General features: G+C 38.9%; 3 protein-coding genes and 2 long non-coding RNA genes across 8 annotated transcripts; 2 read left to right on the forward strand and 3 right to left on the reverse strand.

The window, feature by feature from the left end:
* Window positions 1–43,705: 43,705 nt before the first annotated feature.
* On the forward strand, window positions 43,706–44,162 carry LOC140877402 (uncharacterized). The gene is made up of 2 exons (XM_073280937.1): window positions 43,706–43,775; window positions 43,861–44,162. The coding sequence occupies exons 1-2, from the start codon at window positions 43,706–43,708 to the stop codon at window positions 44,160–44,162; spliced, it is 372 nt and encodes a 123-aa protein (XP_073137038.1).
* Window positions 44,163–62,298: 18,136 nt separating this feature from the next.
* LOC140877403 (uncharacterized) lies at window positions 62,299–70,024 on the reverse strand. Its single transcript, XM_073280938.1, has 8 exons — window positions 69,970–70,024; window positions 69,633–69,889; window positions 69,267–69,529; window positions 68,983–69,159; window positions 68,639–68,702; window positions 68,447–68,545; window positions 67,106–67,192; window positions 62,299–62,400 (listed from the first exon to the last, which is right to left on the reverse strand). Exons 1-8 carry the CDS (start codon window positions 70,022–70,024, stop codon window positions 62,299–62,301), a joined length of 1,104 nt encoding a protein of 367 aa, XP_073137039.1.
* Window positions 70,025–71,249: 1,225 nt separating this feature from the next.
* Window positions 71,250–71,911, reverse strand: LOC140879387 (uncharacterized). The gene is made up of 3 exons (XR_012149407.1): window positions 71,801–71,911; window positions 71,417–71,626; window positions 71,250–71,342 (listed from the first exon to the last, which is right to left on the reverse strand). It is a non-coding gene; the product is annotated as an uncharacterized lncRNA (long non-coding RNA).
* A 4,111-nt stretch (window positions 71,912–76,022) lies between these two features.
* On the reverse strand, window positions 76,023–77,479 carry LOC140877404 (uncharacterized). Its single transcript, XM_073280939.1, has 2 exons — window positions 76,601–77,479; window positions 76,023–76,325 (listed from the first exon to the last, which is right to left on the reverse strand). Exons 1-2 carry the CDS (start codon window positions 77,477–77,479, stop codon window positions 76,023–76,025), a joined length of 1,182 nt encoding a protein of 393 aa, XP_073137040.1.
* Window positions 77,480–95,749: 18,270 nt separating this feature from the next.
* Window positions 95,750–99,042, forward strand: LOC140884179 (uncharacterized). 4 transcript variants are annotated; one of them, XR_012150579.1, is made up of 6 exons: window positions 95,750–95,918; window positions 96,372–96,678; window positions 97,460–97,587; window positions 97,959–98,037; window positions 98,547–98,689; window positions 98,760–99,040. It is a non-coding gene; the product is annotated as an uncharacterized lncRNA (long non-coding RNA). The 4 variants fall into 4 exon arrangements; XR_012150580.1 differs by having other exon boundaries at window positions 96,354–96,678; window positions 97,460–98,037; window positions 98,760–99,042; XR_012150578.1 differs by having other exon boundaries at window positions 97,460–98,037; window positions 98,760–99,042.
* Window positions 99,043–144,179: the final 45,137 nt, after the last annotated feature.

Consider the following 144,179-nt stretch of genomic DNA (forward strand, 5'->3'; position numbering starts at 1 on the left):
CCTCTGATTCTAACACACAGTTTCGGACCATTCTTACCAAAATAATTCCTCCACCCAAAGGTGAAGTAATCGAAACAACATCAGATAATGGCTCAACAAATAAATCATGTATCACGACAAATCTTTCAGAAATAAAACAGTGAGAAGCAACCGTATCAATCAAAACAAACACAGGATAACCAAAGATCGAACAGTTACCTTCTATCACATCATTCGGAGCTGCATTGGCCTGATCCTCTGTCAGAGCAAACACCCTCGCCTGATGTCGAGGAGGTTGGTTCTGATTCTGATTACCTCCCTGACGAGATTGCTGCTGGGGCTGAAAAGAATGGACTGCAGAAGCTGATCTCTCAGGTTAAGCTGACGGTCTAGAAGAACAGCCGCTCTGAGCTTTATCGGATCTTCGCTGAGACAGACTCTAGCAAAGTGACCCGGCTACTGGAAAATGTTGCAACTACCAAACACGCCTCGACACTGATCACTTGGGTGGCGTCCTCCACACTTGCTACACGATGCTCCTGAAAACCCAGAATTCTGTCCGGAACTGAACTGTCTAGAGCCACCGGAGCTCAATGAACTGCTCCCAGACTTCTTGAATTGCTTCCCCTTCGGTCGATACTGATCTCGCCTGTTTCTTCCACTGTTGCCTCCCTCAACCCTCTGAGACTGATTCAACTGCTGAGAAGGTTGGTACTGATACTGGGATTGCTAAGGCTGAAACTGAACATGCTGATTCTGGAAAGATCTCTGCTGCGGCTGAGGAGCTACCTGATTTCCTCGCTGCATCAACAGTCCAGCTTCGGATCCCTTTGCCTGATCCATTGCATCTGCAAAATTGTTGGGACTCCCGGTATTGACCAAGGTAAAGATCTCAGGGTTCAAGCCATTGATGAAGTGATCGGCTTTGGCTTCCTCGTGATCTGCAATGTGAGGTGCAAACCTCAAGAGACTTTCAAACTTGCTCACGTACTCCTCGATACTCAGATTCCCTTGCTTCAGATTCGCAAATTCGGCACCCTTTTCCTTACGATACGAGACAGGAAAGAATCGCTTGTAGAACTCAGTCTTGAATAAATCCCAAGTAACAACGGTGCCTCGATTCTCATTAGCCCTCTTGGTTGTGGTCCACCAATTCTTGGCAACACCCTGAAGCTGGTGAATGACTAACCTGATTCTGCGGTCATCGGTATAGTCAAGAGAATCAAAGAGCTGATCGATGTCCTCTAGCCAACTCTCACAGTCAACGGAGTTCTCGGTGCCAGTCAAGGTAGGCGGTCGGAAAGATCGAAATCTCTTCAATAGAGTCTCCATCGGGGTTGCGGTTGCATCAAACTGATCCACTCCAGTACTACCCTGATCATTCGGAGGAGTTATTACTGGCGACGGATTCTCAGTAGAAGGAGGAGTCAAAGGTGGTGGATTCCTTCTCACAGAGGTGCCATCTGATATCAAAGGTTAGGACTCAATCTCAATCTCAAACTCATGCTCAATCTCAATCTCAAACCTCGGTGTCCAAACTCTGCTCTGAGTACTCATGAATCTCAATGATATCCAATGACAGATAATAACACAAGGACATATATATATCACGTAATTCATGCTTTATAAGTTAAATCACAACTCATGTAATTCAATTAATTCAAGAATCAATAAAGCATGCTCGCACGTATTTAAAATAATCAATTAAATAAATCAATCAAATGCGAGAATTCAATTCATGCGGACTCGATCTACCCCGCTCACTCTATTTCAAATCCAAAAATCTTATCGCTCTGATACCACTTAATGTGAGACCCCGTTTCTAATCTACTAATCTCGAATAATTAGACACAATCGAAAACGAGGAGCCGCGGAAAAACGAATCAAATTTTTTTTTTTTAAAAAAAACACGCGTTCCCGCGCCAACCTCAGGCGCGCCCGCGCATGACACTCTGCCGGCCACGCGCCTCGCGCGCCCGCACACGGCCCTTGGGCAGAAATCCCTTTTGCTGCACAATGAGGCGCGCCCGCGCGTGCCTCTCGGGTTGCTGAAACCTGGGCCAAAAATTATTATATCCACAAGCTCAAAGCGATAATCCAAGCAATCAAGGTTCCAACCATAGTTAATACATGAAATAACGAGTTCCAAACACCAACAAAACAAGATATTAACAATACAAGTTAGACAATAGGATTTGTCCGACTAAACAAGACGACACAAGTTCAAAGGACACAACCCTAAGACACGGTGTCTCACTTCTATCATCTCACCCCGAGCTAACCCAAACGACTCGGTCCTGCTCCTGATCCTTGTGTTGCCAAGTACACATACAAACAAATACAACAGCCGGATAAACCAGTTAAAAATATAATTTCTAAGTAAAAGAGACAGACATGCAATATCAGATAAACACCTCAGATTGAAATGCAATAATCAATAACAAATCAAAATGAGAATGAATGTATGCATGACTTCAAAACTCGGGACTATCAAATCAGATAATCGAAATATCAATCGGTATTCGGTTGGGATCCCAGGGCCAAGTCTTCACAACAACTCACCGACACACCCATTCGAGGTGGATGTCGTTCAACTCAACCCCTAGACTTCAGAGCAACTATAAGAAGTATTCTGGCACTTGGAAAAAACTCGAAATCCAAGACCACTTCAATATAGCTCCCTAAATCGTCTAATTTCAAAACGAATCTAGAAATCGGCTCAATATGGATGCAAGTGTAAATAAAATGATCAATTACATTCACACAAGCAATCAATCATGCAGTATGTGATTTTCGGGGTTCGAGAATCAATCGAACTCGAGTATTCAACCCCATTCGAATCAATGTCGTCTTTTACCTTTCAAGTCCGTCGAGGATTCAAATCTAAAAATAACAACGAACTCAAATAAATAATCAATCGAATCACAACAAATCGAAACAAATAAACTCAATCAATATACCGTCTTCGATTCTCAATTCGATCAACTCCCAAGTTCGATCCAAATCCGAAACTCCAATCCAAATCTGAAAATGAAGAATATACGGATCCGATATCAATCTACCAAATCAATCAAACCCGGAAATCAAACCGAAACAAAATAACCGATAGTCCAAACTCGATTTCGACGACATAACGGCTATAATCGGTCAAACCAAAAATCATCAACATCATCAAACCATTCTATACCATCCCTATCAACTTCTCAACCAACAAATCAATCAAAATCCAACCAAAATCCAACACCCCATTTTCAAAATATACCTCAAAAATCATATAAAATCCAAACTTCGTTCTTTTTCCGAACCGACTTCGAATACACGATCTAAGCTAACTCAATAACAACATACTCCAAGATTATCAAATTCTGACAACCCAACAAAAATCAAAGTTCGAAGATCGTAGCAAAACTTACGTCAGAACGAAGCCCTCATTGCAGTGATCGTGAAACTCAACTCGGAATCAAAATCTGATGGTCGGATCGTGCGAATCAGAGGAAGGAAAAGCTTGAAGAAGCGTCTCCCATGGCTTCTCGCTTCAGTACGAACGAATGGAGAGGAAAGGAGGAGAGGAAATGAGTGATGTGATGGAAAGACTTGGCAACTTGCTTGAGTTAATAATTATAAAATCCAATTTTTGCATTTCGGTACCTGAAACTCCCAATTTAATTCGATTCAATCCCGGCTCAATAAATCTCCAAAATAATTAATAATCAATTTTGTTAATCACGAAAAGTAATTTCAGGGCCTTACAGGGACCATGGTATTTAACGAGTTCAGACAGTAGTTTATCATTTCCAGTCATGTGTCTTGAACATCCGCTGTCTAAGTACCATGATTCCTCTTTCTTTTCCTTGATACCTACTACCTACATTCACAAGGTTGAATAACTTTTGGTACCCACATCTATTTGGGTCCACGAGGGATTAATCCTTTAGGAACCCAAACCTGGAATACTTTAACCAGTTTACCAGTTTCTGTGTTCCTATAGGTGCATACTAAGTTAGATGCTCTAGATGGTGAAGTGTGATGTGCTTGTGAAACTATATGTTGTTTGCCTTTTCCACTGTCTTTGAAGTTTCTATATCGCTTTTGAACTGGACGTTGATTATGGTATTGACTTCTATTTCCTCTCATGGGATTAGGCTGATATGCATTAGTCCGTTTAGGACTTTTAGCAATCTCTACCTTAGTTTCATGAGGATTGAAGCCAATACCAAATCTTTTTCTGTTCATCTGCTCTATTTGCTGCCAAGTCATCAGGATAGGTTTTTCATTTTCATTTTCCCTAACTGCTCGTACAAAGTTTATGTATTTTCCTTTGCACATGTTCAGTTTGGGTAGAGTACTTGATTCACCAGTTTCCACCGTCTTGCCATATCCAAGACCCGTTTTGTCATGGAGAGGTCTTTGTGAATCATTAATTTCTGTCAACAAGCTCGAAGATTTATTCCATGATCTTACTAATTCATCCATGTTATGTTTTTCTGTTGTAAGATTCATGATATCGATCTTGAGTTGTTCATTCTTAGTTTGGAGCACAGCAATCTCTGTTTCAAGACAGTTTATCTCAATTGATTGTTCCCAGGAGGGTTCAGTTGAGGTATCTTGCAGATCCTTTTGCTTGGCTCTGACTTCATCGAATGTTAAGGACAGTTGATGATACTCATTTTCCATATCATGAAGAGCTTTGATCAGTTCCTCTCTGGTAAATTCCTCAGAGCTGAAATCAAATACCTGTTTACTAGTGAATGGAAGCTCACGATCATTTGCCATAAGAAACTTGACCTCTTCTTCATCATCACTGGAACTGGATGAGCAATTTGATTCCTCTGAATCACTATCTGTTTCTGCCCACTTGGTTTTGCTGTCCTTTGCAACCAATGCTTCATGTTTCTATCTTGAGGTGTGTCTGTCATTCCTTAAACTTTTCCTTTTGTCAAAGTTTTTTGGTTTGGGACAATATGCAATGAAATGTCCTGTTTTCCCACAGTTGAAGCAACTTCTTGGTTCTTCAACTGTCTCTTTCTTTTGGAAATTTCTTCTGTGGGATCCTTCTTGGTTTCTTCTGATGAATTTGCCGAACTTCTTCACAAACAAAGACATGGCATCACTGCTTAGTTGTTCTGCTGATTTTTCTGATTTAGCTGGTGACTCTTTTTTTACTGCAGTCAAGGCCTTGGTCAATTGTGAGGTAGACTGATCTTCTTCTCGAGTCTGCAACTCGAATTCATAGGCTTTTAATTCTGCAAACAGGTCATGCAATTCTAATTTATTCAAGTCCTTCGATTCTCTCATGGCCATTGTCTTTACATCCCAATCTTTAGGAAGACCTCGAATTACCTTGAGAATAACTTCTCTGTTGGGATATGTTTTTCCCAATCCATTAAACTCAATAACAATGCTGCTTACTCTCTCATCAAATTCTGTCATTGATTCAATTCTTCAAAACATTTCATGAGAAATTAGCTTTCTTGATAAAATCACATGATCATGCAATACATAGCTTGACCAATCCACGTGAGGCATTCCGTCCGTCCCGAACATCAAAAAATTGAAAATTTTTCATAAACATTCTTAAAAGTAATTAAAATGCATTAAAATATCATAAACATAATTTTTAGGACCCAAAAATGAATGATTTAAAATTTCTCATTCGATGCAATCCGGACGTGACAGGGACCCCGTGCCAAGGTCTATGCACAAACACAAAATTTATTTAAAATTTCTACGTCTACGTCGAGGCATGGACTTATGTCCGGGCCCCCTTCCAGACCCTTATCCGGACGTGACACGGACCCCGTGCCATGACCGTGCATAAGCCAAAAAATTTCTTTTTAAAATACGTCGATGCATGAACCTGTGTCCGGAACCATTTCCAGGGTTTGGACATTGCGAAAAATTTTACGAAACTCTGAATCAATCACCCAAAAATCTGGAATTCAATTCCTATAACCACAAATCTCACTAGGCCTTGGAAAAACACCTCAAAAACTCCATATAACCGTGTAAAAACACAATAAAACCTCTGTGAGACCCCGTTTCTAATCTTCTAACTTGATTAATCAAACAAAATCAATTCACGAAGAGCCGCGGAAAAATAGAATAATTTTTTTTAAAGAGGGGCGCGCGGGGGCGCGCCTCCCGAGGCATGGGCGCGCACAGCCTGCTGAAAACACTCCCAACAAGACTCCAAAAGTGCAAACTAACACCCGAAAAGGCTCCAACAAGATCCAACTATCGACTCTACAACAACGAGATATTCAAAATACAAAAGAGAGTAGAACATGCAATAGTCTAAGTTATTCCAAAATACAACAAGTCGAGTTCTATCAAGGAGTTCAAACGACTCAACAAAAATAGAACAGGTTCAACAGACTCGACCCTACAACGCGGTGTCTCACTTCTATCCTTTCATCCCGAGCTAACCCAACCGACTAGGTCCAGCTCCTGATCCTCCTGTTGCCAAGTACACATACAAACAAAGACAACAGCCGGGTAAACCGGTTAGAAATATAATTTCTAAATAAAAATACAGGCATGCAATAACAGATAAACACCTCAGATTGAATTGCAATAATCAATAACAAATCAAAATGAGAATGAATGTGTGCATGACTTCAAAACTCGGGACTATCAAATCAGACAATCGGAATATCAATCGATATTTGGTTGGGATCCCGGGGCCAAGTCTTCACAACAACTCACCGACACACCCATTCGGGGTGGATGTCGTTCAACTCAACCCCTAGACTTCAGAGCAACTATAAGAAGTATTCTGGAACTTGGAAAAACTCGAAATCCAAGACCACCTCAATATAGCTCCCTAAATCGTCTAATTTTCAAAACGAATTGAGAAATCGGTTCAATATGGATGCAAGTGTAAATAAAATAATCAATCAAATTCACACAAGCAAATAAACATGCAGTATGTGATTTTCGGGGCTCGAGAATCAATCGAACTCGAGTATTCAACCCCATTCGAATCAATGTCATATTTTACCTTTCGAGTCCGTCGAGGATTCAAATCTGAAAAAATAACAACGAACTCAAATAAATACTCAATCAAATCACAACAAATCGAAACAAAGAAACTCAATCAATATACCGTCTCAAACTCTCGATTCAATTCAACTCCCAAGTTCGATCCAACCCGAAACTCCAATCCAAGTCTGAAATAAAGAATATACGGATTTGGTGTCAATCCAACAACTCAAACAAACCCGGAAATGAACCGAACAAACCAACGATAAACCAAAACTCGATTTCGACGGCATAACGACTATAATCGTTCAAACCAAAAATCATAAACATCATCAAACCATCCATATCAACTTCTCAATCAACAAAACAATCCGAAATCAACCAAACTTCAACAAAATCCAAAAACCCCATTTTTGAAAATAGGCTCCAAAATTCATATAAAATCCAAACTTCGTTCTTTTTCCAAACCGACTTCGAATACACGATCTATGCTAGCTCAAAAACAACATACTCCAAGATTATCAATTTCTGACGACCCAACAAAAATCAAAGTTCGAGGATCATAGCAAAACTTACGTCACAATGAAGCCCTCGATGCGGTGATCGTGGAACTCAACTCGGAATGAAAATCTAACGGACGGATCAAGCGAATCAGGCGGAAGAAAAGCTCAAAGAATCGTTGGTTATGGCTTCCGGGAGAAGAGAGAGAGATCGAGAGAGTGAGAGAGAGGGAAGTTAGTGATGGGTCATTGATTGGTCAAGTTGCATATAAAATAATATATAAAATCCAACTTTTGCATTTCAGTCCTTTTATTCTCCAAAGTTGCAAAGTGACCCCCTGCGATTTATCAAAACCATCCTCAACCCTGATTATCTTAATTAAACTCAATTATAATAAAATCGGGGCGTTACAATTCTCCCCCTCTAAGATTCGATTTTGTCCTCAAAATTTTTACAGATCACAGACTGAACAAGAAAGAATCATACTGAAGACGACTCACCTCAATCAAACAACTCTGGAAATCGCTGCCTCATATCGGATTCGGTCTCCCAAGTTGCTTATTCGACTCCGTGATGACTCCACTGAGTCTTCACCAACGGAATTGACTTGCTTCTGAGCTGCTTCTCTTTTCTGTCGAGAATCTGAATCGGTCGCTCGAAGTAACTCAGATTCTCATCAAGTTCGGCCTCGTCTGGCTGAAGAACATGCGATGGATCCGGATGATATTTCCGCAACATCGAAACATGAAACACATCGTGGATGCCTGAAAGAGACGGAGGAAGAGCAATCCTATAGGCAAGATCGCCTATCTTGTCCAAAATCTCATACGGACCAATGAATCTCGGCGTCAACTTTCCTCTCTTTCCGAATCTGACAGTGCCTCTGAACGGAGAAATCTTCAGAAACACACGGTCTCCCTGATCAAAAGATAGTGGTCTGCGTCTGACATTCGCATACTTGGCCTGTCGATCTTGGGCTGTCTTCATCCTGATTCGAATCAACTTCACTTGCTCGGCCATATCGCGAATCATATCTGGACCCAACTTAGGTGATTCTGAAATCTCATCCCAAAATAACGGAGATCTGCACTTCTTCCCGTACAAAGCCTCGAAAGGTTCCATGCCAATACTCGCTTGGAAGCTGTTATTGTATGAAAACTCCACTAGAGGCAAAGAATCCTGCCAACCTGACCCAAAGTCAAGCACTACCGCGCTAAGCATATCCTCCAAAGTCTGGATCGTACGCTCGGACTGACCATCGGTCTGAGGGTGATACGCTGTGCTCAAGTGTAAACGAGTACCCAATGCCCCCTATAGACTGTGCCAAAAGTGAGAAGTGAACCTCGGATCTCTATCTGATACTATCGACTTCGGCACGCCGTGCAATCTCACAACCTCTCTGACATACAACTCGGCCATCTGATCGTGATGGTATGTCATACGGTATGGAATAAAACAAGCAGATTTCGTCAATCGGTCAATCACTACCCAAATCGCATCACAACCTCTGACTGAACGGGGTAGCTTTGTGACAAAATTCATAGAGATATGATCCCACTTCCATTCCGGGACTGGCAAATTGTGCAATAAGCCACCTAGTTTCTTCCTCTCGGCCTTCACTTGCTGACAATTCAGACAACGGGACACAAATCTCGTGACATCTCCCTTCAACTGCTTCCACCAGAAATGAGTCTTCAAGTCGTTATACATCTTTCGGCCTCCAGGATGAACACTGAACCGACTGCAATGCGCCTCTTGAAGAATACGTTGTCTCAACTCAGAAACATTAGACACAACAATACGATTATTCACAAACAAAACATCATCCCTGACCTGAAACTCTGACTGTTGACCTGATCGGACCCTCTCTAACGAACTCTGAATGCTCGGATCTGATCTCTGTGCCTCTCTGATCAACTGAAACAACTCTGGTTCGGCCTGAATCACAAAAACTCTAATGGATCTCCTATCGGTCTCGAACTCCAAACCAAAAGTACAGCAGTCTTCAATCAATCGAGAGACACCCATCATAGTAAGAGACAATGAACAAAGCTTCCGACTAAGAGCGTCTGCAGCTACATTCGACTTTCTAGGATAATACTTGATCTCACAGTCGAAGTCCTTAAGCAAATCCATCCATATCCTCTGTCTCATGTTCAGCTCGGACTGGGAAAACAAGTATTTCAGGCTCTTATGGTCCGAAAATATCTCAAACGACTCGCCATAAAGATAATTGCGCCAGGTCTTCAAAGAAAACACAATCGCCGCAAGCTCAAGGTCATGGATCGGATAACGAGTCTCGTGCGGATTCAATTGCCTTGAAGCATAAGCTATGACATGCTTCCTCTGCATAAGAATGCATCCAAGACCACGGTGAGAAGCATCACAGTAAACGGAATAACCTCCCGTACGGGATGGAATAGACAAGATCGGAGCCTTGGTCAATCTCTTCTTCAAATCAACAAAACTGGCCTCGCACTCCTCGGACCAAACAAACGGTGCATTCTTCTGGGTCAACTGGGTAATCGGCTTTGCAATGAAAGAGAAACCCCCGATAAAACGGCGATAATACCCCGCCAAACCCATGAAGCTTTGGATTTCTGGCACTGATGTTGGTCTCGGCCAATTCATGACTGCCTCGATCTTACTGGGGTCAACCGAAATTCTATCTCCTGATACAATGTGGCCTAGAAACACAACTCGGTCCAACCAGAACTCTCACTTCGATAGCTTAGCATACAACTGTTCGGCTCGCAAAGTCTGTAATACAATCCTCAGATGCTCGGCATGGTCAGAACGGTTCTTCGAATAGATCACAATGTCGTCAATAAAGATAATGATGAACTCATCCAGATACCGCTGAAAGATACGATTCATCAGATCCATAAAAACTGCTGGAGCATTTGTCAAACCAAACGGCATGACTGCGAACTCAAAATGCCCATATCTGGTTCTGAAAGCTGTCTTTGGTACATCCTCGTCGTGAACTCTCAGCTGATGATACCCTGATCTCAGATCTATCTTCGAATACACTAAAGAACCCTGCAGTTGATCAAAAAAATCGTTGATCCTAGGTAGAGGATACTTGTTCTTGACCGTCGCTTGATTCAACTGGCGATAGTCGATGCAGAGTCGCATAGAACCGTCTTTCTTCCTCACAAAGAGCAGTGGAGCACCCCAAGGCGATACGCTAGGTCGGATGTATCCCTTGGCAATCAAATCTTCTAACTGATCCTTCAACTCCTTCAATTCTAATGGAGCCATTCGATAAGGTGCTTTCGAAATGGGCTGAGTACCTGGTGCAAGTTCGATGTTGAATTCGATCTCTCGAATCGGCGGCAAACCAGGAATCTCATTTGGAAACACATCCGGAAACTCGCTAACCACCGGTATCTCAGTCAACTCAGGATTAGACCTTTGAACATCTACTGCATAAATCAATAATCCTTCTGCTCCTCTCTGAAGCAAACGAGACATGGAAAACACAAAAATCAAAGGAATCCTGGATCGAGAACCCTTACCGAAAAACTTCCAATAATCTGCCATCTCAGGTCTGAAACGAACCACTTTCTGAAAGCAATCTACTGTCGCCCTATACTTGTTCAGAGCATCAATCCCGAAAATACAGTCAAAGTCAGATAATCCAAGTACAATGCAGTCAATCTCAATCGAATTCCCCTCGGATTCTAACACACAGTTACGGACCATTCTCACCGAAATAATTCATCCACCCAAAGGTGAAGTACTCGACACAACATCAGATAATGGCTCAGCAAATAAATCATGCATCACGACAAATCTTTCAGAAATAAAACAGTGAGAAGCACCCGTATCAATCAAAACAAATGCAGGATAACCAAAGATCGAACAGTTACCTGCTATCACATCATTCGGAGCTGCATTGGCCTGATCCTCTGTCAAGGCAAACACCCTCGCCTGCTGTCGAGGAGGTTGGTTCTGATTCTGGTTACCTCACTGACGAGACTGCTGCTGGGGCTAAAAGAATGGACTGCAGAAGCTGATCTCTCAGGCTGAGCTGGCGGTCGAGAAGAACTGCCGCTCTGAGCTCTATCAGATCCTCGCTGAGGACAGACTCTAGCAAAATTACCCGGCTGCTGGCAGATATTGCAACTGCCAAACACGCCTCGATACTTATTACTTGGGTGGCGTCCTCCACACTTGCTACTGTTGGAGAACGGCGATCAGATCAATCAAGATTGATACCCGGTGCAGCGGAAGTTTAAAAATTTTATATGGAACGATTCCATATTGGGTATCAAAACTTTACGATTAAATTGTGTCTGTAAAAATTAAATAATAATTATATATTTTTACCTCCAATCTCGAATCGAGATTATGGACACCAACAGATTACTCTGCTCTTGTTGTATATCCCTGGAACTGATGGACGAACTGTTATTCAATCAGGTCCACGAACAGAGATTTAATCCCTCTGATAGATTGCACTAGAAAATCTATCAGAAGTTTCTACGAAGAGAATTAACGAATTTGATCCGTTAAACCAGACTGTAATTCAAAATTCACAGGCTGGATTTTCCCGAGTAGAGAGGGAGGGGGGGCGGCCACTTTTGAGAGAAAATAACTAGGTTTTTGAAAATTGTGACCTGTTGTCCGTAATTTCTGTACTGCAATAACTTATTTATAATGTAGGCCGCTAACAGCTTAGGGCCCATTAGTCATAAGTTCAAGCCCGACAAGCAAAGCCCGCATGTTCAGAAATTAATATAAAATTCATCATGACTCCGATTGATAAATCAATTTCACCAATGTGCACAGAAACCATTTCTGCACCTTTTAAAGTCAAGATAAATTTTTCTGAATCCGAATTCAGTGATTTCCAAAAATGCCCATCCCTATGTCATTTTAGGAAATCTTACTCCTCTACTCTTAAATAAGAAGTCCAACTTCTTTGTTTATTAAATTTAACTCTTTAAATTTAACTATCTCAACGGGGATTAAAAATCCATTACTCTGTGTGACCCTCAATGGTTCAGGGATACAGCTAGCCGTGGGCTCACAACTCCTTGTGACTCGGAACAACAATTTCCGACTTGCCCATCGAATCATGGTAAGAGCGCCTAGAAACATCGGCCCATGATTCCCTAGTATCACTGATAGTGCCTGCAAGAACCAATAGATTTTGGTTAGCGTACAGTACGGTCCCTTCATCCATATATCCCGATCGAATCAACAACCATTGGTAAATCGAGAGTCGTTCGAGATTCGATAACTATGCAATACATCTTGAAGATCAAATAGTGACATCGCATGTGCTACTAAGAAACCATTTCTTAAACCACATCATGTACTCTGGCCAGAGATTCGTCACACTAATATCTCCTCAGATCGCATAGGATATCCACACTCGCAAGTATGTGGTGAATCCTTGACAACAAAGCATCGACTCCTATATGTGTTGTAACTGTACCCAATCCCGACACCTGATGACCCCAATAGAGTCGGTAAACGAGTCAAAGCACAGTACTAGCATATAGAGTCTCAATGATGTTTCAAGTAGTAAGGACTAATGGTGTACAACCAAAACCGCGGACTATATCCACTCGATAAGTGATAACCACTTGGAAAGTCCGGATAGGGTAGTTCGATCATTCATCGTATGAATATCCATTTGCATGCTTCGAACATCTCTATGTTCCTTACCAATGAAACGTGGTACTCTGCATCGCAAATGCTAGTCTCAAACTCGAGCGATCCTTATCCTTATTATCGGACGGCTCAATCGACTAGGAACAGTTTAGAATATACAGTGACTATAAGATGTGTTTCATGATAGCCATCCCCATGTGCTACCACATCTTACATACACTATAGTATATTCAAGGTCTTTATCAAAACAACAATAGTATATCACAATATAACAATATGAATAAAGATAAAGTCATTGCCTTTAATAAAAGTGTAAATTATATATTAAACAAAAGATTATTTATACAAAGAGTCATCAAAGCCCTTAGCCACAAGTTGGCTCACCGGGCACCCACTCTTTCAATCTCCCACTTGCCCTAAAGCCAACTAGTCATACTACGTAGACCCATTGCTTCGCGATGTTTGTCAAATAATGGACCTGGCAAGGGCTTAGTAAGTGGATCAACGATATTGTCTGCAGAGGCCACTCTTTCGACAGTGATGTCTCCTCTTTCCACAATCTCCCGGATGATGTGGTATTTCCTCAGTACGTGTTTGGATCTTTGATGAGACCTTGGTTCCTTTGCCTGAGCAACGGCACCCGTGTTGTCACAGTACACCGGGACTGGACCAACAACTTCAGGAATGACGCCCAACTCTTGGACGAAATTCCTCATCCAAACGGCTTCTTTAGCAGCAGCTGATGCTGCAATGTATTCTGCCTCAGTGGTGGAATCCGCTATGGTGTCCTGCTTGGAACTCTTCCAAGAGACAGCACCGCCATTGAGCATGAACACAAATCCAGAGGTTGACTTCGAGTCATCCACGTCACTTTGGAAGCTAGAGTCGGTATAGCCTTCCAATTTTAGTTCTCTTCCTCCATATACCATGAACATATTCTTAGTCCTTCGTAAGTACTTAAGAATGTCCTTCACGGCTTTCCAATGCATTTGACCGGGATTAGCTTGATATCTGCTCGTGACACTCAGAGCAAATGCTACATCCGGTCTGGTAGATATCATCCCATACATGATACTACCTATGGCTGACGCATATGGTACATGTGTCATTTTCTCTATCTCTTCATCAGTCTTGGGACACATAGACTTGGATAGAGAAACTCCATGACACATGGGTAGATGTCCTCTCTTGGACCCATCCATTGAAAACCGTTTCAATATGGTATCGATGTAGGTTGATTGAGTGAGTCCTATCATTCTCTTAGATCTATCTCTATAGATCTGTATCCCTAGAATATAGGATGCCTCACCCAAATCCTTCATCGAGAATCTACCTGATAACCATATCTTTGTTGACTGCAACATCCCTACGTCATTCCCAATGAGTAGGATGTCATCAACATAAAGTACTAAGAATGTCACAGCATCCTTAACTACTTTCTTGTACACGCATGGTTCCTCCGGGTTCTTGATGAAACCAAAATCCTTTATTGTTTCATCAAATTTCTGGTTCCAACTTCTTGATGCTTGTTTTAGACCATATATTGATCTCTGAAGCTTGCATACCTTATGCTCGCTTCCCATGGATGTGTATCCCTCAGGCTGCGTCATATAGATTTCTTCCTTAATGTCTCCATTAAGAAAAGCAGTCTTCACATCCATTTGCCATATCTCATAGTCATACCAAGCAGCTATGGCAATAAGGATTCTTATGGACTTGAACATTGCAACTGGTGAAAAGGTTTCATCATAGTCAACTCCTTGTCTTTGAGTATAACCTTTCGCCACCAATCGCGCCTTGTAGGTCAATACCTTACCATCAGGACCAAGCTTTCTCTTGTAGATCCATTTACACCCTATTGGAACAATTCCATCGGGAGGATCTACTAAAGACCAAACTTGGTTTGTATGCATCGAATCTAATTCCTACTGCATAGCTTCAAGCCATAAATTTGAATCCGCATCAGAAATTGCTTCTTTGAAGTTTCTTGGATCACATCCAACATCGGGTTCATCTTGATCCCCTTCAAGAAGAAGACCATATCGAATAGGAGGTCTAGAAGTCCTCTCGGATCTTCTAAGTATAGGCGTTTCTATCAATGGTTCCTGAGGTGTAGGATCGTTATTTTGTATTTCGGGTTCTTCTCGAATTTCTTCGAGTTCCATCATCTCGCCTTTCTTATCCAATAAGAACTCCTTCTCCAAGAAGGTGACATTCCTTGAAACAAACACCTTTGTTTCAGCAGGATGATAGAAATAATATCCGATTGAATTCTTCGGATACCCTACAAAATAACATAAGGTGAATCGACTATCCAACTTATCTCCCACTGTCTGCTTCACGTAAGCAGGACATCCCCAAATCCTCAAGTACGAATACTTAGGAGGTTTGCCATTCCATAACTCGTATGGTGTTTTGTCCACTGCTTTAGTGTGGACGTTGTTCAACAACAATACCGCCGTTTCAAGCGCGTAGCCCCAAAACGAAGGTGGAAGCTCAGTGAAACTCATCATGGATCGAACCATGTCCAACAAAGTTCGATTACGACGCTCCGATACACCATTCAGCTGTGGTGTCATAGGAGGAGTCCACTGAGAGAGAATCCCATTCTCTTTTAGATAGTCCAAAAACTCGGTACTCAAGTATTCTCCACCTCGATCCGATCGAAGTGCTTTAATACTTTTACCTAGCTTGTTTTCTACTTCAGCCTTGAATTCTTTGAACTTTTCAAATGCTTCAGACTTATATTTCATTAAATATAAATACCCATACCTAGAATAATCATCAGTAAAGGTAATGAAGTAGGTGTGGCCGAATTGAGTACCAATTCTAAATGGACCACAAACGTCTGTATGGATCAAATCCAACAGATTTTGACTACGCTCAGTTTTCCCCTTAAAAGGAGATTTAGTCATTTTTCCTTTCAGGCAGGATTCACAAGTAGGTAGAGAGTTAATATCAGACATATCAAACATGCCCTCTCCCACTAGCTTGTTCATCCTCCTTGAGGAAATATGACCTAGCCTAGCGTGCCAAAGGTTTGCCGGGTTTTGACTATCGATTTTCCTTTTGTTTGTTGTTGCCGGTTTATCAACATAATTTATTGGAACGTCTTTTAGTTTTAAGTTATATAGATCGTTTTCAAGTTGTCCATTTCCAATCAAACATTCATTCTTGTAAATATTGCAAATCCCATTCACAAAATTGCAAGAATAACCATCTCTATCAAGCATAGAAACAAAAATAATGTTTTTAATCAAATCTGGAACAAATAAAACATCTCTCAAAAGTAACTTAAAACCGTTCTGCAAAATTAAATAAATATCTCCCACAGCTTTAGCTTCAACTCTGGAACCATTTCCGAGCCTCAGCTGGGTCTCACCCATTCTAAGCCTGCGACTTCTTGTCATCACCTGCAAATCATTGCAAATGTGAGATCCACATCCGGTATCCAATACCCAAGAAGTAGTATTAAGTGAAACATTTATTTCAATATAGAACATACCCTTCGCAGTTCGCAACTGCTCTAGATATTCCTTGCAGTTACGCTTCCAATGACCGGGCTTCTTGCAGTAATGACAAACATCCTTGGACTTTTCCATGTTTGAAGCCTTTGTCTTGTACTTCTTCTCGGGTTCGATTTTCTTGGGTGGGGCAGAACGTTTCTTACCCTTTGTACTTGGCCCCTTCTTAGAAGAAGAAGAGGAGCCCACCAAGAAAGCCGGTTTATCCTTCTTTAAAGTGGATTCATATGTTACAAGCATATTGACCATCTCTTCAAGGGAGGCCTCTATCTTGTTCATATTGAAATTCACCACAAATCCGTCAAACGAAGAAGGAAGAGATAGAAGTAGTAAGTCCACGTTGAGTTCATGCTCCAACACCAAATCAAGGGTTACCAACTTCTGTATGAGCCAAATCACTCGTACCCCATGATCACGGACCGAAGTCCTTCACGCATGCGACACGTCATTAGCTCCTTTACAGTAGCGAACCTTTCAGCCCTCGATTGAGCCCCAAAAAGTTCCTTGAGTTGTACGTGAATGTCAGCAGCATTCACGGTGTCCTCAAATCGCCTCTGGAGTTCATCAGACATCGAGGCTTGCATATAGCATTTGGCCTTGATATCATGGTCCCACCATGTATCAAGTTTGGCTAACTCTTCCGGACTTATGTCAGCTGGTGCTTCCTTCGGAGGAGATTTTTCTAACACGTAGAGCATCTTCTCCGAAGTCAAGACAATCTTCAACTTACGGAACCATTCCGTATAGTTTGCGCCAGTCAATTTATTTTGTTCGAGGATCGAGAAAAGTGGATTACGCGAATTCATCTTTATGAAATACTGAAAAGAAACAGACAAATATCAGTGATTGTTTAATTAATTTACTAAGACATAAAATAGGCGAAATTTATTTTATGAATCTCACTCCCACTATTTTAACGATTTCACTACCCTCTAGTGAAAACGGGAAACTGTTTTCCTTAGTGAGAACATGGAGTCCAATTGACAAACTATTGTCCCGAATAATATCAGCCAACCATAATTTTCAAAAGGTAGAGCCCAATTGCTTCCAAAGCAACCTCCACGTTTTTAACTCATGTCCAATAAGGGCCTAATAATATGACGCCGTTTATTGTGACATGTCAAGATGACCCATCAATATTAAGTTGTGATGGACGGTCGCCATGTGGATCCCCCAATAATATGAGCCGATCCCATGGGAGTTCCACCCAACTTAAAACATGTGTCGATCCAATGTACAGCTTTCCGAAAAACGGGCCCCCCCCAATAATATGAGCCGGACCGTATCCGCGGGTAGTCTCATACATTGATCGTTGATGGAAGGTAGGAACATTTAAACAATTTTAAATTTCCTTTATTTATCTTGATATCAATTTTAAATCATATTTCAAATAAGGGATTTTAATTTTGAAAATTTGTCTCATCATTTTTAAAATTTTGTATGCTTGTCGGATTCACACAATTTAGTCTAAAACATGCATACAACAATAATATCACATATTATATAGGATGATCGATTCCATTTCTAATCGACCCATGGTTGCCAATCACGAGTCTTAGTCCAATCCTAGGTAATATGCAGTATGCAATGCAATCCTATTACATTGAGCTTCCAATTTACATTTCTTCTGTCTTTATTGTCTGCTGGGCCCACCTCCATCTTCAAATCTTCATCTCCCACTAAGTCCAATGTATTTACAATAAATAACCATGACAAGTAGGGGATACATTTCAAGGGGTGGGAACGGGCCATAAACCAAACCCACTTTTATTACATATGACAATTCATATTGGGCCATAAACCAGGCCCATTAATAAATCCAACAACAATAAAAACAAATGTAAATTCCTAACATACACCTACAAAATTGGTCATGACAATCGATCATCCTTATCCAATAACATTTAATTCAAAATTAATTTATTGAATAACATGCAATGACAATTTAAATTTAAAAGGATAAAATCATATTCCATATATAAAATCTTATTTTACATAAAAAATCATATTTTACCTTTTTATCAAATAAAATCATATTTTATCTATAAAATCAAATTTTATACATAAAATCATATTTTACTCAATATATCCATAAGATCATATCTTATCATCAATTGTACCAAAAATAATTAATTTCAAAATTCAATTTAACGGATAAAATATTTAAATTTGCCAAAAATTCAAATTTATCCAAAAATCAATTTTAAAATTTTCGGACTCGAACAATTCGATCCGACGCCTCGTGGACTAATCAAAAACAATTTTCGATCGGACCAAAAATAGAATTTTAACATATTAAAATTTAATTTTAAAATTAAAAAATTAATTTTTCGCGGGCCGCCCGGGACACTCCTGGGTTGTCCGCGCCCCAAAGGGCTCGGGCCGGGCAGCCTGGCTGCCCCTAGGGCAGCGCCCCTCGCTGCCCCCCCCCCCCCCCCCCCGGGCAGCGATCCAATCGCTGCCCGGGTTTTGCCCGAAAAAAAAAATTTTTATTTTTAAAATATTTATTTTGTTTCAAAAACCGAGGCTTAAAAATTTTTGTACAATCGATTAATTTAATCGCTTGATCTGAGCAACCTGGCTCTGATACCACTGTTGGAGAACGACGATCGGATCAATCAAGATTGATACCCGGTGCAGCGGAAGTTTAAAAATTTTATATGGAACGATTCCATATTGGGTATCAAAACTTTACGATTAAATTGTGTGTGTAAAAATTAAATAACAATTATATATTTTTACCTCCAATCTCGAATCGAGATTATGGACACCAACAGATTACTCTGCTCTTGTTGTATATCCCTGAAACTGATGGACGAACTGTTTTTCAATCAGGTCCATGAACAGAGATTTAATCCCTCTGATAGATTGCACTAGAAAATCTATCAGAAGTTTCTACGAAGAGAATTAACGAATTTGATCCGTTAAACCAGACTGTAATTCAAAATTCACAGGCTGGATTTTTCCGAGTAGAGAGGGAGGGGGGGCGGCCACTTTTGAGAGAAAATAACTAGGTTTTTGAAAATTGTGACCTGTTGTCCGTAATTTCTGTACTGCAATAACTTATTTATAATGTAGGCCGCTAACAGCTTAGGGCCCATTAGTCATAAGTTCAAGCCCGACAAGCAAAGCCCGCATGTTCAGAAATTAATATAAAATTCATCATGACTCCGATTGATAAACCGATTTTACCAATGTGCACAGAAACCATTTATGCACCTTTTAAAGTCAAGATAAATTTTTCTGAATCCGAATTCAGTGATTTCCAAAAATGCCCATCCCTATGTCATTTTAGGAAATCTTACTCCTCTACTCTTAAATAAGAAGTCCAACTTCTTTGTTCATTAAATTTAACTCTTTAAATTTAACTATCTCAACGGGGATTAAAAATCCATTACTCTGTGTGACCCTCAATGGTTCAGGGATACAGCTAGCCGTGGGCTCACAACTCCTTGTGACTCGAAACAACAATTTCCGACTTGCCCATCGAATCATGGTAAGAGCGCCTAGCAACATCGCCCCATGATTCCCTAGGTATCACTGATAGTGCCTGCAAGAACCAATAGATTTTGGTTAGCGTACAGCACGGTCCCTTCATCCATATATCCCGATCAAATCAACAACCATTGGTAAATCGAGAGTCGTTCGAGATTCGATAACTATGCAATACATCTTGAAGATCAAATAGTGACATCGCATGTGCTACTAAGAAACCATTTCTTAAACCACATCATGTACTCTGGCCAGAGATTCGTCACACTAATATCTCCTCAGATCGCATAGGATATCCACACTCGCAAGTATGTGGTGAATCCTTGACAACAAAGCATCGAATCCTATATGTGTTGTAACTGTACCCAATCCCAACACCTGATGACCCCAATAGAGTCGGTAAACGAGTCAAAGCACAGTACTAGCATATAGAGTCTCAATGATGTTTCAAGTAGTAAGGACTAATGGTGTACAACCAAAACCGCGGACTATATCCACTCGATAAGTGATAACCACTTGGAAAGTCCGGATAGGGTAGTTCGATCATTCATCGTATGAATATCCATTTGCATGCTTCGAACATCTCTATGTTCCTTACCAATGAAACGTGGTACTCTGCATCGCAAATGCTAGTCTCAAACTCGAGCGATCCTTATCCTTATTATCGGACGGCTCAATCGACTAGGAACAGTTTAGAATATACAGTGACTATAAGATGTGTTTCATGATAGCCATCCCCATGTGCTACCACATCTTACATACACTATAGTATATTCAAGGTCTTTATCAAAACAACAATAGTATATCACAATATAACAATATGAAGAAAGATAAAGTCATTGCCTTTAATAAAAGTGTAAATTATATATTAAACAAAAGATTGTTTATACAAAGAGTCATCAAAGCCCTTAGCCACAAGTTGGCTCACCGGGCACCCACTCTTTCAGCTACACGATGCTCCTGAAGACCCTGAATTCTGCCCAGAACTGAACTGTCTAGAGCCACCGAAGCTCGATGAACTGCTCCCAGACTTCTTGAACTGTTTCCCCTTCGGTCGATACTGATCTCGCCTGTTTCTGCCACTGTTGCCTCCCTCAACCCTCTGAGGCTGATTCGACTGCTGAGAAGGTTGGTACTGATACTGGGACTGGTGACGCTGAAACTGAACAGGCTGGTTCTGAAAAGATCTCTGCTGCTGCTGAGGAGCTACCTGATTTACTCGTTGCATCAAAAGTCCCGCTTCGGCTCCCTTTGCCTGATCCATTGCATCTGCAAAGTTGTTGGGTCTCCCGGTATTGACCAAGGTAAAGATCTCAGGATTCAAGCCACTGATAAAGTGATCGGCCTTGGCTTCCTCGTGATCTGCAATGTGAGGTGCAAACCTCAAGAGACTGTCAAACTTACTCACGTACTCCTCGATACTCAGATTCCCTTGCTTCAGATTCGCAAATTCGGCACCCTTTTTCTTTCGATACGAGATCGGAAAGAACCGCTTGTAGAACTCGGCCTTGAACAAACTCCAAGTGATAACGGTGCCTCGATTCTCATTGGCCATCTTGGTTGTGGTCCACCAATTCTTGGCAACACCCTGAAGCTGGTGAATGACTAACCTGATCCTGTGGTCATCGGTATAGTCGAGAGAATCAAAGAGCTGATCAATATCCTCTAGCCAACTCTCACAGTCAACGGAGTTCTCGGTGCCAGTCAAGGTAGGCGGTCGGAAAGATCGAAATATCTTCAATAAAGTCTCCATCGGGGTCACAGTTGCATCAAATTGATCCACTCCAGTACTATCCTGATCATTCGAAGGAGTTATAACTGACGGCGGATTCTCAGTAGAAGGAGGAGTCAAAGGTGTTGGATTCCTCCTCAAAGATCGTCGAGGTGCCATCTGATATCAAAGGTTAGGACACAATATTTCAAACTCAATCTCAATCTCAAAACCTCGGTGTCCAACTCTGATCTGAGCACTCATGAACCTCAATGATATCCGATGACAGATAATAGCACATTTACAGATATATATCACGTAATTCATGCTTTATAAATTAAATCACAAATCATGCAATTCAATTAATTCAAGAATCAATAAAGTATGCTCGCATGTATTTAAAATAATCATTTAAATAAATCAATCACATGCGAGAATTCAATTCATGCGGACTCGATCTACCCCGCTCACTCTAGTTCAAATCCAAGAATCTTATCGCTCTGATACCACTTAATGTGAGACTCCGTTTCTAATCTTCTAACTCGATTAATCAAACAAAATCAATTCACGAAGAGCCGCAGAAAAATCGAATAATTTTATTTTTTTATTTTTAAAGAGGAGGCGCGGGCGCGCACAGCCTGCTGAAAACACCCCCAACAAGACTCCAAAAGTGCAAACTAACACCCGAAAAGGCTCCAACAAGATCCAACTATCGATTCTACAACAACGAGATATTCAAAATACAAAAGAGAGTAGAACATGAAATAGTCTAAGTTCTTCCAAAATACAACAAGTCGAGTTTTATCAAGGAGTTCAAACGACTCAACAAAACTAGAACAGGTTCAACAGACTCGACCCTACAACGCGGTGTCTCACTTCTATCCTCTCATCCCGAGCTAACCCAACCGACTAGGTCCAGCTCCTGATCCTTCGGTTGCCAAGTACACATACAAACAAAGACAACAGCCGGGTAAACCGGTTAGAAATATAATTTCTAAGTAAAAGAGACAGATATGCAATAACAGATAAACACCTCAGATTGAATTGCAATAATCAATAACAAATCAAAATGAGAATGAATGTGTGCATGACTTCAAAACTCGGGACTATCAAATCAGACAATCGGAATATCAATCGGTATTTGGTTGGGATCCCGGGGCCAAGTCTTCACAACAACTCACCGACACACCCATTCGGGGTGGATGTCGTTCAACTCAACCCCTAGACTTCAGAGCAACTATAAGAAGTATTCTGGCACTTGGAAAAACTCGAAATCCAAGACCACCTCAATATAGCTCCCTAAATCGTCTAATTTTCAAAACGAATCGAGAAATCGGTTCAATATGGATGCAAGTGTAAATAAAATAATCAATCAAATTCACACAAGCAAATAAACATGCAGTATGTGATTTTCGGGGCTCGAGAATCAATCGAACTCGAGTATTCAACCCCATTCGAATCAATGTCATCTTTTACCTTTCGAGTCCGTCGAGGATTCAAATCTGAAAAAATAACAACGAACTCAAATAAATACTCAATCGAATCACAACAAATCGAAACAAAGAAACTCAATCAATATACCATCTTCAACTCTCGATTCAATTCAACTCCCAAGTTCGATCCAACCCGAAACTCCAATCCAAGTCTGAAATAAAGAATATACGGATTCGGTGTCAATCCAACAACTCAAACAAACCCGGAAATGAACCGAACAAACCAACGATAAACCAAAACTCGATTTCGACGGCATAACGGCTATAATCGTTCAAACCAAAAATCATCAACATCATCAAACCATTTATATCAACTTCTCAATCAACAAAACAATCCGAAATCAACCAAACTTCAACAAAATCCAACAACTCCATTTTCGAAAATAGGCTCCAAAATTCGTATAAAATCCAAACTTCGTTTTTTTTCCAAACCGAGTTCGAATACACGATCTATGCTAGCTCAAGAACAACATACTCCAAGATTATCAATTTCTGACGACCCAACAAAAATCAAAGTTCCAGGATCGTAGCAAAACATATGTCACAATGAAGCCCTCGATGCGGTGATCGTGGAACTCAACTCGGAATGAAAATCTAACGGGCAGATCGAGCGAATCAGGAGGAAGAAAAGCTCAAAGAATCGTTGATTATGGCTTCCGAGAGAAGAGAGAGAGAGAGATCGAGAGAGTGAGAGAGAGGGAAGGAGAGTGATGGGTCATGATTGGTCAAGTTGCATATAAAATAATATATAAAATCCAACTTTTGCATTTCAGTCCTTTTATTCTCCAAAGTTGCAAAGTGACCCCCTGCGAATTATCAAAACCATCCTCAACCCTGATTATCTTAATTAAACTTAATTATAATCAAATCGGAGTGTTACAACCTCAATCATCAACCAGATATTCAAGATTTGGATCAAAATTTCAAACCCAACCCATTCAAACCCAAAAATTTTTATTTTCAAACCTCGATTCCCTTGAATCTCAATTAACTTATACCAAAAATATCAGGACGCATCACGTTTCACAATTAAGCAACCTACTCAATGATTTTTCAAGAAACATGCATAAATCATCAATCATTACATAGGATTTATCTTGAAAATATATATACTCTTGAATGAGTTTCAAAATCAGTAAAAACTTGCCTGAATTTATTGATTGGAATTAACCTGAGCGATAGGATGATCTAGCCTTGAGAACGAAGAATGAGTTTCAAAATCAGTAAAAACTTGCCTGAATTGATTGATTGGAATTAATCTGAGCGATAGGATGATCTAGCCTTGAGAATGAAGAACCCTAGCCTTGGATCGCAGTGTTGGAACGTGAGATTTTTGGAGAGGAGAAAGGGAGCGTACAAATGAGAATTAAAAATAAAATTCTGAATGCTTGAAAAATTTGTGAGTAATGTGCTCCCCAACATAGCCCATTAATTACAATTAAAAGTTTTAAAAACTTTAACTCTCCCCACATTAATAAAAATACAATGCATCCACTTAAACTTAATTTAAATAAAATATTTTCTTAATTCGCTCGAAGGCTAGACTCATCCCTACAACCCTAAATTAATTACCAACCTGAAAACTTTAAAAATCATTCATATCACATAAAATTTCTGGCATTCAAATAAATCACATAATTAAACATAATAATTAAAATTTCTAAATATCATGCATTAAATCATATAATTTAATTAATTTACGATGATTAAGCTAGTGAAATTTTGGACCTTACATTATTATTTTGATTAATTCTTCGTATTATCTTTAAATATTTTATTAAATTCCCACAATGCCTTCTGCCCATTTTTTGTACATTATTTATCATATTTTTTATAAATTCAAATTAAAAATAGTTTTATTTTTTTAATATATGTTTAACATTTATGATAAATTTAAAAATATTTTTGTATATATATTACTATTTACATTAATTTCGTAGTATTATATATTTTTTTTGATAATTTTGACAATAAAAAGATTTTATAATACCAAACACATCAACATATGTTTCAAATAAGTTCATCCAAATACTTAACAAATTTTTAAAATAATACATGTCATCTTGTAATCTCCTAGAGCTTATAATAAGCTGTTTTTAATAAGTTTAGCCAAACATCCTCTAAATAATAAATGATATAATATTTAACCTTAATTCACATTCATCGTTTATGTTAATTTATTAATAAATTATCATGGTTTAAATTTGATTCTAAAGAATGTATTCATTAGAATTAAAAATATTTTTAACGTGTAACAGGTTCGCCGAATTTTGGTGTTCATGATAGATTTAGAAAAAAAGAACGGTGGATTCAGATCCGATTTTTTCCTAGGAAGGCGCGGGTCCTGAGATTGACCATGTAAACCTACCCGTTACCATTCGTATTCACAAGAAATCTATAATAAGTATATTTAAATTAAATGCCAATTTTGTTCTAATAATTTTTATATAATTGTAACATTGGTTTTGAGTTTTATTTTACTAAAGTAATAGTATGCAGAAAAAATATTTTAGGAAAACTGTATTAAATTTTAGAGACTAAAATTAATTGCTATGGGGATTTCTTATATTTAAATTAAAACTAAGTTTAAAAAAATCATTCCCTATATAGAACATATTCAAGGAATTGAAACAATGGTTGCAGATAGCCTTTTTCTTGAACCCAAATATTTTGCACCCCGACAATCGTTATCACATTCAGTGGAGATTTCGAATGAAGACGAATAAGATTTGGGTTTTAGTTAATTTCGGAGGTCTTCTTTTGGTTTGTCTTAATGCGAATCAACAATAACGTCAGAAAATACTAGAGGTGTCAAAATAGGGGTTAGTCTATGCTACATCGGGAGTGTTTCTCCCCCTATTTCAATACCATTAGATCACGTGGGACCCCTATATTTGTATGGAAATTGACATATGTGTTGATGATCCAATGGTTGATATTTGACCATATCATGGGGGGAGAAGTACTCCAGGTGTAGCATAGAATAATCCTCAAAATAGATTAGGTATGTCGGGTCCGCACCGTCCTGCCTAATGGTGGGTTGCGGGTTGACCCGCAAAAACCCACCAATTTACACGTGAACCCGTTGGGTTGACCCGCTCCACCACCTAAAATACCAATCCGCCTAAAAAGTGGGTCGGCCCGCTCCGCCCCACCTAATAGTGGATTGTGACGGATTGTGGGATGACCCGTCCCGCCAGCCCATTTTAACACCTCTAGAAAATACTAGGGTTTTGCTATAATGTTTTTATTTAACAAAAAACCAAAGAATACATGAACTAAAAATCATACATAATAATTATGTTCGTTGGAATCTCAAAATGCTTCTCATTAATCAGATATTCATTTTTTTTGATACGAAGCTTAACTAAAGCAAACTAAAAATACCAAAGCTTAACTTTTTGAAAAAAATACTTTTTTTAGTCCATTAACTTGTCCATATTTTGATTTTGCCATATTAAAAAAACCCAACTATATTTAAAAATTAATATACAACACTTGAGGTTTGCGAAAGTAACAAATAGTTACATGCCCAGCATCCTGTAATTTGTTTTTGTTTGTTTGTTTATTTATTTGTTTTTTTTGAATAACATCCTATAATTTGTTACCCACTCAAGTGTGTTGATTTTCTCCACTTTGAACTAGCCAGCGATGTGCACCTAAGAAATTTCGAACCCACCCATTGGGCATTACCCCATGGGTGGTGTGTAGTGATATGATTGGTTTAAATCTTGTGGACCCCACATGATTTTTGTGGGGTCCACGTGATTGGACCAATTAAATAATTACATACCACCCATGGGGTAATACCCCATGGGTAGGGTCGAAAGATTCATGTGCACCTACATGTGTACTTGGTAAATTGCAACCATTTAAAAGGGGAACCAAGGACAAATTAAAAGAAGGATATCTCCTGTCTCACGACTAGGTGTGGGATTGGGTAACAATTCATCTCAAAACTTTCATATATCCATTTTTCGTCCCGAAAAGAATCAGTTTTTTTTCCTTTCAGTTCCATACCCGACATACGTCGGGATCCAAATATTCAGGATCCCGTAGGGTAGAGAGAGGATATCCTCATAATTTTTTTCATATTCAAAATTTTGTTCAAAAAACCAAAAAAAATTGTTTATTTTTAAACCTATTTAGAAACTTATATGGATACAAAAAAATTCATTTATAAACACATACTTTTAAAATATTATGAATAATGCTTCAAGATTTTCTTCATTAAACTAAAAAAATATGAAAAAAACTATTTAGATACTTGTATTTTTAAAAAAACCCTTAAACTAGAAACATATAAGTGCATTAAAAGATTATTATATATGTTCATGATTATATTTGATGATAATGTACTTTGAGTATTGTACGCAATAACTAAGATCAGACAAATTTGTAACGAAATGCGTTGTTCATTCCAATTTCATATAAAAAATATGATTACACTACAACAAATATGATTTTGCGCAGTGCGACATTAACGGTGCACAATAAAAGCACGCTGATACCCCGGGAAAATAGGGGTGTCAGACTTATGGCTCGGGGAAAGGAGGTAAAAATTTTAGTGTCGAGCTGTTAGCTCGGGACTAGACAGGTAGCTCATCTTGGGCGGATACTTGAGGAGGAGGAGTCCGAAAAGACCAAGTCATAATGATTTAGTCAACACCTATTTTTCAGGAGCATGTTCCCCACGTTGTCATGACTCGGACATTTCGTCCTGGTCACCCATAAAGCAGGAATGTGGCCAGCTTAACCATCCACGATGTAGATCGTGGCCACTACCCGAAAAAAGCGGAATAGTCATCTCACTCTAAGGCCTATAAATACCTTTCAGCAGGTATTGGAAAGGTTATGTTTACTTGAGCCCAAAAATCACTATATTTTCTTTCTATTCTCTATATAAGCCCACTCCTTATCTGAGTCTGACTCAAGAATCAGAGTAGCCCCACCATAAAACCTTCCGGAGCCCCACTAGCGAGCTTTTGGTGCATTTTCCTTGTGCGCAGGTATCATCACGAAAGAAAAGTGGTAAAGCCAGTTCATTGCTCATCTTATAATCCTTTTAGTCCGGTCTATCCGTCAAGACCACCCTTCTACCTTGTTGGCCCGGGCACCCGGCTTATCAAAACCATATCATTGGCGCCGTCTGTGGGAAGCTTGTTCTATAGACGTAGATATGGCTTCTCATGATCAACCACCACACGAGGAACCTCAGCCGGGCCAAAATCTTATCATTCCTGCTGAGTAACTCGAAGTATATGTCCATGGGTAGTAAAGAAACTCTTAGCATCTATGGAACCACCAAAGGTGAGGGAAGCAGTAATGGAGGAAGAGGAAAATCAGGATATTTCAAACCCTAAAGCAAAATCTAAGGGAGGCGAAGAGGAAGAAATCTCTTGGATTGTAGTGACCCAACATAGAATCATCTACTAACTGGCAACTATGACATGCATTCAACTTAATTAAAGAATAAATACTAAACAGAGAACAACGTGCGGAAACATAACTTATAATTTACATATCAGCTTAGTACAAGAGTTTCAAGGCTTAATACTATAGTGATACAACCAAATCGAAACAACTAGAAAGTAAATATTATACAGCTATATCGAACCCTGCAGTATAAATAACTCCTCAAGGCTCCTGCTCCCTAATCTTGCCTCAAACTCCCAGCTCTGTCCATCCTGCGACCTGCCCCGTGGAATGGGGTGTCCAAGATAAAAATTAGGACGTGAGCGCTAACACCCAGTACATAAATATGGATAAACATATGTATATGATGCATGCAATAGTGATGACTGGTAAAGGGTCATCTGATAAGTCATGCACAGTACAGGCGCCACATGAGTGCTGTAACCTCCTGGATCAACCTCTATGTACAGCCACACTTGTATAGTACACCAGAGTAGTAATACATACATGTTCCCTCCGTCGCGGTACTCTCAGTGACAGACTAACAAGTATAGAGCTGAGTGGCTCTATAATCAAGTATAACAAGGTATGAGCTCAACGTGTATGTACACATGATATATGAATATGGAAAGCGGTAAAACATACATAATGTCACATAATAATGCCAAGTAAATGCAACACATAAACATGTATACTCGCTGGCAATCTCAGTCACTGTGTACGTACCTCTAGGCTAGTTCAAGTCTAGTAGGATCCTAGGTTCCAAGCTTATATTCAAAAGTTCACCATATCACTACGCAAGTTCTATAAGTCTTAAATAAGCTAATAAATACTCCCAAAACTTAAATAGATTCCGGGACCAGACCTTCGTTCGTAGCAATCCCTTTGGAGTTGCTAGTCCCGGATGAGTATAACCAAGCCTTGGTTATTCCAGAACTTCTATTATAACCGATAGGGCCCTCAAGTGTATATCTCACACTATATAACTAAAGAAGGAAACTCGGGAATTCGTAATTCAAAATGAATTATGAAGAACCCTATTTATAGGAAAAATTCCCGGTCAAGTTCGGATCCTCCGAACTCGAGTTTGGATCGTCCGATCAAGCGCCTGCATGCAAAACACGTCAAGTTCGGACCGTCCAATTGTTACTTTGGATCATCTGAAGTTTTCAAAGTCCGACACTTGTCAAAATCCATGGCTGAGTAATCCTGCCTACTTGGCCTAGGGGAGTTCGGACCGTTCGATCGTGGGTTCAGATCGTCCAAACGTGCCTTCACTCCAAAGTCAACAAGCCCTCTTCGGAGCCCCCGGACTGCTGAGTTTGGATAGTCCGAAGTCCTCTTAGGACCATCCGAACTGACCCAAACATTGGAAGCCCAATTCTTAATTTTGGAGTCCGATTAAGCCCTGGAATTGGTTAATTACTAACCCTTAATCATGTTTAACATATTATTATCTTAAAATAGAATCTGAGTTACTAGATTCTCCCCAACTTTAGATGTTTCGTCCGCGAAATAAAATCTAAATACAAATCAAGATTACAATATGAAACATCAAACCATGTTTTATTATAACAACTTTAATTACATATTTACATGGTAATCAAAATTATAAAGCAAACAACTCAGGATATTTCGCTCGCATACGGCTCTTTGTTTCCCAAGTTGCTTCTTCTACGCCTCGGTGCTGCCACTGTACCATCACAAGTGGTATAGTCTTATTTCGAAGAACTTTCTCCTTCCTGTCTAGGATACGGAGTGGTCGTTCGACATACGACAGATCTGGCTCTAGCGAAACATTTGTAGGCTGAATAATATGAGATTCATCAGCTATGTAATGTCGAAGTAACGACACATGAAAAACATCATGTATACTTGAAAGATATGGCGGTAGCGCCAAATGATATGCAACATCTCCGATCTTTTCTAGCATCTGGAAAGGCCCAATGTAACAAGGTGATAACTTTCCTTTCATACAGAACCTCATCACCATCCTGAAAGGTGATACTCGCAGAAACACATATTCACCAGGCTCAAATTGAAGAGTCCTACGATGAATATTCGCATAACTAGCTTTTCTATCTTGAGCAGCTTTAATCCTCCGCTTGATCACATCTACCTTGTCTACAATTTGCTGCACCAACTCGGGACCCTCAACTTTTCGTTCTCCTATCTCATCAAAGAATAACGGAGTATGACATCGTCGACCATACAATACCTCAAAAGGTGCCATATCAATACTACGATGATAACTGTTAGTGTAGGCAAATTCTATCAAAGGTAACTGATCCTGCCAAGACAAACCAAAATCCATGACAGAAGAACGTAGCATATCCTCCAACGTACGAATCGTCCTCTTTGACTGCCCATCAGCCTCCGGATGCTATGCAGTGCTCAAACTCAGACTGGTACCCAATGCCTGTTTAAAACTACCCCAGAAACATGAGGTAAACCACGGGTCTCTATCACTGACTATGCTCACCGGAATCCCATGCAATCACACTATCTCCTGGATGTATAAGCGTGTCATGCGATCATAAGAATATTCTTGGTTGTAAGGAATGAAATGTGCTGATTTCGTCAAACGATCAACAACAACCCAAATAGCATCACACTGACGTGAAGTCATAGGCAAGTGGGTAACAAAATCCATAGTCACGTGCTCCCACTTCCATTCGGGAATTTCAAGATTCTGCAGTAAACCACCCGGTCGTCGGTGTTCAGCCTTGAACTGTTGACAGAAAAGACATCTAGAAACAAATTGATACACACTCCGCTTCATCCCTTTCCACTAGAATCTGGTTCACAATTTCTTATACATTTTTATACTTCCAAGATGAACTGACAATCGACTCCTGTGAGCTTGAGATAGAATATCATTCCTGAGCTGCGCTTCATCAGGTACAACCACTCGATTTGATAAGCACAATAAACCATCTGCCTGATAATGTAATCCAGATGTATTAACTCCATTGTCTAGACGTGTCAATCGTAGAGTCTTAACATCAGATATCTGAGCATCTCTAATACGAGAATACAATGCTGACTCAAATAAAATAGTATACAAACGAATCTCAATTCTTCCTTTCTTATGCTAGAGCATAAAACTCAGTGAACAACATTCCTGAATCATATGAGATAATTCACTAGTGTGAAGTGCAGAAAGTCTAACCTGCCGACTTAAGGCATTAACAGTAAGATTAGCAGAACCTGGATGATACTTAATTTCACAGTAATAATCTTTCAATAAGTCCATCCAACGTCTCTGTTGAATATTCAACTCTGCCTAAGTGAATAAATACTTCAGACTCTTATGTTCCGTAAATATATCAAATTTCTCGCCATAAAGATAATGCCTCCAGATCTTGAGCTCAAGTACAATGGCGGCTAACTCAAGATCATGCACTAGATAATTCATCTCACATGTCTTCAACTGCCTAGAAGCATAGGCAATAACATGTCTGCGCTGTGTCAAAACACATCCTAACCCCTGACCAGAGGCATCATTGTAGACTATATAACCTCCTGATCTAGAAGGTAGAGCTAGCACAGGTGCAGTAGTAAGAAATCTACGCAGCTCGTGAAATGACTCCTCAAAATCCAAAGACCATGTGAAGGCAACATCTTTCCGTGTAATATGAGTCAAAGGCCTGGCTAACTGGGAAAAATTCTCGATGAATCGACGGTAATAACCAGCTAGACCCAAGAAACTTCGAATCTTAGCAACCGTCGTTGGCAGAGACCAGTTCAACACTGCCTTTATCTTACTTGGATCCACAGATATTCCTTCACTTGAAATCACATGACCGATAAACACTACCCTATCAAGCCAAAACTCTCACTTGGTCAATTTCTCATACAACTGCTTCTCTCGTAACGTCTGCAGTACAATTCTAAGATGTTGTGCATGCTCATCCTTTTCATGAGGATAGACAAGAATATCATCAATGAAGATGATGAAAAATCTATCCAGATATTCTCGAAATACTTGATTCATCAGATTCATAAAGACTGCCGGTGCATTCATCAAACCGAATGGCATCACCAAAAATTCATAATGCTCGTATCTGGTCCTAAAAGCAGTAGTAGCAATATCTGAGTTTCGTACCCTCATCTGGTGGTATTCAGATCTTAGATCAATCTTCAAATAGACAGAATTACCCTGTAATTGATCAAATAGATCATCAATTCGCGGCAAAGGTTACTTATTCTTGATGGTGACACGATTCAACTGCCTGTAATCAATACATAATCGCATCGATCCATCGTTCCTCTTGAAGAACAAAACAGGTGCTCCCCACAGAGAAATACTCGGACGAATATATTCCTTATCAAGGTGATCCTGCAACTGCTGTTTCAATTTCCTCATCTCTGATGGTTCCAGACGATAAGGTGCTCGGGATATAGGCGTTGTTCCTGGTACTAGATCAATACCAAATTCAACCTCTCGAACCGGAGGAAAACCAGAAATCTCATCAAGGAATACATCAGGAAACTCGCTGAAAACCGTTAACTGATCAATACCCAGACTACTCGTGGACATATCAACTTCATAAATGAGGTAGCCCTGCGCACCTGACTCTAAGACATGACATGCCTTTGGAGCCGATACATTTGATTTAATCCGAGATTATTTAATTTTAATTTGAGAATATTTAATTTGAGAATTTTTAGAGTTTACATTTAAATTCTAATATTCTTAAATTATTTAGGATTGAAATTGAATTAAAAAGAAGTTTCAAGGGCCAATTTTCAATTAAGGAAGAGTTGAAAGGCCAAAGTGAAAATATGTCATTTTTAGTGGGACACTTGTCTTGTTATGCATGTTAGCATGTAAACATGTATTCTTCATCAGATTTTCAGAAAAAAGAGCAGCAAGAAATCGAGAGCTTCTTATTTCCTTTGAGATTTTATCTTCAAATTTAAATATCTCAAGATCCGGCCATCCAATTTTTGATTCGGGCATAGTTTTGTGATCCTCTCTGCAAGAGCTTCGATTTTGTGTAAGTGTTATTATGTTTACACCATATTTCGAAATTGAGATGAGGAAGAACTCAGAATTTGATTGTATATTTGTGTTCTTGATAGTACAAGCATGATTTATTCGGAACCGGATCAAAGAATGGATGTTAGATGAAATTGTTATGATTTTCAGAAAGTATTCGATGATCTTACCTTCTGATATTGCTGGTTTATGCTGATATATTGATGATTTATAGCTTATATGAGTTGTATTTGAATGTTAGAATTGATAGATTTCAGTTTTGGTTATCGATTTTATACCGTTACGCCGTCGGTCAAGATTTTGATCAAGTTTGAGTTTAGATTGTTTGATCTGGATGTTCTTGAGTTGTTTTATGATATTTATAGTTTGAATATCATTCATTTCAGCTTTGGATTCATGTTTGACGAGTTTGGGAATTCAGCCTTCGAACCAAGATAGTTTTGGCTAAGGTTTGAAGTTGTTTTCTACCTTGAGGTTTGATTGAACTTAAGCAGATTTTGATGTATGCTCTTGATGCTATTGAACACTTTGGAGCATAAAGAATCGAGAAGCAATAACGAGAAATAAGAAGGTATAAGACGAAATCGATTGAAAGGGATATGAAACTCGAGAACAGTGATTCTTGAGTTATTCCGATAAAATCACATACTTGCTATGTTATGTTCTAGATTTAGAATTTGAATTGTTGATCCATCACAGGTAGTGGATATTTAAATTATAACTGAAGTTATATTGATGTCGTATCGAATAAGAACTATCGAAAATGGATCCTTACAAGGTTCAGATATGAGTCTTGAGGCCTTGAGTGGCTTTAAACCTCAATCCAAGATTTTATTCAAGTCTTGAGGCCTTGAGTGGCTTTAAATCTCAACACAAAGATTTTATTCAAATCTTGAGGCCTGAAGCGGCTTTAAATTTCAACGAACGAAGTCCGTTTACAAATTATGCAATTTATTCTTTATATCTTGAAGTTGATATATGTTTATATTGCATGTATATGTCTTTTAGACTGAGAATTATATTCTCATCGGAGTTCTTCCGGATATTGTCTTGTTTTGTATGTGTGCATGACAATAGGTGGGGCTGGAACGAGTCAGGGACGCTCGTGATAAGAACAAGACCGAGGTAGATATGGTGACTTTGGGTTAGAGTTGTAGAATTTGTTGTCAAGAATCTTATGCATATTCTCTAGATAAGAGTTTGTATAAATTGTATGAACTTAGCAAGTTTAGTTGTATGTGTTGATCTACAAGAAGCTTGATGATGTGATAACAACTTGTAATGTTTGATCTTTAAACACCTTATGATATTCCATGTTTTAATCTAGATTTTGATGTTGGATACATGCTACATATGTTAGATTATGTTTGAGGATCAAAACAGGGGTAAAATCAGCATTTTTCAGCTGTTTAGAAGGGAGACCCGCAGGCTAGGAGCGCCCGCGCTGCCCCGATGGCGCGCCCGCGCCTAACCAAGGAACAATGGGTGCCAAGGCCGAGAGGGGCGTGCGCCCGTGCCCTTCATAAAATTTTTTTTTGGTTTGCTTCTTACCTTGCGCCTGACTTGAATTAACATAGATTATATGTTATGAATTGAGATTAGCACCCGAGGTCCCCACATACCAGCTATCACCCTCATCCGGATGAAACTGTACCAGACGCTGATAACAATCCATAGTAGCGTGATACAAAGTCAGCATATATATTCCCAAAATACATTCAAAATCTGCCATCGCTAAGATCGTCAGATTAGCCGATAACACATGACCCTCAAACTCTGGAAGGCAACCCATCACTAGACGCTTAGTTACTACCTCCTGTTCCAATGGAGTCGATACAACTAAATCCAAGTCTAATGACACATACGGTAATCTATGTCTCTTAACAAAGCGACTAGAAATAAAGAAATGCGATGGTCCAATATCAATTAAAACAAGGCCATGGATACCACATAGTAAAATGGTACCTGCCAACATGCGATCTCTTCCCTCAGTAGCCTACTCCTGAGACAGATCAAATAACTGCACCTGCTTGTGCGGGAGAAAACTGGAAGAACTAGGTGGTGCTTTCTGCTGACGTGGATGAGTAGAAGCATGAGATCCCATCTTTGATCCCGATCCAATGGCAGCTCCCATACGTTGAGGACAATCTCTCCGCAGATGTCCCTACTCACCGCAAATATAGCATGCACTAGAAGCCTTCCGATAAGAAGCTGCAGAATGCTTCCCACCACAGTGACTGAAAAACTCATCTTTCTTCTTCTTCTTTCCAAACCGGAACATACCTCTTGAACCACGAGATCCAGATGAAGTAGTAGAAAAAGACATAGGTCTAGATTGCACAATAGATTGAGCCCTAGTCCCAAGAGATCCACTAGGTTGTCCTGACATCATCAACTGTGCTCGCCTGTTGCTGATCTCCACTTGACGACGTCGATTAACCAGAGTCTCGTAAGATTTCGGATCATCACAGACAACAACCTGATTCAAGCCTGCAGAAAGATTTCATACTTAGACGGACCACTCTCATTGATATGGGGACTGAAGGGTAGCAGATCAAGAAATCGTTGCTGATACTGATCAATAGTCATAAATCCCTGCCTCAGAGTCAACAACTCCATAGATCGTGCCCGACGCACTGCTGGAGGAAAATATAATTTCAGAAATTGCTGACGGAAATCCTCCCAAGTCACACGACCCCTCTCAGTATAAGCCTATGCAGATTTAGTGTCCCACCATAATCGTGCACGTTCATCTAGAACAAACTCCAGAACCACCATCTTCTGCTCCTCAGTACAATCAAAAGCACGAAAAGCACTCTCGATTCTGGACATCCAATTCCTCGCTTCTTCAGGATTCTCGCATCCCAACAAGGGTTTCGGTCCTACTTGCATGAACTTATTAATAGAGTAGCGACGTCTACCCTCACGAGGACGATGTCGATCTTCATGATGATGGCGATGGTGACGATGCTGATGACTACCTCACTGGCCAATATTACCATGACTCTCGTTACCTCCATCAGCCATTATTTGAAAAGATTTGCACATTAAAATCCCAAATGCGCAATAATTACCAAGACTAAATCCCACGTCTAATTCCCAAAATCTATGCATGCTCTGATATAAAAAATATAGTGACCCACCATAGAATCACACATGCATTAAACTTAATTAAAGAATAAATACTAAACAGAGAAAAACTTGCGGAAACATAATCCATAATTTACATATCAGCTTAGTACAAGAGTTTCAAGGCTTAATACTGTAGTGATACAACCAAATTGAAACAACTAGAAAGTAAACTTTATACAACTATATCGAATCATGCTGTATAAATAACTCCTCAAGGCTCCTACTCCCTAGTCCTGCCTCGAAATCCCAGCTCCGTCCATCCTGCAACCTGCCCCATGGAATGGGGTGTCCAAGATAACAACTAGGACGTGAGCGCTAACACCCAGTACATAAACATGAGTAAACATATGTATATGAAGCATGCAATCATGATGACTGGTAAAGGGTCATATGATAAGTCATGCTCAGTACAGGCGCCACATGAGTGTTGTAACCTCACGGATCAACCTTTGGGTACAACCACACTCGTCTAGTACACCAGAGTAGTCAGACATACATGTCCCCACCGTCGCGGTACTCTCAGTGACAGAATAACAAGTATAGAGCTGAGCGGCTCTATAATCAGGTATAACAGGGTATAGGCTCAACGTGTATATGCACATGACATATGAATATAGAAAGCGGTAAATCATATATCATGCCATATAATAATGCCAAATAAATGCAACACATAAACATGTATACTCGCTGGCAATCTCAGTCAATGTGTACGTACCTCTAGGCTAGTTCAAGTCTAGTAGGATCCTAGGTTCCAAGTCTATATTCAAACGTTTACCATATCTCTATGCAAGTTTTATAAGCCTTAACTAAGCTAATAAATAATTCCAAAACTTAAATAGATTCCCGAACCATACCTTCGTCCGTAGCAAGCCCTTTGGAGTCGCTAGTCCCTGATAACTATAACCACGCCTTGGTTATTCAAGAACTTCTATAATAACCAATAGAGCCCTCAAGTGTATATCTCATACTATATAACTGAAGAAGGAAACTCGGGAATTTGTAATTCAAAATGAATTCCGAATACCCCTATTTATAGGAAAAATTCTCGGTCAAGTTTGGATCCTCCGAACTCGAGTTCGGATTGTTCGATCCAGCTTCATGCCTGCATGCAAAACACGTCGAGTTTGGACCGTCCGATCGTCACTTTGGATCGTCCGAAGTTTTCAAAGTCCGACACTTTTCAAAATCCATGCCTGAGTAATCCTTCCTACTTGGCCTAGGGGAGTTTGGACCATCCGATTGTGGGTTCGGATAGTCCGAATGTGCCTTCACTCCGAAGTCTGCAAGCCCTCTTTGGAGCCCCCGGACTGCTGAGTTCGGATCGTCTGAAGTCCTCTTTGGACCGTCCGAACTGGCCCAAACATTGGAAGCCCAATTCTTAATTCTGAAGTCCGATTAAGCCCTAGAATTGGTTAATTACTAACCCTTAATCATGTTTAACATATTATTATCTTAAAATGAAAACTGGGTTACTACATGGATACATTCCATACAGCCCTCTATGACGGATGAATTACATGAGTTATGAAGGAAGATACAAAAGTAAGAGGCAGCAGGTCCCAGCATGGCTCGGCAGGCCAAGGTTGAGGGGTGCCCTTTTTCTCCGAAAGTGATAGGAGAGCCCCTGCCAAGTGCCAACCAACTAAAAATCTGCAAAGATCCGGGAGTATGATGGAGTACTAATCCCGAGGAACAGCTGGCTTGGTTCGAGAACATATCCATGTTGAACTATTATGGGGAAAAAATTAAATGCAAGGTCTTCTTGACCACTTTGGTGGATTCAGCCCAGAGGGTTTGAGAAGTTGGAGCCACAGAGAATTCGGTCATTTGCCGAATTCAAGAAAGTGTTTTTATAGCATTTCAGCAACAGTAAAAGGTACAAAAAAACTACCTACAGTCTATTTGAGGTGAAGCAGTCGAGGGAGGAGCCTTTGAGGCTTTCATTAGAAAGATCAATAAGGTTGCTTTGGAAGTCCCGATTTTGCATAGGAAACAAATATTACTGCATTCACTCAAGGTCTCCGGGAAGGGGAATTTTTCAAGTCATTAGTGAAAAAAGCACCCCGGACCTTTGAGGATTTGTTGGCCTGGGTAGAGAAATACATCAATATGGAGGAGGCTCAGAAGCAGAAGAAAGAGATAGCCTGGAGAGAATGAAGTCAGGATAGGGGAAGAAACGGGGAAACCAGGGATTCGATAAGGCGATTGTCCCAGTATGCACCGCAACGGGGGGCCTGATATAGGGCCGTAAATGTGTGTGAAGAGAAATTTGAAGCTCGGAGCCCTGTTCCTAAGAGGAATCCTTTGAAGTATTGTGACTTTCATCAGGAAGGCACTCCTGACACTAGTGAATGCAGAATGCTTCAGCAGAGGCAGCAGAAACCTTATGTCGGGTATGGTAGGCTGGTCCAAAAGAAGCCCCGGGGTCCACCTTGGATCCAAGGGTCACAGGTGTTGGCTTCTCTTAAGCCCGATGTTTCCTCTCGGGAAAGGGGAAAATAGAAGCCGGGTTCTAAGAAAGGAGATAAGAGGCAAGAGGATGGGCCAGCCAAGGGTATCATTAATATGATATCTGGGGGATCCACATATGGAGATTCAAATCGGGCTAGGAAGTCTTGGAGCCGACGAGAGAGTTTGGGGGTGGAAGTAAGGAGGCAAGACTCAGGTCCAGTCATCACATTTGGACCTCAAGACTTGGAAGGAGTTAACACACCGCACAATGATGCTTTACTTATACAAGCCCGGGTTTCCAATTATGATGTGCGGCGAGTGTTGGTGGACTCGGGAAGTTCGGTCAATTTTATCTTTCAATATGCATTCGAGGATTTGGATTTATAGGGGTATGAGATGAGCCTGGCCAAAACAGCCCAGTATGGCTTCGCTGGGCATACGGTTCAACCCCAAGGGGAGATGCTGCTACCCATAACCTTAGGATCAGGGGATTTGAAGAAGACATTCATGTCAATGTTCACGATAGTGGATTCACCCCCTTCTTACAATGTCATCCTAGGACGTCCGGCCCTGAATGCTTTCAAGGCCGTAGCCTCTTCTTATCATCAAAAAATTAAGTTCCCTGTGGGAGACAGGGTGGGGGAAGTTAGAAAAGATCAGCCCTACTCAAGGAAGTGTTATTCAGAAACGGTCAAAGTGGATTATAAGGCAAGACAGGGTGGGAAAGATGGGTGCCGTGGAGGAAGAGAGGTGTGTTCTGTGGAGGAAGCCAAGGGAGAACATGAAGAGATAGAGCTGATGCTCGGTCAGGAGGGGAAATCTACCAAAATTGCCCGGGACCTGGAGTCGGGCTTGGTGGAGCAGTTGAAGATCTGTTTGGTCAAAAATGCTGATGTGTTCGCCTGGTCTCCTTTTGAATTGGTAGGAATTTCATCTCATGCAGCGGAACACAAATTGAACATTGTGTCGGGATCCCGATCTGTTAAGCAAAAGAAGAGACATTTCGGAGCTGAGAAGGATAAAGTGATTGCTGAGCAGGTTCATGAATTACTTCGGGCGGGGAACATTAAAGAGGTACAATTTCCTACCTATTTTTCCAATGTGGTGTTGGTGCCAAAAGCTACAGGGAAGTGACGAATGTGTGTGGATTTTTGGGAACTGAACAAGGCCTGTCCTAAGGATTGCTATCCTCTACCTTGGATTGATCAACTGGTGGATTCAGTATCAGGATTTGAACTGCTTTACTTCATGGATACATAATAGGGGTATCATCAAATCCCCTTGGCCTGGGAGGATCAAGATAAAGTCAGCTTTATCACATCAGGAGATACTTTTTTCTATGTGGTTATGTCGTTCGGACTAAAGAATTCAGGGGCCACATATCAGAGGATGATGGATAAAGTATTTTAGAAGCAGATTGGGCGGAATATGGAAGTGTATGTGGATGACATACTATAAAATACCGGACCCGGGATTGCTTCATAGCAGACCTGGAGGAAACTTTTGCTATGATTTGGCAGCACGAGATTATGCTGAACCCGACGAAGTGCATGTTTGGGGTCAAAAGTAGCAAGTTTTTAGGGTTCATGGTGAGAGAGAGAGGGATAGAGGTGAATCCAGAAAAAAATGAAGATGCTTCGGGAGATGCCCTCACCAACATCAATACGGGAGGTCCAACGGATAACCGGGTGAATTACATCCCTGTCCCGATTTATAGCCCGGTCAGCCCACTGCAGTTACCATTTATTCCAAGTGTTGTGTAAAGCTCAGAAGTTTGGATGAAATGAGAAATGTGAGCAGGCCTTCCTAAAATTGAAGGATCATTTAGCTAATCTTCCTATCATGGTTAAAATAGAGCCCGGGGAGCGGTTGTGGATATATTTGTCTACCACGGAGCAGGCGGTTAGCACGGTTCTGATAAGAGAGGAGAAGGAAGACCAAAGACCAGTGTATTATGTCAGCATTCTCTAAAGGGGCCAGAACCTAGATACACTGATATTGAGAAGATGACCTTGGCCCTGGTAATCACAACACGGAAATTGAGGCCCTACTTCTTATCCCACCTGATCACTGTTCTTACCAATAGTACTCTAAGGCGGGTCATGACTCACCCGGATTCCTCTAGTCGGCTTGTAAAATGGACGGTCGAGCTGGGTAAGTATGATATTGAGTATCTGTAGTAGCCCGTACCCGAAATCAGTGATTAAATGATTAATCAACTCTAATTAAACAAATTGGGTATCGGACAGATCGGAAGCTCCGATGAGCGATCGGAAGCTCCGATCGAATTACATCAGGCATGACGTATGGCAGGATCGGAAGCTCCGATCAGGATCAGAAGCTCCGATCACCCCTATCCGAAGTCAACCAGTGATATTTTGACAAGTGGCAGATAACGATGTTCAGAAGCTCTGATAGTAGGATCGGACGTTCCGATCGTGGTCTATAAATAGAAGGCCGAGGCTTCATTTTGATTTGCCAATTCCGAGAATTCCCTCTCCTTTTAGACGTTTTCGAGTTGTTCTAGTCTTCTTAGGCTTGGCCCGGAGGTCGGCGAGGCATTCGCGAGTCTTAGCGGAGTTGTGCCCAAGTTATGGAGGCATCGACATCAAAGGGCTAACGACGGACGAAGGTATAGCTTTTTCTTTCTAAAAATATCTAGGAGTATGCAATAGCTTAGTTAAGGCTTTTAGAGAACTTTAATGATAGTAGTATCATTTGGCAGTGTAGAGCAGACTATAGGCGTGGACCTAGAGTTGGTAGAGCTTGCACTGATTTGAGGTACGAAAGTACTGTTCGAGATATCCTGACTGAGTATGCATATATTATGTGACTGCATGGTTTATATGTCATTGATTTATGTTGCATTCATTTGCATACTGAGCTATCTCCTTCGAGATGTCTATTAGTAGGGTTGTACCCTATCTTGTTAGTGGATGGACTTCCATGCCTTTGGATCCGGTAAATCCACTGGTATTTTGGTATGGGAGCCACCTCCTGAAGCGACGGCACAGCGTGCTACATACCAAGGCCCGGTTTTTCTTTGTATCTGATCCTTGACCTCGAGTTATAGGGAGTTCACTTTGCATGAATGTATACTCATACTCTCGTACTGATCGTTTTATGCTCATGTCTCGTACTCTCTAGGCAGTGGTTGGCCAGCTGGAGCTTCGCCTAGGTTTTATTATGTTGTTATTGGATTGATACAACTATTCGATTTGGTTGTATTATATTTGGGTATTTACAGATTTCTTGCCTTTGGATTGTATATTGTTTATGGTTTCCGCAGTTTTATTCTGATATCCATTTAATTAAGTTAATTGCATGCCTAAGTTCTGTTTAGTAGGTGATCCAGGTAAGGATCACTACAGTATCAACCCCGTAAGGCCATCAAAGCACAAGACTTATCTGATTTTTTGACAGAGGTGATCAACTTTGGTCAAGTGGAGGTGTGGAGAGTTTTTGTTGATGGATCCAGCAGCATGGAGGGAAGTGGTGTAGGAGTCATCTTAATTTCACCTACTCAGGAGAAAATTAAAGTGGCTGTGAAGCTAGCTTTCCGAGCTTCCAACAACGAGGCAAAATATGAGGCAGTAGTAGCAGAGATGAGGTAGGCTCGGGAGGTCGAGGAAAGCCAAGTCATGATATATTCTGATTCACAGCTGGTGGTCCAACAGGTTAAGAAAGTTTTCATTACTCGGGAAGAGAGATTGTTGAAATACTTGGAGTTAATCAAAGAACTCGGGGCAGGCTTCACCACTTGGATCATAGAACAAATACCGCGGGAAGAAAATGCTGAAGCAGATGCCCTGGCAAAGAGGGCAATAACTCTGGCGAGTGATGGTGATAAGGAAATTCTTAAACAGTTGGAGCTAGTGGCCGCCATAGGAGTCTCGGGTCCTATCTCCCGAGAGAATACATGGATAACCCCGATAGTGGAATATCTCACAACCGGGGGTCTTCCTGAAGAAGAAAAGTGAGCTCAGGTGATTCAGATACAGGCACCCCAATTCACCATCCTCAATGATGTGTTATATCTACGTTCTTATCAGAGCCCATTGCTTAGGTGTTTGGCATAAGAAGAAACAGAGTATGTCCTAAGGGAAGTACATGAAGGATGTTGTGGGAATCACGGGGGATCTATGAGTCTGTCACGAAGGGTATTATTGTCAAAGTACTGATGGCCTACCCTGCATGCTGATGCTCTAAAAATAGATCGGTTTTGTGAAGGGTGTCAGAGGTTTGGAAATTTTTAGCATAGTCCAACGAGTAATTTGAAGCCGGTATGGGCTTCTTGCCCATTTGATCAATGGGGACTTGAAATAGTGGGTCATTTTCCCCGGGCCCGAGCTCAGAAGAAATTTTTGCTGGTTGCTGTCGATTATTTTTTCAAATGGGTGGAGGCGAAACCATTGGCAAAGATAACAGAGGGGGAGGTGATGAAATTCCTATGGAGGAATACAGTATGCTGGTTTGGGCTCCCAAGAAAGCTCGTTTCGGATAATGGTCGACAGTTTTAGGGACAAAAATTGGCAGATTGTTGTGCAGAAATGGGCATTAAGCAGGCCTTCACCTCGGTAGCCTATCCTCAAAGTAACGAGAAAACTGAAGTGACCAACCATACTATTGTCCGATCTCCTCAGGCACGATTGCATGGAGTTGGGAAAGATTGGGTGGAGGAGATCCCGAGTGTACTATGGCCCTACCGCACTACACCTCATACAACCACTCAAGAGACACCTTTCAGTTTCCTATATGGATCCAAGGCCGTCTTACCAGTAGATATTGGGCAACCCTCAGCTTGCATTCAGGCTCATGCAGAAACAGAGGTAGAGGCCCGAGCGCAGTAATTGGATTTGATAGAGGAGCGGAGGGATAAAGCGGCTCAAAGAAAGGAGGCTTACCGAGCTCGAGTGATGAGAGCCTTTTATCAAAAAAGTCAAACATCGTAAATTTAAAGAAGGGGAGTTTATTTTGAAGAAGGCTAATCCAGCTGGAGAGGTCGGCAAATTAGACTCTCGATGGGAAGGACCTTATATGCTAATCAGGAGGGTGGGTATCAACACTTGGTAACTGGAAGATGGCCAGGGACGGACACTCAAATGGCCCTGGAATGCAATGCATCTCAAGAAGTATTTTATTTAATTATTGTAATCAATATCGGTATTTATCAATAAAAGCATTTATTTATGGAAGCAAACATCTCCTACAAAGAACTAGAAATTCCAGGCCCCGACACCTATCTAAAGCCCAAGTTATTCTAAGCCTTGACACCTTACAAAACCCGGGAGCTTTTAGACCACGACATCTATCTAAAATCCCAAGGTATTCTAAATCTTGGAATCCTACAAAGCCCGAGAGGTCCCCGACACCTATCTCAAATCCCAAGATATTCTAAGACTTGGTACTCTACAAAGCCCGGGACGTTTCAGGCCTCGGAACTTATCTAAAAGCCCATGGTAATCTAAGCTTTGGAACCCTACAAAGCCCGGGAGGTTCCAGGCCCCGGCACTTATCTAAAATCTCAAAGTATTCTAATCCTTGGAACCCTACAAAGCCCGTGAGGTTCCAGGCCCCGAAACTTATCTAAAATCTCAAGGCATTCTAAGCCTTGACACCCTACAAAGCCCGGGAGGTTCCAGGCCCCGGCACCTATCTCGAAGCCCAAAGTATTCTAAGCCATGGAACCCTACAAATCTCGAGAGGTTTCAGACCCTGACACTTATCTAAAAGCCCAAGGTATTCTAAGCCTTGGAACCCTACAAATCCCGGGAGGTTCCAGGACCCAGTACCCATATAAAATCTCAAGGTATTCTAAGCTTTGGAACCCTACAAAGACCGGGAGGTTTCAGGCCCCGCCACCTATCTAAAAGCCCAAGGTATTCTAAGCCTTGGCACTCTACAAATCCCGGGATGTTCCAGGCCCCGGAACCTATCTAAAAGCCCAAGATATTCTAAACCTTGACACCCTACAAAGCTCGAGAGGTTCCAGGCCCTGACACCTATCTAAAAGCCCAAGGTATTTTAAGCCTTGGCACCCTACAAAGCCTGGGAGGTTTCAGGCCCCGACACCTATCTAAAAGCCCATGTTATTCTAAACTTTGGCACCCTACAAAGCCTAGGATCATTAAAACATGGGCGCTTATTTTGAGAGGTCGGGATACTACTTAGTCATGATTTTGGTTTGGTGTTGAAAGAAGTAAATACTTAAAGCAGAGTACGAATACTGAAGGAAATAATTTGAATTAACAAAAGGAAATTACAAGTGGAGGGACTTCAGTGGTCCAATTACAAAATAGGCCTAGATTACGGGGTTGTCTGGGGCACCTTTGCCTTCTGTTGTCGGGATCTCTTTTGACTGGGAGGCTTCTGCTCTGTCCGGCCTGGCTGAAGCAGGAAGAGAATGACTAGCCCTATCCAAGTCAGGAAACTCCTTCTGGTCGGCATACCAAAGACCGGCTTCTTCGAATTGGTCACGGCATTTCTCAAAGCCAATTTTGAAGAAGGAATATGCCATGTCCTCCACAGCCTTTTGGAATTTGGCAGAGGAAAGGAAAGAGGCTTTGAGCTCTTTCTCTGACTTCATATGGCTTTTTAAAGCAGACAATGCCTTCTCAGCCTTATCCTTGCCAGCGGCAACCTTGGCCCAGGCTTCCGCAGTTTGACCTTGAGTCACCTCTAGCTCGGAAGTGGTAGAAGCTAGAGTGTCTTGGGCTTTGCGAGTTTCTGCTTGAGATTGGGATAGGATCTGCTGGGTGGAGAGAAGTTGTCGGTTGGCTGCTTCAAGGGAAGATCGGAGGCTGGACACCACCTGGTCATGGGTTTTCTTCAGCATCTCCGTGTCCTGCTCCATTTTCTTGTATAGTTCTGAAGCAGCCTCGGACCGTTCCGCTTCTATTTGAGCCCGATTCGTCTCTATTCGCCCAAATTGGGTGGCATCTTCATAGCTATCAACTAGCATTTGCAGGCCCTGAAAACATAAGGATTAGAAGAAGAAGAAGCAAGCACAAGGATGTTGAGGAAAGAAAGGGAGAACTTATAGACAAAATTTGGTTAGTGCCCTCAAAGTACTTGTTGGTCGGGTCCCGGTGATAGAGGTGGTTTTGTTCGATGGGGGTCAAGAGATCCTTTAATATCCGTACCTCTCGACCAGAAGCCTGAGCCATGAAGATATTTTCTTGGGCAGAAGGAGGGGCTGGAACCCTGGGAAGCTTGGTAGAAGGGGCCGAGGGGGCTGAAGGAACGGGAAAGGGGTGCTCTTCCTCTAGGTCACTCAGGACGACCGTATCGGGTTCCCCCATAGCTTTTCTCTTGTGAGAAAGAAGGGAGGAAGTCTCAGCCACATCGGGGGATTGCTGATCAGAAGTCCCGACCCTTTGGACAGCAGGTACTTTGGGCGTAGGGGAAGTTTGGGGTCGATAAGAATAGGGGCAGTAGCAGAGGAGGGAAGTTCTAGGTTCAGGGCCCCCTGAGCTCAACGCTTTTGAGCCAGTTGCAAGACTTGGGTTTTTTTGGCTGCCTCAGCAGCCCTAGCCTTCTCTTTTCCCTGGGTAGCCGCCTTTTCAGCTGCCTGCTTTTGGGAAAAGTCTTGCTTCATCAAGCGGGACTTCTTTTTCTTCTTCTTTGGGGCTAGTTCCTCTGTAAAAGAAACATTGGAAAGATCACAAGTTAGAGATAAAAACCAAGATAAGGCAAATAAGCAAAAACAGTAAGGTATATCGGGAGTTGAGCTCAGAGCTTCATATTCATCAATTATCCGGTCCATCGGATCCACCACCCGAGCACCCAGACCATAAGCAAATAAGTTCTTCTCCTCCAGGAGGGGGGCTGAAGGGAATTTCTCGTTTTCTACCAAATCCTGACAGCGGAGGTATGCTTCTTCGGCATAATAGTGTTTGGGATGTTTAGGTTTGGGTGGAAAATGGCTGTCAAGAGCTGGGTGGGTTTAGTATGGGCAGAAGGTAGCTGGATATAAAAGAATCTTTCTTTCCAGCCCTTCCAAGAAGAAAGGGTGTCATCCAGAAACCGGCCATCTTGCCGGGCATTAAGAGAGAAGGTGTAGCGACCCTACCCGGATCCACAACCAAATTAGAGTTTAATAAAGCGCATGAAATAAATACTTAAAGCGTAAGGAGCGAATAATTTAAAATACAACAAATTCAATCGGTAGAATACAACCGACGATAACAAAAGCATATATATACTCTTATACAACCAAATCGAAGGTTCAAAGTAAACAAATCTCTATCCTATAAACCTCACTCTCTCGGATCCTCAATCCTGCTGAGAGCCGCCCGGACCGTCCAGCTCAAACCTGCCCCGCCACAAGGTACACCACAATATCCAAACACAGGGGCGTGAGCGACTACGCTCAATACATAAGCAATGATATATATAAACTAATATGAAGCACACAAATATATTTAAAATCACAGTAATACAATTTCTCAGGGCACCATGAATACACAGTACTGTGCTAAGAGAGCGACTCCGCGGGGTACTCGTATATTCTCCTATCCACTATAGCGTCTACTCCACCGTCGTGATCTCTCCTAGTGATAGCAAAACCAGGGGTTGAGCGTCCCCAGACACGAATCCATAAGGAGTAACTCATCACCGATGGAAACGGTCTAGACTCACATCGTACTGGATGCAGTCTCACGTAAAAGTCATGCATGTGCTAAAGCAGTAAACCATGTAAAACCAAGCACATGAAAATGCAACATATAAGCATACATTTTCATGTCGGCTATCTCGGTCAGTACTTACGTACCTCTAACAACTGCAGGAAATTCCTAGCACTACTGGTCTAGACTCCAAGCCTACTAGTCCAGTCTACTGCTACTACAATGCAATTACCCATGCATCAATAATTAAGCTCTAAAAGCCTTAACTAAGCTATTACATACTCCTAAATATTTTTAGGAAGACAAATTTATACCTGCGTCCGTCGTCAGCCCTTTGCTATCGATAGCCTCGAAACTTGGCCACAACTCCGCTACGACGCCGGGATCGCTATGCCACTTCCGAATCCTAAAAAAGACGCCTAGAAACCCTTAAAACCGACTAAAGGAGCTAAGTATATAAAATAGGAGGAAAAATGGTGCATTTGAAAATGACCCTCGGCACTCCTATAAATAGGACACTACCGGAACCTCCGATGTGCCATCGGAGCTTCTGATCTCCCTCATCCGCCACGTGTTAGTTCCTCACTGGCTGGCCATGGATAAGCAGAATCGGAACCTCGGTTCCAGATTGGAGCTTCCATTGTCTCACACTACATGGCTGACGTAATATTATCGGAGCTTTCGTTGAACACCGGAGCTTCCGATCCCCATCGAAGCTTCCGTTCCCTCCAACAGAGCTTCCGTTCTGATCATGAACGTAATTTTTTATTTTGAATTTGATTAATCCCTTAAATACCTTTAATTAGTTACGGGTCATTACATTCTCCCCCAATTAAAAAATTTTGTTCTCGAAATTTAAGCCTAAAGGAATGTAAAATATTCGATCCAAAATGTTCTTTATTACCACTAAAAAAGTACAAATTTGATACAAGGAAAGTAAAAAATCTCAAAACAACTCGGGGTGCTCGGCTCGAATCTAGATCTCTAACTCCCAAGTTGCTTCCTCTATACCTCTGCGCTGCCACTGTATCATCACCAATGGTATGCTCTTTTTACGAAGCACTTGTCCTTCCTGTCGAGAATCCGTAGGGGTCTCTCCACATATGACAGATCCTGATCTAATTGCACCTTAATCGGATGCAAGATATGCGATTCGTCCGCCACGTACTATCTCAACAAGGACACATGGAACACATCATGGATCCCCGAAAGACTTGGTGGCAAGGCCAGACGATAAGCCACGTTCTTTACCTTCTCGAAAATCTTGAAAGTACCAATAAATCTCGGTGTCAACTTACCCTTGCGGCCGAACCTCATCACCTTCCGAAAAGGTGACACACATAAGAATACATGCTCTCCTACCTCGAAGTGTAACGGCCTCCGGTTTGTGTTCGCATAGCTAGCCTGTCAATCCTGGGCCGCCTTAATCCTGCGTTGGATCAACTCCACTGCATCAGTCATCTGTTGAATCATCTGAGGTCCCTCAAACTAACACTCGCCAACCTCGTCCCAAAACAGAGGTGTACGTAAACGACGTCCATAAAGAGCCTCAAATGGTGCCATGCCAATGTTGCGATGGTAACTATTGTTGTAAGCGAACTCCACCAACGGTAAATGATCATGCCACGCTGGACCAAAATCCATCACCGCTGCGTGAAGCATATCCTCCAGAGTGCGAATAGTACGTTCGGACTGTTCGTCTGTCTCTGAATGGTAAGCCATACTCAAGCTCAAAGTAGTACCAAGGGCTCGCTAAAAACTACCCCAGAATCTCGAGGCGAATCTCGGATCTCTATCACTGACAATGCTCAACAGAATGCCATGCAATCGAACGATCTACCGCACATACAATGCGCCATCCTATCAAAGGTATAATCTCGGTTATAGGGAAGAAAATGCGCTGACTTAGATAATCGATCCACGACAACCCAAATAGCATCACAATTCCTGGAAGACATAGGCAAGTGGGTGACAAAATCCATCGTCACATGCTCCCACTTCCACTTACAAATCTCTAAGCTGTGAAGTAACCCTTCGGGTCGTCTAAACTCTGCCTTGACCTGCTGACATACAAGGCATCAGGATATAAACTGATAGACACTGCGCTTCATCCCTTTCCACCAAAATCAAGTGCGAAGATCCTTATACATCTTCATGCTGCCTGGATGTACAGAAAATCTACTGCGGTGAGCTTGCGATAAGATCTTGTCCCTCAAAACCGAATCAACGGGTACCACTACTTGACTAAAAGACACAACAGACAGTCTCCCTGCAGATGGAAACCAGAAGTATTACCACCCTCAGCCAAACGGGCTAACTTCTGAGTCCTCAGATCAGAATTCTGAGCTTCCCGAATTCGTCGATACAATGCATGCAAGCACAGAAGAAACATGAATCCCCTGCTGTTATTTCTTATGAAGGAACGTGAATCCAAAGAACAACACTCCTCCACTACCCTTGAAACTGAACTGGTACGAAGGAAACTCACATAGACCTTGCGACTAAGCGCATCAGCAACGGGGTTCGAAGAACCTGAATGGTGCTTGATCTCACAATAATAATCCTTCAATAGATCCATCCAATGACGCTGTTGCATGTTAAACTCAGCCTGAGTGAAAATATAATTCAAACTCTTATGGTCGGTGAAGATCTCGAATCTTTCTCCGTACAAATAGTGACACCATATTTTCAGAGCAAAGACAATGGCTGCAAGCTCTAGATCATGTACGGGATAGTTCTCCTCGTGATTCTTCAACTGTCTGAAAGCATAAGTGATCACATGGCCATTCTGAGTCAACACACACCCCAAACCCTGGAGAGAAGCATCAGTGTAGACTACAAACCCACCTGATCCAGACGACAAAGCAAGAACTGGCGCTGTCATCAAACGACGTCTCAGTTCACAAAAACTGTCTTCGCAAGCATCAGACCACACGAAAGAAGCATTTTTCTTTGTCAGCTGTGTCAAAGGCCAAGCTATCTGAGAGAAGTTCTCCACAAAACGCCGGTAGTACCCTGCCAAACCAAGGAAACTACGGATCTCAGAAGCTGTAGTCGGACGCGACCAATTCAGAATAGCCTTTGTATTGCTGCGGTCATCAGATACGCCCTCCTGAGAAATGACATGACCAAGGAATACAACTCGGTCAATCCAGAAGTCACACTTGTTCAACTTGGCATACAACTGTCTCTCTCTCAAGACTTAGAGTACAGTGTATAGATGATAGGCATGTTCATCCATGCTGCGAGAATAAACCAAGATATCATCAATGAACACCACCACAAAATTATCCTGAAAGTCGCAAAACACCATGTTCATCAGATCCATAAAGACAGCTGGAGAATTTGTCAGACCAAACAACATCACTAGAAACTCATAGTGTGGGGACCTCGGGTGCTAATCTCATCTTAAGTGGCAAATTAACATTTAATCATAAAGGAAACACAGTTGAACGAATAAAATCAAAGACTGATTTTTTTTTAAAAAAAAATTGTAGCTCACACACGGACCTTGGTCCAGACCCTGCATGGACCATTGCACGGGGTCCGTGCAGCTTTTGGACAAGGGTCCGTGCCTATGGTTGAAATCAAAAACAAAGAAATCGCGGAACAGAGAACACACGGACCCTTACACGGAGGCTTACACGGGGTCCGTGCCTTCTTTTCTCAAAATATATTTTGGGACAGAGTCCATCCGGACCTAAGCACATGGCATGCACGGGGTCTGTGCCCTGCGTGTAAAAATCAGTCTTCTTAATGCTATCAAGTGTGAAAAATGATATAATCTATCATATAAACTATTCAACATGATTCTACATAATTGACATGCATTTAAACATCAATCTACATATCTGTAATACATGAAATCTCAAGTATAAATCAATACTCAACAACAACATATACAGAAGTGCTTGTTGTTCTAACATGATTACCAAATTTATAAACTACTTGTCATATGCTTAAAAACCCGAGTCTCCACTTCTAATTTTTCAATCTCGTGCAATCCAAGCCAAATCTGACTTGCTTATGCCCCAACCTGATGCAATGCACACATACAAACAAAGCAACAGCCGGATAACTCCGGTGAGAATAAATCTCAGTATGAACGACATGCATATACATCATTTAAGCATATTAAATCTATATGCCAATTGAATCTTAAATCTCAAATCATGTAATAACAGGTAAAACATGATAGTATATTTGTTCATCTATAATAAAATAATACCAAGCATATAAACTTATTCAAATCTTGAATGTCATAAAATAACATGCTAGCATTTATAAACGCATATTCTAAACCATAGAAATCTCTAGGTTAATGCATAAATGCAATGCATGTGCCAAGGAATAGGCTATCAAATCTGATATCAATAAATCGTAGTTTTGGGATCCCGGGGAAATAAAATCTTTAACTAACCACCGACTCTCCCAATCGAGGTGGTGTTAAATATCTCAATTCCTCTGACTTTGGTGCAACTATAGTGAGTCATCTAGCTCTGGAAATAAATCTATATTCCGTGCCATGAGTCATTTGACTCTGGAAGTAAATCTACATTCCATGCCACTCACCTACAGTTCTCCAAACTTCATCTGCACTCTAGGCCTTTCAACCCTCTGTGCTTTTCAGGTTGGAGTTCAAGATGAATGAAACATAAGCTGGATGCATCAAATCATACATAAGCTAAAACAACATATTGAACAATCAATCATATAATCATATGATCATATAATCACTCAAGAATACCGACAAATCTGTAAGCATCACATGGAATACGTAAAACATGTTCAATACAGAAAATAATATAAATCAAAGAAGACAAGTGAACATTTACATAAATATTCTGGGAATTCAAGAAGATATCTATCTTGAATAATCTATCCCATTTATGTAAACGTAAACAATAACATATATTAAACATGCATGTATGTGATTTTAGGCAACTCGATAATCAGAAACAATCTCGAGTTATTCTGCCCATCTTATTAATTTCTATTCATACCTTTCGCTCTCGAGTTTAGATGATCCAAGTCTGGACAACTGACATCAAAGAACTTCTATCAAAATTTGCTCAAATCATTACAATCATTCAAGGCAAACTAGCTTCACACCTTCTTCAGTCTTTCTCGGTTCAACGGCTAACTTCTCGAGCTCGCCGACTCAAAATCGATATGTTGCAATTCAAATCTGAAATGCATTGATATATACTTCAAGATGAGCTTTCAATATCATTTCATTCTTATTTAGGATCAAACAATCTAATAACTTGATCCCGTGACCGAAATTCAAACCGACGGCGTAACGGATCAAAATCAAAAATTCTAAACACAGGAATATCATCAATACTATGATCTCAACATGATAGCATCACCAAATTAGCAGCACAATCTCGAAATAATTAGCCTTAAAAATTCAGAATTTTAAAAATTCTTTCAAAAATTGAAATCATGTTCAAACGACGATCTTTACTCGATCCGTCTTGGATATGCTATCATCGTATATGCTAGAACATGTTTATACAATCAAATCTTAATTCTAACAACATCATAAAATTCAAACATGGTAGAATTTCTTAAAACTTACGTCAAAACATAGCACTCAGAGATGTGATCGCAAATATATGATCAATCGGGAAATTCTACTGGGCGGATCAAAAGATATGGAAGCTTAAAAGATCAAAAATGGACTTGGAACCTTGTTTCCCCATTCTCTCGTTTTCTTCTGGATTTTTGGGCTGCAATCTGATCATTTTCTACAGATTACACGTTTAAAAACACAAGTTGCAAAGAAAATTGCACATTGGCCCCTAAACTTTGGCATAATTGCAAATTAGTCCCCGGACAAGAGATTTAATTCAATTTCAATCCTAAATAATTTAAGAATATTAGAATTTAATTCTAAACTCTAAATATTCTCAAATTAAATATTCTCGAATTAAAATTAAATACTTTCGGACCTTATCGCATTTTAGTCCTTGAATTTCTCAATATTTGCAAATTGGCCCTTGCTCGGATTTCATCCTCAAATTAAATCCTTGATATTTATAATATTGGAATTTACATTATAAATTGCATAAAAATCAATTCAAATATTTTTAATCTTTTAATTTAAGTATTCCGGATATTAAACTTAAAATCCGAAAATCCTCAAATTAAATATTTTTTACCCGAAATTGAAATCTCTAATTTCCATAAATTCTTAAATTCATATTTTCACTCTTATTCAGAATTTAACTCTTAAATTCCATCATTAAGAACTTAATATTTTCGAGCCTTACAATTCCTCCCCTCTAAGGAATGATTTCGTCCTCGAAATCGCATTCGATCTTACTGCTGATTCTCGTCAACGGTATAGCTAACTGAAGTAATACTGACTTCAATTCTGTGAGCTTTAGATATTTATTCTGATATCTTCTCTTCAACCGTATCTTAATCTTCTTTCTGATCGCTTCTGCAATCATATCTATTCTCCTGAACAAATAATCACTGAGTCAACTTAGATCTATGTTGCTCTTTCTCGTGATCTAACTCTGCATAAGTTAGTCGGCTTCTCTTAAAATCTGATCTGCTTCTGTTTTATCTGAATTGAATGCACATACACATTCTAGATGATATTCTTCAGCCAATGTATATGGATAACAATTCATCTATCTGACAATTCAAGATTGAGTATTAATCAATAAGCTAGATCAAATACTCACAAGGATCAATTATTGTTTCACTTCTGAAATCTCTTTCTGAAATGATGCTCGGGAAAAGAACTTCTTTTCTGATCATTCTGTTCAGGCTTCAAAATCTACATCTATTGCTCATTTGCTAACTCTGTTTGTGCTGCTCTGTTCTTATTCTGTTCAAATCAATCTTCAAATTCTCTATCTTTTCTTGACTCATATTTGGTCTGATAGCTGATACTTCTGACATATCATTTCAATATAAAGACAATTATGCTTTTCTTATCATCTAAACGCAAAATACTGTCTCTATATCTATCAGATAGCTGTCACAGGAATTATAGTAATCAAGTGGCAAATAATCAATCAACTAGTACCGAATCTAGTACTATAATTCTGAGCATATCCTCGGAAATCTATATAATCACATATGATAGTCCATTAATCGGAGGATGGTATAATGAAATCTCATACAACCAAACACTCAAAACCTCTGACAATTAATACCACAATCTAGAAAAAAAATCTAAAGTCTTTCACAAAGTTGATCTTCTTTCAACTCTTATGTAACTAATCTGTTACAGAAACCACTTGAGTTCTTCTTTTCTGCTTCTTTTACTAGAATTTTTGTATTGGTAATGTCAATTTTGTCGTATCTGCTTTCATTTCTTTCACCAATACTTATTTCCAAGTAATGACTACATATAAGTCATACATGTTTAGACAACTGAATGGATTTGAAATATGTTGTCATCTGCCTCTTTCAGAATATGATATTCCATATCTAGAATATCTGGCATACTCACGCGATTATTCACCGCAAAATTCATCTGTTCTAATCTGCTGTCTTGTCTTATATCTTAATCTAGCGTTCTCAATCGACATTTTTATTGTTTGATCTAATATCAATGTTGATTTTATCTTTCCAAACCAATCGAGTTTAGCTTGGATTGCAACAATTCTGATTGTTTGAGCATCTGTCTAGAAACTCAAGCACAAACATACAACAAGTACAAATCTGTACTCAATCAATCAAGAAATTATCTAAAACCCATAATTCTTGCTGATGGTCTGAATCTTAATTTCTATCAGTTACAAGCCAAATACTTCAAGATACACTGAATAGACACATCAAATAATCAATAATTCTCAAATTTCAAATCAAAGGAACTCGCTCAAGTCAAGGTAACCCAAAATCAAATATTCTAAATGACAAAATCTGCACAGTGAAAACAAATCACTTGCATATCAAAAATTAAAGCGATTAAATCAAATCAGACTCTAGCAAAGGAATAAGAGTCAATCAAAATCGATCGAGGTCGAATACAAAAACCTCAGAATCGATAGGAAGAAATTCAAGAATTATGATTTCTATGATGTAATAGCTTCAGCAAAATTGAAGAGAAAGCTCAACTGTAACTGATTTTTCTTATTCTCTATTGACATGAGTTCATTTATTAACTCTCAGCTGACAATAGTCGAATATAATCTTTTCGACTTAACTTATTGTCATAGAATTAATCATCATTTTGGTACTAAATAACTCTTTTCTACTCAATATTCTAGCTGTTTCTGGAGTTCTTCAGTTCAAGTAATGCTCTTCTATACGAGTTGTCATCAGACTTTCATACTAGACATTACTTTCTATAGAACTCCTTTCATTTCGTAGAAAAGTCGGAATATGTCTTCTGAATATTTCTGTATATTCTAACCACTGACATATATGCCAATTCTAGGTTAGTTTTATAATAATTCAGTACATCGACTAAAATTCTTACGACGTTTTCCTCTTGGTATAACCAGTACCGAAATAATATAAATTTTATTTTCTAAAACTCATTTTTATTGCTGATCGAACTGAATCAATGAACATGATCAATCAATTCTTATCTGAAACTCAATTATTGCATTCATATCGATAATGCATTCTAGCTTAATATCTCACGCCTGATATCAGCACATTCAATCTTATTTCCTCAATTCTGTATTTCATCTTCTATGACTAATCTTGCAAATGTGTTCCATCAACTCAAAGGCAAAATTTCAGCAAATACGATGAATAAAGGCTCATCAGATACAGATTGTAGCTTAATAAATCACTGATATATAAATGTATGCTATGCAATCAATATATAAGCGGTTAACTAGAATTAACTCACTTACCTGTAATATTCTTATCTGATACAACTTGAGCCTTATTTTTTGTATTGGCTTATTTCCTATGAAATTATCTGCCATTCAAAAGTTCTCTTGATCTATTTCAGCTACGGAAGCTATGCTTATATTTCTTCATATGCTGGAGTTTAGGCTAAATCGATCTTTGCTGCAGGTTTTACTATCTCTTGCTTCATAGCTATACTGCTATGAAAGTTATAGTGAAGGTGATGATCATAGGTTTTCACAATTACAGAGGCGTGAATAAAAATTCAATTCTGCCTCGTACTACCCGTTCGTGATTTCGTTATTCTATTACTGGCTTGAAATCAACTCATTACAGTTGTTATGCTTCTATTCTGCAAAGTCTGCTTTTCTATCTTCTTTGTCATATACGGAAAGAAACAATTCTGTTTACTTACCTGCCAAACATTTCAATACTTCTTTTGGCAACTTCACCAACTTCTTGCTAAGTCCTAGAGTTGATATAAAATCAAGCTGATTCTATGTTCATCTGAATATTCTTCTCTTGAACAACTGATCCAGCTCTTCAAATCAACCCCTTTCTAGACATAGCATATTCTGTATCTTTCCGAGTTGATGATTAATAGCTTTGGAGTTGTTCAACTAACATACTCCTCAGTGCAATCATCATATCGATCGGCTCAAAAACGTACCTCAACACTGTTCTATTCTGTCTGCGATTCTGTTCTGTCTGAGGTTCTCATGCTATCTGCACAATCTATCTTATTCGATAACAAAAGCAATATATATTGCAGAGATTATAAAATACAATTTCAGTATAACATACATATAATCTCATGCTTCTGAATAAAACACATGCTTGCAAATTCTCATGCTTTTCAAATAATTCATGCTTGCAACGAATTCATTTATTCTAATGAATTCAAGAAATCATGCATACATATCAGCATATAAGCATGTAATTCGCATCTCAGTAAAGCAAGCAGTATTCAATCAAACAATCATCGTCTCATACAATTCTGTAAAGCAAGTAAAGCATACTCATGCAATACTATAAATGCATGCGACTCAATCTATCCCGCTCAACTTCTATCTTAGTCCAAGAATTTACGCTCTGATACCACCTGTTGTGGGGACCTCGGGTGCTAATCTCATCTTAAGTGGCAAATTAATATTTAATCAAAAAGGAATCACACTTGAACGAATAAAATCAAAGACTGAATTTTTTTTTTTAAAAAAAATTGTATCTCACAAACGGACCTTGGTCCGGACCCTGCACGAACCATTGCACGGGGTCCGTGCAGCTTTTGGACACATACAAACAAAGCAACGGACCCTGCACGGACCTTGATGCAATGCACACATACAAACAAAGCAACAGCCGGATAACTCTGATGAGAATAAATCTCAGTATGAACGAAATGCATATACATCATTTAAGCATATTAAATCTATATGCCAATTGAATCTTAAATCTCAAATCATGTAATAACAGGTAAAACATGATAGTATATTTGTTCATCTATAATAAAATAATACCAAGCATATAAACTCATTCAAATCTTGAATGTCATAAAATAACATGCTAGCATTTGTAAACGCATATTCTAAACCATAGAAATCTCTAGGTTAATGCATAAATGCAATGCATGTGCCAAGGAATAGGCTATCAAATCTGATATCAATAAATCGTAGTTTTGGGATCCCGGGGAAATAAAATCTTTAACTAACCACCGACTCTCCCAATCGAGGTGGTGTTAAATATCTCAATTCCTCTGACTTTGGTGCAACTATAGTGAGTCATCTAGCTCTGGAAATAAATCTATATTCCGTGCCATGAGTCATTTGACTCTGGAAGTAAATCTACATTCCATGCCACTCACCTACAGTTCTCCAAACTTCATCTGCACTCTAGGCCTTTCAACCCTCTGTGCTTTTCAGGTTGGAGTTCAAGATGAATGAAACATAAGCTGGATGCATCAAATCATACATAAGCTAAAACAACATATTGAACACATCAATCATATAATCATATGATCATATAATCACTCAAGGATACCGACAAATCTGTAAGCATCACATGAAATACGTAAAACATGTTCAATACAGAAAATAATATAAATCAAAGAAGACAAGTGGACATTTACATAAATATTCTGGGAATTCAAGAAGATATCTATCTTGAATAATCTATCCCATTTATGTAAACGTAAACAATAACATATATTAAACATGCATGTATGTGATTTTAGGCAACTCGATAATCAGAAACAATCTCGAGTTATTCTGCCCATCTTATTAATTTCTATTCATACCTTTCGCTCTCGAGTTTAGATGATCCAAGTCTGGACAACTGACATCAAAGAACTTCTATCAAAATTTGCTCAAATCATTACAATCATTCAAGGCAAACTAGCTTCACACCTTCTTCAGTCTTTCTCGGTTCAACGGCTAACTTCTCGAGCTCGCCGACTCAAAATCGATATGTTGCAATTCAAATCTGAAATGCATTGATATATACTTCAAGATGAGCTTTCAATATCATTTCATTCTTATTTAGGATCAAACAATCTAATAACTTGATCCCGTGACCGGAATTCAAACCGACGGCGTAACGGATCAAAACCGGAAATTCTAAACACAGGAACATCATCAATACTATGATCTCAACATGATAGCATCACCAAATTAGCAGCACAATCTCGAAATAATTAGCCTTAAAAATTCAGAATTTTGAAAATTCTTTCAAAAATCGAAATCATGTTCAAACGACGATCTTTTCTCGATCTGTCTTAGATATGCTATCGTCGTATATGCTAGAACATGTTTATATAATCAAATCTTAATTCTAACAACATCATAAAATTCAAACATGGTAGAACTTCTTAAAACTTACGTCAAAACTTAGCACTCGGAGCTGTGATCGCAAATATATGATCAATCGGAAATTCTACCGGGCGGATCAAAAGATATGGAAGCCTAAAAGATCAAAAATGAACTTGGAACCCTTGTTTCCCCATTCTCTCATTTTCTTCTGGATTTTTGGGCTGCAATCTGATCATTTTCTACAGATTACACGTTTAAAAACACAAGTTGCAAAGAAAATTGCACTTTGGCCACTAAACTTTGGCATAATTACAAATTAGTCCCCGAACAAGCGATTTAATTCAATTTCAATCCTAAATAATTTAAGAATATTAGAATTTAATTCTAAACTCTAAATATTCTCAAATTAAATATTCTCGAATTAAAATTAAATATTTTCGGACCTTATCGCATTTTAGTCCTTGAATTTCTCAATATTTGCAAATTGGCCCTTGCTCGGATTTCATCCTCAAATTAAATCCTTGATATTTATAATATTGGAATTTACATTATAAATTGCATAAAAATCAATTCAAATATTTTTAATCTTTTAATTTAAGTATTTCGGATATTAAAATGTTAAAATCCGAAAATCCTCAAATTAAATATTTTTGACCTGAAATTGAAATCTCTAATTTCCATAAATTCTTAAATTCATATTTTCACTCTTATTCGGAATTTAACTCTTAAATCCCGTCATTAAGAACTTAATATTTTTGGGCCTTACACATAGTATCCATACCGCGTACAAAATGCTGTCTTAGGAACATCCTCCTGCCGAACTCGCAACTGATGATACCCAGACCGAAGATCAATCTTCGAGTAAACTGAAGTACCTTGAAGCTGATCAAACAGATCATCTATCCGTGGAAGAGGATACTTATTCTTCACGGTAACTTGATTCAACTGTCAGTAATCGATACACAGCCGCATCGACCCGACTTTCTTCTTGACAAACAACACTTGGGCTCCCCATGGCGAAACACTGGGTCGAATATAGCCCTTATCAAGAAGATCTTGCAATTGCTTCTGCAGCTCTTTCATCTCTGATGGTTCCAAATGGTAAGGAGCTCTGGAAATCGGTGTAGCCCCTGGCAGTAACTCAATGCCAAACTCGATCTCTCGTACAGGCGGCAAACCTGGAATTTCCTCCGAAAACACATCTGGAAAATCACGAACCACTGGTATCTCCCGGATATCTGGTTCCCCTAAGGATGCGTCAATGGCGTAGATAAGGTAGCCTTCCCCGCCAGACTCTAAAGCACTCCGGGCTTTCAGAGCAGAAACCACTGGCATCGGGGGTCGCGCTCCCTCACCATAGAAATACCAAGACTCGCCACCCTCCGGACGGAACTGAAAAAATCTCTGATAGCAATCCACTATCACTCGATAGGTAGTCAGGAGATCTATCCCAATGATGCAATCGAAATCCTCCATAAATAGAATCATCAGGTTAGCACTAAGCTGATGCCCCTCGAAGTCCAAGACACAACCCATTACTAGACGCTTGGCTAAAACCTCGCTACCCATAGGAGTAGAAACCACTATCAACGCGTCTAAAGGAATGAATGGAAACTTATACTTCTTAGCAAAACGTTCTGAGACGAAAGAATGCGATGCACCAGTATCAATCAAAACATACGCAGGAAAACCACACAAACTACAGATACATGCGATCATCCGATAACTGTTAGCCTCTTACTGCTCATGGTTCAGTGCAAAGACCTGTCCTTGAGCACGTGGCCGAAAAGAAGAATGACCCTGGGAAGGAGTCTGAGTAGGATGTCGCTGAGACTGCTGCGGCTGCTGGTGCTGCTGAGAATACTACTGCTGAAAAGGTGGCTGCTGGTACTGAGGTGTCTGAACAGATGCCTGAGAACCTCCGGAACCACTCGCTGCTCCAATCAGCATCGGACAGTCCCTCTTCATGTGACCCTCTTGGCCGCACTGAAAACATTCTCCACTCGAACGAGGACAAGGGCCTGCAGGATGCTTGCATCTACACTGACGACATCGGCTCGATTTCTGACCACCAAAATGATGCACTCCCCCGGATCCAGATGAAGAAGAAGAAGTACCTCCAGACTTCTTGGAAGACTGGCCCTTCGGACCCAAAGGACTAGAACTCTTCGACCTGGAAGAAGAAGATAAGAGTCCCCTGTTCCTCCAGATACTATCCTCCGCCTGGCGACAACGGTCCACCAAGCCCTCGTAGGTCATATCACTACCCACAGATACCATCCGATGAATCTCAGGGTTCAGACCCTGAAGGAAATGGTCGTACTTTTCTATAGAACTATCAGCAATGTGAGGACAATAAGGTAGCAGATCAAAGAACTTCTGCTGGTACTCCTCAATCGTCATCGTACCCTGTCGCAGACTCAGTAACTCACTGGCTTTCTCCTGACGTAGAGCTGGAGGAAAATACAGTCTCTGATAAGCATTACGGAACTCGGCCCATGTAGCTGCTCCTCTCGCTGCTATGAATGATGCGGAAGAAGATCTCCACCACTTCCTTGCTCGCCCATCAAGCATGAATGAAAAAATCTCCATCTTATCATTGTACATGAAACGGAACTCCTGGAAACACTGCTCCATCCTCTCGAGCCAATCCTCAGCCTCCTCAGGTGTCTCACCTCCTGTCAAGGGCTTCAGACTTACCTCTTTAAACCTGCGCATTCTCACTAGTTGCGCTCCTCATGATGACCTCGATGACGTCTACGATCATTCGGATCACCCCATCGACAGTCGCCTCCACTATCGTGGCTCTCATCGAAATATGCCATCTGTTGCATAATAATAGATAATAACTTAATCCGCTTTACGAAATTCCCAGTGCAATGCGCTCTGATACCAAAAAGTGTAGAGACCCTACCTGGATCCACTACCAAATCAGAGTTTAATAAAGCGCTTGCAATAAATACTTAAACCGTAAGGAGCGAATAATTTAAAATACAACAAATCCAATCGGCAGAATAAAATCGACAATAACAAAAGTGTATAAATACTCTTATAAAACCAAATCAAAGGTTCAAAGTAAACAAATCCCTACCCTCTAAACCTCAATCTCTCGGATCCTCAATCCTGCTGAGAGCCGCCTAGACCTTCCATCCTCAAACCTGCCCCGCCACAAGGTTCACCACAATATCTAAACACACGGGCGTGAGAGACTACGCTCAATACAAAAGAAATGATATATAAACTAATATGCAACACACAAATGTATTTAAAATCACAATAATACAATTTCTCAGGGCTCCATGAATACACAGTACCGTGCTAAGAGAGCGACTCCGCGGGGTACTCGTATATTCTCCTATCCAATATAGCAACTACTACACCGTCGTGGTCGCTCCTAGTGATTAGGCATGTAAATGAGACGAACAGTTCGCGAACAGTTGGGGTCTCGGCTCGTTAAAAGCTCGTTCGAGCTCGTTTAATGAGGCTCATTAAGGCAAACTAACCAAGCTCAAGCTTTACAATATTCGGCTCGTTTGCTCGTGAACATGCTCGTTAACAAGCTCGTAAGTCATCTCTTAGACGAAAAAATAATAGTACTGATATTTAATTTATAAATTTACAGTTTACTTATGAAAAATATTGAAAAATTTATAAAAATTAATTTATTAGAATAAAATTACAAATTTTAATAATATTATTATATTTTTTTTTCAAATATATAATTTAGTTTTTAATTAATTTAATGAATATTTAAATTTATAGTTTAAATATATTAAGCTCGTTTAGGCTCGATAAAAGTTCGAATAAGCTCGTGAGCCATGAATATATTCATTAAATAAGCTCGGGCTCGGCTCGTTTATAAACGAACCGAGCTTCAACATTCAAAAGCTCGGCTCGGCTTGGCTCGGCTCGTTTACATCCCTACTAGTGATAGCAAAACCAAGGGCCGAGCATCCCCAGACACGAATCCATAAGGAGTAACTCATCACCGATGGAAACGGTCTAGACTCACATCGTACTGGATGCAGTCTCACGTCAAAGTCATGCATGTGCTAAAGAAGTAAAACATGTAAAACCATGCACATGCAAATGCAACATATGAGCATACATATATCATGTCGGCTATCTCGGTCAGTACTTACGTACCTCTAACAACTGCTGGCATTTCCTAGCACCACTGGTCTAGACTCCAAGCCTACTAGTCCAGTCTACTGCTACTACAATGCAATTACCCATGCATCAATTATTAAGCTCTAAAAGCCGTAACTAAGCTATTGTATACTCCTAAATATATTTAGGAAGCCAAAGTTATACATGCGTCCGTCGTCAGCCCTTTGGTGTCGATAGCCTTGAAACTAGGCCACAACTCCGCTACAACGCCGGAATTGCTATGCCACTTCCGGATCCTAAAAAGGACGCCTAAAAACCCTTAAAACAGACTAAATGAGCTAAGTATAGAAGAGAGGAGGGAAAATGGTTCATTTGAAATGACCCTCGGCACCTCTATAAATAGGACACTACCGGAACCTCCAATGCACCATCGGAGCTTCCAATCTCCCTCATCCGACACGTGTCAGTTCCTGTAATACCCAGAAAATCCATAAATCTATTCATGATTTATTAAAAGAATTTTAAAAGAATTTTATGTTATTGTATTTTATTATTTAAGATTTAAAGTTTATTCCCAACAAAATAACTTTATATGTTGTGTAAATGATTTAAAAGTTGATGTATTATGTATTAAAATATGTGTTTATCTGTTGTATTAAATAATTTTATTAGAATTGATTCTAGACTGAAAATACAAGTCTAGCCTACGAACGATATCGTAGAAAATAATTCTACGAGTGTTTTGAGTATAATATTGCTATGATTTTATTTTAATCATCGGGAGGAGAAAATCTCATTAGCCTAGTTTGAGGTGTGTTGGACGGACTACGTTTTATGTAGAAAACACCCGCGTGGTATTAATTCCTCTTCACCCCACCTATCTACTCCCTACCCCATTCTTAATTCATTTGTTCCCTCCCCTCTTTCACGTTAATTCCTTTCCCTTTCTTCTTTCATTTCTTCTTCTTTGTTCTTATTATTCTTTTCCTCCTCTTTTCTTCTTTGTGGTTCCATTGGTTCTTACGTCTAAGGTGAGTTGACTTCCAATCTCGTTCCTTTTCTTGGTTAGCTCGTTGCCAAGACTCTGGATCAACTCCATCTTCGGTTAAGGCAAGATTTTCAACTAGTATTTTAAGATTTTGAAACCCATTCAAGATTATAATTATTTTAATATCAAAATGTATGTTGATGTGCATGTTTTAATGGTTTATGATTTTGAAGAAGCATGAAATTACGAGTATCAAGTTATGAATTGTTGAAATTGTGAAGTGTGGTCGTTCTTGACAAGTTTTTGATATATGTGTAGAAAATAATGATTCTTTTGAAGATTATGATGTTATTGGAAGTTTTAAAGGTGAGAAATTGATGTTTAATTGAAAGAAAATGAATTTTTGAGATTTTAAAGAAGTTGAGCAATTTTGATGGTAGTTACGGTTTAAAGTTTTGAAACAAAATCATTTAAGATTTTAGTGTTTTGAAGTTAGTTAACCCATGTTCAATTACAAAAAAATGAGTTTTGATGATTTATGTAGTTAGGATTTTGGGTAAAAGAAGTTTATGTTTGAAGTTTGAAGTGCTGAAGTTGTGTGGCACCAGATTACCAACACTTATTATGATTTTGAGGATAAAATTTAGTGTAGTGATCCAAATGATATGAGGCCAATTTTATTTGAAAACTAACTTATTTATCTACAACTTTTGTGTTTTTAGTTTTGTGAAAATCATTTTTGTAGATTAGCCAATATTTCCCCGAAGTGTGTCGAGTGGTTTGAATTTTTGGCATTGACACATCTAGGGAGAATAAGCATAAATTTTTACTGAAATATCCAATTAAGGTGAAGTTTTTGGAATTAGAAATCCCAGATCAAGGGCTAAATATTTTATGTTTGCCACCTTCCCAAATTCTGGGTGCAAAAACTCGACGTATCAGTGTGAATGCATAGCAACTGCAGTGCAGCAGAGCTGTCAATGCGCAAGTATAGCGCCCCCGCGCTTCTTTTTCGGAGCTGGATCGTTGTGGCTTCGAATTAATTTTCTTAAGTTTTTATTTTTGAGTCCTAATTTCATGGTTATGATCTTTTAAGGCTTCTAAAATATATTTAAGAGTTTCTATGCAAAAAGTTTCAAGTTTAAAGTCAAGAACGAAAAGAACGACTTATGTGAATCGATTACGTTATGTGATGCATGTACATTTCTAAGTTTCATTCATGAAACCTATGTTCAATATGAAAGTATGATTTTTATCATCTATGACATGCATGAAGTTATTAAGTAAAGTTATGATGGAAGTTACGATGAAACAATGATGCTTCATAATGAATGAAATGATATGATGAATGATGAAAGTTATGATGCATTGATAAGATGATGAGGCATGAATGAATGATGTTAAGATGAATCATGATATGATATGTTGATGCATGAAAATATTTTGATGCTTTATGTGTCTTTGTGGTGGCAATACACACTAGTAGAAAAATCGCGTAAGACTTCGGTTAATAACCGAAGTCGTAGGACCTTTTTTATCGAAGTAGTGTCACGTGAAGTAATAGGGTACTTTTTTACTTCGCTGAATCGCCGATGTCTTATACCTTAAATTACCAAAGTTTTTGGTCATTTTTTAGAGGCAGAATTGGACCGATGCCGAAGTAAAAACATATATTTTACTTCGCTCATTTCATAAGTTACGAAGTAAAACATATACTTATACTTCGGTAGTTAATGAATTTAATGAAGTAAAAACTATGCTTATAATTCGGGTTGTATACGAAGTGAAAGATTATGTTTTACTTTGTTAATTTCTTTTATTACCGAAGTAAAATTCAATCTTCTACTTCGCTTATTAATGAAATTAGTGAAGCCATATAAATAGCTTTTACTTCATCAATTTCGTTAACAGACGAAGTGATATAATATATTTTACTTCGTTAATTTCCTATATTACCGTAGTAAAATGCATTCTTCTACTTCGTCTATTAATGAAATTGCGGAAGTAATAGAATTTATTTTACCTCGGTATTTTGATTAAAATACGAAGTAGAAGATAATAATTTACTTCGTTTATTCTAAAATTGCCGAAGCAATAGAACACATTTTCTAAATTAAAATTTAGATACAATAATGCCATAAATATATTTTTGAAACTTAAAAATACACTAATAATTAATAAATCCATCCCAAAACGACACATACATAAATCAACAAGTACTCCATCCACCAAAATAACCCGAAATTATATGCACATATCCACACATATTTCCTCAAAACTATACGTGTACACATCCACACGTATTTTCTCAAAAAGAAGTATTATCCCAATTTCAAATGACATATTCAACCACCTAAACATGTACACATCCACACGTATTTCTTCAAAAAAAAGTGTTATCCCAATTTGAAATGACATATTCAACCACCTACATGGGAGTAGACAAATTCACTCCATTCACTTCTAACTTCATCATATTGTTCTTGACTGTACGCCTTATTCTTGACGCATCTTGCAAACTGAAATTCAAAAAAAGATAGGAATGTCACGGTAAACCAATTTATCAAGCCAAGACAAATACAATCCATACACTGTTGAAATTAAATGATTATTTTGACACTTTAAAAATAGATTTGTTCAAAACATAAACAGATTCTTAGCAGATTGTGTTAGCATGCTGACACTTTAAAATAGATTTGTTCAATCCATATGCATGCTGACACTATTGTTCAAGATCCTCTTTGCTGCCAAGATCGATTCTTAGCAGATTGTGTTAGCATATGATGCCCAATTTATCAAGCCAAGCCAAAAATAAAATGTAAAACCTAGAGAAATCTGCAGCTACTCATGACCATACTTGATTTGAGTCGGTAATGGACATGGTATATGAGTCTATGACATTAAAATCAACTGAAAATCTAAATTGCAAAAAATTTCAAATGCAAAACTTACATACAATCTAGAAACTAAAAATGAAAAATAAGAACCTCGTCATAGCCAAGGATTCTCAAACATCGAAACCATGTAGCAGTTAATTCTTCAGTTCATGAGAAACTAGCTAAAACTCACACACAATCCTAATTTATTCTCATAGCAAGTAAAAGCATGCAAGTGCATTGAAGCCTAGGCTCAAGAAACCAGGCAAGGGAGGGCTTGAGACAAAGCAAACTACCGCATTATATTAAAAACTCTAATGCACCTTGAAATTTTGCCATATAAAAACCATTACTAATGAAAATTGTGCCTCGATCCTTTAGGGCATGTGATTCAGAAGCTATAGTGCTGAAACCATCACTAACAGAAGCACTAACAGAAGCACATGTGATTTCTTTTGCCATATAGTAATAAAAACCATCACTAACAGAAGCTATAGTGCTGAAAAACCATCACTAACTAGGGCTTTTGGAAATCCGTTTTATTTTTTCCACTAATCACGCTTGAGAATTTTAGAAAAGAAATGCAAGTTATGGCTGAGAGCAGTGTCAAAGAAGTTTAAATGGTTTGCTGAGCCTCAGTTTACCAGGCATGATTGACACTCCATATATTAATGAAGCAAGTTGAATGTCTTACATAACGCAGGCATAACACATGCATTTAAAACCAAATACTGAAGCATGATTATGAAGGATAGCAGATATGGTATTGGAAAATGATTCAAATTGCATAAACATAAAACTAAACAAAATTGCAGTTGGCTAGATTGCTAACGTTATGCGTAATTGACAAGAATATTTTGAAAGGAACCAGAGCATAAAATAAAATTTGAAACTCACCATCGTTTCGACTCGTAGAACTTCATATTCAACTATTTTCTTCATATACCTCATCACATAATATCCACATTCAACACCACCACTTTGTTTCAGATTTCCCTATAATAAAATTGAAACTCAATTGCATCAATCACAATCCAAATAATGTTTCCCTATCAATTCATGTCATTCATACGTAAGAACACCACATACCGTCAGTTGTTTAAAACCTGGCCATTTAGGAATACCCCTCGATGCATTGTGCAGCTTGACCCCACTACATTTAAAAAGTAACAAGTTATTTTTTTTTCATATGTATAAGTGACTGCATATATAATAAACTACCTACTTCATCACTATCTTTTTCCATGCATCATCTCGGCATCTGTTTGTAGTAGAGTCCAACAAATATATCATATTTTAAGCTACATTGACGATGGTCTAGATCCAATGGTACCTAAAAAAATGTGATGTTGAAAGAATAACTTGCGAGTTTAGAAACAACATAAAATAATTGACTATATCCATTATATATTTATAAAGAACTAAAATCATACCCAGTGTTGTATGGGATGAGGCATACGTTGTCTCTACAAACCGCTTCCAACTGGTTAGCGATATATTGTGACAAGTGACTGCCATCGCTGTCAAGTGGGCATGTAGGTAAGTGGCCAGGATCCACAAATGAAATGCAATATGTTCGGTCTTCTTCCTTCAAATATTTGTAGAGGTGACTGCACTCAATATTACATACATGGGTGAAAAATTTATCATAGAATGGACACAAACCAAACAAAATATTAAATATGCAAACAAAAAAATTAAGTGCAACATAACATACCCCATGTAAACCAAAATTTGTCTCGCACCTATCTCCCTCATCTCCATAAATGGAATGATATCTTCTCTAATCAACCGTAGGCTTTGAGAACGTCCAAACATAGATTCCTCAAACTCTATGTGAATGCTGTCATCTTCGCCCATCAATCTAACAACATATGAGTAGATATACTTGCAAGCCATGGGTAACGTTTTTTTAATTTCCATGAACTTTTCACGCTGTCCAGCAACATCCATAATTGAAAATGGTTGAGGTTTCTCTTTCTACAATTTAGAATATTCGTACAATTTAGAATAAAGTAAAATATTATCCAAAAAACATATATGACAATTGCAAACATATAATACAGTAAAGCTTTTAAAATACCTTTGTCCTTGGAAAAATTACCAACACTTTTGGCCAACCAACGATGGCTCCAAGTGAATCCTTCATGACTATTGGTCCACAATTCATTGGGATTGAAAGCTCTGCTGCTTCATCTAGGACAACGTCAATCAACACCTTCAAGTTCTCTTCCCCAAATGGAAGATCTTGAATCGTAACATTTGGACCTCCACTTGATACTATTGTGCCATATGCCACCACATCTCCACGTGTTTTCACGACAAGGTGACATTTTTCCCCTTCAAGAACAATAAATTATCATATATACATATACAATTCAAGAACCGGAAAACTTGTTACACCCACGGTTTTGGCCAACCAAAGTGGTCGACTGATTCATCTGGTACTGCACTAACAGCTACCAAGTAAGCCATGGCCAACTTGCAGATTATGGTTGAGGGAGTTAGGGATGATGCAGGCCTTATATAGTGATATATATGGCATGCACTTATTATTGAAACTGACTTCAATTATTTAAGCTAAGGTAAATAAAACAGGCTGGCTATGTAACCTTCCAATCAACTAAACATCCAAATTTGAATTTCAGCCAGCGCTTGGGGAAATAAAACAGGCGGGCTATGTAACCTTTCCCACACACGCACTGTTATATATATATATATATATATATATATATATATATATATATATATATATATACATATATATATATATATATATATATATATGTATTATTTTATCAGTCCCTTGGCTTAAAGTCATTATTAATGATCTATGAATTGGTCCTCAAATAATCTATACCAAATTTAAATTCACGTGAAATCGAGTAATAAATAACCTTCATGTCTGGAGGGTCGCATTCATAAAAACCTTCAAAATCATGAGACAGCTTTGGGTTCAGATTTTTGGATGCATTTGGGCCCTGAATTTAGGATGACTTGTTTGATGCTACCATCTCAGAAGCTCGATCGGTGATGATTGGCATAACAGCAGCAAGCTGCGCCTTCAATTTCTCCAACTCCTCCTTCAAAAGTTTAGTCTCTTCCAACTGTTTTTGGGAGATTTCCATCATATTTGTAGGGATCGATTCCTATTTCTTTCTAGGAGTTTTAAAGAAAACTTGAGGTGTTACAAATCCGCCGACACCTCGAACCCTCCCATAATGTTCCTGGCTGCCTAATGCAATGGTTAGGATATCATTCATTCCAGAAACTTTGAACTCTCCACTCTCCTTATTTTCCAACAAGTCATCCTACATTTATAAACATAACAAATCAATCCAAGAAATATATATATGAAGGCATTATGGAAATCGATAAAGTTAAAAATTTACAATTTTTGCAGCGATTTCTGATGTCTCTGTATTTGTAATTTTTCCAGCTTTGTCTTACCGAGCTTTGCGCCAAAGAATTGATCTGTCAACTTCTTCATCTTTGGCAATTATATTTTTCTCCTTCTGCAATTCAAAAATTCAGAATCTTAACTGAAGGGCTATCAAAATATTTTCAAAAACAACATAAAGGAGAATTATGGACACCAAATGTGATTAACAGATAAATATATACAAGTACGTAAATTCAAAAAAATAAGACAGTGTATATTATACACGAAAAAAAGACAATCGAATGATCCTAAGCTTACCAGCTCAGCCTCCAAGCCATTGTAACCTTTTCGAGACAGTCTATGGTGATATTTACAATGCTTGGTCCGGTCCTTTTGCTTTTCATGAGTAATCTATATCAGAATTTACTTCAGTTAAGTACGGAAATTAGTAATTCTTAAAATAAACATGGAAATTCTTGAAGTACCTCCCATGATGGATCTAGTCTTGCATCCACAAATGCCTTCCAATCTGCTACTGGTAGCTGATATTGACTTGGTGGAGAAATCAACGTTTCAGGATTATCTCTGTTGGGCCAGACATATCTACTAGTCAATTTGTTTTTGAAATCTCTCCATTTTTGAGCTGCTGAACTCATCACAGCTGACTGGCTTTGTGGCGCTACTTCAAAGACATTCTGAAACAAAATATGTTAGTTGAATGATTGAATCGAATGGATTCAATCCCATAAAGAAAATTTATGTGTATAGACAAGAAAGCAGTCAATCTAGAGAGTAATACAACAATGAACCAATTAATTTTCATATTTATTATGTTTGGAAGATAAACTTACCGATATCTCTTCCCAAACCTTCTGTTTTATGTTTTCTGGAACATCAGGCCACGACTTTATATTGATTGGCACCATGGATCTAGCAATGGAGCCAACGTATGATTGAAGTGCCCTCCCATTTGCGTTGTAAGTTGGCCGCCCCAAGTCATCATAGTCAATCTTTGCTTTTTTTTCCCCATCTTGCAGCTACAGTTTGCTTAGCCATCAATGTACAACCTCGCTTGTTCTTTTGCACATCTACATGTTCTTCTCCATTAGTAAGTGCATGTGGCTCTGCATCTCCACGAGTCTTACCAACACTTAATCCATGCATCTCCTCAACTGCAGCTTTATTTTTCTGCCTTCTCTTACTCATTATATGTGTTGTCCACTGCATAAGAATATTCAAACCACTATTAACATATATTGATAACATAAATATAAACATAAACATGATAAATAATAACAAAAGACATAATAACATATACATAAACATAAGAAAGGGACAGGAGAGTTCATAACATAAACATTAATAATAACAATAATAAAACTAATAAAAGTTCATAACATAAATTTTTGAAGTACATAGAGTGTCTTTACTCATACATAACAAAAAAAGATATAAAAGTGCAAAACATCATTTTTTCTGTTCGATTCCCAGAAACCCTCGTGTTCTGTTCTAAAGTATCTTCCATGAACGGGAATTTCACGAGTAACAACATTGTCAATTGGTCGGGTCTCGGGAATATTAGTCGAACAATCATCCTCCCCCTCATAACACCTATTTGGCTCTGGGAGCACAATAGACCATCCTTTTCTTGCTGGGTCATCAATATAAAAGACTTTATTGACTTGATTTGCAAGGACAAATTCATCATTCCTGTGCCCTCTTTTGTTCAAATTGACCAAGGTGAAGCCACATTCGTCGTTGTTTATTACTCCTTTGTCATTCGCAACCCAAGCGCACTTGAAAAGTGGAACTTGAAATTGATGATAGTCCAACTCCCATATTTCTTCAATCACTCCATAGAAAGACACATCAGCCATCAAAGGATTTTTATCTTTGTCACTACTAAAACCCCACTGTTTTGGCAAACTCTCTCATCATCTCGTGCCTTTGTCTGGTATAAATTGCTATTTACCACATAACTACTATACTTGATGACTTGGGAGCGTGGTCCATGAGCCAACCATGTCAATGTCGATGTCGTTCCACCATTGCGGCTGTCTATTTCAGCAGCCACCTAAAATTTATTTAATTTGAAAGAGTGATTAAAATAGTAGATGCAACTTACCGCAAAATGCTTCAAAAAATATTTATTCATCCACCCAAACTTTGCACGAAACCAGTCAATGAACCTCTTATTGTGGGCATCTTGTATCCATTTTTCATCTTTCTCTTTTTTCGGAAATATTGATTTGAGAAAGGTCTTGTGTTCACTGTGGAAATATTTTTCAATAAATTTTTAAAAGACAGCAGATATTGACAGATAAAAAAAGTGCAGAACTAAGTATTAATGCAATAACTTACATTATGTAGGGAAATACTTCTCCAGTATTTTCCAGCACGGTCAAATGTGCTTGTAGCATATCAATTTGTCGCATTGTCATTGGTGTGTTACATGCTAAGAAGCCAAGAACATTTGATTTGGGGTCTCGGATTTATTGAGGGATCCCAACAGGATCAACTCCATTGAGGTATTTAGAACAAAACTCAATTGCTTCTTCTGCTGAATATCTCTGAACAATGCAACCTTCAGGATGTTTTCGACTGCCTACATAACTCTTAAACACTTTCATGCATCTTTCAAATGGATACATCCACCGAAAGCAAACAGGTCCACATAATCGGACTTCTCGAACAAGATGGACTGTTAAGTGCACCATAACATCAAAGAAAGAAGGGGGAAAATACTGCTCCAATAAGCAGAGCGTTACAACCAAGTCAGATTGCAGCTTATCTAACTTGGCTACATCTATAACCTTACTACAAATATCTTTGAAGAAGAAGCATAATCTTATGATGGCGTATCTAACATGTTTTGGCAGCACTTCACGTATGAGTATTGGCAGGAAATGCTGCATTAGAACATGACAATCATGATATTTCAAGCCAGACAACTTCAGCTCCGACATGCACACAAGATTCTTCATGTTCGATGAGTAACCTTCTGGAACTTTTATATCCATTAACGATTGGCACACTTGTAACTTTTCTTTTTTTTTTGTGAATGAGCATGCACTAGAAGGAATATATGTTTTTTTCTCACCAAATTTAGGTCTCAATTCAGGCCTAACTCCCATTTGAAGCATGTCTGTAACGCCCCATTTTTGTCTTAAATGAGTTTATTTGAGTTAATCGGAGATTACAGAGTTCACGAGCCGACTCGATTTTGATCAGGGTCCTTTTTGAAAAAATTGGATTTTTCAGGGACTAAAACGCAAATTGTGGATTTTATATATTATCTACTCTTAGAAATTGGTTGAAAAAGTCTTCTTCTTCCTCCTCCAAACCGTGAGCTCCATTGAAGACGCCTCCAACCTTTTCCAAGCTTCCAGATTTCAGTCCGAGCTCGATCCGGCCGTTGGAATTTATTTCTGAAGGCAGATTATCGATCACTGCAGTGAGAGCTCTGTTATATCGTAAGTTTTTCTAAGATCGGATACATTCTAGTTTTTGGATGTTGTTAGAATCATTCTAGATTCGAGTATGTTGTTCTAGACAGAGTTCTGATCGTTTATTATCTGTCGGTTTTGAATTAGAGCGATGTTCGGATTTGTTATGATTTTTGGAAGCCATTTTCGAAAATGTGGATTTTGAGATTGATGGGTTTGCTTTGTTTTGGTTGTCTTAGAATTTTTATGAAGTTATATCTCTATTGAACTGCTGTCTGCGTTGTCGGTTTGTTCAGTTATAGCCGTTATGCCGTCGGTTTGAGTTTTGGAGATTTGAACCATTTTTGAAGTTGTTGAACTTGGCTTGTAAGTCGATCATGGTAATTGATCTTTGATTGTATCTGAACAGATTCGTTTGGAGTTGTCAAGCCCTGTGTTAGCAGCATTTGGTCGTCGAGAATTGGACGAAGAACGGTAAAGAGATTACCTTGAACCGTTGCCTTTGTTGTTGGATTGTTTAGTTGTTGATTAAACCTTTTGTTGTAGCTTATCCAGAGTTGGAACTACTGCATTGAAAGGTAAAAGCAGTCATCGTAGCGGGATAGCATACTCGGGACTGTTGGTTCTCGAGTTTCCCCTTTTTAAATCACATATTGCATTGATACTTGTTCTAGCACGTGGAACTTGTAATTGTTGATTGATTGAGTTTTTGTTATGTGGCTTATGTTTATGTTTCTGTTATGCATTCATCTTGAGCCTACTTTGATTTCAGCGGGCAGAACCGCCCTTTTTGTTAGACGTTTGGGAACTATGATTGAGTGGCCTAGGTTGTAGTATTTCGCCTAGTGCTAGCATACTCATTATGGTTGCTCAAAGTCTAGAGGAGTGGGATACGTGGCACCACCTCGATTGGGAGAGTCGGTGAGTCGTTACGTGATCTCATCATCGGGATCCCAAAAGCAGAGCAATACTCCCGTGTTTATCAGAATCGATATCCTGGTTTTTAAAGACATGCATATCATTAACTTCGACTTGAATATGTGGTTTGATAGCATGTTTGTATATTCATTACTTGATATGTTGCTTTTACTGGGATTATCATTCTCACCGGTTATCCGGCTGTTGCTTTGTTTTGTATGTGTACTTGGCAACAGGAAGGGCAGGATCAAGTCAGCATAGACCTGGTTAGCGTCCAGAGCAAGAGATAGAAGTGAGACTCGTTTAGAAGTCGAATCAGCATGTCAACCTAGTTATGTTTTGCGATCATGTTTAGTCATTCGAACTTCTCATATATGTTTTGTAAGCAAGGAACGATGTAGGTGCTATTGATTTGAATGTTGCTCTTCCCTAAACCTTTCTTGTATTGTTATTGGAATGTCAAATACTCTTAATGCAAGTGTTTAGGTTTTGATTGAGTTTATTTCAGTGCCTTAACCTTTCTGGGCGAGGGGACGGCGCGGGCGCGCGGCCTCTTTGCGAGGTATGAGCGCGGGCGCGCTTCCTTTGGCGCGGGCGCGATGGGAATTGCGGGGCGTAGGCGCGGGCGCGCTGATGTCAGCGCGGGTGCGCGAGCCTCCCTTTTAAAAAAAAAAAAAATATTGATGGGTTCTTGATCACTTATCGCTTGTTGTCTGATATTAGTTGATTAGAAACGAGGTCTCACAATGTCCAACCTAGCTGCCACATTGTCCTTAGTTTTTCCTTTAACATTCATCAAAGTATTAATGAGGGATTCAAAAACATTCTTCTCGATGTGCATCACATCGAGATAGTGTCTAACATGCAGGTGTTTCCAATAAGTAAGATTGAAAAAAATTGACTTCTTCTTCCAACATTTTCTGAAATCTGTTGCTCCTAAATCCTTTTCCTCTGTACTGCCTTCCACATTATTCTCCTTTTCCTTCTTTCTCTTTTTACTTTTCACACTGCTCTTCTTTCCAAACTCACACTTTATGTTCGAAAGCTTGTCATATAAGGTAACCCCAGATAATGGTGTAGGAGTTTCTCCATGTTCTTCTACGCCATTGAACTCTTAGTTTTCCTCCGATAGGGATGAAACTGTGGTAAGAATCGTCTATGACCAAAAAATGACATTTTCCTCCCATTTTCCAAATTCTTTGCATAAGTATTTTCTCCGCATACTGGACATGCAAAATAACCATGTGTAGTACATCTACTAAGGTTACCATAGGCAGGAAAGTCATTGATGGTCCATAATTAAACTGCTTTAAGAGTGAAAAACTGTTTTCGATAAGCATCATAGACACCATCAACTCCTTCCCACAATCGTTGCAAATCTTCAACTAGCACATCAAGGTAGACATCTATATCGTTTCCTGGCTGTTTAGGTCCAGAAATGCGCATAGTTAACATGATGAATTTCCTCTTCATGCACACGTTTGGAGGCAGATTACATGTGGCCAACATGACTGGCCAGCAGCTGTACCGACTACTAAGGTTGCTATGAGGATTAATGCCATCAGCTGCAAGTGCTAAGCGGAGATTTCTTGGCTCACTTTCAAAGTCGGGCCACATATGATCAACCAACCTCCAAGATGGTGAATCAAATGGATGACATAACTGACCAGCAACTCTTGTGGTTTCTTTATGCCAAGTTAAATTTTTTGAGGTTTCTAAAGATTTATACATACGTTTGAATTTTGGTTTGGAGGGAAAATACCACATCACCTTGGCAGGAACACCTTTCTTCTCAATGTTCTTCTTGGTTAGCTTCCAACGCGACAAGCCACATTTAGGGCAGCTTACACAGTCTTTATATTGTTTTTTATAAAGGATGCAATCATTAGAACAAGCATGGATCTTTTCATGACTCAACGACAAACAACTCAATGTCTTTTTTGCATCATACATTGAGGATGGCAGATTGTGATTATCTGGTAGCATATCCCCAAAATCTGTTAATAGATCTGAAAATAGAGCATCACTCATCCCATGCCTTGCTTTGGTATTGTACAGTTTCACTAGTGCACTCAACTTTGTGTAACTCTTACATCCATTGTACAATGGTTTCTCTGCTTCCTCCAAAAACTTCACAAATTCTTCTGGATTTTCTGTATAGTTCTCGTATGCTGCCTCACACATATTAGTTGTTTCAAAGTCTTTATGATAATCATCAATTGGATCCTGGTTGGTACTCCAATTTACTCTATCATTTTCGGCAGACTCGCCATGCCAAATCCAATTGACATAATTTTGACTAAAACCATGAATAAAAAGATGCTCTCGAATGGACGTAACCGGTCCTTTTTTCAAATTTATACATTTTCAACAAGGACAATGAATTAAATTGGGGTCAACATGGAGATTTTGCAAACAACTGCTGATGAACTGTTCAACACCCTCCTCATACTGTTTAGATCTTCTATCCGAGCGAATCCAAGATTTATCCATAATTTCAACTTATCTTCAACAAACAATTAAATTTATGAAATTTATATATAATAACAAATACTAAAAGATTAATATACAAGAATCATGAATGATTTCCACTTCAAGCACTAGTTACTTGGTTTTTAAAAACCAAAGGGATTTTTTAAAAAATGGATGGCTTACAACCACCTCTATAGCGCAAAACATCAATGTGACTCCAAAAATCAATGCTAATTTTAGGAATAGTTCTAGAAAACAATTTTAAATTCAAATATGACTGAGCCAAGCTCAAATACAGGAAACTGTTTTCAAAATCAATAATGAATACTTTTGGTTGAAAAGTAAAAACTGAAAATTAATTTTACTAGTAAACAGAAATAAAAAATATAATATGCAAAATATTAATTTATTTAAACAGAAAATGAGCGAGGAAGGTTTTATCTAATCTAATTCAGAAAATGCACTGCCACTAAGATTAACAGGGAAGGACCACTAAAACATGATTGCTACAAGAAGATATTCACCACAACAAAACTTATAACCACTATGATAAATAACTTACTTTTTCAAGCACAAAAGCTAGGAAATTAATTTAACAGTCGTATCGAGCACAATTACAAGCATAAGAAACAAAATTCCCGACTCGAACAATGAATCATCATATAATCAAAATATTGTAAGAACGGGGAGAAAATATGCGATCAGGTTTAATTTCAAAGCACATTAAAACTCCACCGAAGCAGAACAAGTTCTAAAAATACCTGGTTTTGTTGCGGCAGTGAAGGTTGCTGCTTATACAAGTTTCGTAGTCTTTTAACTTCTCTCTTGAGCAATTAATGCTCCACTACAGAAACATCCAGAAAGTTAAAATCAGATTTCATAAAAAACTTGTCCAATGTGTAGTGCAAGAATCCATGTTTAGATTTGTTAGATTCAGGTGCGAGCGACTAGAGCTAGGATGCTACTTTCAAGTTCAGCTTGTGTCTGAAAAGTAGCTGCAGCAAAATCAGTAACACATGCTATAGTTTTTAGCACACCGTTAGTGAAAGAAAGCTACCAAATGCAGTATCATTGCCCTAGTGGTGTATAGATTATAAACCAACACAATATCACAATTATTTTCTTTGAGCATCTCGAATCCGCTTTGAAATTGATACATGTTGAAAAGAATAACATGTCATATTGAGTAAACCTACGTTTCACAAGGGAAAGTTGCATCTTTTTTAAATCAATTAAGTTAATAGGAGGAAATTAAATACTGTATGACACAAGTTGAATCAACAAAACAGAATAAGTACTGTTTGTATGTATAAGGCGAGGGGAAATAATAAATACTTGTCAAATTGTTGCTGAAGCAACAGAAGCTATAGTGCTGGAAAACCAAAAAAAAACCCAGATGGAGTGGTAACTGTGACGCCAGGGGCTGAAGAGGCAGGGAGTGATCGCCGGTGCCAAGAGGTTGCACGGACAATGAGCGGCTCCTGGTAGGCTTCTAGGCGGAGGGAGACATGAATGAACCGATCACGTGCCGGAATGAGAGGGATTCTGAGACCGTGTAGGTATGAGACTACATGGTTGAGGAGGGCTTAAAAGATTTCATATGTACTATTCATATCAAGAAGGTGCATCTTTTTTTCGGGAGCTCATCACATAAGAACTCCAAAGTTAAGCGTGCTTGACTTGGGACAATTATAGGATGGGTGACCGGTCCCCTGGGAAGTTTTCCAGGGTTTTTTTTTTTATTTTATTTTATTTTATTTTTTTATTTAAAGTTTTCCAGGGTGCGTGTGAGTGAGGACATAAGCACGCTGAAAAGACCCGTTTTGATACAGTGGGTCGTTACAAATGGTATCAGAGCCGACCTCTCTTAGTACGGTATGGTTCGGGGACGAACCAAGCGGAAGCTGGTGGGCATGTGACGCCCGGGGATGAAGAGGCAGGAAGTGATCGCCGGTGCCAAGAGGTTGCACGGACAATGAGCGGCTCCTGGTAGGCTTCTAGGCGGAGGGAGACATGAATGAACCGATCACGTGCCGGAATGAGAGGGACTCTGAGACTGTGTAGGTATGGGACTACATGATTGAGGAAGGCTTAAAAGATTTCATATGTACTATTCATATCAAGAAGGTGCATTTTTTTTCGGGAGCTCATCACATAAGAACTCCAAAGTTAAGCGTGCTTGACTTGGGACAATTATAGGATGGGTGACCCCCTGGAAAGTTTTCCAGGGTGCATGTGAGTGAGGACATAAGCACGCTGAAAAGACCCGTCTTGATACAGTGGGTCGTTACAAATAATTGTAACACCCAGTATTTTTAGTACGTAAATTCGCATGCATAATTAGGGATTTTATTTATTTAGAATTTTAGATTATGGGTTAAATGATTATGTGAAATTATTTGTGCATGTTTTAAGTTATTTTTAAGCATTTAACCCATAATTAGTGATTTTTCATTATTTATGGAAATTTAATTATTTTATCACGTAGACGGGACCGTGGACGGACGAGATGACAAATTTCTATCCAATTTATTTCATGAGCCTTTTAAGAGCCTAAAAATATTATTTTGAGTTTTATCTCCTCAAAATTTTAAGTATTTAATTTTATATAATTTTAGGAGTCCATTTTTATCCAAATTTAGCCAAAATATTGACTTTTAATTACCTTTAAAATTCCCTAAAATAATTATTTCGGGATTTTTAAGTTAGTAATCAGATTTTAATTATTATTTAGAGTTTTTTTAAGTTATATATATTGTATATTTAAAACCCTTATTAATATTTTAATTACCCTATATTCTAATTAAATCAAAAAACAAATTTTCTACCCTACATTAAAACCTAGCCGCCTCCATCAGTTTTCTCCTCCACTCTTCTCCTTCTCCATTCATCGATCAGCAAGCCTAAGGCTCCATAGACGTTTTTTTTCGAAGCTTCAAGGTTGTTCGTCGTCCCGTCGTCCCGGATTCGTTCTACACGCTCCTACCTCTTCTTTTAACGGTGCATGGCATGTTTCCTTTCGAATTTTTTTGCCATATCAGTGTTTATGCATGTGTGTGTGTGATCATCAGATTTAATCAAGAAAAATTTTCAGAAAAATCGAGTTGGCTTTGATTATGTGCTTTATTCATGTTTTGTGGAAGCATGCTCACGTTTTTTTTAGCCATGTGTGCGTCTAGCTGCTGGCCAAGGGTCCCTAGGCTGTGTGAGGGTGGTCTGGACTCGAGTGGCTCGAGTGGTTCGAGCCAAACGAGCCCAGGTAAGGGCTGGTGCAAGGATTGGTCCTTGTGCGCACAGATTAGGGTTCACGGAAAAGGCTCGGGTTGGCTAGGGACTGGGCTGCATGGCTCGGGTTCAGGGACCAGGTTAGGACCGCCCAGATGTGGGCTACGTCTGGGCGGTGGAGCTCCGGCCAGGGGCGGCCGGAGTAGGGCGGCAGCAGCCCTAGAAGGGCTGCTGCTCACGGCCGAGAAGAAACAAGGGAGGGGCGACGGGTTGTAGGGTTTGGGGTGGTCCGGGTCGGGTTGTTGTGTTCGGGTCGGGTCTGAAAAGTCATGGGTTATGTTAGTTGGGTCCGGGTCCGGGTCAAGTTTGTCGGGCTCGGGTATTTTTATTTTTAAGTTAATTATTAAGTTAAAGTGTTTTAATTGGGCTAATTAGATTAATTAAATTAATGGGCTACATTTAAGTTTATTAATGGGCTTGAATAATTATTTTAAGTTAGCCTAATAATTTTTATGGGCTTGGGAGCCCATGAGAATTATTGGGCCAGTCTTTGGGCTTTTGGGCTCATTGGGCCAGAATAGGTTGTTATTGGGTCAGGAATGTTTTAATGGGCTTGAATTTATTAATTGGGCCTAGAAATATATTTTTGGGTTTAAGTGTGTTAATGGGCCAGTCTCAGTGTTAATGGGCCAGAATTTAAGAAATTGGGCTTGAGTGTTAGGGCCAGCAGTTCAGTACAACCCATGAGAAATTGCATGTGTCCTGAATATATATTTAATTATTTTTATGCATGGAAGTTATTTTTAATATTTATATGTTAGTATGAAATTAAATTAAATATATATGAAGGACACACATTTTATTTAAGTACATGCATTCATGAAATAATTTTTATGCACGATTTAATATTTAAGGTTGAGCAAAAGAAAATAATTTTATGTTGGAAGTTGAAGTAGTGTGACAATTTAAGGGGGATTCGTCCCCATATGTGAACTATTGAAGGACAGTTTGCTGCCAATTTAAGAGGTGATTCGTCACCGCCACGTACGTTGGTTTACCACGCTGATCAGTATTTAATGTATGTATGGTTACACAATGGATACGACCTTTCGATGTTAGAAAATACTTTGCTCAACAATGTTTATGTATTATTATGATATTCAAGTTTAATTTAAGTTTATGTTATGTTCATGATATTTTTAAGCATGCTCATTCATGTATATATTATGTATTAGTATTAAAGTGATTTAAATTATTTTAAACCCTTGTTATGTTAGCATGTTGGGCCTCTAGGCTCACTATACTGATATGGTGCAGGTGAGTACGTAGAGGAGGATGTAGTACCCACCGGCGGCGAGGACCTATGAGCGGACAAGCAGTAACCCCGTGACCGTTGTCTGAGTCTATATGCATGTTTCGAATACTTTATCATGTTATACATTTTTATTTATTTTCAGTAATTGACACTATTGTATGTTTTTATTTAAATATTTTCAGTGCATGCAAATTTTATTTATTTTGCTTATGTCAGTATTTTATTAAATGTTAGACTCATATATTTAATTTATTAAAGGTTGCATTTTTATTTATGTTATTTATTTTTAAATCTATTTATTCTGTGCATATATGTATGGTCATGTATGTACATATTTTTACTTAGTAAGTACAAAAAAAAAAAAAATTCCGCATATTTATTTATATTTAGAGAGTTAGGGTCGTTTCAGTTGGTATCAAAGCACGGTCCTTGGAGGGGTCATTACTGCTATGCGAGCTCAAAAATCCACGCTACCGGTTTGTAAGTTTTAAGTGTTTATAGCATGATTTACTTTTAAGAATTTAAGTTAGCATTAATGTTAAAACACTTAGTTATGCATGGCGATTTACGTAAAGAAATATGTGGTGGTGCAGAATGCCTCCGAGACCTATGAACAGACGTGGGGAATATCCACCTCCACCTCCACCTCCGCAGAACCCTCTTGCAGCATTGGAGCAGGCCAATGCTAATATGATGGCAGGGATTACTGCTATGTTGGAGCAGCAGGCTGCACGTCCTAGACTGTCCCACGAGGAGGGCGTAGCTGAGCGGTTCCAGAAGAAGGGGCCGAAGAAGTTCACTGGTACCACTGATCCATTGATGGCTGAGGGGTGGATTCGCTCTTTGGAGTCCATCTTTGCATACATGGGGATTACTGACGCCGACAGGGTGAACTGTGCGACTTATATGATGAAGGGAGATGCAGCTCTTTGGTGGGAGGGTGCTGCCAGGGGAGTACATCTTCCTACATTGACTTGGGCGGAGTTTAGGCGTATCTTCTACGCCAAGTACTTCACGGAGGATGTGTGCAGTCTCATGATCCGGGAGTTTATGAGTCTCCGACAGGGGGACAGGTCAGTGGTTGAGTATGTGAGACAGTTCGAGAGGGGCTGTCATTTTGTGCCTCTGATTTCAGACATTCCACCGGAGAAGATGAGGCAGTTTGTGGAGGGACTGAAGGCGGATATCAAGCATGACGTACGTATGATGGATGTCGCTACATATGAGGCGGCAGTTAGTAGAGCACTGAGGTCAGAGGAGGGTAGGAGAGAGATACAGCGAGAGCAGCAGGGGAAGAGACAGATTCAGTCTGGATTTCAGCGACCATCTTCGCAGCCTCCTGCGAAGAAGCAGTATACTGGGCCGTCTAAGGGCCCAAACCAGCAGCAGAGGCCACAGCAGCCGAGGGGCGGGGCCCCTAATACTGGAGGTTTTCCTACTTGCCCGAAGTGTCAGAAGATGCATTCGGGACCTTGTCTTCTGGGAGAAGGAGTTTGTTTCCACTGTAGAGAGCCAGGGCACCAGATAGCTAATTGCCTGAGGAAGAAGAACACTGCTGGTAGAGTGTTCGTTATGCAGGCAGAGGAGGCAGACCCAGACACCTCCTTGATCACCGGTATATCTTACCCCTAGTATTTTATAATTTCTTCCTTTGGTTAAGAATTTCGATTTTTCTTTGTGAAATAATTTGTATTTGGGATATTTCTATCTGCATGTTAGAATAAGAAGCATGTTTTACTTGTGTTTAGAATTAAGGGTTATTAGTGACTTATCTTTGGGGGAAAGTTTAGTAGTGGTATGAAATTGTTGGGATTCTTCTGCGTGCAGGGAGAATTCTAGTTGGAGGCAACTCCACGTTTGCGTTGCTAGATTCAGGGGCTACGCATTCGTTTATCTCCCTGGAGTTTATCAGACGGATAGGCATCACACCTGAGATTGTTGACAGTGGTTATGATGTCACTATGCCGTCAGGACAGATTATTTCTACCTCTAGTGTCATTCGAGAACTGGAGTTGGAGCTTCAGGGGCACTCCATTCGCGCAGATGTGGTGGTTTTGCCGTTGAGTGGATTTGATTTGATATTGGGTATGGACTGGTTGACAGTCAATGGAGCTTCGATTGACTTTCATCGGAGATCAGTGTCAGTGAAACCATCAGAAGGCGACCCGTTTACCTTCCATGCATCTCAGAGCAGTGATATTCCTCAGGTGATATCTCTTATTCAGGCGAGGAAGCTGTTGAAACGGGGTTGCCAAGGTTTTCTAGCAAGTATTGTCACGGCCTCAGGACCATATAGCAGATCATTATCCGAGATAGAGGTGGTTCGTGACTTTCCGGACGTCTTTCCGGAGGATGTTGCAGGAATTCCACCAGTGAGAGATGTGGAGTTCAGCATCGACTTAGTGCCAGACACCGTGCCTATCTCTAAGGCACCATACAGACTTGCTCCTACCGAGATGAAAGAGTTGAAGGAGCAGATACAGGAGTTATTAGAGAAAGGCTTTGTTCGTCCTAGCTTTTCTCCATGGGGAGCTCCAGTGTTATTTGTGAAGAAGAAGGATGGCAGTATGAGACTGTGCATCGATTATCGAGAGCTCAACAGGGTCACAGTGAAGAATAAGTACCCACTGCCGAGAATAGAGGACTTATTTGATCAGTTGCAGGGAGCTTCAGTGTTCTCCAAGATCGACCTGCGATCTGGTTATCATCAGCTGCGAGTTAGAGATGCAGATGTGTCCAAGACTGCTTTTCGGACACGTTATGGGCATTACGAGTTCTTAGTGATGCCATTTGGAATGACCAATGCTCCAACTGTTTTCATGGATCTCATGAACCGAGTATTTCAGCCGTATCTTGATCAGTTCATCATAGTTTTCATTGATGATATCTTGATCTACTCTAGGAGCATTGAGGAGCATAGGCAGCATCTACAGACAGCCTTGTAGACTTTGAGGGAGCATCGTTTGTATGCCAAGTTCAGCAAGTGCGAGTTTTGGCTCGAGCAGGTGGCATTTCTTGGCCACATTATTTCGAGAGATGGGATTGCAGTGGATCAGTCGAAGGTTGAGGCAGTGCAGAAATGGGGTATTCCGAGGAAAGCTTCGGAGATTCGCAGTTTCTTGGGTTTTGCAGTATATTATAGGAAGTTCATCAAGGGTTTTTTCTCTATTGCAGTACCCTTGACTTCCTTAACCAAGAAGAACGCGAAGTTTATTTGGAGTTCAGACTGTCAGAGGAGCTTCTATCAGCTGAAGGAAGCACTCACTACTGCACCGGTTTTAGCGATGACAGTACCACACGAGGAGTTAGTGGTGTACACCGATGCGTATAAGCTAGGTTTAGGCGCAGTACTTATGCAGTGTGGTAAGGTTAATGCTTATGCGTCGAGGCAGTTGAAGATTCATGAGCAGAACTACCCGACACATGACTTGGAGTTAGCAGCAGTGGTCTTCGCTTTGAAAATCTGGAGGCACTATCTGTATGGCGAGAAGTGCAAGATTTTCACTGATCACAGCCTCAAGTACTTCTTCACTCAGAAGGAGTTGAACATGAGGCAACGGATATGGTTGGAGTTGGTTAAGGATTACGACTTTGAAATTAGCTACCATCCGAATAAAGCTAATGTAGTGGCCGATGCTTTGAGTCGAAAGTCGTCAGTGGTATCGTTGTCAGTTCAGTTACCACTGCAGAGTGAGATTCAGAGGTTTGATTTGGAGTTTTACTCGAGTGGTCATGCACCGAGCTTGTCAGTGTTGACGGTGCAGCCGATTTTACGGGATCGGATCAGAGAGGGACAGTCTACTGATGAGGAGTTGCAGCGTTGGAGACAGAGAGATGAGGCCAAGGGTGGTCTTCTGTATACAGTTGTGGATGGCATTGTTCAGTACCGTGGTAGGATGTGGGTACCAAACGTCGATCAGTTGAGAGCTGAGATTATAGCAGAGACTCACACATCTCCGTACTCCATTCACCCCGGAAGTACGAAGATGTACCGAGATTTGCAGCTATTGTATTGGTGGCCCGGGATGAAGAGAGACATCGGGAGAGTTGTGTCAGAGTATTTGACTTGTCAGCAGGTCAAGGCTGAGCATCAGCGTTCAGCAGGACTTCTTAGACCTCTTCCTATTCCGGAATGGAAATGGGAGAACATTACGATAGACTTTGTAGTTGGTTTACCGAGGAGTGCCAGAGGTTGCACAGCTATTTGGGTGATCGTGGATAGACTCACCAAGTCAGCTCATTTCTTACCGGTGAGGACTACTTACTCGTTGACACAGTATGCAGATCTTTACATAAAGGAGATTGTTAGACTGCATGGTATCCCAGTGTCGATAGTATCAGATAGAGATCCGAGATTTACGTCTGCGTTTTGGAAGAGTTTGCACACTGCATTGGGGACTAGACTTTTTTTCAGTACAACGTTCCATCCCCAGACAGATGGTCAGTCTGAGATAGTGATCCAGGTTCTCGAGGATCTACTGAGAGCTTGTGTCATCGACTTTCAGGGCTCGTGGGAGACTAGACTGCCATTAGTGGAGTTTACTTATAACAACAGTTTTCAGTCGTCTATAGGTATGACTCCTTATGCAGCATTGTACGGGAGGAGGTGCAGATCTCCTGTGCATTGGGATGAGGTTGGTGAGAGGATTTTACTCGGTCCTGAGATCGTGCAGCAGACAGCTGACATTTTGACTCAGATTCGGGATCGAATGAGGACTGCTCAGAGTCGTCAAAAGAGTTATGCAGATACTCGACGATGAGATTTGGAGTTCGCAGTAGGTGATCACGTGTTTCTGAGAGTGTCACCTATGAAGGGAGTAGTGCGATTTAGCCGGAGAGGGAAGCTTAACCCTAGATATATAGGGTCATTCGAGATCTTGGAGAGAGTTGACACGTTGGCCTACCGTTTAGCTCTACCGCCAGGGCTAGCGGCAGTACACAATGTATTCCATGTATCCATGCTTCGGAGATACATCTCGAACCCGTCACATGTGTTGGATTTTGAGCCTCTTCAGTTGACACCGGAGTTAGCATTTGAGGAGAGGCCTATACGGATCTTGGCTAGGGAGGAGCGCAGATTGAGGACACGAGTCATACCGATGGTCAGAGTCCAGTGGCTGAATCATTCGGAGGAGGAAGCTACTTGGGAGACCGAGGCAGACATGAGGACTCGCTACCCGGAGTTGTTCGGGTAAGTACTTTAATTTCGAGGACGAAATTCAAATTAAGGGGGGAGAATTGTAACACCCAGTATTTTTAGTACGTAAATTCGCATTTATAATTAGGGATTTTATTTATTTAGAATTTTAGATTATGGGTTAAATGATTATGTGAAATTATTTGTGCATGTTTTAAGTTATTTTTAAGCATTTAACCCATAATTAGTGATTTTTCATGATTTATGGAAATTTAATTATTTTATCGCGTAGACGGGACCGTGGACGAACGAGATGAAAACTTTCTATCCAATTTATTTCATGAGCCTTTTAAGAGCCCAAAAATATTATTTTGAGTTTTATCTCCTCAAAATTTTCAGTATTTAATTTTATATAATTTTAGGAGTTCATTTTTATCCAAATTTAACCAAAATATTGACTTTTAATTACCTTTAAAATTCCCTAAAATAATTATTTCGGGATTTTTACGTTAGTTATCAGATTTTACTTATTATTTAGAGTTTTTTTAAGTTATATATATTGTATATTTAAAACCCTTATTAATATTTTAATTACCCTATATTCTAATTAAATCAAAAAACAAATTTTCTACCCTACATTAAAACCTAGCCGCCTCCATAAGTTTTCTCCTCCACTCTTCTCCTTCTCCATTCATCGATCAGCAAGCCTAAGGCTCCATAGACGTGTTTTTTTTCGAAGCTTCAAGGTTGTTCGTCGTCCCGTCGTCCCGGATTCGTTCTACACGCTCCTACCTCTTCTTTTAACAGTGCAAGGCATGTTTCCTTTCGAATTTTTTCGCCATATCAGTGTTTATGCATGTGTGTGTGTGATCATCAGATTTATTCAAGAAAATTTTTCAGAAAAATCGAGTTGGCTTTGATTATGTGTTTTATTCATGTTTTGTGGAAGCATGCTCACGTTTTTTTTTAGCCATGGGTGCGTCTAGCTGCTGGCCAAGGGTCCCTAGGCTGTGTGAGGGTGGTCTGGACTCGAGTGGCTCGAGTGGTTCGAGCCAAACGAGCCCAGGTAAGGGCTGGTGCAAGGATTGGTCCTTGTGCGCACAGATTAAGGTTCACGGAAAGGGCTCGGGTTGGCTAGGGACTGGGCTGCATGGCTCGGGTTCAGGGACCAGGTTAGGACCGCCCAGACGTGGGCTACGTCTGGGCGGCGGAGCTCCGGCCAGGGGCGGCCGGAGCAGGGCGGCAGCAGCCCCAGAAGGGCTGCTGCTCGCGGCCGAGAAGAAACAAGGGAGGGGCGACGGGTTGTAGGGTTTGGGGTGGTCCGGGTCGGGTTGTTGTGTCCGGGTCGGGTCTGGAAAGTCATGGGTTATGTTAGTTGGGTCCGGGTCAAGTTAGTCGGGCTCGGGTATTTTTATTTTTAAGTTAATTATTAAATTAAAGTGTTTTAATTGGGCTAATTAGATTAATTAAATTAATGGGCTACATTTAAGTTTATTAATGGGCTTGAATAATTATTTTAAGTTAGCCTAATAATTTTTATGGGCTTGGGAGCCCATGAGAATTATTGGGCCAGTCTTTGGGCTTTTGGGCCCATTGGGCCAGAATAGGTTGTTATTGGACCAGGAATGTTTTAATGGGCTTGAATTTATTAATTGGGCCTAGAAATGTATTTTTGGGTTTAAGTGTGTTAATGGGCCAGTCTCAGTGTTAATGGGCCAGAATTTAAGAAATTGGGCTTGAGTGTTAGGGTCAGCAGTTCAGTACAACCCATGAGAAATTGCATGTGTCCTGAATATATATTTAATTATTTTTATGCATGGAAGTTATTTTTAATATTTATATGTTAGTATGAAATTAAATTAAATATATATGAAGGACACACATTTTATTTAAGTACATGCATTCATGAAATAATTTTTATGCACGATTTAATGTTTAAGGTTGAGCAAAAGAAAATAATTTTATGTTGGAAATTGAAGTAGTGTGACAATTTAAGGGGGATTCGTCCCCATATGTGAACTATTGAAGGGTAGTTTACTGCCAATTTAAGAGGTGATTCGTCACCGCCACGTACGTTGGTTTACCACGCTGATCAGTATTTAATGTATGTATGGTTACACTATGGATACGACCTTTCGATGTTAGAAAATACTTTGCTCAACAATGTTTATGTAGTATTATGATATTCAAGTTTAATTTAAGTTTATGTTATGTTCATGATATTTTTAAGCATGCTCATTCATGTATATGTTATGTATTAGTATTAAAGTGATTTAAATTATTTTAAACCCTTGTTATGTTAGCATGTTGGGCCTCTAGGCTCACTACACTGATATGGTGCAGGTGAGTACGTAGAGGAGGATGTAGTACCCACCGGCGGCGAGGACCTATGAGGGGACAAGCAGTAACCCCGTGACCGTTGTCTGAGTCTATATGCATGTTTCGAATACTTTATCATGTTATACATTTTTATTTATTTTCAGTAATTGACACTATTGTATGTTTTTATTTAAATATTTTCAGTGCATGCAAATTTTATTTATTTTGCTTATGTCAGTATTTTATTAAATGTTAGACTCAGATATTTAATTTATTAAAGGTTGCATTTTTATTTAAGTTATTTATTTTTAAATCTATTTATTCTGTGCATATATGTATGGGCATGTATGTACATATTTTTACTTAGTAAGTATTAAAAAAAAAAATTCCGCATATTTATTTATATTTAGAGAGTTAGGGTCGTTTCAGTAACTATCAGAACAGTAGATTGTTTAGCAAAGAAAGCAACATAAAATAATTTACTAGCATTATATTGTGGAATGATTCAGGCATGTCCCAGTGATGGGATCCAACACTCCAAAGACCAAACGGATTGATAGGTAACTTTTTTTCAGTGTTTCCTAGATTCAGACTGTCATCTACTCAGTATCACTTTCCCATTCTATTTTGCATCAAACCCTTACACGTTACTTAACTTGTCCCCAAGCCCCTACATGAAAAACTCTCTAACCAAAGACCAAAGCGGCTTCTAACCACAATGGCATAGAATAGAATAGAAAAGAATAGAATAGGTGGTTTTACTTTACTTCCTTTCATGACAAGATGTTATAACCATAGAAACAAGTATGGATAATTAGCACTTCAATTTTATCTAATCAGGCCCACAATCATATGTCAACATCAATGTATGGAAATCATTAGAAAGAAAGAAACATGTAATCAAGAAATATATCCTTCCCACTCATATCACGAAAAGAACACATTTGCTCGCGGACCTAAACACAGAGATATACAGGGTTCGTCCTTTGACTAGAAAAACTAAATAGGATAATGTATGGTGATTAACCTTGCACTTCAAAGATTTAACTAAATGGTCGTTTCTCATATTAACCGTGAGAATTATTTTCATTCATCATAATCTCCCAGGTGAGGCACCTATCACCCGTCACAATCAAGGTAATACTTACAGCAGATTTTACGAGTCCATGAACACAAATGCGCACGAATATGAAACAGAGCAACGTGAATTATGCCCCCTGGAGACACACACGACTAACCCGATCGTCGAGCATTTATACTAATTAGGATCAAATTTATAATGCATGTCGTTCAATCTCTAAAATATTTTAATCAAGACGAAATTAATGATGGCTAATATTTGAGTTGAATGAATCAATAGAGAAGGATTTTGTTACATTTGGAAAATGTGTTAACCATTCGGGGATTTCAGACAAGTTAACCAAATGCGGCTACTATCATACATACACAGCACATTCAACTATGAAACCAAAGCCAAGACCTAAGAGTATGAGATGAGCCAAAAGAAGGGAGACATGAAGAGGGAAGTGGCAAGAATAAGTGAATGAAAGCAAAACAAGAAAACATTGAAAACCAACTAGTAACGCAAGTTCAGATAAAACAAAACACACAAGCAAGTTGAAGATACAAAGAAAAGGAGGAGAAAAAGGGGATTTCTTTAAAGAAAAGGGATCGATCATCAACCTTTTCTGATATTCTAAATTTGCTTTTGACTAACAAAGCCTGTAAAGATGCATAATGCAGTTCCAAAGATATCGAACTATATAGTAGACCCAACAATAACGCTGAAAAAGCGGGAAAAAGAAAAGCAAGAGAGACCACACTACACACCAAAAAGAGGTTCAAAAGGAGGCCATCATCACATTCTACGCACAGCACTGCCACTCTATAACCCAACCAAAAAGGAGGAAACATCAAGAATAAAACTTGCTCCATTTAAATTTTCATTTTTTTAAAAGGTTAAGAAACAATAAAACAAGGAAATAAGAGGCAAGGATTGACACTTGAAAACCAGAAAACGGAACTCAAAATGCAGCAGCATATGCATTCTACTTTACCCTCTTGTTTTCTGGAGTGCTTCAAGATATCATTCGGTAAAAAGTTAAGCCATACTTACATTGGCAAAGAAGGTTCAGAGATAGAAAAGGAAACAGACTTTCTGCACTGAAATCTTCCAAAACATGTAAAACCTAAATTGAAACAAAAATAGAGAGATTCAGACCTTTTGCTTTCGAAATAGGGCGTTGGAGTCGGTTCCCGACGGTGGTTGATGGTGGGCGGTTGAAGAAGAAAGGGATCGAGCAGCTAGGTTTTCTTTCTCACGACGAAGAAGAAAGGGGATCGGATCGTGTTTTGTTTTTTCACAAGTGTTGAAAAAGTTAGGAAAAGGTCAAAATATCCGATTAATCCTTTTACTTCATAAATTATAATAAAAAATATTAATTTTTTTACTTTTTACTTTATCAATAATAGTATGCCGAAGTAAAATAATGTCCAAAATAATCAGTGAAGCCCGCGTTTTTCAAGTACCGAAGTAAAAGGTGCGTTTTTACTTTATTCGTGTTATTACCGAAGTAGATTGTTACCTTTTACTTCGTAATTACCAATTGGCGAAGTAAAAACTGACGAAGTAAAAGACACATTTTCTACTAGTGACGGGACTGGTACTCCGGTTTGGGCTTCGGAGGGACCTTTCCAATTATGGCTCAATGTACGTGTTAGGTACTCTGGGATGAGCTCCGGAGGGGCCTCCGAAAATGAATGAACTAATGTTATGAGGCGTAATGCCACATGGCTCAATGTACGGGTTAGGTACTTCGGGATGAGCTCCGGAGGGGCCTCCAAAAAGAAATAAATGCTTGTTGATCAACAAGAACTACGAATGTGCCCATTATGACGGTTTCCACAATTTCACATAATTCATCACCCCAAAATGATAAGTTTTTATGTTATGTTCATGGTTTATGTTCACGGTTTGATGTTGTCCAAGTTGCATGATTTTAATTAGATGTTAGTGCAAATGTTTATTTAAGAATGAAATGGTAAAGTTTTGAGGAAATGCAAGTCTATTTTCAAGATTTAAAGTTAAGTATGTTGATGTTTATGTTTAAGTTTGTTGCATCTTTTAAGAGTTTTGAAGTTCATGTTTAAGATTTTAAGTTTAAAGTTCTATGATGTTTACGTTAAAGTTCCTCAAGTTCAAGGTATCACGTTATGTATGTTCAAGTTATTTTGAAGAAATAATGATATCGATATGCATATTTTAATCTTGCTGAGTCCTTTAGACTCACTATACTTGAATGGTGCAGATGGTTTAGCAGTTTTGATTTAAAAAGCTTTGGTAGCATGGCTAAAGAGTCCAAGAGGCGAAGACACTGCATGACACGACAGTTCTGAAGCTCTGATGTTTTTAAAGAAAAATATTTACATATGTTTATTTACATAATGTTGTTACAATATTTATGCACGATATTTGAAAGTAAAGATTTTACTATTTTATTGTAAATATTTTAAATGCTTAGTTTAGAGGGATTCAAATGTTTAGTCTTTTCAATGTTCATTTTAGTTTGATATTGTTGTGAAGATTTCTCGATTATTTTCAAATGTATTTTATGTAAGTAGTTTGTGTATAGTAAATCACATTTTCCCATCCTATTTAAATGTTAGTAGTAAGTTTCGACGTGCCGTATTTTAGAAGGTATTTGTGGTAGGGTTGCATCGGTATTTCTTTGACTTCGTGAACGTTCAGTCACGAGTTTTATTGTTATAAATTTATATTTTAAACTCTTTTGGAGTTAGTGTGATGCACTCCCTGTATTATTTTAAATATTTTCAAAATTTTCTCACTTTTTTTTGCAACTCTTTTATTAAATGTTTTAAAATACGGGACGTCACAGTTCCTCACTGACTGGCCATGGATAAGCAGAATCGGAACCTCCGTTCCAAACCGGAGCTTCCGTTGCACACCGGAGCTTCCGATCACCATCGGAGCTTCCGTTCTGATCATGACCCTAATTTATTATTTTGCATTTGATTAATCCCTTAATTACCTTTAATTAGTTACGGGTCACTACAGAAGGCTGCCTCAGTAAATCGGCAAGCAAAGTAGTAGTGAAAAATGAGGGGGATGATGGTCAGGTTATTCATTTTAAAGAGAACGTAAGTAGCAACCATCATGTGAAAGGCGTTGGGGTGGAATTGGTTCAGGGTACCTTAAAGAACTTGGCTATTTGATAATAAAAAGGAGGGACCAGGAAGCGGAGCCCGTTTCGGAGCTACTCCCTAAAAAAGGTGTAGAAACCCTCAGGAGGCTAGTCAGCCTTGCCCATCGGGCCCGGGATAATAATGGAATAAGCTGGGGAAATATTACCTATGACTTGGAGCTCTTTTATTGACTCCGGGCGAAGGGTGGTGGTGAAACAGGTAAACCAGGGGCCTTCGGGGTTTGATCTGCGGGATGGTGTAGGGGGTGGTGCGGTGTGAGAAACCTTAGCCTTCCCTTTGTCCCTAGAAGGCCCATCTTGGGTTTTCTTGGGGCGAGAAGAGGAAGGAGCCTCCACCACTTAGGCGGAGGAAGAAACAGGGGGGGAGGAATCATGATGCAACACGCCAGACTCAACACTTTGTGAGCCTCGTGCGTTGGCACCCGATGTGGAAGAAGCAGATTCAGACATGGTGGAATAAGAGACGGAGAAGAGGAAAAACTTACAAGAAGGAGAGTAGCGGAGGAAACTGACCGGAGGGCGCACGGAAGAAGCAGGGTGGAAGCAAGAGAGGAAGGAGAAGGCAGCTGCTGGAGAGAGTAAAAGTGAGAAACGGAGGAAGCAAGGGAGTATATATAGCATTTGGAGGGAGATCTGGGGCATTGGTTTAGAAGTGATCAAACGAAGGGGGTTAGCCTAGGAACTTTGAATGGGCAGCCTAATGATGACTCGGACTGAAAGGACAAGTAACGTACTCTGACAGCTGCTCGTCTCTTCAACTGATAGGGCTGGCGTCCAACTCGTTTGAAATTTAAAATTTGAAATTCAAAGATTTACCGCCGAAGGAGTAGAGTATCAGGGCTGGTACTCAAGACAATGAGCAGGGCTCTAGCCCGACTAATTTACGAAGGAGTGGTGATACCCCGGGAAGTTAAGGGTATCAGGGCTGGTATTCGGGACAACGAGCAGGGCTGGCCCGACTATTTTAAGAAGGAGTGGTGATACCCTGGGAAATTATGGGTGTCAGACTTATGGCTCGGGGATAGGAGGTAAGAATTCCAGTGTCAAGCTGTTAGCTCGAGACTGGACAGGTAGCTCGTCTCGGGCGGATACTTGAGGAAGAGGGGGCCGGAAAGACCAAGTCATAATGATCCAGTCAAAACCTATTTTTCAAGAGCATGTTCCCCACATTGTCATGACCCCGGACATCCCGGCCTGGTCACCCATAAAGCAGGGATGTGGCTAGCTTAACCATCCACGATGTAGATCATGGCCACTACCCGGAAAAGGCGGAATAGTAATCTCACTCTAAGGCATATAAATACCTTCCAACAGGTATTGGCAAATGTATGCTCACTTGAGTAAAAAATCACTGTATTTGCTCTCTATTCTCTTTATAAGTCCACTCTTTATCTGAGTCTGACTTAAGCATTGGAGTGACCAGATCGAAAAACCTTCTGGAGCCCCACTAACAGGATTTTGGTGCATTTTCCTTCTGCTCATGTATCATCACGGAAGGAAAGTGGTAAAGCCAGTTCAATGCTCATCTTATAATATTTTTAGCCCAGTCTATCCGTCAAGCCCACCCTTCTACCTTGTTGGCCCGGGCACTTAGTTTATCAAAACCACATCACAAGTCGTTGATGTTATTATTAACAGTGCACACACAAATGTGCGCTGTTAATATATTGATATTTTATATGCATAGTAGTTTCAATGGCATGAAACTAAAAGCACGTCGTTAAAAGTTTTATAAACATGTACAGTGCAAGTGCTTCTCTTGCGGCGCCCTCGATCTCCCGGAATCACAATATAATCGAGAAGTTTCTTGAAGGGAAAGGGATGAAAAAAGTACAGATTTCAGAGATGGAGATTTTCCAGTTATGCGTCTCGGTCGGCTCTTCCAATCTCAATTTTGTCTGCTTCGGCTCAAGGCGCAAATCAGGATCTGTGGTATCTTATTTTCTTTTCTTATCCGGACCTTTTATTTTGATTGATTTCTATGCTGAGCATAATTTCTTAATTGGTCAATCGAGCGTCTTGTTAGCTTTTTTGGTTATGCTGGAATGGATTCCATTTTTTGGAAATGTTCACGGAATATTTGTGTTTAATAATGTCGATTTTTTCTTTGAAATTTTGATTTATAGGATCAAGGATATGCTTTTGATGTTGGAGATTTGATGAATTTTGGTTTGCTGGGGGAGAAATTTTATGATTGTGTTCAGTGTTGTGAACTTGGATATTTGATTCTTTGTTGAAGTTGGAATTGTTCAATCTAGAAAAAGTTTATTTGGGTCTACAATAACATAAACTTAATTTCGAAAACTAATTATCCTTTTCTTTTTTTTTTTGATTAAAGTACGAGATAATATTTTGAATCATTTTCAGTAATGTCTAATGCTGTAGGAATGTTAGAACAAAGATGAGTATAGTTGGTGTATTGAAAGAAAAACTAATTGTCCCGGGTCGAAACTTGTCTGCAAGCATTTAATGGATGAAATAAGTACAAGATTCTTCAGCTCATTGTCTACAGGCGGACCCCGACAGGAAAATGAAACTCGCTGGAGAACTAGGGATGCAGCTCGGACAGATTGCTGTGTGGTTCCAAAATCGGCTGGCTCGATGGAAGGCCAAGTAGCTCGAGAGGTTATACGATGCCCTTAAGCACGAGTTTGATAATGTTTCCATGGGAAGACAAAAACTTGAACAGGAGGTATGCGTTACTAAAATATATGACGAAATCCATTTTTCCAAACAATTATGTATAGTTTCCATATCTTCGGAATAAACTAGAGTAACTTTTGAAGATCCCCTCTAGTTAAGATCACAACTTAGTTAAATAGAACTTAGATATTTCAGACACGATATAAAATATATTTAAACCTTTTCAATTACCAAGTTCCCGGATTTCTCACTGACTACCACATTTAATTTACTAAATCGTGGGGATAAATATTATAATGTCACATATACTGATATAAGTTTTTTGCGAATGCATGATGATTAATATAAGTTATTTAATTGAGTACCTAATGGAATGATATGTTTCTCCTTTCTTTTATGAGAGGATAAACATAATTTTGTTTTTAATTCAATTGCAGCTCGTAACACATAAAAAAGTTTGTTAGTGGTGTGTCCTCTGCCATCAACCATGAATTTATATATGTCTCATGTATTTATGACTTGTTTTTTTTAGTATAATGTTCCACATTCAGAGCTTTACGCATGGTATTAGACACCTGCTTATATATGATCAATTTGAAATATGTTATTAGTGATAAAAATTGAAAAAACTTTGACATTTTATGCAATGCTATGCAAAAATCTTTTAAAATAAATAAATGAAAACATAAAAAGTAATCTTGGTTAATCTCAGTTTCAACAAACGAAGAACTTAATTAGATCATGGTTTATAATTTTCATACACAAAACAAAGTTTTGGGCTCACATATAACTTTATTTTTTTCTTTGTTCTATTCACAAATCAACTCTAGGTTTTGGCATCAAGGGCTATAGTACTGATATAGCAAGTGGCCAAGAAGCAAGTGTCAACAGGCTATACACAGGTTTACCATTGGAATCGAAAAAGATTTCTCATTGTTCAGTAATCTTGGTATTGAAAGTAAGTCTACCCTTCAGTTTCCTATCAAAAAGAGAAAAAGAAAAAGAAAAAGAATGAAAGAATGAAAGAAATAAAGAAATTTTTCCTCTTTAAGTGCTGTTTTTTTAAGTTGTTCCTCTCTTTTGAGTCTTTGACATGCGTCTTTGTGTAATTTAATTAATGATGATTCATGCTCATAACATATACTACGCATCTACGCACCGTGCAAGCATCATGCATTGAGCTCTGTGTGAATTTTTTACTCTGTTCCTTTATTCTCAAGGAAAACTGGTTTTCAGACTCATGCAATGGCCTATGGTGCTAGCATTGGTGTATTCCTACTGATTAGATTACATTGTATATTTACAAGGTTTTTGCTACTTTGTTGTCAGTATATGAAAAACTTAACTGGTGATTTTCATATTTGGCATGGAGCTTGTGTCATTGGGATAAGCAGCTTTGACTCATATGGTAAATGGCTATGTTTTCTTTCCCCTCATTATTATATTTTGAATTCATGTGATGACCGTGTAAGACCAAAATTTTAGCACTCGGCTTTTAAATGCAGTTTTATGACCTTACTGCTTTGTAAAGTAGATGTGCTTTCCTCTTAACATTATCACGGACAAATGTATGTAGCCACGATTGAAGGAAATTTGATTGATTGTAAATTTTTTAAAAAGTTTAAGTTTTGAATATTTCCGAGGAATTAATAAATGAAGGCTGTTTTGGAGCTGAATTTAACTCCTATAAGACCACATTCACACAATGAGCTGCAGATCGAGGTTATGCTCATTTAACTCATATTATGTTGATATTATTTTTTGTATGTTGTTTTAAGTAATAAGTAATAAGTAATAAGGAAAAAAGTGAGAAATATGAATTCGTGGAAAAGTTCAAGGTAGAATGCACAGAATTGGTTTGCATGCCTATTATAAGTTATACCGATTTGCCTAAAATGAAATATGATGTTTACACAGATCTCTTCCAGCTGAACATCTTTAAAGGCTTATGGTTTCTTGGATATGAAGTTAAATTCAAAGATGTCAACTGTAAAGAATGAGGCTGGTTCATTCGATCTTTTCATTCCACAGGCATGAAATAACTCATTTTCATGTTCCAGGTTAGATAGAAATATGTTTCACTATGCATATTCAGTGCTTGCACTTTTTGATAGATTATTTTTTTAACAGATTGAGTTGGATGAATTTGAGGATATTTCCTTTCTAATTGCTACAATAGAGTGGATGACTATTCGATATGTACCTTTGCTGAAACTGTTAACAAAGAGAATTGATCTTATAGGTTTTGGAAGCGGTTACTTAAAGTCTTTTGATGTAAAGTGAAAACATAATGTGAAATGATGCTTGTTCCTAAGTAAGATCGAGTTACTTTATTAATATATTATGTATACTTATTTAGATAATGAAAAATTAGAATTAATTAGTTTGTATGATATACTTACTATATTGGTTTGTTTAAATGTGTTGATGATGGTTGATTATGGTATGATAATTGTTTGAGTTTCAATTTATTTTAATTTGCACACGTATAATATAATGCAATTATAAATTAAATATAAAAAATACAAATCAACAACGTGCACATGTGCGCTGCCAAAAATGTTTCCGCGGCTTATTTCGCGCTGCCAATAACTTTTTCGCGACGAGCTTCGCGTGCTGCCAAAACATTTTCCGCGGAGTGCATTGCCCGCTACCAATAAATTTTCCGCGGCGTGCGTTGTGTGCTGCAAATAATGTTTTTCTCAGCATGCCTTGCGCGCTGTCGATGACCCATGAATTTCAACAGCTTATAGTTGTGCAGCTTGCAGTAGTACACGCTGCGGAAAGGCACTTTGCACGCTGCGAAAAAACAATTTTGTTGTAGTAATTAACAAATGAAAGTTCTGTAATTTTATATTTTGTGAAGAACATCAACTGTACACCGGATAAATATTGATAAAATTGTCGGGATACAAGTTACATACTGTTGGATTAAGAGTACATGTGTGAGAGTAGTACTATAGGTGTGTGACTTCCTAGGAAGCTCTAGTGCATCAAGCTGCTGACGATGCGCTATTTGATTTGGTTGGCTAGGTGTGCTGTAAAAGATGGACATCATATCTTAATGAGTAATACTGTCTTTGTGAAGGACAGTGCCGACAATAGGAAATGATAAAACTGATCTTGAAAGGATATGAGAAATCACCAGTAAGGCACACCCCTCCCTATATATACTCATGGGCTTAACAACCTGACCCATCTGCAATGTCGTAAGTGTAAGAAATTAAAATTACGCATTGACTTATAACTATAACTTTTGATCTAGTGGTACATGCTTGATCCTAAGACATACACATTACGAAGTAACACATAAATTTGTTAAATAAATGAAGGACATATACATCTCTTATTCTAGATGTTTGTCATAGTCATATTTAAATATATAAATATGAATTAATTGAATTATTAAAATTTTTAAAAAAATATACACAAAACTAAAATGTTATTGTTAGGAATCAATCCGAAATTTAATTTTCAAGAATTCACCACGCAAACGAACACACAAGAACAATAATACAATCCTAGAACAGATAAAACCAACGCACACAGATCAAACTCAACTCACGCAAAAACGATTAAAGAACGCAAGTATTTACGTGGTTCGGCAATGAATTAGCCTACGTCCACGGGAGAGCAACATAATCACTTTATTAATTACCAATAGAAACAACCAAGCTATATCAACAGAGCTTATTACAGAGATAGACCAGAAAACTCTTAATGCTAGATACAGACATGATTCAAGCTATTGATACAGAATCTTCCCGTCACAATCTCCGCCCAAGTTTTCTCCTCCGAAATCTCTCCTTCTTCTCTCTCAACATATTTTGAAGAATTTGATTTTCTGTTATGTTCGTTGCGGCCATCTTCCATCTGTTTATATAGAGAATTAAACCGACTTTCATCTTGGGCTTTAGGTCAACAGTAACTTACGCCCAATTATAAAGTCAACATGGTCCAGCCCGATAAGCCTTCATTCACCAGTCTGATCTGCTCTTGTACTTCGATCTATATCGATCTGCCTGCAAGCTTCTTGCTTTACGAAAACTCTATCTGACTTCTAACCAAGTCACAATACTCGAGCAATCTATCTGCATGAACTCATCCGAAGACTCATCTGACCATCTCATCGATCTGATCCAAGTATTCGATCTGGACCATGAACTCATCTGAACACTGAGCTCATCTGATCTGTACTATTCGATCCGATCTCTTCTCTATTTCCATTCAATCTGATAGAAGCATACTTCAACAATTTCCACCTTGATTCTTTCAGGTTGAATGCGGCTCTCCATCCTAACCGCCTTGGCTAATTTCCAATCACCGCATTAACTAAGTCCAAATATTTCTTGAACTTAGCATACGGCAGTGACTTCGTCATAGCATCTGCAGGATTTTCTTCTGATGCTATCTTCAGAAGGATTACATCTTCTTTTTCAATTACATCTCTGACAAAATGCATCTTCACATCTATGTGTTTCAATCGTTCATGATAGACTTGGTGTTACGTCAAGTGTATTGCACTTTGATTGTCACAGTGTACTACAAATTGATCTTGTTTTATACTCAACTCCGCTCTCATCCCTTTTAACCACAATCCTTCCTTTATGGCCTCAGTAACAGTTTTGAATTCTGCCTCAGTGGTAGAAAGGGCAACCACTGACTGTAGATTTGACTTTCAGGTGATCGCTGTGCCATAAAAGGTGAACACATAACCAGTCAACAACTTTCTCGTGTCTAAGTTCCCAGCAAAATATGAATCCACATATCCAAATACCGGATCAATCCCATCTTGCTATTTTTCAAACTTCAACCCCAGCCCAGTTGTGTTTATGAGATATCGAAGAATCAACTTCAGAGCTTCCCAATGATATGTACCCGGATTAGCCATAAATCTTGACACTACACTGATTGCGTATGCAAGATCAGGCCTACTACACACCATTCCATATATGAGACTTCCCACTCCACTATCATATGGAATACCAGTCATCTTCTTCTTGTCTTCCTCACTTTCAGTTGACTGATTCGCAGATAGCTTCAAATGCTGTCCCAGAAGTGTCAAGACAGATTTTGTTTGATTCATGTTGTACCGCAGAACAACCTTCTTCAAATAGTTCTTATGACTCAGATGAATCTTCTGTCTTTTTCTATTTCTCACTATGTCCATGCCCATAATTCTCTTCGCTTCACCCATATCTTTCATCTCAAACTCTGTGTTGAGATGTTGTTTCAAGGATGATATCTCTGTCCTACTTTTACTTGCAATCAATATATCATCAACGTAAATCAGTAGGTACAAGATAACCTGTCTTTCATCCTTCTTCAGATAGACACATCTGTCATATTGGCTTCTCACAAAACCAATACTAATCATGAACTCATCAAACCTCTTGTTCCACTGCCTCGGACTCTACTTTAGCCCATACAATGATTTTCTCAGTAAGCAGACCTTGTTCTGGGTTTTCTGATGTATGAAGCCCTTTGTATAAATGGTTTCTTCCAGGTCATCGTGTAGAAATGCAGTTTTCACATCCATCTGCTCAAGCTCCAAGTTGAGCTGGTTCATCAGTGCTAACATAATCCAGATGGAACAATGTTTGACCATTGGAGAATAGACCTCATTAAAATCTATCCCTTCAACTTGACCAAAACCCTTTGCAACCAATCTTGCTTTATACTTGATCTGATCTGTACCAGGAGTTCCTTCCTTCTGTTTATAGATCCACTTGCATCCCAATGTCTTTTGATGCTTTGGTCTGTCTACTAGCTTCCAGGTTTGATTATTCTCAAGTGAGTTCATCTCTTCATTCATAGCTTCAATCCACTTGTTTTTCTGTTTACTCTCCATAGCTTCATCATATGTATTCGGCTCTGAATACTCCGCCTCCTCAGCTAATGTAAGTGCATACCATGCCAGATCAGCTTCACCAAACCTCTTAGGAGCTCTGATCTCCCTTCTAGTTCTGTCCCTTGCAATATTATAAGTACTTAAGTCCTCTTTTGGATCACTCACTGTCATATCATCATCTTGCATCTCATCTGACTCTTCATCTGGCACAGAAGACTCCACCTCAATCGGTAGTTTATCATTCAAACTGATCTGACTGTCCTTTCCATCTGTATTCATTTTATATCCCAGTTTGGATTCATCAAACTTCACATCCCTGGAGTTGAAGCACTTTGGACCTTTTGACACCAGGTTCCAAACTTTATAACCCTTCACACCATCCGGATACCCAATGAATATACATCTGACTGCCCTTGCTTCCAACTTATCATGTTTCAGATGAGCATATGCAAGACATCCGAATACCCTCAAGTTTGAGTAGTCTGCAGGTGTTTCACTCCACTTCTCCATTGGTGTCTTGAAACCAATCGCACTGGATGGACACCTATTGACCAAATAGCACGCAGTAGATAATGCTTCTCCCCAGAAGGACTTAGGTAGAGAAGCATTGATCAACATACATCTGACCCTTTCCAGAAGAGTTCTGTTAATTCTCTCTGCCAGGCCATTTTGCTATGGCGTTCCTGCCACTGTTCTGTGTTTGGTAATGTCTTTCTCCTTACATAGCTTGAAAAACTTATCTGATAAGTATTCCAGCCCATTATCTGTTTTCAGGTGTTTAACTCTTCGATCACTCTTGTTCTCAACTGCCAGCACCCATTCTCTGAACTTTTCATAAGCTTCATCCTTAGTCTTTAAGATGAATATACATACTCTCCTTGAGTAGTAATCTATCAAAGACATGAAGTATCTGCCTCCTCCATGAGTTTCTGTCCGAGAAGGACCTCATAGATCTGAATGAATGTAGACCAATGGTTGCTCAGTTGTGTGACTTCCTTGTCCAAACGATACTCTTTTTGATTTCCCAAGAGCACAGCTATCACACAATTCCAGTGATTCGATCTTATCTCCACCTAACAGACCCTGTTTTGAGAGATCATGTAATACCTTCTCACTTACATGTCCTAGCCTCAAATGCCATAGCTTGGTTCTGTCTTGCTGTTCCTGAATACTTGTTGTACTTCCAATAATGGTTTCACCTTGTAGTACATATAGAAGGTTCCTTTTTACAGCCTTCATCACAATCAGAGATCCTTTAGATACTGATATACTTCCTGCTCCTGATTTGAATGAGTATCCTTGAGCATCAAGTGTTCCCAATGATATCAAGTTTTTCTTCAACTTGGGCACATACCTCACCTTGGTGAGTACTCTGTCAATTCCATCATGCATCCTTATTCTGATATTTCCAGAGCCCTTTATTCTGCATGACTGATTATTCCCCAATAGTACCATGCCCTGATCTGATTCCTCCAATTTTTCAAACCAAGATCTTATAGGACACATGTGAAAGGAGCATCCTGAATCCAGTATCCACTCATGGTTTTGATCACCTTTAGAAACCACCAATACTTCTGCTGAGTCATATCCATCTGTAGCTACGACCAGAGTACCATCTTCTTTGGGTTTTTCCTGCTTCTTTCCTTTCTTTTCTGGACAATCTCTTCTTAGATGCCCAACCTTCTGACAAGCATAACACTTCATATTACCCAAGTTTCTATTCTAATATCTTCATTGACTCTTAGATCTGGATTTTTTCCTGTATTTCCCAACGGATGTCCTCTTATCACTTCTGCCCCTCGCCGTAAGACCTTCTCCATGTGATTCAGTGTTTGTGTTTGACTTTCTCTGTAGTTCCTTGGATTGAATAGCATACATAACTTCTTCCAATGTTATCGTCTGTTCTCTTCCATATAGCAAAGCATCTCTGAAATTTTCATATGCTTTTGGAAGAGCATTCAGAAGTATCAAAGCCCGATCTTCTTCCTCAAGCTTTACTTCAATATTCTCCAATTCATCCAATATCTTGGTGAATTCTTCGATCTGGTCTTCAAGGTTTTTCTCATCCTTGATCACAAAGGAATACAACCTCTGTTTCATATACAGACGGTTAGCCAGGGATTTCGTCATGTATAGATTCTCAAGTTTAAGTCACACAGCCGCTATAGATTCTTCTCTGGCCACCTCCCGAAGAGGTCTATCTCCCAGACAGAGAATAATTGCACTGTGTGCTTCTCGAACAATTCATCCTTGTTCTTTATCTCATCGGACATCTCCTCCTTCTTCTTAAGAGCCTCCACCAATCCTTGTTGTATCAGGATTGCAAACATCTTAATCCTCCAGAGCGAGAAATCGTTCTTGCCCCTAAACTTCTCAATATCAAACTTCGTTGATCCCACCATCTTTGCTTAGTTTCCCACGGACGGCGCCACTTGTTAGGAATCAATCCGAAATTTAATATTCGAGAATTCACCACGCAAACGAACACACAAGAACAATAACACAATCCCAGAATAGATAAAACTAACGCACACAGATCAAACTCAACTCACGCAAAAGTGATTAAAGAACGCAAGTATTTATGTGATTCGGCAATGAATTTGCCTACGTCTACGGGAGAGAAACATAATCACTTTATTAATCACCAACAAAAACAACCAAGCTCAATCAACAGAGCTTATTACAGAGATAGACTAGAAAACTCTTAATGCTAGATACAGACACGATTCAAGTTATTGATACTTGAATCTTCCCGTCACAATCTCCGCCCAAGTTGTCTCCTCCAAAATCTCTCCTTCTTCTCTCTCAATATATTCTGAGGAATTTGATTTTCTGTTATGTTCGTTGCGGCCATCTTCCATCTGCTTATATAGAGAATTAAACCGACTTTTATCTTGGGCTTTAGGTCAAAAGTAATTTACGGCCCAATTATAAAGTTAACATGGTCCAGCCCGATAAGCCTTCATTCATCAGTCTGATCTGCTCTTGTACTTCGATCTGCATCGATCTGCCTGCAAGCTTCCTGCTTTACGGAAACTCCATCTGACTTCTAACCAAGTCACAATACTTAAGCAATCTATCTGCATGAACTCATCCGAAGACTCATCGAACCATCACATCGATCTGATCCCAGTATTCGATCTGGACCATGAACTCATCTGAACACTGAGCTCATTTGATCTGTACTATTCGATTCGATCCGATCTCTTCTCTATTCTCATTCAATCTGATAGAAGCATACTTCAACAATTATTTCGTGATTCTAATACTCCATCATTTCAACAATAAATAAATATGCGAAATAAGTACATGACTAATTTTTGTATGGGCGTCCAATAACTTGTCTCAATATGTTAATAAAATTATTAATAATATTACTTCGGGTCGGGAATTAATATGTTTTATTCCTGAAATTAATTGAAAAATGAAAAATCCAAAAAAATTGTCGAAAAAAGGTTGGGCACGGATTTTTCGTGACGAGAATGAGATAGAATTTGGAGAGACTCCTGAATTTAATTTGATAAATTTTTCTAACCCCTACTCACCACAATTCAATAAATATGTATATATATATATATATGTATATATATATTTGTATATATATATTGTTTGACCGCTTTTAAAATTTTTCAAAATTTATATATATACATATATATTAAGATATATCATAGTATAATCAAAATCAATATATTAATCAAATGTATGAATTGGCCATGGTGAAAAAATATAGCACGAATGACGAATTCATGGGAAAGAAAATAGAGATGAAGCCACATAATTGGGCAGCAGAAGTGGACAATATTTGGAACAAATAAATTTAATTTTAAACAAGCTAGCAATTTCATGTGAAAACACGAGATCCCTGCATGTGCATGTTGTAACTTGTAATAGAAACTAACTGCTAATAAGATTATATATATATATATATATATATATATATATATATATATATATATATATATAATTTTGATCACCTGCACTCTAGGGTGCAGGATTTTTCGTGTGCGATCACTAAAACCCGATACCGAATTTTAGTGTAAAAAAACACTAAAATCCGGTACCGAATTTTAGTTGTCGCATACGAAAAACCCTGCACCCTAGGGTGCAGGTGATCATTACTAATATATAATTTTGATTAACTACACTTTAGGGTGCAGGTCGCACACGAAAAATCTTGCACCATAGAGTGCAGGTGATCATTACTATGTGTGTGTGTGTGTGTGTGTGTGTGGGGGGGGGGGGGGGGCAATTGGACATATATATTATATGAATATAGACATCGGATTTATAAAGTGGATCAATGAAATGTACGCAACTTATAATCAATCACAGTCCACGGTTTCCACTATCACAAAGACAAGTGAACCCAATACCAGATAACTAGGATACATTTATTTTTTCAGATTTAAATACTTTTTTTATAATATATATATATATATATATATATATTCTAATAATTTCTGTGTACGAAAAATAAATTAAAACTCACGTCTCATATAAAAATTATGAAACATTGTAATAATAGGGATCCAATTGCCTTGTAACATGGCTTGTAGGCTCATATCTTAGCATCGAACTAATAACTAATCTCATGTTCACTTAGTTCTGTCCCCAACTTCGCCTTTAAGATGTCAATTATTTCCTGAAAATTATTATGCCAATTTAACCTTGTTGGAAAGGATTAAGATATTATTTACAGACGTTTTCATGTGAGTGTCCGAGTTTGCAGAATAGGTAAACACTTGGAAAATTGTCCCACAACATTTTTTCGAGTGACTGAGCTCTCGCTCAGGTCTTGTTTAATGTTGTTTATCTGATTAGCATGGTTTGCATATTATTGTATTAGTTCGAAGATTTGTCCAGTAAACATGATAGTGACCGTGGGTTCTCATATCATTAAAAAAGAAAATATTTAGAGATTTTTTTACTACAAAGATCATGAATTGTTTTAAAAATTTTGTTGTTCGTCATGCGATTTAGAGGGGTGAATAAACTGTTACGGTTCATTTAGCAAGTTTTAAAGTTGTTTTGGCGTTATAATTACCAAAAGAATCTTGATATAACTGATCAATTAAGCATGACATGGAAATAACTTTTACAAATGTTTTGAATAGTGTGTGAGCTACTGAGCTGATCGTAAAACGCATCACCTTCATAAGCTTTAATTGTAACAACCAAATAAATGTATAAATACATGGTCTTATAACAATCAAATAATGGATATTTATTAGGTTCAAATGAGATTGTCAGAGATGTAGCTAGGAATTCTACATTGGGGGCCAGGACAATAATAAAATTATAAACGTTTCACTAATGTTTTTTTTAAAATTTTTTTACATTATATTATAATAATATGAACAAATTTTAAACGCTCCTTTTCAATAGCTTCTTACTTAAATTTTAGAGTATTCATCATATCCCAGGGGAAGACCAACTCATCCCCTATCTTACCCCATTGTGGCCCTAAACCCAATGCTCAAGTTGGCTCCCATCCCATGATAGGTCGGCATAGCTCTCTAACCATCAATCCTAGGTCGGTCGAATAAGAGGTCGGCTTGGCTCTCAGGTTTGCTTATAGCTTTCTCTCCTATGCTGCGTAGAATGGCTATCCATGTTGATGGTTAAAACTCGTGAATACTTGTCGATGGAACATCTCAAAGTATTACACCTGATGACATCCTGCAAAAATAAAACACAAAAAAGTAGATAACGCAGGAATAAATAGAATAAATAAAAAGAAGAAAATAACTAAAGAAAATAACAAAAAGTAAAAATTGTTGATTTCAATCCCCGAAAACGGCTCCAAAAACTTGATCGAGCAAATACTACCACGGAAAATTAACTCAAATATATCTATCAATTAAGCTCGAATAAATCGCTAGTGCATGTGTCAAGTAATAATATAGTGTATTAAGTACGAGTATCGTCCCACAGAGATTGATTTGTGATAAAATTACCTCAAGTAATATTCTTTAGTCAATAAATATGAGATGAAGAATAAATTAATGAACGAGAAAAATAGGATGAAGAAAAAATAAATTAACTTCACAAAATAAATAAACGATTGTTAGGATCTCGGTTCACCTACACTTTAATCTTTTCTAACGATTGAATTTCAATTCTCAAGCCATGCTTTTGACGGAATTCCCTAATCTATCAATATATTCTGTCGAGCTATATTAATCTAATTAACAAAGTGTAATAACCAAGTGTCCTTGTGTTATTTAACAATTGCAATTGCAATTGCATTTGCGAATCGTGGAATCCTCTAGCTTTCGACCTATACTATGACTATCAATATGTACCCAACCTCATACGTCTATGCAAGTTGTAGATCTATGAATTATATTACTCTATCTTGTTATAAAATCTTTTTTCGGTATCAATTATAACACATAAAATCAATTCGAAGTTGATCAATCTCCAAAAATTCAATAAACACAATAATATAATCAAGAATGCATAAAAACCAAATTTAATCTTAAAAAAAAAAAATCAAAACTTGCATAGATCAAAATTTTACATTTTCAAGGAATTGAAACAATGGCTGCAAATAGCCTTTTGCTTGAACCCAAATATTGTGCAAATGGTGTTCCCAGACACAATCGTACGTTTTCACATTCAGTGGAGATTTCGAATGAAGACGAATAAGATTTGGATTTTAGTTAATTTGGGAGGTCTTCTTTTGGTTTGTCTAAATGCGAATCAACAATAGTGCGTCAGAAAATGCTAGGGTTTTGCTATAATGTTTTTACAGAAAGCCAAAGAATACATAAAAATAAAAATCATAAATAATATTTATGTTCGTTGTAATCTCAAAATACTTCTCATTAATCTAATATTCAATATTTTTTATACGAAGCTTAACTAATGCAAACTAATGCCTAATTTACAGTTTAAAACAACAAAAAGAATTTTCTAGCTAGATATTATAAAATTAAAATCATATGTATCTAACTCCCCTAGCTTAGCTTTTGCCATATTAAAAAGTGGAAAGCCCAACTATATTTAAAAATTAAATATACAACACTTGAGGTTTGTGAAAGTACCAAATAGTTACATGCCCAGCATCCTGTAATTTGTTACCCACTCAAGTGTTTTGATTTTCTCCACTTTGAACTAGCTAGCTAGAGATGTGCACCTACATGTGTACTGGTAAATTGCAACCATTTTACAAGGGGCGTCAAGGACAAAAAACGAAGGATATCGCCTGTCTCACGAGTCACGACTACGTGTGGGATTGGGTAACAATCCGTTTCAAAACCTTTATATATATATATATATATATATATATATATATATCTAATTTTCGTCCCAAAAAGAATCAGAATTTTTTTTCTTCTCAGTTCCATACCCGACACACGTCGGGATTCAAATATTCAGGATCCCGTAGGGTATATAGGGAGAGGATATCCCCTTAATTTTTTTCATATTCAAAATTTTGTTCAAAAAACTCAAAAAAATTGTTTATTTTTTAAACCTATTTAGAAACTTATATGTCTACAAAAAAAATTTAGTTATAAACACATACTATATATTAAAATATTATGGATAATGCTTAAAGATTTTCATCATAAAACAAAAAAAAATATGAAAAAAAACTATTTAGATACTTATATTTCTAAAAAAAACCTTCAACTAGAAACATATAAGTGCATAAAAATATTATTATATATGTTCATGATCAATTTGATGATAATGTACTCTGAGTATTGTACACAATAACTAAAATCAGATAAATTTGTCATGAAATGCGTAGTTCATGAAAAATCCAATTTCATATAAAAAAAAATATGATTAACAAATGAAAGTTCTGTAATTTTATTTTTTTGTGAACAACATCAACGGTTCACCGGATAAATATTGATAACATTGTCGGGATACAAGTTACATATTGTTGGATTAAGCGTGCATGTCTGAGAGTAGTATTATAGGTGTGTGACTTCTTGGTAAGCTCTAATGCGTCAAGCTGCAGACGTTGCGCTATTCGATTTGGTTGGCTAGGTGTGCTGCATGTAAAATACACCAGATCTTAATGGGAAATACTGTCTTTGTGGAGGACACCAACAGTAGGAAATGATAAAACTGATCTTGAATGGATATGAGACAGCACTAGCTAGACATCCCTCCCTATACTCATAGACTTAACAACCTGATTCATCTGCACTGTCATAAGTGTAAGAAAATAAAATTGTGCATTGACTAACAAGTATAACTTTTGGTCGAGTGGTAAGCGGTTGATCCTAACACATACACATTACGAAGTAACACATAAATTTGTTAAATAGATGAAGGACATATTACATATCTTATTCTGGATGTTTGTCATAGTTAAATATATAAATATGAATTAATTGAATTATTAATAATTTTTTTAAAAAAACTATACACAAAACTAAAATGTTATTTCGTGATTATAATACTCCATCATTTCAATAATAAATAAATATGCGAAATAAGTACATGATTAATTTTTGTATGGGCATCCAATAACTTGTCTCAGTATGTTAATAAAATTATTAATAATATTACTTCGGGTCGCGAAGATGTTCTATTCCCGAAATTAATTGAAAAATAAAAAATCCAGAAAATTTGAGTCAGAAAAAGGTTGGGCAGGGATATTTTCGTGAAGGAAATGAGATAGAATTTGGGAAGACTCATGATTTTAATTTGATAAATTTTTCTAACCCCTACTCGCCACAATCATTAAATATATATATATATATATATATATATATATATATATATATATATATATATTGTTTGGCCTATTTTAAAATTTTTCAAAATTTATATATATACATATATTATAAGATATATCATAGTATAATCAAAATCAATATATTAATCAACATGTATGAATTGGCCATGGTGAAAAAATATAGCACGAATGACGAATTCATAGGAAAGAAAATAGAGATGAAGCTACACAATTGGGCAGCAGAAGTGGACAATATTGGGACAAATAAATTTAATTTTTAAACAAGCTAACAATTTGATGTGAAAACACGAGATCCTTGCATGTGCATGTTGAAATAGAAACTAACTGCTTGTTAGATTCATGAATATATGTGTGTGTGTCAATTGGACACATGTTATATGAATATAGACATCGGATTTATAAAGTGGATCAATGAAATGTACGCAAATTAATCAATCACAGTCCACGGTTTCCACTATCACAATGACAAGTGAACCAACCCAATACCAGATAACTAGGATACATCTATTTTTTCGGATTTAAATAATTTTTTTATAATATATATATATATAAATTTTCAGCTGCCAAACAAATGATGCACACTTCGTGTGAAAAATCAAAAATAAAAATAACTAAAACCCGGTAACGATCAAGAGTGTTAAGGGGGTCGGAAGGTGTTCCGACGTATCCCCTCCGACGCTCAAGTCACATGTTAGGATAGCGAAATATAGTGAGTGATGTGTGCACTCTCGTGAAATTGGAATCCAAAGAATGAAATCAAACCTGGTATTTATACGAGAAGATTCCGGATTTGGTGCCGCCCTTCCATAAATATAACCCGAGGATATAGGGATCGCAATCCGTGAATCCCTGCTGTAATCTCACATGAATCTCCCTAAATAAGGAAGGTCCAATATTTAAGGAGATCGGAGCATAAAAAACTGATCCTAACATCTTAGTTAACTTGGTGAGGTCGCTGAGCCATCCTGCTAAGCTAGCCTGCTGCTGAAATAGGAGTGAAGGAGTTTTGTCGAGCTCCCAAGCTCACATATTACCGAACCGACCTCCCAACTGACCGTCCTGAAATCGATGGTGAGGGAGCTTGGTCGAGCTCCCGAGCCGACCTGAGATAGATGATGGGGGAGCTTGGACGAGCTCCAGAGCTAGCTAAGTCGAGCTCTTGAGCGGAACATGCTCTCTTCTTGATCTCATCAGGGGGAGCTTGGCCGAGCTCCCCAGCCGACCTGAGATAGATGGTGGGGGAGCTTGTCCGAGCTCCCGAGCTAGCGGAGTCGAGCTCCAGAGCTTACATGAAACTAATCGTAGGGCTTTTGAGCTTAGAGTCATTGATGAGCTGACCTATTTTCCTCCCGGAGTATCACAAGTCCCTCCCCTAGAAGTCGAACTGAGGTCGAAGACTAGAAGATCGTCAAATTTTTATCTCGAGATTACCCTAACAAATTCCGAGCTGAGGTGCGCATTGGAGTCCAGCTGTAACGCCCCGATTTTATCTTAATTGAGCTTATTTGAGTTAATCGGAGATTACAGAATTCAAGAGCCGACTTGATTTTGATCAGGGTTTATTTTGCAAATTTTTGAAAAAAAATCAGGGACTAAAATGCAAATATTAGATTTAATATATTATCTACACTTAGAAAGGATTGACTTAGTCTTTTCTTCACTCTCTTCATCCCTTCCAACCGTGTTCCACCATTAGAGGCGCCCCAAAGCCTTTTCAAGCTTTTAGAATTCAGTCCGAGCTCGATCCGGCCGTTGGAATTTATTTCTGAAGGCAGATTAGCGATCACTGCAGCGAGAGCTTCGTTATATCGTAAGTTTTTCTACGATCAGATACGTTCTATTTTTTGGATGTTGTTAGAATCGATTGAGTTTCTAGTATGTTGTTCTTGGTAGAGTTCTGATCGTTTATTATCTGTCGGTTTTGAAATAGAGCGACGTTCGGAATTGTTATGATTTTTGCAAGCCTATTTTTGAAAATGAAATTTTGAGATGTGTTGGAAATATCTTGTTTATTGTTGTCTTATCATTGTAATGAGTTAGTATCGTTTATATACTGCTGTATGCGTTTTTGGTTTGTTCAGTTTATAGCCGTTATGCCGCCGGTTTGAGTTTTGGGGATTTCGAACATTTTAGAGTTGTTGAAACTTGGCTATTGAGTTTGATCATCTTTTGTCTCCGTACAGATTTGTTTGGAGTTTGTCGAGCCCGGTGTTAGCAGCATTTGATCGTCGAAGAGTTGGACGAAGATCGGTAAAGAGTTTTACCTTGAGCCTTGTTATTATTTTGGTTGTCTAGATTTTGATATAACCTCTTTTGTAGCATATCCAGAGTTGGAGCTACTTGCATCGAAATGTAAAAGCAGTCATCGTTAGCGGGATAGCATACTCGAGACAGCTTGGTTCTTGAGTTTTCCCTTAAAATCACATATTTACATCAATACTTGTTCTAGCATGTGGAACTTGTATTTTGTTATTATTTGAGTTTTGTTATATGGCTTATGTGTTATGTTTTTCTTATGCATTCATCTTGAGCCAAACCTTTTTTTCAGCGGGCAAAACAGCCTTTTTGTTTAAACGTTTTGGGGGCTATACTGTGTGTGGCCTGGGTAAAGTTCACCTGATGTCAGCATAATCCTTATAGTCGCACCAAAGTCTAGGGGAGTGGGATACGTGGCACCACCTCGATTGGGAGAGTCGGTGAGTCGTTACGTGATCTCATCCTTGGGATCCCAAAAGTAGAGCAGCAACCCCTTGTTTATTAGAGTTGATATCCCTATTTTAAATACATGCATATCATTCGTTTTGATTTGATTATGTTGTCTTGAAAGCATGTTTGTTGTTGTATTACTTGTTATGTTGCTTTTACTGGAAATATCATTTTCACCGGAGTTTCCGGCTGTTGCTTTGTTTTTTATGTGTACTTGAAAACAGGAGGGAGAGGATCAAGTCAGCGAAGACCTGGTTAACAACAAGAGGGAGAGCTAGTAGTGGGACTTGGTTTAGAAGTCGTGTCAGCATGTCTATCTAGTTTATGTTAGAACATGTTTAGATCCCGAACTTTGTTGTTTATGTTGTATCGATTATGCAAGATTTATGGTTGCATGTTCTATCTTTCTGCGTTGTTGTTCAACTCTAGAACTTCATGTATTAATTGGAGAGTTTGTGATTGTAATGCATGATTTTATGTTGAATGTATTGGACTTGAGTTTCTAACAAGTTTTCCGCTGATTTTTGCTTCAGAACTGTCACCACTCGATCGGTGAGATTTAACCGATTGAGCAGAGGTCATTTGCCGAGTTTCTGTTTTTGAAATTGCTTGCCCGCTCGATCGGTTGAATCTTACCAATCGAGCGGCGATGGTTTTCTTCGGGCAGTGAGTTTTCAATTTCTTGCTCGCTCGATCGGTCAGATCTTACCGATCGAGCGAGGCACTATTCATTTCAAAAAAAAATTTATTATCTCTTTTAGTCTTGGATCTTGTATGCTTAATTTTTTTTTTAATCCGAGATTAGTTGTTTAGAACCGAGGTCTCACATTAAGTGGTATCAGAGCGATAATTTCTTGGTTGAACTAGTGTGAGCGGGATAGATCGAGTCTGTGTGTATTGGCTCCTCGCATGTGTTTGAATTATTTGTTTTTTAATTAATTCCATGCGAGCATGCTTTATTATTGAGAATTATTTGAATTACATGACTATGTGATTTAAAATTATAAAGCATGATCTACTTGAGATATAAATGTTTTTGTTTATCGACTGGTATCCGATATTCTGAGAGGTTGAAAGGGCACCGCAATGTAGCAATTGAGATATCTTGTGTCCTAACCTTTGATTATCAGATGGGTCCTCGTCGAGTTATTAACAGAAACCCACCGCCAGTTACTCCACTGAATGAGCAAGCTAGTACTGAAACTGTTCAGATGGATGCTACAGCGACTCCTATGGAAACCTTGCTGAAGAGGTTTTAGTCGTTTAATCCGCCTTTGTTGCTAGGTACAGAGAATCCGGTTGACTGTGAGAGCTGGTTGGACGACATTGATCAGTTGTTCGATTCCCTTGATTACTCTTACCACCGCCGAACTAGTTTAGTCATTCTTCAGCTTCGTGGTGTTGCTAAGAACTGGTGGATCACGACAAAGAGATCCTTGGAGAATCGAGGTACAGTTGTTACTTGGTATCTTTTCAAAACTGAGTTTTATAAGCGGTTTTTTCCTGTTTCGTACCGAAAGGACAAGGGAACAGAGTTTGCCAATCTGAGGCAAGGAAATTTGAACATTGAAGAGTATCTTGCCAAATTCGATAGTCTGTTGCGTTTTGCACCGCATATCGCTGACAATGAAGAAGTCAAAGCCAATCAGTTCATCAACGGCTTGAATCCCGACATCTTCACGTTGGTAAACACTACTAGGCCTGATAACTTTGCGGATGCCATGAATCACGCAAAGGGAGCTAAAGCGGGTTTGTGGAGATAGAAAGGAAATCAGATGGTGCCTCAGCAGCAGAGACAGTCTTAGAACCAACCGTCTCAGTATCAGAATCAGCCACCACATTATCAAAACCAACAGCAGAGGTATGAAGGTGGAAGCAGTGGGGGAAACAGAAAGGATCATTAAAAAGCAAGAGGAAACAGTTCAAGAGGCAGGGGAACAGTTTTTCTAGTTCCATTGGTTCCAAGCAATTCGGTTCAGGATAGAGTTCTGGATCTTCATCTTAGTTCTGAAACAAGTGTGGAGGTAGACACTCATCGGATCAGTGTGTAGGATTCTTTGGGAACTGCAATACCTGTCAGCAACCGGGACACTTTTCTAAGGTGTGCCCTCAGCGGAGTAGAGATCGAGCTCAGAGTGGGAGTTCATCTAGAACTACAGCTCAACCTGAGAGACAGTCTTCTGCAGTTCACTCCTTCCAGCCACAGCAGTAGAACAAACAGGGAGGTAATCCTAGTGCAAACCATCCCCCGAAACAGCAGGCACGAGTCTTTGCTTTGACGGAGGATCGGGCTCAGGCAGCACCAGACGATGTTATAGCAGGTAACTGTTCAATTTTCGGTTATTCTGCTCATGTATTGATAGATATAGGTGCTTCTCATTCCTTTATCTCTGAGAAATTTGTGTTATTGCATGCTTTGCCTACTGAGTTGTTGCCTACTGTAGTAGCTGTTACTTCACATTTGGGTAGAGGAATTGTTTCTGTCAGATTAGTCAGGAACTGTGAACTCTGTTTTGAGGGAAATTTGTTAGAGTTTGACTGTATTGTACTTGGGTTGTCATATTTTGATTGTATTGTCGGTATAGATGCTTTAACCAAGTACAAGGCAATAGTCGATTGTTTTCTGAAGGTTGTCAGGTTCAGACGTGAAATGGCAGACGAGTGGAAATTCTTTGGTAAGGGTTCTCGATCTAGAATTCCTTTGATTTCAGTGTTATCTATGACTCGTTTGTTACAGAGAGGTGCAGAGTGATTTTTGGTTTATGCAGTTGATGTACTGAAATCTAGCCCTGAGTTGATTGATATACCAGTGGTTAGAGATTTTGCTGATGTGTTTTCGGATGATGTTTTTGGATTGCCGCCTATTCGAGAGATCGAATTCAGCATTGATTTGGTGTCAGATACTCAACCTATTTCCAAAGCTCTGTATCGTATGGCACCGGTTGAATTGAGAGATTTAAAGGAGCAGCTTGAGGATATGATTGCCAAGGGATACATCAGACCTAGTGTATCGCCTTGGGGCGCTCCTGTTCTGTTTGTTCGGAAGAAGGATGGTTCTATGCGGCTCTGTATCGACTACCGTCAACTGAATCAGGCTACAGTCAAGAACAGGTATCCTTTACCCCAAATAGATGACCTTTTTGATCAGCTGCAGGGTTCTTCTGTCTATTCGAAGATTGATCTGAGGTCAGGTTATCACCAGCTGAGAGTGCGAGAGGAATATGTTCCTAAGACCACATTCAGAACGAGGTATGGTCATTTTGAGTTTATAGTCATGCCGTTCGGTTTGACTAAAGCTCCAGTGGTTTTTATGGATTTGATGAACCGTATCTTTCAGCATTATTCAAATGAATTTGTCATTATCTTCATCGATGATATTCTTATCTACTCGAAGGACCGTACTGACCATGCAGCACATTTGAGGATCGTCTTGCAGATTTTGCGAGTTGAGCAGTTGTTTGCCATGCTATCTAAGTGTGAGTTCTGGCTGGATCGAGTTGTCTTTCTCGGTCACATTATCTCTAGAGATGGGATTTCTGTCGATCCCAGCAAGATTGAAGAGGTTATGAATTGGCCTAGACCGACATCAGTACCTGATATCCGAAGCTTTATGGTTTAGCTAGATGTTATCGCCGATTCATCAAGGGTTTCTCATCTATTGCCAAGCCGATTACCCAGCTGACTCAGAAGAATGTGCCTTTTGTCTGGAATGCAGATTGTGAGGCTAGCTTTGTTTATCTGAAGAGGAGACTGACCAGTGCTTCGATTCTTTCTATTCCAAAAGGTACTGGAGGTTTCATAGTCTATTGTGATGCTTCTAACCAAGGCTTGGGTTTGATTATTATGCAGCATAAGCATGCGATAGCATATGAATCGAGGCAACTGAAGCCGCACGAGACTCGTTATCCAGTTCATGATCTTGAACTAGCTGCGATTGTATTTGCTTTGAAGATCTGGCGTCACTATCTGTATGGTGAGTCTTTTGAGATCTTTTCTGATCATAAGAGTCTTAAGTACTTGTTTTCACAGGCAGAGCTGAATATGAGACAAAGAAGATGGTTAGATCTGTTGAAGGATTTCGACTGTGAAATCAAGTATTATCCGGGAAATTCGAATGTCGTTGCAGATGCCTTGAGCCGAAAGCTTTGTTATTTATCTCTTTCTACTATCGGTGTTTCTCAGTTGATCGATGATTGTTGCACTTCTGGTTTAGAGTTTGAAACAGATAGAAAGACTATCAGAGTGTTTGCTATTCAAGACAAGCCAGAGCTATTTGTATTGATCAAAGAAGCACAAAAGTCTGATTCGAGCATTCAAGTTTCAGTAGAGAAAGTCAGATCTGGGCATCATTTTGAATTTCAGGTTAGAGATGATGTTTTGTTTGTGAATAACCGTATTGTTGTGCCTGATATTGTGGAGTTGAGACAGCGTATTCTCCGAGAGGCTCATTGTAGTCGGTTCAGTGTTCACCATGGAGGAGCAGCTTGAGGATATGATTGCCAAGGGATACATCAAACCTAGTGTATCGCCTTGGGGCGCTCCTGTTCTGTTTGTTCGGAAGAAGGATGGTTCTATGCGGCTTTGTATCGACTACCGTCAACTGAATCAGGCTACAGTCAAGAACAGGTATCCTTTACCCCAAATAGATGACCTTTTTGATCAGCTGCAGGGTTCTTCTGTCTATTCGAAGATTGATCTGAGGTCAGGTTATCACCAGCTGAGAGTGCGAGAGGAATATGTTCCTAAGACCACATTCAGAACGAGGTATGGTCATTTTGAGTTTATAGTCATGCCGTTCGGTTTGACTAATGCTCCAGTGGTTTTTATGGGTTTGATGAACCGTATCTTTCAGCATTATTAAAATGAATTTGTCATTATCTTCATCGATGATATTCTTATCTACTCGAAGGACCGTACTGACCATGCAGCACATTTGAGGATCGTCTTGCAGATTTTGCGAGTTGAGCAGTTGTTTGCCATGCTATCTAAGTGTGATTTCTGGCTGGATCGAGTTGTCTTTCTCGGTCACATTATCTCTAGAGATGGGATTTCTGTCGATCCCAGCAAGATTGAAGCGGTTATGAATTGGCCTAGACCGACATCAGTACCTGATATCCGAAGCTTTATGGTTTAGCTAGATGTTATCGCCGATTCATCAAGGGTTTCTCATCTATTGCCAAGCCGATTACCCAGCTGACTCAGAAGAATGTGCCTTTTGTCTGGAATGCAGATTGTGAGGCTAGCTTTGTTTATCTGAAGAGGAGACTGACCAGTGCTTCGATTCTTTCTATTCCGAAAGGTACTGGAGGTTTCATAGTCTATTGTGATGCTTCTAACCAAGGCTTGGGTTTGATTATTATGCAGCATAAGCATGCGATAGAATATGAATCGAGGCAACTGAAGCCGCACGAGACTCGTTATCCAGTTCATGATCTTGAACTAGCTGCGATTGTATTTGCTTTGAAGATCTGGCATCACTAACTGTATGGTGAGTCTTTTGAGATCTTTTCTGATCATAAGAGTCTTAAGTACTTGTTTTCATAGGCAGAGCTGAATATGAGACAAAGAAGATGGTTAGATCTGTTGAAGGATTTCGACTGTGAAATCAAGTATTATTCGGGAAAGTCGAATGTCGTTGCAGATGCCTTGAGTCGAAAGCTTTGTTCTTTATCTTTTTCTACTATCGGTGTTTCTCAGTTGATCGATGATTGTTGCACTTCTGGTTTAGAGTTTGAAACAGATAGGAAGACTATCAGAGTATTTGCTATTCAAGCCGAGCCAGAGCTATTTGTATTGATCAAAGAAGCACAGAAGTCTGATTCGAGCATTCAGGTTTCAGTAGAGAAAGTCAGATCTGAGCATCATTCTGAATTCCAGGTTAGAGATGATGTTTTGTTTGTGAATAACCGTATTGTTGTGCCTGATATTGTGGAGTTAAGACAGCGTATTCTCCGAGAGGCTCATCGCAGTCGGTTCAGTGTTCACCATGGAGGCCGTAAGATGTACAACGATCTGAAGAACCAGTTTCGATGGAAGAGAATGAAGAGCGATGTTGCAGGGTTTGTATCTCGATGTTTGAACTGTCAGCAAGTGAAAGCAGAAATGAAGCGACCGGGTGGTCTGTTGCACAGTCTATCTGTTCCTGAATGGAAATGGGATCACATTTCTATGGATTTCGTCACAAAGCTACCGCGATCTGTTCGAGGATACGATGCTATTTGGGTAGTGATCGACCGATTGACGAAGTCTGCTTGTTTTATTCCGTATAGGATGACGTATCGTCACGATCAGATGGCTGAGTTGTATGTTAGCAATGTTGTGAGACTGCATGGTGTGCCGAAGTCAATCGTTTTAGACCAAAACCCTAGATTCACTTCGCACTTTTGGCACAGTCTGCAGGAGGCACTTGATACTCGATTGAATATGAGTACAGCTTATCATCCTCAGATCGATGAATAGTCAGAGCGGACTATCCTGAAGTTATAGGATATGCTGCGAGCGGTAGTGATAGACTTTGGCACTAGTTCGCAAGATTATTTGCCTCTTGTAGAATTTTCTTACAACAACAGTTTCCAAGCGAGTATCGGTATGGCGCCTTTTGAGGCATTGTATGGCAAGAAGTGCCGATCTCCGTTGTTTTGGGATGATTTGTCCGAGTCACCTGATTTGGGACCGAATATGCTTAGAGATATGGCAGAGCAAGTAAAGATCATTCAGTCTAGAATGAGGTCAGCTCAGGATAGACAGGCGAAGTATACGAATGTCAGACGTAGACCTCTGAGTTTTGAGCAGGGAGACTGCGTTTTCCTTAAGATTTCTCCTTTCAGAGGCACTGTCAGATTTGGAAAGAGAGGGAAGTTATCTCCGAGATTCATCGGGCCGTACGAGATTCTCAATAGGTTAGGCGATCTTGCCAACAGACTTGCACTTGCTCTGTCTTTATCTGGTATTCACGATATTTTTCACGTCTCTATGCTGTGGAAGTATCATCCAGATCCTTCTCATATTCTTCAGCCTGACAAAGCCGAGTTAGACGAGACTCTAAGCTATTTTGAACGACCGATTCAGATCCTTGATCGGAAGGAGAAGCAACTCAGAACCAAGTTGATTCCGTTTGTGAAATGGAGCCGTCGCGGAGTAGAGAAAGCGACTTGGGAGACAGAATCTGTGAGGACCTCAGTTCTAATCGGCTAATATCAAATAATCAATAATTAAACAGCATTAATCAAAAGCCAAAAGAAAAATAAATAAAAGATTTTTTTTATAGTGTTTCCGGATGAATAGTGTCGCGCTCGATCCTACGAACTCGTAGGATCGAGCGCACCAATTTTTGCAAAGTTGTTGCCTCAACAGAATTAAGGGTTGCGCTCGATCCTACGAACTCGTGGGATCGAGCGCGCCCTCTGCCCAGAAAAAAAAACAAAAACAGGGCAAGCTTGCTACCATTCAAATCCCATTCAAATCTTCAATCTAAAACATGCATCAACACGTCCAACATGCATATTACAATACAAGGTAGTTCTAGAGTTAAACATTCAATCCAAACTATTAGAACATGCTTTCTATCTAAGTTTACAATCCAAAATACAAATCGAGTTCGAATACAAAATCGACTCCTAAAAACCAAGGCCTCACTTATCCATTCGACCACCTAGCCAAGCGATCTCTGACTCGGTCCTGCCCCACCTGTTGCCAAGTACACATACAAACAAAGACAACAGCCGGATAATCCGGTGAGAATAATATTCCCAGTAAAATAGACTAGCATTTAATTCATGTAATATATCAAATCCTGATATAAATAAGCGAGACAAATATTTCATGCAATCTAAATCAATTCCAATACTCAAATCATAACAACACGATTCAAAATTCGATGTAATTCCATGCATGTCTTTAAAATCGGGTTCTCAAATCTGATAATTCCAGGAAACGATTCTCTGTTCCGGTTGGGATCCCGAGGACAAAATATCACACAACACACCGACTCTCCCGATCGAGGTGAAAGATGAATATTTTGATCCTCTAGACTCTGGGGCATTCAATAGTGAGTTGATTGACAAATGGTAGTAAATCGCCCACCAATGTCACTCGACTATAATCCCCAGAACGTCTAAATCTCTTGGGCCTTCATGCCCTCTAAAACAACAAAATAATCTCAATATGAATGCAAGTGTAATTCAACAAACAAACAAATATATACTTCAAGTAGCATGCAAGTATGTGATTTTCCCTAGGACACTCGAATCATTCCGGATTCGAGTTAATCGTCATATTTCATTCCAAAGTCATCCTTTACCTTTCTCGATTCGAAGTAGCTTCCAATCTCGGTCAAGATACAATAACAAGAATTCCAAATCAAAATTCCATTCCAAATGAAGTTCGACGATGAAAATAATTCAAGTCCACTTCCAAGAATGAGGTCAACTCGATATCAAACCTCGATCAATTCTTCGACGATTCGAATGCTGCCAATTCTGACTCCACGATCTTCAATAAATCTGTACGAAGATAAATACAATCCGAAAAATAGAAGGTGTCCGATCGAAGAAAAACTTACTATAGAAAGAAGCTCTCGCAGCCGTGATCGCTAAACTGCCTTCAGAAATAATTTCTAACGGACAGATCGAGCTCGGACTGAAATCCAAAAGCTTGAAGACTTGTTGGGGAGTCTTCAATGGAGGGAGAGGCGATGGGGGAGGAGATGGAGTGCAGGAATGGGTCAAATTATGCTTAAATATCTAACAAAACTCAAATTTGCATTTTAGTCCCTAAAAAATATGAAATTTGCAAAAAGAACCCTGATCAAAATCAAGTCGGCTCTTGAACTCTGTAATATCAGATTATCTCAAATAAAGTCATATAAGATAAAATCGGGGCGTTATAGAATCCGACATGAGACAGCGTTTTTCTGAGTTATTCGGATGACGTGAGTTCTTCTTATTGTCTTTAGTTCTTTATTCTATCTTATGAGTTGTGATCTTTATTGATTTGGAGCATGAAATCTCTTCTTAGAGGGGGGGAATTGTAACGCCCCAATTTTATCTTAATTGAGCATATTTGAGTTAATCAGAGATTATAAAGTTCAAGAGCCGACTTGATTTTGATCAGGGTCTATTTTGCAAATTTTGGAAATTTTAGGGACTAAAACGCAAATATTGGATTTAATATATTATCTACACTTGGAAAGGATTGACTTAGTCTTTTCTTCACTCTCTTCATCCCTTCCAACCGTGTTCCACCATTAGAGGCGCCCCAAAGCCTTTTCAAGCTTTCGGAATTCTGTCCGAGCTCGATCCGGCCGTTGGAATTTATTTCAGAAGGAAAATTAGCGATCACTGCAGCGAGAGCTTCGTTTTATCGTAAGTTTTTCTACAATAAGATACTTTATATTTTTCGGATGTTGTTAGAATCGATTGAGTTTCGAGTATGTTGTTCTTGGCAGAATTCTGATAGTTTATTGTCTGTCGGTTTTGAAATAGAGCGACCTTCGGAATTGTTATGATTTTTGGAAGACTATTTTCGAAAATGATATTTTGAGATGTGTTGGAAATGCCTTGTTATTGTTGTCTTAGCATTGTAATGAGTTAGTATCGTTGATATACTGTTGTCTGCGTTTCCGGTTTGTTCAGTTTATAGTCGATATGCCACCGGTTTGAGTTTTGGGGATTTCGAACCGTTTCGAGTTGTTGAAACTTGGCTATTGAGTTTAATAATCTTTTGTCTCCGAACAGATTTGTTTGGAGTTTGTCGAGCCCGATGTTAGCAGTATTTGATCGTCGAAGAGTTGGACGAAGATCGATAAAGAGTTTTACCTTGAGCCTTGTTATTGTTTAGGTTGTCTAGATTTTGATATAACCTATTTTGTAGCGTATCCAGAGTTGGAGGTACTTGCATCGAAAGGTAAAAGAAGTCATCGTTAGCGGGATAGCATACTCGAGACAGCTTGGTTCTTGAGTTTTCCCTTAAAATCACATATTTACATCAATACTTGTTCTAGCATGTGGAACTTGTATTTTGTTATTATTTGAGTTTTGTTATATGGCTTATGTGTTATGTTTTTCTTATGCATTCATCTTGAGCCAAACCTGTGTTTCAGCGGGCAGAACATCCTTTTTGTTTAGACGTTTTGGGGGCTATACTATGAGTGGCCTGGGTGTAGAAGTTCACCTGGTATCAGCATACTCCTTATAGTCGCACCAAAGTCTAGGGAGTGGGATACGTGGCACCACCTCGATTGGGAGAGTCGGTGAGTCGTTACGTGATCTCATCCTCGGGATCCCAAAAGCAGAGCAGCAACCCCTTGTTTATCAGAGTTGATATCCCTATTTTAAAGACATTCATATCATTCATTTTGATTTGATTATGTTTTCTTGAAAGCATGTTTGTTGTTGTATTACTTGTTATGTTGCTTTTACTGGAAATATCATTCTCACTGGAGTTTCTGGCTGTTGCTTTGTTTTGTATGTGTACTTGGAAACAGGAGAGGTAGGATCAAGTCAGCGAAGACCTGGTTAACAACAAGAGGGAGAGCTAGTAGTATGACTCGGTTTAGAAGTCATGTCAGCATGTCTATCTAGTTTATGTTAGAACATGTTTAGATCCCGAACTTCGTTGTTTATGTTGTATCGATTATGCGAGCTTTATGATTTCATGTTCTATCTTTCTGCGTGGTTGTTCAACTCTAGAACTTCATGTATAAATTGGAGAGTTTGTGATTGTAATGCATGATTTTATGTTGAATGTATTGGACTTGAGTTTCTAACAAGTTTTCCGCTGATTTTTGCTTCAGAACTGTCACCGCTCGATCGGTGAGATTTAACCGATCGAGCGGAGGTCATTTGCTGAGTTTCTGTTTCTGAAATTGCTTGCTCGCTCGATCGGTTGAATCTTACCTATCGAGCGGCGATAGTTTTCTTCGGGCAGTGAGTTTTCAATTTCTTGCTCGCTCGATCGGTTAGATCTTACCGATCGAGCGAGACACTATTCATTTCAAAATAAAAAAATTTATTATCGCTTTTAGTCTTGGATCTTGTATGCTTAATTTTTGTTTGATCCGAGATTAGTTGTTTAGAACCAAGGTCTCACACCTGCTGTCATTATTTCAGGACGCGTGATGATTACTTTCAACGGTTGTTTTTTTCAAATTCTAGAAGAGCTGAGCCGTCCACCTTGCAGAAATAAACAGTCTGATTTTGTTTGAGTTGTTTATAAATACCCCTCACTGTGAAAATCTCATTTTCACCTCTGCTCTTGTTTTCTTTGATCCATTTTCTCTCTAATCCTTTTCCGAGCCCCCCATACTTTTTATTTAGTACGTAAAAACACTGACATGGCATCATCATCCCGCCCCCCACGAAAGGAGTTCGGATGAAGTGTTCCAAAAGGTGGATCGATATGATTCCCTTGTGTACATTTCCACAGGCGAGCCCACGAGCAAGGACCCTGTTCTTGGGTTGACTGCATCTTGGGAAGACAACACAGGCAACGACCCCCTCATGTCTCTAGAGTGCCGTGTTATGAGCAGTACCCTACCGAGCTAGATGCCTCGGACGAGGACAAGATTAGAGCTCTGTCTCACGCACCATTAGATTATGATTTCATAATTCCCGCTCTTGAGGACCGAGCTGACCACCCTCCAGAGGGATATTATACTTTTTATTTGGATCAGTTAGAGGGAGTTCTTAGGTTTCCCCTCCCTACCATATTCCAATCCAATAGCTCAGTAGATATTATGAACTCTATTTAGGGCAGTTCACCCCAAACTCCTTCCGAACCCTTTGTAGCTTTGTCATTTTATTTAGGACCATAGGCTTTGATGTTACTTGTTTTACTATTTGCAACTTTTTGCTTCCGAAAAGAAATGAGGAGGGCCCCTTTTACTTCTCATGTAGACCCAACTATAAATTTTTTCGGGGTTCTCGTAGCTCGAACAAGAATTGGAATAATTACTTCTTTTTTGTCCATTCCTCCGATACTTGGGACATATGTTCCACTTGGAGAGATACTCTCTCCTTCTTACCTTCGCCCGTCCCGGGCTTTCGAAAGGGGGGGCTATTCACAAGGGCTCAAAGGGTTATAGGGGAAAGGTGCTTTGATACTTCCGTCCTACTGGCAAAAGATCTGCTGGGTCACAATGGGGTCAGTTCGGCCGATGTTTCGGTCCGAGGAAACTTATGTAAGGACCTTCCCCGCCCTTGTCTCCTTTTTCTTATTATTATTCTTCCCTTTACCTTTGCTGACCTCGCTTTTTATGTTTGTGTAGGAAAAAAATCCCTCATTTAACTCCAAAAACACACTTTTAAGGGTTGAGCTTCACTTTATAAGACCTTAGAGTTGAGAAAGTCTCCCTAAGGTCGGCTACTTGACCCAAATCATCCTGCGACTTTACCAAAATTTCATCGACATAAACCTCCACATTTCTGTCAATTTGTTTGGAGAATACTTTATCCACAACCTCTGGTAAGTGGCTCCTGGATTCTTCAAACCAAAGGGCATTACTTTGTAACAAAAATTCTCATGAGAGGTAGTAAAGCTCACCTTGTTATGATCTTCCTCCGCCAAGGGGATTTGATGATACCCCTGGTAGGCATCCATGAAGCACAAGTACTTATGACCTGCAGTTGAGTCAACCAATTGATCGATCCGATGTAACGGATAACAATCTTTTGGGAAAGCCTTATTCAAATCTCTGAAATCCACACACATTCTCCACTTGCTTGAGCTTTTGGGAACCAGAACCGCATTCGATAACCAAGTAGGGAACTACACCTCCATGATATGAACTGCCTTAAGGAGCTCATCCAACGCTTTCTTAATGTACTTATCTTTCTCAGGTCTAAAGTGTCTCTTCTTCTATTTTATTGGCCGAACTCCCGAGACAGTGTTGAGCTAATGCACCATAATCTCCGAGCTGACCCCGGTGAGCTCGGATGTTGAACAAGCAAATATATCCTGATTCCTCCTCAGACAATCCACTAGGCTTTGCCTCACCTGTGAGGTAAGGTCGGCAGCTAATTTAACAATCCAACCTCCGGAGCTCAGCTCTACCCTCTCGTGACCTTCTTCAGACATTAAGAGGACATCTTGATCAATCGACCTCAATGCCCAGCCTACTGAAACCATCCCCACTTCTCTTAGACTCCTCTTAGCATCACTTTTTACCTCATTTACATAACAAAATCGAGCAGACTTCTGATCACCTCGGACCACTCCCACTTCTCTTCCAATGGGAACTTCAACTTTTGAAGTTAAGTAGAAGCCACAGCTCGGAAATAACTTAGGGAAGGTCGTCCCAAAATCCCATTCAAAAAAGATGGGGCATCTACCATTGTGAAGCAAGTCATCTTGGTGACTCGCTGCTCTCCACTCCCAAATGACAATGAGAGCACTATTTGACCCAAAGGTTGCAAGGCATGGCCAGTGAATCCATACAGAGCCGTGGTAATCGAATCCAACTCAAACCCTTCCAACTTCATCTAATCCAAGTTTTTCTTGAAGATAATGTTCACTGAGTTTTTTGTGTCCACAAAGATGCGGGCCACATCATAATTGGCAATAGTTAGGGTGACCAACAATGGGTCATTGTGAGGTATGGCCACATCTTTCAAGTCATCCCTTCCAAAACTAATGTCTGGATCAGCCGAGTGATTAGACTGAGGATTCACTTCAAAATTCCTCTATATATGCCCATGAGCTTTGCTAGCTCTCACTAAATCTCCATTCGTAGTACCTCCTAAGATCATATGGATAATACTCCTATGGGGTTGGTTTGCTATCTACGCAACCCTATACCCCTGAGAAATCGGGGGAGCTCTTCCTTGATGTTCGGGTCGGTCCACTCGATTTTTAGATGGAGGAAATCATGGATCCTCTCAGCATTTCAAGGTCTCTCTAGTACTTGCCTCTCCTGACATACTTTCATTGCTTTCTCCAAACTTATAGAATGGGGCACGTATGGGTAATGTCCCTTAGCTCGACCTGACTCCTCTTCAGCCTGCTTCTCCCTAATTCTACTCTTCCTTCTACCTTGGTTCCAAACTTTCTACCTAATTTACTTCTAGATGCCTCTTTAAACCTGTAGTAACCCAGAAACTATTTTAAGATAATAATATGTTAAACATGATTAAGGGTTGGTATTTAACCAATTTCGGAGTGTTATTGGACTTCAGAAGTAAAATTTGGGCTTTTTAATTTTGGGCTGGATAGTAAGCTCCGATCCCAGATAGTAAGCTCTGATCCTAGATAGTAAGCTCCGATCCGAACGGAAGCTCCGATCCTGGAACGGAAGTTCCGATCCCCAGCTGCCAGCAATGATCGATGACTCAGTCGCGAATTTTGACAAGTGTCGATCATAGAGCAGATCGGAAGCTCCGATCGTAGATCGGAAGTTCCGATCCTGGCGTGGCAGACATGCACGCAATGAGCTGGATCGGAAGCTCCGATCCCAAAATCGGAAGTTCCGATCCTGGCCGAGAAATTTGCCTATAAATAGGGCTTCTCAGATTTATTTCTGAATTACGAATTCTCGAGTTTCTTTATTCAGTTATATAGTGTGAGATATACACTTGAGGGCCCTATCGGTTATAATAGAGGTTCTGGAATAACCAAGGTGTGGTTATAGTCATCCGGGACTAGCGACTTCAAAAGGCTAACTACGGACGAAGGTATGGTTCGGGAATCTATTTAAGTTTTGGGAGTACTTATTAGCTTAGTTAAGGCTTATAGAATTTATGTAGTGATACGGTGAACTTTTGAATATAGGCTTGGAACCTAGGATCCTATTATACTTGAACTAGCCTAGAGGTACGTACACATTGACTGAGATTGCCAGCGAGTATACATGTTTATATGTTGCATTTATTTGGCATTATTATATGGCATGATGTATGATTTACCGTTTTCTATACTCATATGTCATGTGCATATACACGTTGAGCCTATTCCCTGTTATACCTGATTATAGAGCCGCTCAGCTCTATACTCGATAGTCTGTCACTGAGAGTACCGCGACGGCGGGGGCATTTATGTCTGTCTACTCTGGTGTACTAGACGAGTGTGGTTGCACCCAGAGGTTGATCCGTGCGGTGGCAGCACTCATATGGCGCCGGTTCTGAGCATGACTTTTCAGATGATCTTTTACCAGTCATCATGTTGCATGCATTATATACATATGTTTACTCATGTCTATGTACTGGGTGTAGCGCTCACGTCCTAGTTGTTATCTTGGACACCCTATTCTATGGGACAGGTCGCAGGATGGACGGAGCTGGTAGTTCAAGGCAGGACTAGGGAGCAGGAGCCTTGAGGATTTTATTATACAGCAGGAATCGATATAGCTGTATAATGTTTACTGTTTAAGATTTTGATTTGGTTGTATCACTATAGATTTAAGTCTAGATTATGTTACTAAGCTGATATGTAAATTATGGTTTTGTTTCCACATGTCTTACTCTGTTAAGTTATTTTGCTGTATTAAGTTTAATGCATGCTATTAGTTGCCAGTTAGTAGGTGATACCATGCAGGGTCACTACAAAACCTTCTCTGTCTCTGCGCATCCTCTAAGTTTACATACTTCTCAGCTCGGCTGAGGAGCTCATCAAAAGCTACAGGAGGCTTTCAACTAAAGATTTGAAGAACTCTCCTCCTTTCAATCCTTGGGTGAAATATTTCACCAAAGTAAAAGCAGTGGAAGCAGGTACCTCTAGAGCTGTTGTATTGAAACATTGGATGTCCACCCGTAGTGGCTCCATCTCGGATTGTTTTAGGTTAAATAGAGTTAGAGAAGTTTTCAAGTACCTCCTACTGCTCGCAAATTGATGTAAAAATGCTGAACTAAAGTCATTGAAACTCTGAATGCTGTCGAGCTGCAGGATATTGAACCATTTCTGAGCTGACCTTACCAAGGTGGTGAGGAAAACCCGGCATTAGATTGCATCCGAATTCCTGTGCAGTAAGGCAAAATTTTTGAATCTCCCCAAGTGTTCTTCCGGATCTGAGCTCCCATCATATTCCCCTACAGTGGGACGCCAGAAATTTGCAGGGAGCTCCTCATCCAAAATAGCCCGATAGAACGGACTCTCCCTTTGCATGGCCCAGGCCGACCTCCGAATTGCCGACCCAACCTTCTGAGCTCCTCCCACATTGCATCCATTTGGTTTGACTGACCTTCTGGTGGAGGAGGTGGTGGTTGATTATGGTTAATGGCTGAAAGCTTGTGATGTCGTTTCTTTCTTCTCTAATGGAGGAAACGATGTGGAGGGGAAAATGTTGAAGATAAGAGACTTGGTCAAAGTCTAAGAATATATAACAAATCCACTTTTTGCGTTTTAGACCCTGAAAATTTCAAAAATTGCAAAATAGTCCCTGGTCAAAGAAAAGTCGGCTCTCATATTCTGAAATCACTGATTATCTCAAATAAAGTAATTAAGATAATTTGGGGTGTTACACATACACCTAGGGGAAGACCAGCTCATCCCCTATCTCACCCCACTGGTGGCCCTAAACCCAATGCTCAGGTCGGTTCCTATGGTAGGTCGGCATAGCTCCCTAACCATCAATCCTAGGCCGATCGAGTGGGAGGTCCACTTGGCTCTAAGGTCGGCATAACTCCTTAATCATCAATCCTAGTTCGGAAGGTTGGCTAGGGTCTAAGGTCGGTTACTGTGGAAGTTCAGCCATATTCCCCACTCAGCCAAAGGATAACCAAATAACTTCGGAGATTCGGCCATATTCCCCACTCAGCCAAAGGATAACCAAATAACTTCGGAGATTCGACTTTCCATCTTGAAGGGGGATTCAAACAAGATCTCTGTCGGGATGTACGAGATTGCGATCCCTAGGTTCAAGGATTCTAATTAAGAAAGGCGTCATTAAATTCGGTGGTCTCTCCTACAAATACCATGTTTGATTTCATTGTTAAGGATCCATTCTTTTTCTCGAGTTCACACACTTCACTGATCACTATATTCTTATGTCCTCACATCTGACTTGAGCTTCGGAGGAGATATGCAGTAACATCTTTCGATCCCTTCTAACACTCTTGTTGTTGGCCGCACGCTCTCGTCAGGTCGAAAAATATCTCTTATCTCGGCCAAGAGATGACGTTCCTCAGCATCATCAATTCCTAGAATTCATATCGATATACGTATTACTTATAATAATTTTATAAGAGTTATTTGCACCAAACACCCCTGTGAAATATTGAAAATGCACACTTCTCCCCTGTGAAATTTTAATAGGCATCTTCAACCCTAACCTTTTAAAAAAGTAGCACATTCGCCCCTTCAGATGAGTGATTGTTGCGCACGCGCCCCTCATGCGAATGGGCAAAGATTTTGATATTTTTTTTGCACCAAATACCCCTGTGAAATATTAAAAATGCATATTTAACCCCTGTGAAAATAATTTTTAAATCTATTCAACCCATAATACACAATTTTTATTAAAATCTAATTATAAAATATTTAGCAAACACTTTTTGTTTTATTAATTTTAAATTTATTATGATTATATAATTATTTTCTAAAAAATATATTTATTTTATCTTGTTATCAATATTTTATTAAACTTTCTTCTTGTTTCCAACTTTTCCATTAAACATCCATTCATAAAAAAATATTTAAATAATTTTAAGTACCAAAATATTGAACTAAACCGATAAGTTTAAACATATTGCTTTTTCGATTTAGGACTATATATTATTGAACCAAAATTTAAATTTTTCGAGAATATGCATTGCATAATTTGTAATAAATAATAAAAAAATAACATGCTAATATAATTCTAAATCGAAAAAGTAACATTCGTGAACTTATCATTTAGTTCAATATTTTGGTATTTTTAGATATTTAAATCCTTATTTATGAATCACGTTTAATGGAAAAGTTGAAAACACGAAGTGATTTGATAAAATAATGATAACGAGATAAAGTAATAATTTTTTTAGAAAATAATTTATTATAAATTTAAATTAAAAATTAAAATAAATAAAATAAAAAATGTTTAAAAAATATTTTATAATTAGATCTTAATAAATATTGTGTATTATTATTTAATTCAAATTCTGCAATGCATTTTAAAAAAAATTAGATTTTGGTTCAAAAATCTATAATCCTAAATTGAAAAGTAATATGCATTAAATTATTATTTTGATTTAATATGCTTGTACTTTTAGGTATTAAATCTCGTTTATGAATGCATTTTTAATTGAGAAGTTTGAAACAAGAAGAAAATTTAATAAAATAATGATAACAAGATAAAATAATAATATTTTTTAGAAAATAATTATACAATCATAATAAATTTAAAATTAAAAATAAAATTAATAAATCTAAAAGTTTTTGCTAAAAATTATATAATTAGATTTTAATAAAAAATGTGTATTATAGGTTGAATAGATTTAAAAATTATTTTCACAGGGGTCAAATATGCATTTTTAATATTTCAAAGGGGTATTTGGTGCAAAACAAATATCAAAATCTTTGCACAGTCGCATGAGGGGCGCGTACGCAATAATCACTCATCTGAAGGGGCGAGTGTGCTAATTTTTTAAAAGGTCAGGGTTGAAGATGCCTATTAAAATTTCAAAGGGGAGAAGTGTGCATTTTCAATATTTCACAGGGGTGTTTGGTGCAAATAACTCAATTTTATAATAATGGATTTAAAACTAAATGCACAAAAAAATAAAATACATTGTTTAGTCAAATAATTTTAAGCTTTATAATGGTTACTCCAATAGCTTCTTGCTTAATTAATCTATTACTAGTATTTCGCTGCACACGTTGCGTGCTCGTACATTTCGTTTTTTTACCGAAGAAAATAAATAATAAATTGTAAAATTAAAAAATAATAAAAATATAACATTTTCCTAAACAAATATTCACAAAAAATATATATATCTTATAAAATGAGTGTCATTTTTGTAAATAAAATAATATCAAAGGGCACAAAGTGAGCTTTTAATGGTTAGAAAATAGGAAATCGTATAAAATGACTATTTTGTCCAATGATTTTGGTTTTATTGAAAATTATGTTAGGAGATAAAGATAATTTCAAATTAAGCTTCACCAATTAATTGAAAGTTTGTTAATTAGAGGGTCTCTACTTTAATAATATAGTAAGATATATATATATTATTTTATTATGTATATATGTTTATGTAAATTTCAAATCCCCAATTCAGTAAATTTCTAATTATTCTGTAATACGTAGGTATAGTGCATCAACACAACTTATTATTTTAAAAAATTAAGAATTAGTCCTCGCCAAATGTCATTAATGAAAAATATATATTCGAATATATATGAGTATTGGGATATATAGATCATATTTCTTGAGTTCATCTAATATTTTTCAATATATAAAGAATCTCCTCCCATGACACCATATATATTTTGTTTTACCAAAATTGCTATTTTTCTTTTCTTTTTTAACTTTCAATATTTTAAATCGCATTTTAGTCTCTCAATAATTTTTAAAATTGTAATTTAGTCTCTCAATAATTTTTATATTACATTAATAAAAAAATAATGTACAAACACGCATCGCATGCACCAATACACTAATATATATATTATGTTTGTGAACTTAATTATCAAGTTGATATGTGCGAAATTAAGGAGAAAAAACGAAACCGTTTCATTCTATGTCGCAATAAGCTCGGAAACAAACTTATGTTTCGTCATTGTTACTTTATTCATTTTGATTTTGAGATTTTCAAATGTTGGTAGTACACACAAATTCAAAAGATTCGAGAATATTAACTCCTCGGAAGAGGAATGTGTTGTTCTCAAGAAACAATTAATACTCGTAGCGAAGATAGTTCGATTGAAGCAGATCCAGTCAAGTGATATTCGAGTGAAGTCTACTGAGTGTGTACATAATAAAAACGTTAAACGTCGTAATAAAAAAAGAGATGTCCCTCACATTGTCCAAATCCTTGTATTGTTATAACTCTTCGAAGTTTAGTGATCTATTTGATATCTGTGCCTTGTAGACGTAGATCTGCTGACCGAACTACATTAAAATTGCATGTGTTTTTTTTTAATTTACCTTTTAGTGATTCGATCTTTCTTACTAAAATAAGATAAAACCATAGAAATACAATTATGTTCTGATGACATTCGACGACATTCCGTAAAATGTTTTAATCTTATAAGAGTAAATCCATGTGTAAGTAGAAAAAAAGGAAATTAAGTGTAGTAGAAAAATCGCGTAAAACTTCGGTTAATAACCGAAGTCGTAGGCACTTAAATACCGAATTAGTGTCACGTGAAGTAATATGATACTTTTTTACTTCGCTGAATCACCGAAGTCTTATACCTTAAATTACCGAAGTCTTTGGTCATTTTTTGGAGGCAGAATTGGACCGGTGCCAAAGTAAAAACATATATTTTACTTCGCTAATTTCATAAGTTACGAAGTCAAATATATTCTTATACTTCGTCAATTAATGAATTTGCCGAAGTAACAACTATGATTTTACTTGGGGTTTTGGACCAAGTTAAATATTGTCTATTACTTCGTTAACCGAAGTAAAATATATTCTTTTACTTCGATTTTTAATCAAATTTTTGAAGTTAAATATTGTCTATTACTTCAGTAATTTCAATAATATACAAAGTAAAATAATGTCTTTTTTACTTCGTTAATTTCCTATATTACCGTATTAAAATGCATTCTTCTACTTCGTCTATTAATAAAATTACCGAAGTAATAAAATAATTTGTACTTTGGTAATTTTATTAATAGACGAAATAGAAGATAATGATTTACTTCGTTTATTCTAAAGTTGCCGAAGCAATAGAACACATTTTCTAAATTAAGATTTAGATACAATAATGCCATAAATATATTTTTGAAACTTAAAAATATACTAATAATATTAATTAATCCATCCCAAAACGACACATACATAAATCAACAAGTACTCTATCCACCAAAATACACTAACAATTTGAAATGACATATTCAACCACCAAAACGTGTACACATCCACACGTATTTCGTAAGAACTGCTACCTAACTAAGAGTAGGAATGTCATAAACTGGATTCTAGCTTGTCATAGGTCCCCTGAAGTTGCTCTCTGTCACCACGGGTGAAGTCCTGCATAACATAAAGATAACGTCCACCTCATTTTTTATCTTTAGATAACAACAAGGCCATTTGTATGTATAGTAACTTCCTTACGTTTACTACTTCAAGGCAATATTTAAACCAAATTGTTATCAAAATCATATCAACTTAGTTTCTCATCCCCTATTTGGGGATTTTAACTTTAAGGCCAAAGAACCAAAGTTTATTCATGATCAGATTAGGAAAAAAGCCATTAAAAAACCGAAGAGACTTTAACCTGAATAAGTTGCTGGGCTAGTTGAACTTGTGAAGAGGTGCCTTTTATCTCCACGTTGATTTCATCAGGCAGGCCTCTACTCTCTTGCACAGTTAGAATGGCACCACTAGTGTGTCTAATGTAATCAATATTTGCTCTCTGAACTCCAATTATATCCTCTGCATAAGCAAGTGGTACTTTCATTGTCTGTGCAACCTGCCACAAGGATGATACATGGCATATTACAGGAAGAAATAGTGCAAGCAGTAACATCTAACTCCTAAATTCAATGAACAAAAGCAATATTCAAAGTACATGCCCAAACCTGAGTGACAATAGGCCCGCCAAAATGTCCTATTGCTGAAGGGCGCCTTCCAAGTCCATGATCTGCTCCATACACTGAAAGTCTGGACGAACTCAAACGGGATTCTAGCTCTCTTTCACGGTCAAGGAAGAGTGAATCCCGCTTTAGAGAAACAGAGTAATCGGAACCTAGTGACGTTTGTGGGGTAGTATGCAGTGATGTTTTCTCAGCCCAAGCTTCTACTTATCGTTCCTGCGTCGCCGGAGCATTATACTGCAAAAAGGAGTAACATTCTCACGATAGTCTCGTGATCGCATACCAGGAACTTGCACTCTTCTCAAATAAAGGAAGAACTATGTGATACACCAAAAACTTTCTCAGGTGACCCACCACGGCTTCCAAGCCTTTTAGGACTTTGATAGCTTCTCCTTGTAAATCAACAACCCTTTCATCAGAACTAGCATATACCGGTAATTCATATGCAAATAACAAGAAATATAGAGTACCACCTCGTTCATCATAAAAGGCAAAAATTTTCTGAAGTGGATCGTGAGAAAAGGATTATAGAGCCAAAAAAATATGACTAGGATATACATTTTCCTAGTTGAGATCAAATGATCATTTAAAGGGGGCAAAAACTGATCATTTTGTGCTTTAACTGATTACGTCCCTGACATCAAGATTATAATAAATCAATTAAGGCTATGTATTCCACACACGTCTTTAAAAATCATGAGCTCATAAAATGGAGTGCAGGAAAAGAATGTTTCCTATCTTGAAGTTTAAGTGGCTCGAATTAATAGTTGTAGAATCAAGAGTAGTGCATTGTGGATGCAACCCTTGAGATCAACCAAAGACTGTTTGAAAGGATGGGGAGGCTTACTAAGAGCTGCTAAAATCTAAAAATACAACTAATGCTAAAAATAAATTTTGTAATACCTAAGGAAAATAAAAAGTGTATGCCCTCTCAGAGAACAAAAACTTTACCTGATTCCTAAGCTCCATGATGCGAGGTTCTTTTTCCAGATTCTCTCCATTCGTTTCGAATTAATGATGTGAAGTCACCAATATGCAAGAGGGTAAAATTATAGCTAATTGTAATGTGGCTTTTTACCCATGAAACAATAGTTTATAGTGAAAATAAGATATAAAGGATTACTTGCACCTCTAAAAAAAGGATTACTTGCATTCTGGAAACTCATGCAGTACAGTTTAGTCGAGAAGCCCAAGATAGGACTGTAGTAGTGCTGCTTGCTCAACGAAAAATCAGGGCACCCACTTTTTCAGGAAACCAAACACCAATTCGTGAAAAATTACATAATCAAGAAGGAATAATATCATAAACTGACAATTTTCCCTCTCTTATGCCTTTTCTGTTGTTTTAATAAAAAAAAATCAGAATGATCATATCCCAAGACGAAGCATTGCATGGCTAAAATAACCATGTAATCTATAAATTATCCCTTAATATATCCATAAGGCCAATATGCTAGTTCACATAATCACAACAAATATTGTATTCCAGCCACAACGAGACTCTCATCTGTGGCGCATGATATATTTAACATAATTTGACAAAAGAAACCAAAAAAAAAGTAATTAGAGGTGAGGATATTTTTCATATGTTGGTTACATTTTTTATGTCAAAAAGGATACTATCACAGGTAGAGAGAAACTAGAGGAAGAATTCAAGAAACTTGACGCGCATATTTAACCCCTTTAAATATATGACAAGAAACATTATAGTTCGACTACATGAACTTAGATTGGCTGGAGAGCAGCAGAAACAAACTAAAATACAAACTACATATTTACTTGCATTAAAACTAGACAAAATCTTACCATGGTAGTGTCATTGACATGATGGATATTGGGAAGGCCCCTTGAACCTCTTAAAAGTATTCTTTCATCCACATCCAGTTTCATCATATCCTAATAGGAATAGGCACAAGAATCTCACTGGTTAGTATTGGATCAGCTAACTGATACTGTAAGATTCTAGAACAAATAATGCATCCAATTGGTTTACTGCATATCATCAAATTTTTCTAGCAAATTATATGTTGGAACATGGTGTATATAAAGTTTGATGCTTCCTCTATGTATATGAAACATTTCTCGAATTCTGAAATCTGAATTCCATTATAGTCTTGCGAAACGATACCTAGTGATGTTGAAATATTGAAAAACTTCAGCACCATCGCTTGATCCCATGTATGAAGCTGATATGTGTAAAGACAAGGCGTAATTCTTGAAGCCATCGTCCTGCATTATGGTTCCGGTAGCGTTTGCGCCTGCTGCTGGTTCCGAATCATTCAAAACATCGCAAAGGACGACCGTACCTTGCACTGCTTCGGGGTCCTAATGGGTACGGGCTGCCCTCGATGTTAAATGTGTTTACACTCACTCCCTTTACATGCATACATACATAAGAGAAGTTGTATATTAAAAATTGAATAATATTTTATACAGTATGGCAAATTTATAAATATTTTATACACAAAATCTACTTACCTCATAAGTTTTACCATTTCACAACTGAACCTTAGCCAAGAACTTCCTGTCTATGACATTTGCAGCAACTGAGAGTGACCAAGGGGAGAAGTTAACAATGGATTCAGGACCAGGTCCGGAATTGCCCGCAGAATTTGATGTGAACACTCCATTTTTCATTGCATGGTATGCCCCAATGGCGATGGGATATTTGAAGTAATCAGAAGGGAATAACCCTCAGCTTTCTACTGTAGTAGTTGAATCCAAAGGGCTCACCAACTCTTCCATCGACCTCTTTGAGTGCTCCAAAGACACATTGTCGGCATTGGAATCCCTGTTTCATCACATTCAAGAGGAAAGACAAGGATTTAATAGGAGTCAAACAAGATCCACAGCCCACAGGCCTAATCAAGAAATTTAAACACCATATATCAGTAAACTACATAGGATACAAGGAGGTTGGCATTCTCCAAGAGCCAGCCTTTCTTTCCGGCACCGAGATCAGATAAATCTTCGATGCGATGCAAACAAGATCTAAAAATTGGGAAAATGGTGGGGCTCCACTGGAAGTTGTCTTATACTTCGAATACAGACTAAAGATGGTCTGAAACACCAAAATCAAAGCTGGAATCATCGAAAAATTGCAGGTGAAACAACGTGAAGAAAACAGCTCGCAAAAAGGCTCGGTGTCGGCACTAACAAGCATAAAAAACAGTGATACATAGCCCAAAACGAAGCTACTGATCTAAGGAAGAAAACCGATCAAACCGTTTGAAATTTCATCGCCGGATGAAAGAGATACGAGCCAAATACGGTGGCTGCTCGGGTACTAGCGAGAAATACAGAAAATGAAAAACAAGAAATAGATCTCTAGCTATGGACATCAAACCTGGAGGAACCGGCCAGTGCTGCTAGGATTCAGACCTTGGGCTTTCCAATTACGGCATTGACGAGCAGTTCCCAACGGTGGTGGACGGCTGGAGATGCAAAGCGGCGGCCGCTAGGGTTGAAGAAGAAATAAGATCGATGGCGCTGGGTTTTTTTTCACTGTACGTACGAGAGAAAATATATAAGAAAGTTAAAAGGTGAACGAGAGATTAAGGATTTGTTCATCTTTTTACTTCAGCAAATATCATTATATTTTTATTTTTTAAACCTTTTTACTTCATCAAATATAATATGCCGAAGTAAAATATGACACAAAACTATTAGTGAAGCCCGGGTTTTTTAAAATCCAAAGTAAAATGTGTGTTTTTACTTCGGCAGTCTAATTACTGAAGTGTATTGTTACATATTACTTCGTAATTATTAATTGACGAAGTAAATAGTGGCGAAGTAAAAGCTGAAAATTTTACTAATGACATGCGAGCACTTAACTGATTCTTGAGTTTTAGTTAAAAAAATATTATATAAAAAAATGTGAAAACTAGAAATAAAAAGATAAACCATTGAGATGAAAGAGACGCACGATCGACCATTCATTCTTATTGTGGACAACCAATGAGAACTCATCTTTTGGATGATCATAAACTACTATACACCATACGTTAGGGGCCTCCCAAAACAAGTCTCCATGTGAGGATGTTGCTTTCATGTGAAATATAAGTTTGCTAGTAACAATACCCAACTACAAACTTAGTTACAAGCTAATTTATTATATACCCCAAATAAAGTTTCATATAATCTTTTGAATATATAAACGCGCGAGAACAAAAATATGTTTTACTTTTTAAGAATAATACTTAAAATTTAATTTTCGTTCTTCTTTTTCCCCCTTTTCTATGCATAATGTGATTCAATCACCGAGGTTTTTTCTTTTTTAAAAAAAATTGTGGAATGCATGGCTTATATGTGTGTCGTGCAATTGCGGCGACGTTTGCGGTCTGGGAATTATTTTATTTTTGTTAAATAAAAAAAACTAAAGAAAACTTTTATAGGAAAGTAGGGCAAAATTTAGCCATATAAAATTAGTTTGAATATTAATTAAAGCAAAAGCATGTGCTACGCCTTTCCAACATTTGGTTATGATGGCATGTCGTGATCCTTAATTCAATGAAGAAAATGACAATTTAAGCATATTTATAATATTTTAAGTAGTTTGAATTATAAAATCATGATAATTACTAACATGCACTAATGAATTACGAATGCATGTAGATCGATTTACATGCATATCTCCAAAATTTAGGGTAATGTTCGAAAAATTGATATTAAGTTCGAGAATTTTTTTGACAATATTAAAGACCTCAAAATTTTACATAAAATGGTATTTTTGACATGCAATACGAGGTGTTATTATATTGTAAACACGTAAATAATATTAATTTAATATGGTGTTTTAAGATTTATTTATTGGCATCTAGCTACTAACTGCACAAAACGACCTCCAACTCATATAGAGACAATTTCCAAGGTCCCACGAGATCCAGAACTTTATTTTTTGTTTCAATTAACTTAAACGATATAGTTAGTGAGGTAACCAGAAAAATTTATAAATTTATTTCTTAAATATATATACCTAAATATTAAATTCTTATCTTAAAAAAAAGAGCTTGAAAGTCGAAATATTTTTAATAAAGCAATAATTAGTCATCGAGTACTTGTGCACGTCGGCGCATGTGCCAATTAGGAAAAGGTCCATGCTGCACATTGGGCAGTGCAGCGTAGAGCCCTGTCATTGGGTAAAATCATGTAGACCCCACATAAAATATGTGGGGTTCACGTGATTTTTGTAGTAATCCAGATTCCATTTTAATATAATAATATGTTAAACATAATTAAGGGTTACTAATTAAACAAGTCAAGATCAAAAACACATGGTATGAGAATGAGCTAGGGTTTGATGGATTTGACCATGGGCTCGGGTCGGTCAAGAGTGGCTCGGGTCGGACATGGTTGAGCATCAAGAGCTTGGCCGTGTGTGTGTGGCTTTGGCTAGGGCTCGGGCATGGCACTAGGGCTCGGGCATTGAGCTAGGGCTCGGGCGTGGAGGTGGATTTAGCTCGGGCATGGATCTTGGTTTGAGCTCGGATGTTTCCTTGGGGCTCGGGTCGGTCATGGTGAACCAAGGGAGGGTTCGGACACGAGGGGCTCGGTCAAGGAAAAGCATGGCTCGGGTCGGGTCCTAGGGTGCTCAAGAAAGTGAAGTGCTTGGTCAAGCTAGTGTTTGGCCATAGGAAGAACACATTGTGGTCGGGTCGGGAATGTTGCGTAGCGGAACCGGAATCAATGCATAAGTTGACATGCTAAGTGTCAAGAGCTCAGGAGTTGAATGCTTAGTGTCCTGCCAGATGTCAAGATATCACGCATGCGTTTGACACCTGTCCCAACCCATTCCCTATATATAGGAGTTGAGAGTTCAGATATTGACACACCACTTTCATCTCACTTCATATTTCTGCTCGGGAAGGAGTAGCTCGGGAGTTCGGGAAATAGTAGCTCGGGAGCTCAGGAAGGAAGAGCTCGGGGTTGGACCAAGAGGCCAGGTCGGGTCGGGTTGGGCTTGAGACCAGGTCGGGTCAGGAGTTGACCTAGGACAGCTAGGGGTTGTCTTTTTCCAACTTAGTTTAGAATTCGGTGTTAGGTACATATACATTGATTGAGATTGCCAGCGAGTATACATGTTTATATGTTGCATTTATTTGGCATTATTAAGTGGCATGATGTATGTTTTACCGTTTTATATATTCATATATCATCTACACATACACGTTGAGCCTATACCTTGTTATACCTGATTATAGAGCCGCTCAGCTCTATACTCGATAGTCTGTCACTGAGAGTACCCCGACGGCGGGGACATATATGTCTGACTACTCTGGTGTACTAGATGAGCGTGGTTGCACCCAGAGGTTGATCCGTGCGGTGGCAGCACATATGTGGCGCCGATACTGAGCATGACTTTTCTGATGACCCTTTACCAGTCATCATGTTGCATACATCATATACATATGTTTACTCATGTTTATGTACTGGGCGTTAGTGCTCACGTCCTAGTTGTTATCTTGGACACCCATTCCACGGGGCAGGTCGCAGGATGGACGGAGCCGGTAGCTCGAGGCAGGATTAGGGAGCCAGAGCTTTTCAGGGGATTTTATACAGCATGATTTGTTTAGCTGTATAAATTTTTTAGACAGTTTATTTTAAGCATTTCAATATGGTTGTATCACTACAGATTTAAGCCTGGATATGTTTTACTAAGCTGTTATGTAAAGTATGAATTATGTTTCCGCACGTTTTTACTCTGTTTAAACATTTTGCTGTATTAAGTTTAATGCATGCTATTAGTTGCCAGTTAGTAGGTGATTCCATGCAGGGTCACTACATTTTTGGTATCAGAGCATGCATAGATTTTGGGAATCAGTACTTGGGATTTACTCTAGTCTTAAGTAATTATTGCGCATTTGGGATTTTAATGTGCAATTCTTTTTAGGATATGGCTGACGAGAGTCACGGTAGTGTTGGCCAGGGAGGTGGTCATCATCATCGTCACCATCGCCATCAGGATGATCGACATCGTCCTCATGAGGGTAGACGTTGTTACTCTATCAATAAGTTCATGCAAGTAGGACCGAAACCCTTGGTGGGAGGCGAGAATCCTGAACAGGCAAGAGGTTGGATGTCTAAACTCGAGAGTGTTTTTCGAGCTTTCGAGTGCACTGAGGAGCAGAAGCTGGAAGTTCTAGAATTTGTTCTAGAAGATAGAGCACGCTTATGGTGGGATACCAAGGCTACTCAGGCACGTACTGAGAGAGGGCAGGTGACTTGGGGGGATTTCTGTCAGCAGTTTCAGAAACTATATTTTGCTCCAGGTGTTCGTCAGGCACGATCTATGGAGTTTCTGACTCTGAGGCAAGGATCAATGACTATTGATCAATATCAGCAACGATTTCTTGATCTGCTACCTTTTAATCCTCATATCAATGACAGTGATGCGTCCAAGTATGATATTTTTCTGCAAGGCCTGAATCAAGATATCTACTCACAAGTTGTCGTATGTGATAATCCGATATCTTATGAGACTTTGGTGAACCCTTGCCGTCAAGTGGAGAACAGCAATAGGCGGACACTATTGATGATGCCAGGATAGCCTAGTGGATCTCTTGGGCCTAGGGCTCAATCTGTTGTGCAATCTGGACCTATGTCTTCTTCTACTTCTACTACTTCGTCTGGTTCTCGTGGTTCACGAGGTACTTTCCGTTTCGGGAAGAAGAAGAAGGAGGAATTTTGCAGCCACTATGGTGGGAAGCATCCTGCGGCTTCGTGTCGAAAGGCTACTGGTGCTTGTTATATTTGTGGTGAGCAGGGACATTTGCGGAGAGATTGTACTCAGCGTATGGGTTCTGCTAGTGGATCGGGATCATAGGTTGGATCTAAGGCTTCTACTTTTCTACATCAGCAGACAGCACCACAGAGTTCTTCTGGTTACCGTCCATAGACTCAAGAGCAGGTATTTGCTCTGTCTCAAGAGCAGGCTATGGAGGGAAGTGATCGCATGTTGGCAGGTACCTTTCTGTTATGTGGTATTCCTGCACTTGTCTTAATTGATACTGGAGCGTCGCATTCCTTTATTTCTAGTCGTTTTGTTAAGAGACATAGATTACCTTATGTATCATTAGATATGGATTTAGTTGTATCTACTCCGCTGGAGCACGAGGTAGTAACTAAGCGTCTAGTGATGGGTTGTCTTCTAGAGTTTGAGGGTAATGTGTTATCGGCTAATCTGATGATATTAGCGATGGACAATTTTGATTGTATTTTGGGAATAAATATGCTGACTTTGCATCACGCTACTGTGGATTGTTATCAGCGTCTGGTACAGTTTCATCCGGATGAGGGTGATAGCTGGTACTTTTATGGTGAGGGTGCGCGACCTTCGATGCCACTTGTATCGGCTCTGAAGGCATGTCATGTCTTGGAGTCAGGTGGGGAGGTCTACCTCATTTATGCAGTTGATATGTCCACGAGTAGTCCGGGTATCGATCAGCTACCGGTTGTTAGCGAGTTTTCTGATGTATTCCCTGATGAGATTCCTGGTTTTCCTTCGGTTCGAGAGGTTGAATTTGGTATTGATCTAGTTCCAGGAACTACGCCTATATCTCGAGCACCTTATCATCTGGCACCGTCAAAGATGAGGGAATT

The sequence above is a fragment of the Henckelia pumila genome, chromosome 2, assembly GCF_033568475.1.
Source record: "Henckelia pumila isolate YLH828 chromosome 2, ASM3356847v2, whole genome shotgun sequence".
Taxonomy (NCBI): Eukaryota; Viridiplantae; Streptophyta; class Magnoliopsida; order Lamiales; family Gesneriaceae; genus Henckelia; species Henckelia pumila.

Bases quoted from the DNA above. Each gene is read 5' to 3' on its own strand.
- LOC140877402 (XM_073280937.1), top strand. From the start codon at position 43,706: ATGGGTGGAGGCGAAACCATTGGCAAAGATAACAGAGGGGGAGGTGAT. The intron at 43,776-43,860 runs GTATGCTGGTTT...ATTGTTGTGCAG, and splicing joins AATTCCTATGGAGGAATACA to AAATGGGCATTAAGCAGGCC.
- LOC140877403 (XM_073280938.1), bottom strand. From the start codon at position 70,024: ATGGCTTACTTGGTAGCTGTTAGTGCAGTACCAGATGAATCAGTCGAC. The intron at 69,160-69,266 runs GTATGTTATGTT...TATTGAGTGCAG, and splicing joins CAAATTTTGGTTTACATGGG to TCACCTCTACAAATATTTGA. The intron at 68,546-68,638 runs GTATGTGGTGTT...ATTTTATTATAG, and splicing joins CAGGTTTTAAACAACTGACG to GGAAATCTGAAACAAAGTGG.
- LOC140877404 (XM_073280939.1), bottom strand. From the start codon at position 77,479: ATGTGTGAGGCAGCATACGAGAACTATACAGAAAATCCAGAAGAATTT. The intron at 76,326-76,600 runs GTTTAATTATGG...TCGAACATAAAG, and splicing joins AGTTTTTCACTCTTAAAGCA to TGTGAGTTTGGAAAGAAGAG.